This window comes from Molothrus aeneus, chromosome 6 (genome assembly GCF_037042795.1).
Source record: "Molothrus aeneus isolate 106 chromosome 6, BPBGC_Maene_1.0, whole genome shotgun sequence".
Lineage (NCBI taxonomy): Eukaryota > Metazoa > Chordata > Aves > Passeriformes > Icteridae > Molothrus > Molothrus aeneus.
This window is the reverse complement of record NC_089651.1, coordinates 17,083,212-17,227,390: the sequence shown is the minus strand read 5'-3', so window position 1 is coordinate 17,227,390 and position 144,179 is coordinate 17,083,212. Positions and strand designations below refer to the sequence as shown.

Here is a 144,179-nt window from a genome sequence, read left to right as displayed (position 1 = left end):
CTAAAAAGATACACAGGAGTGGGTTGCCTATTTCACTACCAACATCTGATTGAATTTAAAGTAAATATCTTTATATATTTTTACCATAAAAATAATATTATATTTATTGAGGACCTGCCTGTTCATATATTAATGATTTTTTACATGAATGCATGAAGCATGTCAGCTAGAAATACTGCTTGGGATTTTTGTTTAAAAAATATGCTAGTAGTCTCATGGGTGAGCAATTTCTATTTGACATTTCAAGAGCTTAAGAACAACACTAGGTATGTGGAGCTGATATTGAAACAGGGTTTTAACCTCTTTCTCATGTGTTTATTTCTGTTGCTTTAACAGATAGTAAACATTCAGTAATCTTGGAATCCAATGTGATAAGATTCTTTAATTTTCCCTCACCAGCCAGGCCATCTAGCCCACAAAGTCTGATTTAATGTACAGAAAAAAAATAAAAATGAAAATAAAAGAATTGGATTTGTTTTCATAGTGATAAAGTTTTATGGACAAACTCTTGCTGTGTGTAGAGTTGGAGTGAGCATACTCTATGTGGCACAGTTTTGTGGAAAAAAGGAACGGGCTCTCCCCTGCCGAGCAGTACAACAGATCAACACATAACCTGCTCATTTATCAGAGCTGGGAATGCAGGGGAAGGCATTCACAGCAAGGAACTCCCAAACTCAGGTTAATGAGCAGTCTTACTGCACCTAGAAGACAGATCACAGATGGGTGTTAACACTTTTCTCAGTCTGTTGCATGTGCATGGAACAAATGGGGGACGTTTAGTTTGACTCAAGCAAGATATGCTGCATTTTTAGCATGTTTTGAAAAGGCAGTTTACAGCATCTGGAAAATGTAGACTGTAGATTTCTGTCAGCTAAGAACTGTGCTATTGCCTATTGACTAGAAACCATTTCGATGCTAACTTCAGCTCAGCTGAACAAGATTTTAACTCCAAATAATAGAAGTAACAATATTCTGCTATGCCTGTTTGTTGCTTAATAGGGTTAGTAATCCACATCTTATCTTACTTTCTATGTGATGGAAATTTAGGAATAATGAAAAAAGTGCAGGAACAGACAGAAAAGATAATTTTCTCCAGTCATTTTAACTACCCCAATAGAGGAGAAGAATGACTATTCATAGTGTCAAGCCATACCAGGCAATCTGGTCTGGGGCATAGAATAACTCTGTTGTTTTTTTTACTGATGGGAACATTTGTCATTTGCAATTGCCAGACTGTACATATGTTGGCATTAGATAAATTCTCAGTATGCTTCTTGAATATTTTCTGCCTACCAAATGATTTGTGGCTGAAAACAAATCTGAGGAACTCCTGTCTTCTCTAATAAGATAATCAGACGGTGATGTTCCCTCCCCAGTCCGTGGGAGTACAAACTCATGTCTCTTATGGTTCACCAGGGTGCACTGATCACCATTAAACTGCCTCCTAGCCTGTGCAGAAATGCTCCTTTCTACAGTCTTATTGATGCTGTGACACAGTGCAGCAAGATTCATGGAGGGGAAGTAAAGCAAATGAGAAGGATCACGGCCCTCTAGCTTCTGGGATAGGGCATTCATCTGGGAGGTTGAAATATATCTCTGTTAGGCCCTGCAAAAACTCCAGCTCAGTAATTTTATGTTATGCTGTCGTTTAAACCCAGGAGTAATTCTGGAATTCGCTGTGTTACACTGTCACCAGCATTATTACAATTTCACACATACTTGGGTGCAGTTTAAAAAGGATTAAATTGTCTGTCCTAGTGGACTTAGCATAGCATCAAACTAGGGAGGGTTCATTAGCAGGGTTCAAGAGAGGTTCATGGCTATAATGCTGTGTTCACTACAGACCTTTGCAAAAACAGAAGTGCTAAATGCTTACAGATCTCAATGCTAAAATCCTGAAGTCAATCACTTGAAAGATATGTTTGCACACATTTTTTTTTCTACAATGACTGATCTAAATGGAGGCAGTGTTTACTTCTATGTTCATTTTTCCCCCAAATCCGAACCTCAGGAAACAGAAATGTCTGGTTACGTTTTAAGAAGTGGCTTCTGTAATCAAATCAGTGGAGTTCTGTGTCATGGCAGATTTTACTGGCTCACAAAAAGAAAGGGAAAACTGATTCCAGCTAGTTGTATGTAATATATTATCTTGTTCTGGTTATTTAAATAGTCCTGGTATCTGTGACTTCCATCTGTTACATACCAGGGAAAGCAGCACATGCTAAAGTGTGGTAAAAAATTGTGTCATTTTCTTTCCATCTTCATTCAAGATCAGCTATGTGGCTGCCTTCTACACTGATTCTCTGAGTCAATTTTGTTGCTCACATTGCTTCTAATTTTCCCATGGGTATTAATTATAACTTCATTGGCTGGAAGTAGAGTTCCTGCCCTTTTGGAATTGTCATTGTGTTGCTGTCATGATTCCAGAGAGCAAACACTGTGCTTGCTTCCCTCTGGGAGTAGCAGTTCTTTCCTGTTTTGGAGCAAAGTCAGTCTCACCTTTAACCACTATGGTAGCATCACAAGATTTTCACAACCAGGATTATTATCTTTTAAGGTTTGATGGCTCCTTTTTTTTTTTTTTCCTTTTTCATTTTTCCCTGAGATGTATTTGCCTCTCCAGGGAAACAGTTATTCTGTATTTCTGCCTGCTGTGTCAGGTAGAAGGAGAAATTTAAAGTCTTCTAGTCATCATTATCCTTCCATAATTCTAAAGCAAAAATGCTCTAGATTGACTTAAATACTGCAGTTTAAAGAAAACAAATTAGATTGTGAATTCTCAGTGAACACCAATGAGGTATCTCATGACACTGAATATGAAGGATAAACCATTATATGGGGAAGTGTGTGCAAAGTTTAATTTTGGACCAATGACAGGCCATATTTGAACCCATTTTGTAATTAGTAATTTCAAGGAACTCAGCATAAATCAGCTTTCCCTTTACCCATGAGTAACTTCCTGAGATAGGCTGGTTGCTGGGGATTGCAACAGGCTCCCGGCAGTTCTGTCTGTGGCTGTAGGGACTGTGAACAATGCCAGGAGAGAAAGTTGGTTAATAAGTTACAGTGCCCTCAGGTTGGTTTATTGTGAGTGACCTGGATCATGGTGCATGCTTTACAATGAAGTAGTTCTCAGTGTCTTGGTTGGAGTGCCCACTTTGAAGTGTGTTAGAATATATGCAGTCAAAAGCCAATGGGAAACCAGCAGCTCATGTAGAAGAGCACATTACTGCAGGAAAGTAAATAGCAAACTTTCAGAGGTCACAGACTGGTCTATTGCTTTTCTTTTTTTTTTTCCCCCTGTATTCTGGAATTTGGACAGCACAGTTGGCTGACAGAGGATCTAATTAGAGGTCACACAGGGCATGAGACTGGCAACTGTCACCCTCCTGTGGGAACAAGTTTGGGTCTGTATTCTTCGGGCTTGCCCGGGAATAAAGGGAGCAAACACAATAATGAAGAGAGACTGGTATTACTGTTTGCAGGCTTTGTGTCCTTTGCCCCTTTCTTTGGTCAATGAATTCCTACCAGGGAAAGGTCCTTCTTACTATTTTCCATTTCCTGTGCAATGTCTTTATTTTTTCAGCCCCACCATATGTTGCCAGTGAATTTTGACAGAATACTACTGCTTGATGTTTATTCAAATAGTTTCATCTTTTGAACACAGTGTAAAGGTCGTCTGCTGCTTGCAAATTCTCACAAGGCTGGGACAGCAAATGGTGTTAGTTTTGCTGCAGCAGAAAATGGAGAAGTGAGTCATCCATGATTGCAAAGTTTGTTGGCATAACTGCTAGAGAGAGAGAGAGAGAGTGCTCTGTACTAAACTGTCTCTAGAAATGGTTCCTAGCAAAGGAATTTCCCTTTTCTTCAGAAAAAAAGGAGGTATTTGGTCAGAGTCACTTATAATAATCTTTTCAAGCTTCTCCTCTTCTGACTACCCAGCTTCATCCCTAGATAGCTGACATAGCCAATCCTCTGCTGTGTGACTTCTGCCTATGGTGATGCTTTTGCTATTTGTCTTCTTCCAGTCAACCTTTTTATCCATCTTCATTTGCTCCATATGCTCACTTTCTTCATATCTATTGAGACAGAAATGTACAAAGTAGGTAGCTGCCAGCACTGAGTCCTGAAGTGCATTAGGTGACACTGCTGCTTGACCTGTGTTCTTGGAGACTGGGTGCCAAGACGAGAAGGACAACTTCCTTCTTCTAAATTTTGCAGTTTAGAAATAAGATTATAATTTTAGCAGCTGTGCATTTGCCAACATCAGCTGATCTTTGAAAATCATGTTCCTAGGCAATGCAATGTAAAAGAGATTAGCATAAAATAACAGATAAATTGTAGGATTTACTGTATAAATTACAATACTGTATAAATTACTGTGTTTTACCTGCCCTTTCCATCATTCAGCTACCACAGCTTCACCAATTCAATTTATCCTGCCATTTAGTATCTGTACTTTGCCAATGGCGTGGGGGGGACAAGTGAGAGAGCACAGCGGAGGAGTCGTGACTGAAGAGCTGCGTGTGGAGCGGTCCCTGTCGCAGCGGGAGCGGGAAGCGGCTGCGGCAGCAGAGCCGGTGCCGCAGTGAGTCAGGAGCCGAGCGCAGCCCGTCCCGGTGAATCACCGTGGGTACGGGCTACGCCTGGAGATCCCTGCACCCAGCGCCGCCGCTGAGGGGCTTCGAGTTCCTATCCAGCAGAACTGGGAGTCCCAGCTCCAGTCCCCACCTGCACAGCGGGTCCTCTCCGTTTGCCGAGAGAAATCAGGGTTGGCTGCGGGAGAGCTCGGACTGGGAATCTGGGAGGGTGTCTGCAGCCGGGAGCCTGAGGAGCTGCAGATCTCCCCTCCTGGTATGCAGAGACAGATGGAGCTGATTGCTCAAGCACCTTTGGCCTGCGATGATCTTTAAACATCACAAATAACGTGTTTTCTCTCTGAGTAGTAAATTCGTGTCTCAGCGTAGTGAAAGGGGAAAAAAATAAGCCTGATAGGGTTCCATCTTCTGGGGCATTATGTTCTTCAGTCAGGCTAATTTCCTGCATATGACTTTACATTTTCATGTTATTGCCAGAACTGTTTTTTATTGCTTAAATAGCTTCTACACTTCATACCAGGTCTAACTGTGCTTCAGTGCTGGGTAAATAATAACTTTAGTACGCCAAAGTGAACGTAGTAGATGTAGTACTATTGGACAAATTCCAGATATATGGATAAAAGTATGTAAATGGGTTTTGTTGAACTTCTGCAGGAATATGTGTGCATATACATTTACATACACATTTTTAAAGGGAAAAAAAAGGTAATTAAGAAGCTAATCTAAAAAAAAAAAGTATGACTTCCCTGGTATTAGCCTAATTTATTGCCCCCACCCAATGTTGAGACATAGTAAACAAAAAGCTTCATTGCAGCTGTGAGCATCCAGCTGTGGAAGCACAGTACTTCAGCTGCAATGCATGAATGTGACTTTTTCTATATTGTACAGTTGGAAAATTATTTCAGTGCTGGAAAACAGTGCTCTCTGTTAGTTTGTTGTATCAGATCTAATTTGATCTGATACAAGCATTATTATAAAATGCTTTTCTGAAGAGTGTAACATAAAATCATCGTTGTCCCACATCCTTTTTGTTGGCTTACTAGTTTGCTTCTATTCTGTCTTTCAGATAATTCTTAAGGCTGATATCTTAGCACCTCTTCACCAAGCATTTGAAAAAATTCAGAACCGTGTTGGTAATCAGACATTTTAGGATGGCTTTGAGTATTTTCGCAGGCTCAGTTGTAGTAATTTCTCTCATCAGTCTGTGATAGAGAAAAATTAAACATAAGGTAGTAAAAGGGGTGTTAATCTCCACTGGATTCTGTTTGGAAATGGAGAGGACTAAGAAGCAGAAATGTATGTTTGGTATTTAGGCAATGCTGTCGAACAGCTCTTGGGTGTTGCAGCAATATTGTGAGGCTACATCCCTGGCAAAACATCAGTTATTCCCAGTGTTTGGCTTGGTAAAGTTGTGTTGTCATTATTGAGATATAGGATAAAGCATTGAAACTCTAAGGATCTAAGGAAAAATGTCAGCTGGTGGTCTATAGATGTGGGAGTTGTTGAAAATAAATAAAGCAGTTGAGAGACTAGATTTTAAAATCTGGATGCAAAATCTATGGAGATATGAGCAGAAAAGAAAAGGGGCCTTAATTTTTTTTTTCAATGGATGCTAACTCACAGATAATTTGTTTTTCCCTAACCACTGGTTACAAGTATAATAGTATATTTCTTACTCTCTCTCTGTTGTTAAGGGGAATCTGTTCCAGTGCCCAGCTACCCCCTGGGTGAAGAACCTTTTCCTAATGTCCATCCAATCTGAATGTCCCTTGACACAGCTTTGTACCATTATGTATTATCAGGGGTTGTAGTTATGTCTACTTGCCATCTATTTGGACAAATGGAAGAATTGTTTACAAGTATTGTAATTCAGGGCCTGAGTCCATCTGCACAGGGGAATTTAAAAAAAAAGTAATCAAAGTAGTTTCTGTATGCAAAAGCGTTATTAATAATTATTTAGTATCTATCAATTTATATGGGGTCTGAATTAGATGCAAATCTCTTTCTGTACCTTCTGTCTATGACCCTTTTTCTCAGGCATAAGCTTCCAGATCTGTAGTGTGCTATTACAGTGAGTTTCAGTATTTTCTGTCTCTTTCTCTCAGCCTCCTGGTGTGGTCAGAGCGTTGCTTTTATCCACTGCCGTCCAGTGGATCAGCAACATGGCACCTTAGGCAAAGCATTCTATTTTTATGTGAAAATAAAAGAGCAAAAATATCTGCACAGTGGCCACAGCTTTTGTCGATGACACAGATCTTTTCCCTTGATCCCTTTCCCTAATAAGAAGTAATGTTGCCATCTGCTGGCAGAGGACGAGGACAGGCTGCTTCTGGTGCTTTCTTCATGAAGCTGCTGGGTTCCCTTGATGAATTACAAATCCTTTCTTTCCCCCCGTGCTTGATTCATTGATCTTGGCCATATCTTTAACACACCGAGGTAATTATTTCTGTGTGAGGTCCATGAGTTATTTATGGAGGTTTGAATCAGAAACCCATCTACATAGAAAGTTTTCCTTTCAAGTATCCATTGGCCCTGTCTTAAGAAAGGAGTTTATTAAACATTAATGATGTGATCCTCATTATAATTTAATTAATTGGTGAAACAATTTTTTTCGTATGAAACAGGGAATAAATGTATGCCTTTGCTGTAAACCAGGAGGTACCTTTCATTGCCACCTTCACAATAAAAAAATTTTTCAGGTCCTCTAATTTCAGTCAGAGACCTCCACAGTAGAGCCAACAGGAAGAGGCAGCTGGTACCTCAGACCCTGCTCATCTGTCTTTTAATGCCTAGTTCATGAATGAATGCCTTAAAATATTGTCTAGGAATGTTGGGACTATGTTGCTGCTTCACAAGGGTGGAGATACCAGAACAAGATACTGATTCAGTGCCAGTTGACACATTCTGCTTTGCTCTTGAAATGTGTACTCCTTAGATACCCCTGACCTGGGCCGTTGTCTGGAAAGATACAGAAAAAAACCCACTCATGTCTCACTGACACTTTTAATGGTCAGATGCCGTATCTGGCAGGTTATTCCTAGGACTTCTCTTAGCTTAGCTTGGAAGAGCAATTCATATTCCTATTCTCAGTTTGAGGGAAACTTCTCAAGACTGGCTTCACTTTACTTCACAAGACTCAGTTTTAAAATCTTTTCTCTTGAGCCACTGCCCCTTTGTAAAATAACTTTAACTCATTTCTTGGGTAAGTTTTATAACCCCATTGTGCTTATTTCCCCAGCTATTAAGTGTTAACTCAGTGCAACTCCTGGAAATGTAGGAAAAGTAAAAAAAAAAACAAAACTCAAAACTCAAAACCAAAAAAACCCCCCCAAATAGTCCCCAAAGCTCCACCACCAACTGTGAATGCACCAGAGAACTGTTTCACCTGAGAATATCTGAAATTCTGTTCACAGATGACTAGCAGATGATGAGAAACATTAAAAGGAAAATGTATAATACCTATATTCAAAAGAAAAGTATAAATTTGATCAAACAACCTTTTCTCCTTATCTGAAACATATTTTGTTTAATACAGCACCATTTGACTTTGTTGTTGTTTTTGTCTTCTGAACACAAAATAATGATACTCTTCTTCCTCTTTTAATAAAACTGCTGATGCTGAGGAGACAGATGGAGAAAATGTCCTGGTTTGACCTTGCTTAATTTTGCAGACTTCATGTGTATTGCAGGAGGCTGATGTTTAAAAGCCCAGGCCTTTTGAAGGCTGTGGGAATGCTTTTTCATGAATAACCACAGAGGGGCTCTGGAGCGTGTGTGATACTACACCATTCACTCAGAAAAAGAGAACAGTTTTTCTGATGTTGATCATCTTCACGGTGTGTTTTGGTTGGAAATGGAATATTATAAATTGCTTCTCTGTGCAAACAACTGCTATGTCTGATGCCCAGACATTGGTTAAGTGTTGGATATCAAATGCTGTGGACTAGAGGAAGCTGTAGCTTTCCATTAACATGCAAATCTCATCATATGATAAAGTGGTGGATGTAAATAGCACTGGTGTCTAGAGAGAAATCATTCTGACTTCCCGGGGTTTTGGCAATTAAAGGCCAATTTGTAGTAAATTCTACTTAAGTTCAAGGAAGGATGAGAAAGGAAACATGGCAGGAATTTGCAAAGAACCCTCCCTAGTTTAGGCCTATGCTGATGGCAGTGTGGGCAGATCTTGAGAGATCTCAGATCGCAGCTGTTGCGTGAGGTTGTTTGAACTGAAAGCTTTCCTCCTTCCTTGTCTCCCGGGAGAAGCACCTGATTGGGGCTGCACATGGCAGAGCATATCTGACATGCTTCTAATGAATAGACTGGTCTTTAGGCAGGGGTGTACTGCAGAGAAAGTATTTGTCAAACCTCCTGCAGAAAAAAAGAAGATTAATGGAGAAAATGAAAGCTCATCCTCCCTGCCCCACATGGCTGAAACTGGATCAGAATTTCCATTGCTTCTTCATATGCTCAGTTTTGTGATAGCAGGAAGGGAAAGAGGAAGAGAAGATTCCTTGGATGTTGTTGAGGGACAAAGCTGTCTCCCAATATTTCATCCCTAGGCCCTGCAGGATGGTCTTTGAGGTTGGAGAACCATAGCAGGAACATGCATTGGAGTTGAAGCAGGAAGCTAAAGCATATATAGTTAATTTGGGGGGATGAAGGAGTGGGGTAAAGTGAACAGAAAAGTAAGGAACTGGGATTTGAGAGGGAGGGGACTGGGAGGTGACAGAGGGGGGGACTACCAGGAACTTGGATGCCCTGAATTCTAGGGCAGACTTTTCTGTAACTTAGGTTACTTCCTTTAACCTAATTTTATTTGCTCTTTTATTAAATTACAAATCCCTTATTTCTCTGTGTTTTGGAGAGTCTTTTGTTCTGCCATGTCATGTTTGAGTACTTGGGACTTGGGCAAATTAAAGATAGGCCAAAAGAGATACAAAAAACCCTATCCATGAATGTTCTGTGATTTAGGTTTTCAATAGATCAGCTGACAATACCCTGTACTTCTGTGAACTGACACTGAAAATAAAATCCTTGCATACCCAATACTCCTATTTTTTGCTGCAGCCCAAGAAGGTTTAAACATAAACCTGAGAGTGTCCTCACCACCAAAATTGTGGGAATGTGGTGGTATAAATCCTTCCATTTCTGCTGAGGCTAAATAACTGTGAGAAAGTCAGCAAGTTAACCCCAGAGGGAGCTCTGATAGGAAGGTGAGATCCTAGTTCGTTTGCAAGTGAGAAACCCTGACTTTATATTGTTTATTGTATCTAATGCCTTCTGATTATTGTGCCTGTGAACCCATCAACATTGTGATTGATGAAAACTAATCTGAAATAACTTTCTGAGTTTCTATGCAAACTTAGTTTCTATGCAAATAACTTTGAAGGCATTTCTTAATCATTAAATCTCTGTGTTTACCATTAGATTTTCAGATGATTAAAAACAACTGTGTTCCACCTGAGTGGGACTTCAACAGAGCCATAGTTGTGGAACAGTAAATTTTATTTTACTCTGGCCCTTTCTGATGGGTATTTAATTATATTGCATGCAAAGACTCAGGATTTGAATTCTCTATTATGCTATCTTAAGCCAAGTTCTACTGAAGAATGATTTGAAATGGACACAGTTTTGATTTTTTTGAAAGTGGGGAAACAAAATGGTCGAATTAGGGTATGGCTTGTCAAGAAAATCTGTTGTTGCCAAAAAAGTTACTACCCCAAATGCCAAATCCTCTTTTTGTATAAAATGTGAGAAGTTTCAAAATATACTATATTTTTGTAAGGGAGATTTCTACCACAGCTTCTTACATGACCTTAGATTTTCAGTTTTCTTCTCTTGCTGTATTCATCTTGACTCCTCTGTGGAATTTCTCAGCTGTCAGTCTTGGCCACAACAACTAAACTGCATTAGCTAGATCTAACCAAAATACAGCATTCACTTCATTTTGGGTAAGTTAGTTTGTTCTAAAAAGATAAGATTTTTTTCTCCATTATTTGGAATGTACAAAGTAATTTTTTACACAGTGGTGATAGTTGCCGTAAGGTTAACAAATTCACATCTATAATGAAAATGTTACCCCTGCGTGCATGCCACTCACTTTAACATTGAGTTTAAAAGAAGAATATAATTGAAGGGGGGGTTCTTCATTGCTTAGCACAACAGGTTCATGTGTGGGTGGACTCTTCTATGCTGCTGCTACAGAAAGGGAGAACTGAATCTTCGAATGTTCTTTGAAGGAAAAGAAATATACTTAGGCATTAAAGTGAGATATATTTAAGTGGTCAATGCATTATACTATTGAACAGAAGCTAAACAATACTGTTTGGGCTTTTCTTTTCCTTTCATGTTTTAAAATTCTGTTTGTAGCCCTGCGTTCAATCCAGATGCTTGAACAGTCACTTCATTTCAGTGTGATAGTCATAACAAAATACCCTGTGCAACAGAGTACCTACAGTCACTGTCAAAATGCATTGACCTGCTCTGCTGCATACTAACATGACATATTAGCATGTGTGAGGACTGTCTTTATTTAAGTGCCAGGAAGAGGCTGCTTTTCTTAGGGAATTCTTAGTAGAATCATATAGTCAAAGAGTTTAAGAAAAGCATTTCTTTAGAAAACCGGAACTTCCTCTCCTTGAACCAGGAACTTGCCATAAGTCAAGTCACAAACGTAAAGATGGGTGCAAATTCCACATATAGGCACTCTCATAATTGTTATTTTTTTATCAGCTGTGGCATGCAGCTGTTGTTAATTCTTCATCTCCTCCTGGAATGTGTATTGTTTGTTCCTTTTGGAAACTGGGCGGAGATTAAATAATGAGTGTCTTTACTGGCTGTTTATCTTGGGCCAGGCAGCTCTTTAATGACTGCTGCTCTTTCTCTGTTGTAAAAAGAGTTGTCATTTTCAGAATCTCAGGATTACAGCATCTGCAGCATCTGTAGAATTTAAAACTACTTCAGACCATCCAGGTTCTCCTCACTGTTGTTCCCAAAAGTTAGTCTGAGTTTTCTGTACCAAAGTGATCCAATTTAGAGATGCTTTACTTCACAGATCCAGTAAATGAAAAATAAGCATGTCCAATAAACTGAAAGTATGTTTCTATGTTGTGATGTATAAAATATAATTTCCTTGAGCTGTGTGCTGAAGCAGCTAATTACGATGCAGTTCTAAAAGGCAGAAGTCCTTTGTTTAGGATAGAGTTACCGTGTTTGGTGAGATAGTTTTACAAGCAGCAGGCTGTATTTGTGAGATTAAAAGAACACTCAGTGAACAGAGCTGGTAATTATTTTCTAGTTTTCACTGTTCTGGAAAAAAGTGTGTGCACTGAAACATGTGTGGCGTATGCATTTTTTATTTGAAAAATTACTTCAGTATTTAAGGAGTAGGAGAAATGTTGACGCTTGGGGGTATAAAGCATTTGATATAACCAAATAGTTGATACAATATAGTCAGTGCCTGTTTGTGCTTCAGCACTCTGTCTCATCTCAGCTTTGCTGATGCATTGATGAAAAAATATATGAATTATTGATGCATTTGATTATGATTTGAGTCAGATAAATGTCTGCCTATAGACACTAGAAAGAACACAGTACTTTCTATTTCATTTTTACACCATTAATTTAACCTCAGTACCATTATCTCAGTTGTTTCTTCAATTTCTGGCCGAGATATAAAAAAGGAAGATCCAAACACCATTAACAATTAAGAAAATTAATGGTCTAAAGTGTATGGTACTATGCAAATCATGATGCCTCTTTCAGTCTTCATGCTTTTGCTTCTTATGTATTTATATTTTACCCTTTTCCCCTTCTCAGTATTAGAGTTTTACCCTTTTTCCAGTCATTCTTACTTTGTCTGATCTCTAGGAAAGCTGCAGTTATTTGTGAATGTTTCTTTTCAAACGTAGTGTGTGATGAATTAACTATGACTTTAAGATGGCATGTAAGAGGAAAAGACTAAGCTGTAATGACATGTTCTTATTTATTACCTCTTAAACTCTGCCTCCCACTCAATTATTGCTTTAAAAATTGAGGTAAAAATTTTTCTCTGCTAGAAGACAGCTGGTATTAATGGTACCAAATAAGTCAGTCTATATGTCATATATGTTTGGGGTTTTTTCTGATAATATTATCCTGTTGCAGTTCATTCATTATCACATTTCCTCTTCCCTTTGATGGGGGAGTATTAGATTGTCCCTGACAATCCATTGCACTGCAGGTATTAACAATATATGTAATTTGCTACTGTCAAAATATGTGTGTTTATTGCACCCTAAAGATGGCCATGCATTTAAGAAAGGCATAACTATTCATTGTATCACCATGAGTAACTTATGAATAAGGAAAAATTAGAGCTGTAGATTTTTACCAATGGAAATTTAACACTTTCCCAAAGCCTATAGATGTCATGAAATGGAATACAAATTTTCTGTGAAGTTCAAAAATAAGAGAAGGTGACTATGCAGTGGAAGCTCCTGGAAATGTCATCATTTGAGTAACTCACACCTAGATTTAAGAAAATAAAAAGTATACTTCAGAAAGGAATCGTGTTTGCAAAAAGCAGATATGGTAAAAAGAGCTGTGTGCTTCTGCATTCAAATAAATTACAGAATACCTTTCAATCACATTTGTCTGTATTCTTGGACAGGAATTACCAATATGTGCTTAATTGATCAAATATAGTTTTATAGTAAGTCTTCCTTTATGTGGCTTTTATTTGTCAGAGAGTCTTTTTTTCTAACAGTTTGAAGTAACTCTTATGTAAGAAGGATCTAACACCAGCTTCTATAAAATGATTGTGTACATAAGCAGTCTAGTTTGTAAAAAGGCTGCATTGAAATAAAGTAGGTAAATAGAGGTGAGAGGACAAGTCTTGTCTAAGAAATGAACCCTGTAAAAGAAGGCTACCAAGTACCCATGTCTTACATAACATCTCTCTGCAATGGTGAAAGAGACAGGAATAAGCAGACAAGCCTTCAGAGTGAGAGGATTAGCTAGTGTTCAAATTGTGGGGCTAACTGGGACTTTTATTTCACAAGTCAAATCCTGGGAGAAAGTTCTGAATATTGATGCATTTTTCCTTTCCTACAAATACATTGTTTTTCTTTAAATCTGAAAGAACAATGCAGATTGTATTTTTCTCTGCACTAAGCAGTGTCTACAACTGAGCAGAAGTCACTGTGCTCACAGAAATCACTGTAGTAGCTCTAAACTCAAAATCCCATCCTACTTTAGGGAAAATGTTGATTGCATGTTAAGAGGAGGTCTCAGAGCACTTTTGATTATTCACACAACATAGGAAAAGTAGAAAGTGGAGGGAGTATTCAGGAAAATAAGTGAAAGAAGACATGGCTGTGAGAACAGAGTATGTGTCTGCTTAGCAGTATCCATGCACAGCAGTTCTATTTTCAAAAGAACTGGTTCTTTATTTTCTCACAATTTTTTTTCAAAGACGCTGAAATGGATTCTTGAACGCACACACCTGGGAAGAAAAACCAGCCCCACCCCCAAAATGAAAAAAACCTTTCAAGGTCTTGAAAAAATGATTTGCCGACAAGACATTCTTTCCAGAAAGTATTCCCCTTGTCTGTGAGTTCTCAAGCCAGTCAGACAACTGTGGGACTGGACTACCCTCACCAGATAGCAGCCTTGCAGTAGGTAAAGGGGCCTCAGAAGAAGACTGGAGTGGGACTTTTCATAAAGGCATGTAGTGATAGAGCAAGGTGGAATGGCCTTAAGCTGTAGGTTTAAATTAGATAAAAGGAAAGAATTTTTTCTGTGAGGATAGTGAGGCACTGGAATAGGTTCCCCAGACACATTGTGGACTTCCCATCCCTGGAAGTGTTGAAGGCCAGGCTAGATGGGGCTCTAAATAATCTTGTTCATTGATAGGTATTCCTATCCGTGGCAGGGGGGTTAGAAGTACATGGTCTTTGAAGTCCCTTGCAACCCACCCATTTCTATGAGTCCATGATTTCCCCAAGCACGTGTTTGTGTTCAGCACCATGGCCAGGGCAAAGGTTGGGGATATGAAACAAAGACAATGGGAATGTGTAAATACTTGTATTAACAAGGAACCTTTCCGTGGACACGTTGCTGGTTGTCTATTCAAATGTATATAGATGATCAGTAGCATGTGATTAGCGAGATTTACCAGGCATAAAACTGCTTGATTTCCTCCTTCTCTTGATAGTCATTAACTGTATGTTTGTTTCTTCTGTAAGTCAGAGCTGACAGTAAGTAAGGGAAATTGCACCATATTTATAAACTCTTAAGCAAAAGTGAAAGAAAATAATTACTGAAAGTAACTATGGCCATGTTCCCTTCAATAGTTCCTTGCTTAGCTTCCTCTTTAGTACCTCAAGTAAGGGGTTTAAATGTTTATTCTAGGAAGCCTATTCCAAGTATGAGAAAAAACACAGGAAGCTCAAGAAACTCTGAATCTGAAGGTGTAGTTTAGCTTTAGGTAGTGAATAAATAATATTAAGGATGTGCATGATTACATTTCTCTTTCTGCCTCTGTGTCAAATATAAAAATTATCTTTATAACTCATGCCCTTCCCCACCCTAGCCAATCATTTAGTAAGCACTGGCATATCCCCTGCAAGAAACCATTTGTGACAAAACTATGAATCTTCTAGAAAAGGAGAGAGATTATTTTTTACAAAACTTTTAAATTAGTTTATTTTATATTTTTCATTCCTTCTCTCCTGGTTGCCCTTTCACACCCACATTTTGCAAGCATTGAGCTTAGGTTGCCAAGTTTTACCAGGTTTAGCCAGGATTGTTGGTGTGCAAAGCAGAGGACAAGAGACATTGCTGTCAATGCCCATTGCATTTATTATTTTTCCTTGACTGGCAGTGGCAAACTACAGATTGTATATCCTTTTGTAGTCTCTGGCTGTTAAGACATGATCATTTGCCACAGAATAAGGCTTATTTCAGCTTTCTGAAATCTTAGATCTGATTACTGCTTATTGTCTGTTTTCCCCTATTTAAGCTATGTGTCTTTAGTCTGTTTTCTTGGTGAACTAATGGAAAAGGAATGTAATATGTGACATGGAGCTACTTATTTCCATCCTGATCTCAGGATGCAGGTCTCCCACTGTCAAGTCATCTGTGCTGTGGTCTTAGCAGAGTGCAGACCTATTTTTTTTGGATGCAAACAACAGAATTCCACTTTATACCTGATAGCAGCATCTTGGAAACAGTGATCTTAATAATAACTTTGGGCTGTTCTTTCCATCCCGGTCCTGCCACTTCTTCCAATGCTTACACACGTACATATTCTTTTTCATATACATTCACATTCCTACCACCTGGGTTTAGTTCTGAAAATCACTGATTTTTCACTGATTTTTTTTGGGTGCAACCCACACTCAGTGGCACTTCATGTAGAAGATACACACTTAGCAATGGAGAAAGCGGTGTAGGAAAATACAGGCAAGCCACAGTCATCCATAGTGCCCATAGCTGTTCATATTCAATCAATGAGAGGCATTTGAAGACATCCAAGGTCCTTATAAATGGTTAACAGAACTAGAACTTTACAGGTGAGCTTTCTGACCTTTATAGTAAGAAAATATGCTTCTTAGAATGGAATGATCAGAATAAGAATTTTGGGGTGTTTTTTAAAATGTGGTCCCTCCGTAAATACAATATAGAATATTACAATGTTATTTTGTGCTTTGTTCTCTATACCTTTAATACCACTATGTGAAGATTTTGAATGTCACTGGTCACTTAGATGGTATTATTTGGTACTTGTCATGTTGGTTTCAAGATATTTTTCCTGACAGCTGGTAAATATCATTGTGCCCTTTATGTGTCTATAGGAAAGAAGACAGTCTATAAGAAAGAAGGATTGGAAAACAGTGTGGACACAGTGGAATTCTTCTTTTGAATTCACACTTTATATAGGTAGTCACTGAATTTTATCTACTGTTTTTAACCCTCTCAGCATTGTAGGCTAGTTCTGCAGTTGTCTTTCAGTTTTGTTTTGGCTCTCCTGGATAATCTTGGATCTTAACAATTGGTGTGGCTTCACAGTCGCTGCTCTTAAACCTTGACAGAGCCCATCAGTTACTTCTGTCTGTTGTGACAATTGACTTTCCTACAGCTTGTTTAAATGTCTAGAAAATTTGATGACCCATGGGAGCTTGCCCTCCAACTACTGTTGAAATATGGCAGTTTTGTACTTGAGCTTTTTTAGAAAATGTAAGGAATGACATCCAGTCTTGGAAGTGTGTTTACTGTTCAGTTTATCAATTCATTCTAAAATCTTCTTTTTCTTTATTTTGGACTAATATGCTATCTTGTCTCTATTACTGCTATGCCTGGCCATGCTGGTTTTTGTTTTCATTCCTAGCCCTCCTAGGTCTGTTTTGGTTTGTACTATTCACCTATTTGAGCCTTTAATATGGTGCCTGTAAACAGCTGCAAGATCACTCCTTATTTTGATTGATTCGTTCATGGGAATTTCCCATTTTTAAAGTTAAATATTAATCTGCTATTAATGGCTGTATTACTCCCACAGGTGTAGTATTATGTACACCAAAGCATTATTAAAGCATCTCATATCTCTGTTCCTACATATAGCAGACAAGTCTCCACAAAAACACATTGTAGACCCACTTCTCTGAGCTTGATACTCAGATTTCCAACACTGTAGTTCTGGAAGTCTCTGCCTTATTGAAAATTTTGTTCTTAGTTCTTGTTCTAATGTCCATGGGCAAGAAAAACAAACAAAAAAATCTCCCCAAACAACCCAAACCCTAGCAATTAAAGAAAAAATAACTTGTCATTGCTACAATAGAATTTGAGAATATATAGAGAATTTGAGAAACTATGCGCAAGAATAGTAACTTCTAAAAAAGTGTTGATAATGTAGCTAAAAATGTCTCCTTGACCCTGCTGTTTCAGTAGCTGAACAGTGTACACCCCACAAGGATAAGCCTTCCTTGTAACTGAAAGCTGTGCCAACTTTCTGAAGTTGGTGTGTGACATATGGATAGAGGGTTTGGGCCGGCAGGTGCTCTAGGCCTAATTGTCCTTGCTAATACTGTGTCTCTGTGGGCTATTACAGAGGTATTGCAAACTCAGTCATGGAGCTGGGGAGGCACAGAGAGGCCAGGCTCTGTCTCACAGAAATTGGTTTGTGACTAGCAATGTTCATGATCTTGTGAATCTTTTTATTAGGTTTTTCACAGAATCAAGATAAAGATTCCCAGGAAACTGTGCTGGTTTTGGCTGGGATAGACTGAATTTTCTTCATAGTATCTCGTCTGGGGCTGTGTTTAGGATACGTGCTGAAAACAGTTAATAAGAGAGGGATGTTTTAGTTACCCCTGAGCAGGGGTTACACAGAGTCCAGGTCTTTTCTGCTCCTCACCCCATCAGCATGGAGGCTGGGGTGCACAAGGAGTTGTGAGGGGCCACAGCCAGGACAACTGACCCCAGCTGACCAAAGGGATATTCCAGACTGTATGGCTTTGTGCTCTGCAGTGTAAAGTTGGGGGAAGAAGAAGAAATGGAAAGACACATTTAAAGTGCAGTCATTTTGTCTTCCAAGTGACCATTGCATGTAACGTAGCCTTGCTTTCCTGTTGGTTCATGGCATTTTACAGTACTGAATTTTTTTCTTTTTTTTTAATAGCTTTTGGTTTTTTTACTGTTCTTTTGCAAATTTTACTCATGATATTTAGTGATTTTTGTATTGACACGGTTACGGACGGGAAGTAGTTTTTTGTGAGATGCATTTGATTACTATATGAGGTAATATTAAATGAGAATATGAATAGTGGTAATGAAAGATACAGAGTGTTTTGGTTGGTTTTTTTTTTAATCCAAATGACAGTATTTATGCAATTTTTTTTCTGACATAGAAGTCTTGGATTGAATGCAAATATCTGACCTGGATTGTGTACACAGTTAGAAACTGAAGTCTTCTATTCTTTTAATTTTAATTATGTATTCTTGTCACTATTTTGCTGTCTTACAGCTAATCAAATTAGAAAGCTTTTTCTTAAGTCTCATGTAGACTGTGCATGAAGTCTTACCTTATGCTCATGACTCAGTAGCATACACTAATCTTCTGTTCACATCAGACTCCTTTAATATTTTTTACATTTACTTTGTGACATGGGAGTTACCAGATAGTATAGGAGTTTCTCAGGAGTTACACAAAGAGGATACACCTCCTTAGTCAATTGGAGAATTTATTATGAAGGTAAAGCATCAATCACTTCCAAGTTCATCCAGGTGTGCTTTGTTTGCTGGCCTACTTTAATATTATTTATATAATCGGAGTCGAGATAACATACAGGATTATATAAATACTGTTTAGCTTCATAAAATCAAATTCTTTTAGTTCAAAATTACTGAATTATTGCCTGCACCTTTCATGAAAAATGTCATCTAGTCATCCTAATATAAGATGAGGGAAATTGCTCTTTTCAAGTACACTGTCCCCTCAGTTAAAAATGATTCTTTTTGTGCTTGCAGTTTATTTTGGCTCAGTTCCACATACTAGCTTACATGAGAGAAACCTAACAAGTCCAGGGTCATGACATGAAAATGGCATTTTCAACCAAAGAGAGAGTTTTTTCCAGGACAGCTACAAAGTAGCTCCTATTAACTCAGACAATCCATGTTTTGTAGTCTGTATTTCCATTCATATTCTGTGTGTTTGACATAGGTCTGTTTATAATAAATACTGTCCTTTGTATAAGTAGTAGCAAAATAAAATCTAGTACAACATCAGTAAATTCAGGAGTATTTTTTGCTTTGCTTTGGATGATTCAATATGAAACATTCCTATGATGACAAAAAAAACCAAAACAAATCCCAGATTTAGGAAATGAAACAAGAGTTGAAAAACAGGCTTTTCTTTGTCATACCATAAATTTCTTGCAAAGAAAGGGTATAGTCAACTCCCAAATCCACTTAACATGAACAGAAAACATTAATTTTTCAAGTGAAGCCTAGAAGTATGATTTCCATTTTATTTTATTATAATACTCTTCTTCAGGAGCTCATGTGCCTGTCTCAGTCTTTCAATGTCTGTAATATCCTAAGATATATTGAGCACTTTATGATAAATCTACATTTAAGGCTGACCATTGTTTAATAATTTTTTTTCTTTTAAACACCTTTTCTGAATGAGGAGTGATTTACAGAAGAATGTTCCCCTCTTGTCGGAGAGTGCTTGGATTCAATACTTTCAGAATAAATGCCTAATTGCATTGTTATGTTCAGTCTGCATGTTCAGTCCGACCAAAATTACCTGAAAAGGACCTTTTATTAATCATATGGCTCTCTGAGATGGCGAAGAGATGTTTCTGTTATAATTTATGTACAGGTGGGTGGTACATGGTAAGATTTTGGTAGCAGGGGAGCTGCAGGGGGGCCTGTGTAGGAAGAGACTAGGACAGCCCTGTGCGAGACAGACACTGGCCAGCTGGCTCCAGTCATAGCACAGCATGCAGATGAGCCCATCAGCCACACTGGAGGCTTGGGAATATATTTATGTGTTTGGAATTACATTTAAGAAAGGTTGGAAATATATTTAAGAAAGGCTAAAATGCTATGTAGCAGTTAGAGAGATGAGGGAGAAATGTTGTGTTGAGGAGAGGGAGTGAGAGAGCTGCTGGCTCTCTCACTCCCTCTCGTCAACAGAACATGCGTGAGGGTTTGCAATCACCCAAGCTGAACCCATCACAGCTAGAAAAATGAAGATTCTTTGTGTCTAATTACAGATTTGCCAGACTACAGCAACACTTAATGCAACATTGGTGAAGCACTGTTCTGAACTGGAACTTTTCTCCAGTCTCTGTCTTGGGAAAGTACAGATATTATCACTTATCTCACGGACTTGCTTTTGATTTAATATTTTTATTAAGATATTTGCCTTCAGCAAACATCTCTTACCAAGTTTTATGAAATACTTTTCCTCTATAATGTTTCTAACCTACGTAAGCACTGCCAGAAAAATAACTGTTCTTCAGACTGGGCAGAGAAAGGGGATTGTACTCTGTTGTCCCTGTTCTTCATGCTAGTTCACATCAGCAATATTCTGTTGTGTTATGTTCAGCTAAGTCTTACTTTCCAGGTCAAGTTAAGAATTCAGCTTTATTTTTTATAATCTTTTTTGTTTCCATGAGCTGAGAAACCTCTTTAAAGGTAGCTAAAAAAATTGGGCTTATATCAATACCAAAGTTTCTATTCCCATGAGCTATATCAAATGTTTAAATGTGGTCACATTTCTTTTCTCATCAGTGACATTAGATTCCCTCTAATTTCTGCATTGTAGAGTCATGCTCATTCCTACTTACCTGGTCTTTGGAAAAGTGAGAAAAAGAAAGTATTCTGTGCAAAACAGAAGTATTTCAAAATTAGGTGAGAGCCTTAGGGCCCAGAGACTCAGGTATTAAAACAGAATTGATCAGTTATAAAACAAACATCTTGTCCAACTGATCTGATCCAACTATGATTCTGTAATTTCACAGGAAATTACAGAATCATAGAATGGTTTGGGTAGGAAGGAACCTTAGAGATCATTTCCTTACAACCCTCTTATCATGGGCAGGGACAACTCCCACTAGACCAGGTTGCTCAAAGGTTGCCATTTAACCTGGCTTTGAACACATACAGAGATGGGGCATCTACAGATTATCTGGGCAGTCTGCCCCAGTTTCTCACTTAGTTTTTCACACCCATTAAAGTAATTAATTTCTTTCTAATATCCAGTCTAAATTAACCTCCTTTAGCTTTAAGTCATTCCCTTTTGCCTATCACTACATGTTCTTGTAAAAAGTCACTCTCCAGCTTTCTTGTAGGTCCTTTTTCAGGAAGGTGCTTTAAAGTCCCTCCAGAGTTTTCTTACCTGGTGCAGGCCTCTCCTTGTTCAGAATGCTGGATGTGTTACTCATATTGGGACAGGAATTTTGTGGAGATGCATATATCAAAACTATGAGATATTTTGATGCTCTGGGTAGCAGTTCTTTTGAATATGAATTACCTACAATTTGAAGTTATAATCAGATTTTTTATTTCAAACATTTTTTTATCCAGCCCTTACAAAATTTGAACATAGGTAGACCCAGTGGATGTATTGGACTGAATGGCATGGACTGTCAGTCTCACTACTGGCATTTTATAGAGCAGATAAATGACTTCTCAGAATTGACATTTGAAAAAGCAGCAACTGAAAAGGAAAAGGAGAAGGAGGAAGGAATGCTCAAAAGTATTTTTTAGTTTTGCTTTTCTTTTGTCCCCTTTCAAAAGACACCTTGAGAATATTCTGATTCAAATTTTGAAAGTGCATGGAAAATAAACATATAGTGCAAAATATAATAGAAATCTATAAAGGAAAATTTTTCTCAGGTTGTCTCATTCATCAGCTCACAAAGCATTCTTCTGTATTCACTGTTATATTCACAGTGTTGCTCTGATAATGTGCTGTATTGACAATATTGTCTTTTTAATGACTCAAATGTTAGTTATAAAGTAGTGTTGTTAGGAAATGTGCATGGCAGCTGGAAGACTTGGATACGAGTCAGATGTATTCTCGTGTTTGACGCAGTTATTCCCCATCCTATAATACAGAGGCACTATTAACTATGTAACTGCTGACTTGCATAACAGAATAAAGTTAAACTTTACCATAACTCTGGTAAGTTTTGCAAGTACAGCAAATTATACCAGCAGAATTCTAGTATTTGGTGGTAAGAAGAGGAAGGCTAAAGATTCTTAGCAATTCTTACTTCAAATGAGCTCAACTTCTCCTAATGTCCTGTGGAACCATCACCACACCTTTACAATGACTCAGAATATTGTTTATCTCAGCCACTTGATATTAATTCTTAAATTTATGAAAATCTGTTACTTCAGTAGAGCTGTTGACTACAGGCCATAAACTAAGCAATTCCATTAAGAGTTGGGAAAAATGAGAAGAGTTTAATCTATCAGCCAAGTGACTAGGCTGGCCATGCTGAAAAATACAAGAATATACTGTGTTGAGCAGTGATATTTGAATATCTTTCATAAATTCTTGATTGAAAGCTAAAAATAACTCATAGCAAATGTTGACTTGGAGGCAATATTGATACACTGCTGCAAAAAGGAAAAAGAGAGTAAAGGGTTTGCTCTCCAATTTTTTGTCACAGTGAGTCTGATTTCCCATATAAAAATATTAAGTAAATGCAAATTACTTCAGTAAGTAATTTGCATTTATTTAATATAAGTAATTTAAGTAAATGCAATTTACTTCAGTTCCACCTTCAGTGTCAATAGGAATTTTGAGACAAGGAGGTGGTAGAAAGTATTAGTAGAGGAAATTTGCAATTAAAACAAATATGCTCAGTTAATTTCTTGTTCAAATTCTTGATATGTGAGCTCCATTGAGAGAGAGCACAGGTTTAGGTACTCAGGTTTTGTCTAGAATATTTTCTAGCATCTAAGTGAACTGTATTTTGAGAAAAAAAATCCTCTCCAGAGGACAGAGGGGAAAAAAAAGCACATTTTGCCAATATTTTTCCCCCACCTTTTCCTACAGAGAAAATAAAATATTTGGAAAATCCCATTCCCCTGGAGTAAAATTACCAGAGTATGGTATGTGTATTACCAGAGTAAGATGTGAAGTGTAATTCCCTTGGTGCTCTTTCCATGCTATCTCTTCTTGTCTCAATCCATTTCCCTGTAGTAAATCCCACCAATGCTTGAGCAAAAGAGAACTCTAATATTATTTTAAATTGTCAAGCATTTTTTCCTTGTGTATTGATGTAGAAGCTCCTATGCAGAGGCTTTTTGCAGACTAAAATTTTCCAGAAGCTAAGTGTTGGTAGGAAAGCGTACTAATTTAAGTTATTTCCTACATCCCTTTCTAATCTTCAGTAATTGTGTGTCACATGTTTATCCCCACTTATACCTAACTGGAAGAGAAGGAAATTTTTGCAGCTTTAGTCTCAGAGGATGAGCTGCTGACTTCCAAAGAAGGAAGTACTATGAGTGGAAAATGGATGCTATTCTTAAAATTTCTATGCCAAATCACTTAAGGAAGGGCATGTAAGAACATTATACTACAGCCAGCATCAGAAGATACCTTATGATATTGTATTTGTTGGAATGAAAAGTAATGCACATACCCCAAAAGCTGCTCAAGATTACAGTGATGAAATTGATTCTATATCAGTTTTAAATCCATCTAAATGCTGGCTCCTTTTGTGTTGATAATTTTGGATTAATCTGTTGGCAGCATGCATGTCAAAATGAAATTCACTCCCATTACTTCTCTGTCGTTGCTTTAACACTTTCATGTGCTGTTCAGCCTTCAGCCAGTCTCTGTTGCTGGTTAAGTTTTTGTCAAGGTGTGCTATAGGGGGCTTAAATGCCTCAGTCAAGGAAATACAGGGATTGTATATGCTACATCTCTGAATTCATAATTTGACTAGATTTTACCAGAACTATTTTAGAATGGCTGCCAAGGGAATTCCAGCAACCCAGTTCAGATGATCTCTGTGCTTGAAATAAAAGGAGTGATGTGCAGTTGTATGGTCATGTGTAAGGCTGTGTGTGCTCTGGTAAAATTCTGGCAGGTGGAAGAGTAGGAGAACAAAATTCTATGGCCACTTCTGCAGAACAACGTTACTGATACAACATTGCTGCTTGGTTTGGCAGCCTGTGATCAGCAAGTCAGGACTACAAAAGCAGATAAGGAAAAAACCTCAGTCACCAAATGTAATTGTACTTTTTGAGGTATTTCTACAGTGGTCATCCTGGGATTGCTGTGGCAAGACTGCAATTAGATTTCTTCTTGGTATTTTAACTGATAGAAACAGACCCCACATTCTTGAAAAATTGTTTATTCTTCCTAAAACAATAAACCCAGTCAGGTCTCAGCTGAATTTTATCTTAAAGTTATATAAATGATACATATAGGCCCTTTTATTCTGCAGTGTGATTCAGAATTAAGATAATCTTCCATGTACATTCTCTTTTTAACAGCAAGTATATTGCAAAATAAATTTACCCTGTAACTAAATGAACGTTAAAGGTTAGCTATGCTGATGGAACAATTGGAAATAGTCTCATAAAAGTTTAAGAGTAGGGAAACAATGCAATGACATAACCATGACTCAAAACACATCTTTTATCTCTGCTTCTGCATCTGCTGCTACAACAAACACACTTGCCATGCAACCAACTTAACCAACTTACCTTTTTTATGCTTTGGATTTTAGCAGTGATTTTTGTAGCATTGGTGTTGGGGCTCCTAGGTCAGGCGTATAATGAAAGCTTATGGGAAGTTGTATTGCTACTCATGGGCTTCAGGAACTTTTTTAAACCATCTGTTAATACTCAACTGTGGAACCTAAACATTAAAATCCTTCTTCTTGTCACTAGTTCTGCTGTCACTTGCATAGTGACAGCATGCAGAATTATAAGTTATATCTTTGGTAATAAAAGCACCTGAACACCTGACCAATATTGGAAAGAGGAAGGTGACTTCTGATTAAGCTGAGTAGAAGCAGGAATGGCACAAAACTCCACAGAAAGGTCATCTCAGGTAGAGATAACTTATGTAAGCTTAGGGAAAAGATGGTAATGATAAAGTGGAATTAACTTTGTTGCAAAATGGTTGGTTAGTTCAGGTTGTCAGACAATTTATGGTAAATAAATTAATGCATACATGCAGATGTTATCTGTGCATTACTAATAAAGTTCTTTTGGGTTAAAATATATAGTCAAAAAAACTTTAAGGTAGCTGAGCAAGAAATAAACCAGGCTATCATGTCTAACTCAAAGACTGATTATTCCTGAAAAACTTATAAAACAGATGGTAGACAGGATCATTACCCTTCTGTCAATAAGGAAACAGAAACAGTATAATTTAGGACAGCTTCTAATGCTAGCAAAAGTACAAATACCTACGACTTTTGGAGATAAGGATCTGTATTCATTTCTCTTCAGATCATCACAACCATGTAAGCTCAAGTGTGAATTCTGTAAGAGTGGTCTCAGTGCTTAAAGACATGCTAATGTCCCTTATTATATGGATAGGATAAGGGACATTAGCATGTCTTTAAGCATGTTAGGGGTGTCACAGCAGTCCCTATATATGTCAGAAGAAGGGACAATGGGAAGTTGTTGGTCACTCTGAGAAGCAAAGACTGCAGAAGGAAAATTGTCCTGTGTAACTTCATAAGCTCAAGAAGGAATCATGCTCCATGTACAGGCAGGACAAAGCTGGAGCAGAGTAAATCAGTCTCTAAAATTTGGAGGTGCTTAGCTAAAAATAGCTCTTCTCCTACACAGAATATATTAAAATTATAAAAATCCCAGCATATTGAACTGAGGACTGGTGCAACTCTTATTGAGGGATGATTATCTTTCCCAGTCACAAGAAATTAATGAGACTGATTCCACTGACATCTAGAAGTTTTGTGGCAAAGAAACCTAAATGGAAAATATGCAAGAATCCAAATTAAACCTGTCAGCATACATATATAGTTTAACCTAAAAAGGGGGTCATGTTTGCTATGTACATGGAGTTGCTGTTGCAGTTTGCAAAGACTGTATAGGAATAAAGTCATGGAAAGCCTTTTTCTTCTGAGGTGACAGTTCTAGCAGGGATACTATCTAGAAAAACACAGGGAGGATAAGAAAACCTTAAAAAACCAGTCCTTCGGGGATCTCCTAAGTAATTATAGAAAACGCTTCCAAACTAAGAGTTTTGGTGGCATAAAAGACATAAAATGCCAAATGGGGAGATGTCTTTGAGGTGTCATAAGGAGTTAGGTTTGGTAAAGTAACTCCTGAGCAAAGATCTCTGTAGACTGTGTTTTTCCTTTGTTTTCTATGAATGGTTGGTTCTAACTGGTTATTACTGGGTTTATTTTTATTTTCCAAGAAGGAAAATAAAGCTATATTCTTCCAGTGGTAGATTCAGGAGGGAGAAAAGGGTTCCTACTTAATTTCAGTCAGGATTGTTGAGTGATATGCTATGTAAGGGTAAGAGAAGCACAAATTTGTATTCTCAAATAGAGAAAGGAGAAAATCTAAAACCTTTTGAGATGTATTGAGGGAAAACAGGAAGATGTTCAGATAGAGTCTAGACTATAGTTGAGGTAAAATTATTAAATAATAAAATAGCAGCTAGAGAATATTCATTTATGATAAGAGAATGTTTCTAGTTGACTAGAGCAGTCAAAAGGGCTAAGTAAAAAGTTTCCTTGGTGTTTTGAAAAACATAAAAGTTCTACTTGTAATATGATCAATGAAAGTAAGAAATACTTTAAATGATCAAGAGGATTACAGATTCCTGCATTGAAAATTACAGATTTCTGCATTGAAAATCTGGTCACTGCATTGAACATTTTTTGATGAGGAAATGTAGAGACTGGAAGCAGATGTGTTACAAGATGTCTCGAAGGAAGTGTGCCTTTACCTCAAGGAGCCTGTGCTTCATTGAGTTGCAGAAAGACCTTCTAAAAGGAACTTTTCAGCACAAAATAATGTTCATGTAGAAATCCTCTATTTCTGAAGGAGCATTCTGAACTGGTTCCTGATTCTGTTTTCTGCTTTCTTTCTTCTTCTCCCAAGGAACATCTTTCTCTGCACAAAGCAAAGCTGATCCTTTAGCTTTTGTAGGATCTGATGTAGAACAGCAGACTGTAATATTATTATTTATGTAGAAAGTTAGCCAGAATGATCAAGAATGTTTAGGAGGATTAAGAACAGTAATGTTTTTCCATTTACCCTTCTTCTTTTTTCTTTTCTTCTAAAGTTTAATATTATGCGAGAATCTCTACAACTTTGATGGACATTCTGTTACACCATGATAAGGTTTGAAAGAGCACCTCTTTTACTGTAAAATCCTTGAACCTACTGTGTCACCCAGTCTCAATTATGTTTTGGGCAAAATATGCAGTATGGGCAGTATTTTGGTTTAGATATTCCCAAGGGCTGTAAAAATTAAAGAAATCCAATAATTGCCTGCAAAATAATTTTACAACACATGATGTGCCATTTTATTTGTAAGGGTTACTGTTAATTACACCATTCTTCACAAGCATCACCTAATTTTTACAGAAATAATTCTATATGATGATGAAAAATGAAAATTCTTTGGTTTTGAGGCCTTTATTTTAGGGTCTCACCTTAAAATTTCTTCAAGGGATTTCTTTGTTCAGCCACCCCAAAATTCATTATTTGTTATGGGGTTACTGAAGGTTAAACTTGGTGTGAGCATTTGAAGGATTTAAAAGCACAGCATCCTGTAGATGAAATGGAGCAATAAAAAAATTACATGATTACTGAATCAATATTATAGTTTCCTGTATGCTGAATTCCTTCATTTATGGTGAAAAACGATTGTCTGTTTACTTCTTATCTTCTGCAAATATCACACCTGTTTTTTCACCCCTCCTCTTGCCCCCTCCCTTTGAATCTCCTCCCCTGTGACAGAATCAATTGCCTCAGTGGGTATTATAAAAAGCTGAGTTTCCAGTGGAGTTCGCATTCGCCCACCTTAGCCACCATGGGGCTAAGAGCAGCCAGCGTCTTCCTCCTCTGGCTGGCTCTTTCCTCTGCCAGTGAAATAAAAAAAGGTAAGCTCTAGAGATGAAATGGTAGCAGATTGCCTCCTGGCAAAGAGGAAGACTTAAAATATCGCTGCGCAGCTAGAAGGAGGCTGTGCATTTAAATAATGCTCTGGAGTTTTAGGATGCCTTCAATTGCTTAAGCTTTCAAATACTGAGGCTGCATTGCTTGGACAAAATTGGTAGATCCTACTTTCTTTGAAGAGATTAGTGCCTATCTCTACTGTATTGATTTCTAGTTTGATGTCCTTGGAAAATATTTTCAGTGTTGCTTTTCTTTCCATGCATTGAGTCTTTACTAGGTATGGCAAGAAAGGAACTATAAGGCAAGAAAGGAACTGTAGGACTTTGAGAGGTTCATTGTTAAAGTAATGAAGGAAGTGGATGATTGTGTCTTATGTTACTTTGGAACAACATAAATTTTTCCTCAAAAATGAATGTCATAACATTGAAAAAAAGCTTATTTTGTCATTTAGGACATTTTTAACCCTTTTGCAAAAGCTCTAACTTACTATATTTGCTATCAAATTTGAAGTGATGGAATGGAGCACTCATACTGAAAACTGCTTTTTAGAGGAATAGGTGATTAATTATATCCAGTGATCAAGTTTGGGCTATTGGTCTGCTGTGTCTTGAATTCAGCAATGGGAGGAAAGCTGAACTTGCATTTGGTCTTTCAGTTGTGACCTCTGAGAGGATCTCTGTGCAGCCTTCCTTCTGAGGAGGGAAGTGTTCCAGCTTGGCTGGATGTATCTGGTATGATTGATACCATCAAAATACAGTAACCTAGGGGTTTTCTTAGCAGTTTTGCTTTCTCATGTTAAATGCTGCAAGAAAATCTTGTGAAATGTTAAGATTCCCAAGAATGCTCAGCTTTTATGATTCAACTCTGATCTACAGTATCTGGAGATTGATCAGATATTGTTGTTAATTTGTATTTTTTGTTGGTATAGATGGCAGGGAAAGGAACAAATAATCTTCATATTTTGCTATTGCAAAAACTTTTTTTTCCCCTCCTACCATGGCATCTTCTGAAAAATTTCTGTCTTGCAGTAATAGAAATCACTACTGCTTTTAGGAAAATAAATATTTCACTGAAATCTCCTGTTGTGCATAAGCCCTTTCATAACCTTTAAACTATTAGCCTTCCAGAGTAGGTAGTACTTTCTTTCCTACCTGTTTTATTTCTAGTACATGTTGCAACAGGAAAGAAGATGTTCTTGGAAAAATTTAATTTTGCTAAAAATAATACTGTGATTCAGAATAAAATCATATGCTTGGCACAGAAGCCAAGTTAGAGGTCAGTATTTTTTCCCCACTTCATGCAGATAAGTTCCTTCATCTCAGTGAAAATTATAGAAGGTACCCTGGTCTCAGAATTATTTGTTACGGTCTTATTCTGCTTTTGAGATTTCCATATTTTCTGCTGACCTAGCAGATCCTTGATCCCGCTTGAAATCCATGGAATCACTGTGAACATAATTGCAGGTGGTTCTTACTGTAAAACGGAACACTTACCATTTTTCACACTAGATCATTTCTTGCACTTCTTTTCATCTCTATTTCTTTTTCATCACTTAACAGGAAGGACAAGAAGCCACGGCCACTATGTCTGCAGCACTTGGGGAAACAACCATTTCAAGACTTTTGATGGAGACGTCTACCAATTCCCTGGCCTTTGCGAGTATAATTTTGTTTCCGACTGCCGAGAGGCTTACAAAGAATTCTCTGTCCACATCCAGCGTGCTCTCAACAGCAATGGCCATCCTGAGATCCAGTATATTCTGATGAAAATCAAGGATATAATGGTCTACCTCAAACCCAACCTGGTTGTGGTGGATGGGCGAATGTAAGTTCCTTTGCTATAATGGTATTCAGAGAAATACCTGAATATATATACCTGAATACCTGAATATGCCTGGGAAGATAAAAGCAGGATTGATTCTTTACACAACTGTCTGTGTGCCATTACAGAAACTGCTGCAAAGCATTTCCACAGACAAACAAACAAATAAACAAACAAAAAAGCCTTTTGAAATTCAGCATTAAAATTGCTTTGGGGAGGGGCTTTAGTACTAATTGTCATTTCTACACTGGCATAAGGAGTTATTTAAATACAAGTCAGGAATAGGTTTGACCAAATTGTTCTTCCAGTTGTGCAGAAAACAGTGCAGCTCATGAGCCAGAATTTTCACTGGCTTAAAATGACGTAGATTCATTTGTTTAATGGCATCATCTTGTGTTTACCTTAGCAGATGGTCTAGCAAATCCTTGAAAAGGAAATGCATTTCTCTGGGGTCTTCTCCTCTTATTTTCTGACAGAAGAGAGGTAGTTTTTTCTGATCTTCATACATAATTCTTAAAGATCTGATGGCCATTCCTCAAGGGAGTTTAACAGATAAAACACAGGTCAAAATTCACACCAATTTATCTGTGGCACTATGTACTTTTTCAGACTAAGCAGTGTTATTTTTCTCCTCTTATAGCATGATTACACAAGAAACTCATCTGACACCATTACTGATGCTAAGTAGTGTCTTAACCTAGTCTTTCCTATCATTAGCTTATCCTTGTAGTATGTGCCTTTATACTCTGAATCTAGTGAGGAAACTCATGAGTTAATTAGTATGTTTTAGCATAATTGAAAAAAAGAGAACTTTTTAATTGTCATTGGAGAACTCAGTTTTGCCCAGAATTCAGCTTTTGCTCTAAAGTTTGGAAGACACTGCAATGAAAATATGTTCAAGGATTGAAAGTAACATTCGGTTTTCCAAATATCATATTAGAATGCATAATAAAATGACAGAAAGTTACAAAAAAATGCAATATTGCCTCAAATTGAAAAAGCTCTTTATTGTGCACTCAAGTCTTAAAAGAAAACTCATTGAAAAACAAGTTAGAAGTCCCTTTAAAACTGTTTCTCTTAAACAAAGCCATTTTTGTCTTAGATAGATTTTATGGTCATAAAACAGCAGATCCTTGCCAAACTGGTTTTTGCTGCTTTGAGAATTTTTTTTTTCGTAGAACCTAATTTTCCATATTGCTTCTGAAATGATAAATTATCTATTGTCATGCAAAATAGCATTTCACTGTGCTGAAGTGAAAACTGTAAAGTAGAAAAGTATATCGATTAGCCTTCAGGTACCTGATCCACTGATTGATTGAATGTCCTACTATTAGGAAAAATGATAAATATTCCATGCTGTGATAGCTAAAAGCTGAAAAGATGTCCAACATTTTATGTTTCCCCTCAAGAAACATAATCCCTCCAGACTTCATTGTTTGTTGATGAACAATGCAGTCAAAAGCAGAAATAATGATCTCTGAGTTTGCACCTAGATGTGTAAGTCATTTGGGCATGTTAAAAAATGCCTGACCTAAATAGCTGTAAAAAGCCCAGTGACAGAAAATCAGGAGATAAAGTTCTCCCAGTCAAGAGACTAGTTAAGAGATGTGCATACACATGCATGAATCTTGATGGATAACAATTACAATGATAATCTATAGAAAATGAACCAGTTATTTTGACTGGACCCCAGTTTACATTACTTCTGTTTGAGCAGACTCTAGTTCTCTGGATTTTATAGGATAAGACTGCCTGCCACAATTCTTTTATTGTTGAATGAAATTCAGCACTTCAGTTTATTTGTAAGACAGACACAAATTGTTATCACACAAAAATATCTATGCTTAGCCCTCTGCAAAGTGTCTTTTGTCACCATTAACAAGCTCAGTCCTGTCCGCTTAAAACTAACTAACTACAGAAGAGCTACTGAATTCCTCTTAACATGCTCTTTTCTTTTGAAAATTTAGTTGGCAGTCCCTGTAACTGCCTGTGCATTCTGAACTCTCTCTTAAAGAGGCAGTTCCTTGCAATGGAACATTAATTCTCTCTGAAATGGTTATGAGATATTTTGGTAAAGAAACATTGTAAATTATGTTGTAGCTCATTTCATTGATGTAAATTATTAGTGAATATTTGAATAATAACACAATGATGATGGTTTTTCTTTGATTAATTTGAAGACATCTGACATTTTGGTATTTTTTAAGTTAAAGAGACCAAAGTGTTGGCTAGGCTTTTCCTCTGAAATTGCTTTGCCTTTTAAATGAGTTTTTCCAATGAGTTATTGTCCTGAGTGTCAGAAAGGGAAGACTTTATGCCTCATTAAAACAAGGCAGCCTGTGCAGTTAGAATGAGGTAGTCAGACCAGTTTCTCTATTCCTTGGGGTATTTGGCTTATTACAGACATTCATGTCAGCCCTTATGTTTCCTAACTAATGCAAAGTCTGTGATTTTCTTCCTAGTGTGAAGACACCTTACTACACCTCTGGTGTCCTCATTGAAAGCAATGAAATTTACACCAAGATTTATGCCAAATTAGGCATGGTTCTGATGTGGAACCAGCAGGATGCCCTGATGGTATGTATGATCAAAGTATTTTTAATTGGTATTTCCTGGGTTTCCAGGAATATTTCTCTATCTCAGTAGGAAAAAAAAAAAGGAGGGGGAAAAAAGGAAGAAGAAAAAGATAATTCTTTTGTGGTTTTCCTTTTTCTTTTTGTTATTTAGGTGGAGCTGGACAACAAATTTAATAACCATACCTGTGGTCTCTGTGGGGATTACAATGGCATTCAAATCTACAATGAGTTCATCAAGGGAGGTGCGTCATCCCACCATGCTGACAGTTGTCCCCAGAGATAGGCTGACAAGTCCTGTGCATAGAAACATCACAGGAGAGCAAATTTCACTTGAGAGGTTTCTGTGATTGCCCCAGACTAAACATGAAGTTCTAAGTCTGCATTCCTGGAATTCCTGCATTCTAAGTTTATTCTGTTCTGGATTAATCTTTTTGTTCTTTACTAGCCTTCTTTTCCTGTTTCCTCTACATTTTTAAGCACAGTTAGACATCATTCAGAGCAGGTACCTGTGTCTAACTGGCATATTTGATACCATAGTGACTGCTTCCTTTGATCAGTAGAGTTCCAGAAATCAGGTGCTCCTTGTCAATTTTTGGGGCTCTGCAAGTTCTCTTTCTGTTTTTTTCTCATAGATGCAAGCTACAACTCAATTACATATGGGAATATGCAGAAGATCAGCAAACCCAATTCCAAATGTGAAGATCCAGATGAAACTCAGGCTCTTCCAAGCTGTAATGAGCATGTAAGTATTTCTTGTGGTGAAATTCCTTGACATGGACACATGGAGAGATCCTTGTGCAACAGGGAGTTAGTTGCAAGGAGCTGGGAGGACTGTCCCTTCCAGGATATATGGTTACTTTTCCTAGCTGTTCAAAAGACAACAGGTTTTTTTTGTAAGATAAGAAATGTCCAGAAGCTCAGATACCTGTAAATCTCTTAATCATTATTCCTCTTCCTCATCAGCGCGACGAGTGTCAGAGGTTGCTGACTTCCCCTGCATTTGCTGATTGTCGGCTGCGTCTTAATTTGGAAATGTACATCCAAGCCTGCATGCAGGACAAGTGTGCCTGCAAAGGGAAGGACGACTCCTTCTGCCTCTGCAGCACCATCTCCGAGTATTCCCGCCAGTGCTCGCACGCAGGCGGCCGCCCAGGAGAATGGAGGACACAGAGCTTCTGCCGTAAGCAGCTACACAAATTTTACAAAGATCCAAAGGTTTCATGCATGTAGCACCATGAAATTTAAATTCATTACTTCTTTACAAAGCTGTTGGCATGTATTATAAATTTCATATCAGTAGTGCTAAAAATATTATGGTGTCCCTGTTTTCTTCTTCTGTTACTTTTACTAAGAAACATTTTTCAGCAAATTCTGTTCCCATTAAAAACCTGAGATTTGATGTTGCAGGAGATGAGAATAATTTTATCTATTTGAAACCAAAATAAGTAAATATAAAAACAAGGGAAAGCAGTTCAGATTTAGAAAAACATGCTTTGCCATGTAGAATGTGGCTTGAGACATCACTGACTTGAAGGGAGTAGGGTGTGGTTTCTCAGGAATGATGGACTTAACACTCAAATAACTCCTGGTGTCTTTCTTATTCTTTCAGCCAAGACCTGTCCTGCTACCATGGTCTATAGAGAAAGCAGCTCACCCTGCATGGATACATGCTCACATCTGCAGATCAGCAGCCTTTGTGAGGAGCACTACATGGATGGGTGTTTCTGCCCTGAAGGCAAGTGTCACTCTAGCTGTTGTACCTGGGACAAAAGCAGGAGCCCTAGCTAAGGAAGTCATACGAAAATACTACATGTAGTCAAATTATATCTTAGAAAAGAGTTGTGCTACTCATTATTTTCCCCACTTGAGGAAAATAACTTTAAAATTTTCTAAGGAGGTAATAATTGATTGATTAATTAATTAATTTATAGTTCAAACATATTAACACAGTGACAGGTAATAGACCTGCTTGTTAATTCTCAACAGGTGGGTTTTTGATACTATATAGTAAATCCTGCTTTTTAGGTTGAATAGTTCTGAGACAATGGACACCATTTGCCCAGAGAGTAGCAGTGATGGACAGTGAGTGAAATTCTCAGGCTTGCTGTCAGCCTTAGGAAAGATTACAGTGATAGTCTTCACAGCCAGAAAGACTAAGAATCTAAACATGTGTCATTCTCAGATTTTTCTTATTTGCTTGCAATAACCTTTTAATCTGTGTATAGCTATACAAATGAAGAGACTTGAATTTTCAAAGCTGAATCAAAGTGTTTTCCATCTGTCTTATATTTACAAAAATTAGAGACAGTATTCTTCAAAGTTTAGATAATCTCAGCCTGTGTGGCAAATTAGAGTTTTTCCTCTGTGGAAATTGCTTATTTGAAAAAGAGCTGGAATAGTTATGTTGTATTTTATAATGTTGTATTTTATAGGAACTGTGTATGATGATATCAGTGAAAAAGGCTGCATCCCTGTTAGCCAGTGCTCCTGCAAACTTGGTAGAAAGACTTATGCACCTGGAGAAAGCATTTCCAAAGAATGTGAAGAATGGTAAGGATCCTGGTTGTTGTACACCTTTCTTTGAATGATTGTAAATGGGCCTGCATTTTTCAAATTTCCACATTATCACAGGAGATGTTCTGAAAACTCTCTGAATTTAATGTTTATGTTGTGTGTCTATAGAACATAATTTCTGGTAAGTTTCTATGGCATATGTCAGATTCTATGGCATATGTCAGAGGGAAAATCTCAAGGGAATGGTCAAGGATACAGTTTTAAAACACCTGGAGATCGCTTGCTGGTTGCCAAATATACAGATACTTTCAGTGCTCTCAGCTCCTGTAATAACTACAAGTATTTTTTGTATTATTTGTCTGTCTGTAGCACCTGTAATTCAGGCAGATGGACCTGCAAAGATCTACCCTGCCCAGGCACATGCTCAGTGGAAGGAGGTTCCCATTTTACCACCTTTGATGGGAAGAAATACACCTTCCATGGAGACTGCTACTATGTGTTGGCCAAGGTACTGTGTACAGTGGGGATATTCTCTTGTAGAGTAAAACAGTGTCTGTGGGCTGATGTGTATCTGCTGGGAGTTATTGTTCTAGTCCACTTCCATTGGGTGAGGGAAGCTGAAATGCTGGAAGTTGTACTAGAAAATTCAGGGTTTAGCTGTAATTGCCGTATGGGGAAGCTGAGGACTTATTGCAATGGGTGATTAACTCAGTGAGATAGAAGACTGCCTATGCTGTCATTATCCAGTGAAGTCCTTTGTATGTAAGAAATAGAAAGGTCGCAGGATAAGAAGTTCTTGGCCACTTCTGTAATAGCTATTTCTGAGTGTCAAAGTCAGGTGGGGAAAAGAGGTAGGCAGCTGTTTCATTTATCCCTAAAATATCTGGTGTCCGTTTGTCCGTTGTGGAAATCATCTCATGAGAGTTTTAATATGACTAATGGACATTTCTTTCCCTGTGATTGTAGGGTACTGCAAATGAGAGTTATGCTCTCCTGGCAGAACTGGCTCCCTGTGGCTCCACAGACAAACAGACCTGCCTGAAGACTGTTGTGATGTTAGTGGATAACAAAAAGAATGTAAGTGCTGTTCTGTGGACTCTGCTAGATATGTTGAAAATTAACATATATCCCTTATGTGAGTGAATACTTTTTTCTTCTGGAGTCATTGTTGTGGATAGATAAGGAACCTCAGACAGGCTGACAAACAGCTCAGGTTTCTGCCTCGAGAATTCAAAATAAACCTAAACTTAAGAAAATATGAGATTCAAAACAACTGACATTTCCCCTTCTTCTTTGCTCTGTGTGATATGATTTTTCTCACAGAATTCCAGGTGTCTGGAAGGAAGGGTACCTATTCTTCTCCACCTCATATTTTTTTCTTCACTCAGATATAATTTTATAGTTCTAATTGAATCTTTTTCAGAAGAAATCCTATCTTTAAATGGTGATACAATCCAACCTTCTCAAATACTCACTTTAGTAATCTCTTTGTTTATGAGAATATATAGACTATACATAATTTACTTACATATACACATGATTTTCCTCACATATTTATGGACTTCCATGTCCTTGACAGTATTACTAGAACATAAGAGGACCAAATCAAAATCCAATAGTTTTATGTTTTTGTATGTAGAGTAGCATTTTTTGAGGAAGTTTAATAAACTGCTTTCTTACCATGTCAGAATCATATTAACCATCACACAGAAGCTGTAGCACATGCTTTAACAAGGAATAAGAACTTTCTACAGATCCTGAAGACCTAATATTTTCTTCTACTTGCTGAAACCAAAGGGCCCAATATAAATGAGTTTTGCATTTCATTATTGCCATGAATTCTTGTAGGCAGATGTAAGAGAAACACTGAATAGCAAGACAAAACCTGAGGCATAATCTGTAGGGCTGCTGCCATGTTCAATTTTCAGACAGATTTTTCCTTTCAAAAATTTGGAGTTCTAGACAGAGCCTAAACGTGTAAATGTCCTTGCTGTTAATCTTCTTTGTATTTGTAAAATCCTAATTTTCCTCAGTCCCTGGAACCTCATTGATTCCATTTGCTGTTACACAGGTGGTGGTTTTCAGATCAGATGGCAGCGTGCTCCTGAATGAGATGACAGTGAATGTGCCTCATGTGTCAAGTAAGGGACACAGCCTTGTATGTCAAGTGTCACACACCTGGCTTCTCATGGAGGGGTGTATTTTTATAGAGGCAAAAGTGGAAGAGGGGTATTTAGCACTTTCCAAACCTGGTAACATGGTGTGGGCATGCCCATTTGATTCTGATCCCAGAGACCAGCCCTTTAAGTAGTCAATTTGTTAAGTCTGTAAGCACCAGCATCATATCTAATTGGCCAGTGATTTTTAAAGGAAAAAAGGTATTAATTCAATCCTGATCTCAGAGATTTCATGCTGGGTGATACATGAGAATCTAATAAGTGTTTCTTTTGGCAGCCTGTGTGTATTGGTTCATTACAACAGTTCATGTTTTGTTTTTCAGCCAGCTTCTCAGTATTCAAGCCGTCTTCCAACTACTTTGTTGTACAAACTCCTTTTGGGCTTCAGATGCAGATCCAGCTGTTTGGAGTCATGCAGCTGTTTGTGACTGTGGATCAATCAGTTAAAGGAAAACTTCAAGGCAAGTGTCTATGCAAATGGGAAGCAAAGTCATGCTGTTTCACAGCTGAATAATCTGTATTCTTTATATGAGTGATAACTCATGCTACTTGTAATTTGAGGGGAGAAAACAGAAAGAAAATTGGCTCAAGCAAACTAGAAATGTGGTTTTATTTTTTGATATTGAAATGACCTATCATTGCCAGTACATAGGTGTTTCTTAGAATATTCCCTACTTTTGTATTTGGTCTAATTTTAAACTATCCACAAAAACAGGTTTTTGGTGTACTTTGTGGTTTCAGTATCATCAGAAAGCATAAAAAATTTGGGCTAGAGTAGTAATTTCTTGAAGCACAGATACCTTCATGGTTACTATTCTTGAAGATGTGGAAGATTTAAACCAGGGCATCTAAAACCACAGTATTTATACTATGCATGAAATTGATGTGGAATAATCATCTGTTTATAGTGGTCAGTTGTCCCTTTCCTTTGACCATTCAGTATGAGACTAAGTAATGCTTCTGTGAAATTTTTACCTTGTTCTCAAATAGGTCTTTGTGGAAACTTCAATGGAATGGAAGGTGATGACTTTAGAACAACCAGTGGGCTGATTGAGGCTACAGGATCTGCCTTTGCTAACACGTGGAAAGCTCAGTCCACCTGCACAGACCAGGCAGAAAAGCTGGAAGACCCCTGCAGTCTCAGCATTGAAAGTGGTAAGCACATTAATAAGTCAGAGGCTTGGCTTCTGCCCGGATGAGCAGTATCTGCTGTGCATTACTGCAACAGGCCTGTAAGAGTTGTAGTGGGGCATTGAAGATTTTTTACAGGACTTTAACATTAATAATTAATATCTGCAAGTATGTATACATACAAACACTTCATCAAACTGAAGTGAAAATTTAAAGGATGATTGTAAAAGAATCCTGAGGTGGTAGAATGGGACAAACAGTCATTAATTTGTACTATCTGCAAAGACAGCTTGTTTCTCCTAGCATTATGTAGCCTTATGTTTAACTTAAATTTATGGTCCCCAAATGGAAAGAGTTGTCACAATTCCATGTGTAAAAATTGCAAAACTACTGTGCAATTTTTGATTTTATGATTGCATGTCTCTGAAGGATTAGAAGTACATGTGTGGTGATTACATGTAGTTTCTCCACTCCCCAAAATGCACACAGTTCTCTCATTTGTATTTCTGAGCTGCATTTATGTGTCAGCATAACTAGGCATGACACAAGGAAGATAAGGAAATGTGATTAATTTCTCTTTTTTTTGCAGCAAATTATGCTGAGCATTGGTGCTCTTTGCTGAGAAACCCAAAGGGTCCTTTTGCAAGATGTCACATAGCCATTGATCCTTCAGAATACTATAAGGTATTGTAATTTTGCACTCTTTTAGTACTGCATTATTTCAGATGGTTAACTGTAGGCATTTATCATTGTTTCAACATTTGAGACATCAGTGAGTAACTTGTCCATAAGAGATGCTGAAGTTTTTGCATTGACTGATTCAAGCAACATAGCATCCAAAGTATCTCATGTGATGAGATCCTTATGGGCTGCTGCTAAATAAAAATGAGCTTTTTTTATTTTGCTTTTTTACTTTTTGTGGTAACATGTTTATTGGCTTGGATATTTGGACTGAAAAGAAGACTCAAGAGTTGCAGATGTGCACAGTTTAAGTTTAGAAATATTAGTTTCTCTAAAGTGGGGGGGAAAATTCCAACCATATATTGGTTGGAATGTAACACCAAATCATTTTCATGCCAGAGTCTCCATGAATTCTTTTCCTTCGTGCTCATCTCTGTTGAGCAGTAATGGAGGCTCACCTGAGGAAAAGGAATTGTAAAACCATTGCTTATACTTGGAAGTCAGTGTGAGCTCAAATGTTGTAAAGGTCTTTGTAGACCTGGTTAATATTTTGCCTTTATTCTAGTTTTTGTGGTTCTCTGCATTTCTAATTAGTAACTGAGAAGGAATGGTATCAATATCCTTTGAAAAATGTGTTCTTAGGAGGCTGACTACTATTTAAAGGTTCAAGAGATTTGGCTTATGTTAGAATAAACATCCAAGTATTTTCATTGTGTATTAAACGAAGCAGCACTTTAACTCTCTGGTCTTTGTCCATTCCTTTCACTGTTCTCTGGTCATGGGAATTAATACAAACAACATCAGGAAAAGCTGACAGGACATTTTGTAGCAATCAAGTTGCAATTGCCTATTGATTTCCTGTGGATTTATTGACCCTTTGGTTCTTTTTTTTCAGAAATGTAAATATGACACCTGCCTCTGTGAAGACAATGAAGAATGTCTGTGTGCTGCCCTGTCCTCTTACTCAAGAGCCTGTGCTTTCAAAGGGATCATACTGGGAGGCTGGAGAAAGAGTGTTTGCAGTAAGTAATGGAACAGTAATCCCTGTGGAAATAATTAACCATAAGAAATAAGGAGGCTCTCTCTTAATTTGGTTGTTAGTGATCCATCTCACTCTTAAAGGATTTGGAGTATCTAATGTACCAAAAAGAGACAATGCTGATAATGTTTACTAATTCACATTATATTCTTCAGATGTAATTTGAAATTTTTATACGTAAAAGTAGAAAGCAATATTTTTAACTTTCATCTTCTTTTCCCAGTCTAGCTAATAGGATTCCATTTACTAATGGAATCCCAGCCATCAGGGCTTTTACTGTGCATTTGTTTATCAATGTCTTTGTTTCTGATCATGCTTGCTCTACATCAACAGTTCAGTATTTAGAGACTAGCAGTTTATGATATTGTGCTCACTATCTGATTATCAGTATGTGAAACAAATAGGGCTATGAAAGTAGAAACTATTAGTAGCAGTTAAAAATAAGTCTTCAACTGGTAAAGTTAGGTTAGTGCTACTTGTGACTTCTGATATTTTCTGATACTTTATTAAGATCTAAGGGAATGTTTTTATCACTACATTCGGCACAGCCAAAGAAACCAAAATGGAAATGTCAAGGCCAAATTGTCCATCCTGCAACCCTTACTTATCAGTTTGGTTTTTTTCCCTCCAGGCAGTGAAGCATCTTCTTGCCCAGGAAATCAAGTCTTCCTTTACAACCTTACAATGTGCCAGCAAACCTGTCGCTCCCTTGCTGATGGTGAAAAGTATTGCTTGCAAGACTTTGCTCCTGTGGATGGCTGTGGCTGCCCACCCAATACATACTTGGATAACCAGGATAACTGTGTGCCCATCTCCCAATGCCCATGTTATTACAAGGGATCATACCTGGAACCTGGGGAGTATTTCACAAAAGATGGAGAACGCTGGTATGTTTTATTTTGGCTTCTGTTTGTGGGGAAAAAGCCCTATAAAAATCACTTGTTAGGTGTAAGGTGCATAGGATTTTTGGTACTTTAATGAGTATTTGTAATGCATTTCACATCATCTTCATGCTGAGCAAAGCATTATTCTGTTGCAATGCAATTTATATTAGATATATAGTTGGTGAGAACTATCTATCTAATATATCTATATGTATTAGATATATATATATATCTAATATATATAGATATATTAGATATATAGTTCTCACCAATAGTTGAGAAGTGCTGCTTGCTTTGGAGGTATGAGTATTGGCCTTCACACATAAATGTTATTCTGAAGCTGCAGTGTTAATAAGGCTTTGTTAGGCAGAACAGTGAAAGGAAGCTAAAAGGCCAACTATGAGTTATGTTTGCTTTTCTAGCAGACATGTATTGCTTGTTTTCCACTGGAGGAAGGTCCCCTTGATATGTATTCACTTTAACATTAGCTTTTGAAAACAACATTTGTGATTCTTTTGTATTTTCCCATGGTCTCTGGCAACAGTTTGCTGCCTGAGTCATCAGTGCAAACTGTGAAATGCCTTCTTTCATCCAGCAGAAGAAGCATATAGGTCAACAAATTTGTAACATATAAATTCAATAGTCATGAAAATACACTGTGTATCCAAATGGAGGCTTTCATTTAAATTATAATTATTATGTCTTATTACTATTGAATTCCTGAGTTGTCATAGAACATAGTATTAAAGCTTAATAGAATAGCTGTCATTTCTTAAAACATAACCTTTCTGTGCATTATGCCTAAAATCTTGCTACACTTTTTCTCCAACAAAAAAATTAATGAGTGTAATTCAATAGAATTGGCCTTGAAATTCCAGTAGAAATTATGCAGGATATCTTTAATAAATACTCTCAAATTTATATAAACAAGTCCTTAGACTTAAATTGAAGATATTGAGCTTGCTTTTTTTTAAAATTTCTACTTACTTCACTTTTCTAGTGTTTGCCGAAATGCAAAGATCCAGTGCACTTCAGTGAAATTAAGAATGAGAAGTAAGTGACATTCTATAAACTAAACTAGAATAAATACATAGCCAAACTCCCAACCCAAACCTAATTCCCTTTTTGAATTCTCCATTTACTTGTTTTGCATATTTTTTTCTCTTTATGTAAAACAGTAACACATTTTCACTTTGTTTTCTCTTCAGTAAGTCTATTTTTTTCATAAGGATAGACTGAGATTTCTGTCTGAGAAACTACCACCTTTCACTAACATTTCTTTTACCTTGATTGATCTAAACCAACATTGTACCTTTCAGGTGAAAAAGAATGTTCTTCTAGCAAGATATACTTTGACTGTAATGCATTCTCGAAGTGGACTTCGCAAACACCTCTACAACTTAGCTGTCATACTCCTCAAACAGATCATGTATGTATTCAACTTTTCTTTGTATCTTGCTTTCTTTATTCTGTATTCTTTACATGACATGGTGCAGTTTATTTCTCTTTGGTTTAATCTACACTTCCCCCCCGCCCCATGATAATAATCTGTTGCCATTTTCACAATGGTTTCTCCTCTTCTCTTTACTGTATCTTCACTAGAGTCATGATTTCCAAGCAAAAAAGAATTTGAGTTCTTAGACAGTCCAAAAAGACAAGAAAAGCATTAGAAACCTAGAAAAAAAGAACCTTATAAAACTAATCAATATTAGACTGTGTGGTTCTAAATGCAGATTTTAAAGTGTGAAGAAGTGGAATTAAGATGCAGCACTTTGTCATAAGGTAACCATTTCTCCTTATATTCCTTAGTTCCAGACAGAGTGTGTCTCAGGCTGTGTGTGCCCTGAAGGTCTATTTGATGATGGCAGAGGGGGCTGTGTTGAGCAAAAAGATTGCCCATGCATTCACAACAATGAGTGGTATTCTTCTGGAGACAAGATAAAAGTGGACTGCAACACCTGGTGAGTTATAAGTGAATAGTGTCTTCTAGAATATATTCTATGCACTATATTCATAGTCATATCTAGGCTTATGTGCTACAGCAGCTGCAAAAGCTTCAAGTATCATCCTTAATTTTCAGGAATACTTATTGCTATCTCAGTAAATACAGATTCTGCTGGAAGTATGGGGGTGGTAGTTACCTCTGTTTTCAGTAGGCATCTCTCGTTGGGAAAACTCACTCATTTTTTAAAAATAAATGCTATCAAATCTAAAGATGGTAGCTCACCAGAGTGAAGATCATGTTACAGGCTTAAAAACAGGCTTATCAGTTGAAGTTGAGGCTTGGATGTTTTGAATATTATCACATTATATCAGGTAGTTGCTTGGTTTGTTCTGAAGTTTTTCAAACAGCACACTCTTGGTGAGATCTGAAAATTCAACTTCTCTGCTCTCTTCTAGCACCTGCCAGAAAGGGGTTTGGAAATGCACTGAGGACGTGTGCTATGGGACTTGTATGATATATGGAAGCGGCCATTATAACACTTTTGATGGGAAATTCTATGACTTTGATGGGAGCTGTGAATATGTGGCTACTCAGGTAATGCTCATCAGGAGGGCTGTAAAGGAATTTGATTGCCTTGAAAATCTATTTTCCTCTTTGGTTTTGTCATTCCTTATTGCCTGTCATCGTTGTTCCAAAGGGATTCACACATTCTGCCAGGATAAATTGTGTATTTTAAGTGCAGGCAATCTGTGTGAATGTGGCTTTTCTTTTTTTCAAATATGGATATCATAAATTACATGTAACATAACTATGTTACAGTGAGAGCTAATTATCATTTGTGAAATAAATCCAAATTCTAAGCTTAGAAACTTGAAACTTTTATTTAAAGATATATTCCTTACTTTTTTTTTATTGTCCCACTCTTTTTCCCAGGCTGAGACTGTGTTAACTGTTTATATGTATGCATGGAAGTATGCATATATGGCTATGCATCTGTAAAAACATGTGTGTGTAGGACCTCACATTTGAAGGAGCAGTAACTATTTATACACTGTGAAGATTTAAATTATTGCAATTCTTATGAAATTGGACTACAATGAAATATTCTACATAATTTTCTAATGTTCTTTTTTTTTTCTTTTTCAACAGGACTTCTGCGGTGACAAAAATTCCAGCGGCTCATTCAGTATCATCACAGAGAATGTCCCTTGTGGAACTACAGGAGTCACCTGCTCAAAGGCTATCAAAATGTTTCTAGGGGTGAGTGATGACAGTCAGTACATATCAGTAATCAAGTATTACTAAAAATGTAATGCTCTAAAGTCACGCCCCTAAAAGCAGATGTAACAAGCATTAGAGGCCCTATCAAATTATTCTGTAAAGGTCTAGGTTCTCAGGTGATGAAAACTCTCTCAAACAGAAGTGCTTCACCACTCCCTGCCATCTTGGAAGTCATCCCAGAGTCTGAGCTACTGGTTTCAGAATGAGTTGCATTGTTACAAGTGTCTAATATTTTGTCTCATCATAGAAATTAGTGTTACAATACTTCTCTTTTATCTTTCAGAAAACTGAACTGAAATTGGAGAACAAAGAGTACAAAGAAATTCAGCGAGATGTTGGTGATGATGTGCAGTATTGGAACAGGACAGTCGGCCTGTACCTGGTTATTGAGGCTAGTAATGGTGTGATGCTGATCTGGGACAAGAAGACTACTGTTTTCATCAAGCTGAGCCCTGATTACAAGGTTAGTGCCTGTCTGTCTTCTTCTGAAGTAGTATTCTGAATAGACAAGGAAACATAAAAGAACATAAATGTTCTTTTATTCTGACTATGTCTAATTCCTATATCCTCTGTGCACTAACGGTCAGTTTGCATTGTTATGGTCACAGCTTGCAGAAGTGCTTCTGGGGTTTCTTACAGTATATCACAATGCAGTATATCACAATGCATTGCACAGAATGCATAGGATGTTATTCCAATAGAGATAAACATCTCAGGCAATACTCTTGAGTTTCTGAGTATTGATAGCCATCATCCAGAATAATTTAGGGGATGTGGACTGACTGCACATGTGCTTGGAAACCTATGTGTAATCTCAGCCCTGTATTAAAACCAAACTCTCTATGCAATGTACGGCCATGCTTCTGGTTCCTGAAATTCAGCATCCTGAATTGAAGAATATTGAGGCATTGTACAAACAGTGACATACTATTACTTGAGGGGATTTGTGGACCTTAAATAACACCACCAAAAATTCACCATTGAGGGCAGATTGATACATTTTCTTTCAAGAAAAATGGGTCCCTGTCATTTCTTTTCCATGAATGAAGAAATGGTGATCATTATGTTAGAAACTTTTAATAAAAACAGGTTTGAGCAGAAATTTATTATCTCAGGCTTATATTAATAGGTGAGTTATGATAAATTGAGAATGGAGAATAAATAATTCTTCTCAGCTGTAAGAGGCTTGGGCATCCTTTAATGTTTCAAGTTGGATATGGAGACAGAGACATAGAAATACACTAGATATAAATTATTTCAAGGAGGGAAGACATGGCAGCTGAATAATTTGCTGAGGACAGACAAAAATTTATTTTCTGCACAAATGATTTGACAGTAAAGAAGAAAGTCATTATTTACACAGACAGTTATTTGTTGTTTTTCATGTCAATGTTTTGCTCTTACTTTGCTGGAGACTGTTTCTCATTTCCATGGTATACTTAAAAACTCAATTTTCTTTTCCAGGGCAAAGTGTGTGGTCTGTGTGGCAACTTTGATGACAAGGCAAACAATGATTTTACAACAAGGAGTGGACTGCAGGACAATAATCCTCTGAATTTTGGAAATTCCTGGAAACAATCTCCCATGTGCCCAGATGTCACACAAGAGATTAAGCCCTGTGATCTGAAACCACACCGGAAGTCTTGGGCAGAGAAAGAATGCAGCATCATCCAGAGTGAAGTCTTCGAAATTTGTCACTCCAAGGTTTGTAGAAGACAGTAGGTGATGGGACAGCATTTCTGATAATGCAAAATCAAAAAGACCATCAGAAATGAAGAGATGGTTAAATAGATTGATCTTCAGTTAAGTCTTGAGTACAGCTACAGGTGTCAGAACTTTCATGTGGCCTTAGTCAAAGCAGTCTGAGTCTCTGTGGCAATGGGACTGTGTCAGTGGTGGTGACAGCCCCAGCTGTACAAACCCATATTCATCACCACAGTTTCACTGCTACTACTCTGCAAGTTAGCTTCAAAAATGTATCCTGAACAGGCCTGTGTTGCACCATGTCTTGTTGAGAGACAGTCAGAATTACAAGTACTGAAGGACCTTACAATCATCAGATCCATCTCCTGATGGAAATTCGTACTAAACATGAAAGGTGGTTGTTGAGGAGGCTACTACTTCTTGTAGTATTCAATCCACAAAAGGATCTTTTTAGACACCACTGACATCACATAGTTTAGAGAAACAGCTGCTGGTACTATGCCTCCAAATTGTCACAGCAAACACTGTGACAGCCGACAGCTTCCAGAGTACAGTGCACAGAGAGCACTCCTCTTTATTTCTCATCTCTTTCCTTATGCATGGTAATATTAACAACAATTTGTTCTTAACTCACAGTGGAAAAGTCACAAACAATTATTAATTTAATTAATTTGTTACATATTTCCATGTGGTTTCTATGGAAAGAGGAACAGTCTATGTTTTTCCTCTTGCAGTCTCAAATAAAAAAAAAGCTTTTTAAAATGTGCATTGGATAAACTCCAAAAACTGATAGGCACAAAATTGCATGCTTCATATTTGCTGTGAATGCAGCCTTTCTGACATTGTTCACCATTTGGTTGGCAAAGCTTGCTGGAAGATAAGATTTCACTGGGATCAATTCAGCTTGGTTTTGGGACCACTAAAATGGAAATCTATTAGAAAATGTGAGCACTGCCAAGGACTCTTTGTTTTTTCAGTCATAGCAACTTATGAAGGAGCTATATTATTTTAAGTCTATTATTCCCCAAAACATATTGAGCAGCTTCAAGCCTGTAAGCGTTTGTGATTTGGTAACTCTTAGACACAGTCTCATTCCTTCCTAGCTCAATTCTCATATAACAAGAGCTCTCAAACATATTAGTTTGAAAACTAATTTGGAGATGAACTGGAGCATCATTTCTTCCCCTGACAGGTGGACCCACTTCCTTACTATGAGGCTTGTGTTCATGATGCCTGCTCCTGTGACAGTGGTGGGGACTGCGAGTGCTTCTGCTCTGCAGTTGCAGCATATGCCCAAGAGTGCATCAAGGCTGAGGCCTGTGTTTTCTGGAGAACTCCTGATATCTGCCGTGAGTAACAGATAAACACAACTGTATCTTTCTAGCTGCTGTCAGAAAGCCTGTCAAATAAATCATTAGTATTGTCACTGCAAGGTCATGCTGGCTACTTGGTGAAACCTTTTCTCAGCATATCAGGGAACAAACAGGCTAGTAAATTTGTGTATTTCAACTGTCTTCTGTTCAGCTTAGCTCTTCTCTTCTCTTCTCTTCTCTTCTCTTCTCTTCTCTTCTCTTCTCTTCTCTTCTCTTCTCTTCTCTTCTCTTCTCTTCTCTTCTCTTCTCTTCTCTTCTCTTCTCTTCTCTTCCTCTTCTCTTCCAGTTGTTCAAATTACTCAGAATTTGATTTTAGAAAAAAGTATATAGCACTCCCATGCTGTAGCCCTGAACCTAATCAGTGTTATATCCATTAGTGGCGCTAGTACTCATACCAGTACATCACAAATTAATGTAAAATAGTATTTAAATTAATATTACCCAAAAAGTGCTCAAATCAAAATTTTGAGATTCTAAGTAGTGGAAATATATAATTTTTAAATTTAAAAAAATCATTCAGATTAAGAATTTGGACTAATTGGAGCTTTTAAGTGTAAGAATCCAGTGAAACAAAAATTGCAAGTTTAATTCAGCTCTGATATATAAGTTAATAAAAACTCCTTCCTCTGTCTCTAGTCATCTAAGCTGAATTTAAGTTGTATTCATAGTGGCTCATATGCTTCCTCTTGGACTTTCAGCCTGTGTGATGCAGCAAGATGGAACTATTTTGTATGAAATTGAAAAATATTTAGGAGTTTGCTAGTAGCTACGGAAGAAAAATACTGTCAGAACTATACCTTTAATTTTAAATGAAACTAATTTTTAAAAATAGTTTTTCTTTATGATTTGAAGCATTTTTACCCAATAGCCTGAATATTTAAAATTTCAGTCTTGGGCACCAGTGTTTTGATGTATCTTAAATTTAAGGAGAGTAGCAGAAAGTCCAGATCTTTTACCTCAAGAGAAATTTGGCCAGCTTAATTTGTAGATTGATATAGCTTGTACCTTTAAAGGCCTGCTCAGAAGTGCATTCTGTTAACCTTGTTTTTAATCAGCTTCTCTCTTTTCTCATCAGCGATATTCTGTGACTACTACAATCCTCGCAATGAGTGTGACTGGCACTATGAGCCTTGTGGCAGTAATATCACAACCTGCAGGATGATCAATAATGTCAGCACCAACTTTACAGTACCATTACTGGAAGGTAATAAATTCCTTGCCACTTTATATTGTGTTTTGTATAACTTTGTTCAGATATCTTTTAATAATTATGGGCTAGTCAGTCAACTTGATGAGATGTTCCTAAATCTACTATGTTGAGTTTGCCTCCAGTCTTACATAAATGTTTCCTATAATGTAATGTATTATTTATTAACATCAATGGGTGATAGTTACATTGCTGTCAGCCACAAAACTAGTTCTCTGCTTGGATAATATCCTGAAACATGCATTATTATTACATCATGGTTATTTTGAATCCCATGCGAAAGTATTTTAAAAGCAGGAAAATCTTTGATATGACAAAGAAGCAAGTCACTGATAGTTGGGTATTTTTAACCTTATCATTTTTTATGTATCAGATCTTGCCTTTACTAGATTAGTCTGCAACATTCACCTACCTTTACACTGGAAAATATCTTTCATAGCAGACACACTGATGCTGCTTTATATTGGATTCATACTGAAGATTCTATTTCCTTTGCAGATGAGATATTAGTGGGTGACAGTCCTTGTGGTTGATAATGGAACAGGAATTTCACATTAAAAGGATTGCAATGATCCAAGAATGTGAAAGACTTAGCAAGTATCTCCTGGTTTACTACATGGTGAAGCTGGAGAAAGAAGCTGTATTTTTAGCCATAAAGTCTTTTTGGTCTGTACTGGAAGCAGTTATCTCCAGTTTAGGGATTGGCAAGAAATGCCTTGAATTTGACTTTGCTTTGAACTGCTAGTAAAAAAATTGAAAGAAAAAAATCAAACAAATGAAAACTCAAGAGAAACAGAACAAACCAAACTGAACAAAACCAAACAAAGCAAAACAGAAAAAAAAACCCTCAAAAAACAAAAAACCCAAAAAACACACCAAAAAACCCTACCAAAAAATCAACTAAAATCCCCAACCAAAATATTTTTTAAAAACCCAAGAAGCCTCTGTATTTTAAAATAAATTATCTTATATTCTTAGATGGATAAGATTTGGGAAGTGTCAGAAGGCAGATTATTATATATCCAATTATATTTCTGAATTATTTTTGTTGCTTAATTTCAATAGAAATTTAGAGCACACCTATTTTTGTTAGGACATCTTAAGTACAGTCTGTCAGTATAAAGTGACTTTTAAGTACCAGCTAATTACATGGTGCTTCAGTTTAAAGTCTATTTAGAACTTCAGTACAGTAAAAAGAGAACTTCATGTCATTAATAATTGGACTTAATAAGTGGTTATTTGGAGGAAGGAAATATCATAATAATAGTAATAACAACAGAATAATATTTTAAAGTGTATTTACATGAAAAATTGAATGACAATTGACAGTCAATTAATTCCTTGCAGTAAAGTTTGGATCACTGCCTGTGGGTAAAGAAAAACACAGATAAATTATCTGCTTGAGGTAGAGATACCTGGTGTATTCTAGGCATATAAACAAGGCCTAATGTTCCAAGAAATGTAGTGGAAAACCTGTTTGTTAGTGAATCTGCTTCCATATTCCGCACAAAAGTATTATTGATATCGTGATCTATACAAAAATTGGGGTGTTTCTTTGTCTAAAAACTACTAGTTGCCCATAGAAATGAGTATGTATTAGGGGTTTCTCCAAGGTATTGAACTAAGAAAAAGAAACTTTACTAGTTTTCATAAAAAAACTTCTTACTTAATCCTCCTCACACCAGTATTATCAATGAGAACTGTTGAAGTCTTTTGGAAAGACTAATTGTCCACAGCTTGATTTGAATGGGAAGTTTTAGATTTCTTTCACTATGCTTGATTCAGTGAGAATAGTTTACCTTCAGAAGGTACAAAAGTAACTTTTTGTACTTTTTCTTCCCCCTTATTCTGTTCTACCTGTCATCAAAAGGTTGCTACCCCAGATGCCCTAACAACAAGCCTATTTATAATGAAGAGACAAAGCAATGTGTGACTGAAGATCAATGTGGATGTTATCTCGAGGATGGAACCCATGTAACCCCTGGACAACAAGTACCCACAGAAGACAACTGTACAATATGGTATATAAAAATTACTTGCAGTAATTCAGGAAATAATTAGTGTATGCAGAGTCCTTAATTTACTTTACTGGGCCTCAAACAAATAGAGATGCAACTTCAGCTGAAGAGCTGATATATTCTTGCATTTCATAATTTTCCAAACCCATAATAATCCATATTTTAGGTTGGTAGTGTTATTATAATAAATGTATTAGCAAATTCAGTAATTATACCTGTCAACTGTCATAAATTATATAATGAAACCTCAATGAACATCTAAAACAACCTTTCAATTCTCACTACTTTTTGGGAAGAGAGGCTACTCTGCCTTGCATTCTCACTTAAAAGTGGGACTTCAAAATCACTGTAGTCTGAAATACTCTTGCCCTGAAAGAGATAGTTGAGTCCTAACTCTTCATGCTTAGTGTTAGCAATGACAGCACTTACACCTCTGGCTCCACTTGGTGACCAGAGAATAATCTGATCTAGCTGAAAGTTCACTTTGCAAAACAGTTCTACTGTTATTGCAGTATTGCAACTCGCAATTGAACTGAAAGTGGTGACTTAGTTTGAAAGAAAAATGGTAGGCAATACTACAAAATATACCCAGAAAAATATGCAGTAGTGTGAATGGAGATCAAGTGACAAATATCTGTGTTTCTGTGCTCTTGATTCTGCTAATAGGTGCAATAAAACATCAGCAACATTTTAATTTTTGAAAATTTTTCTTTTAGTATCTGTGTCCCGTCAGGATCCATAGAATGTAAACCAGTCCCAGGTAAATAACATTTGGTTTTTTCGGGAAACAAAAAGAAACGCAAATGCACAGAACTGCTCTGTCTGACTTTACAAAGGCTTAGTATTGATTTAGAATAATTCTTTCCAGTGCTAGTGAAAGTTGTGACTAAAGAAAATTTGGCAGCACTTTTTTTGAACTTTGCTGTTAATACTTCTGCTTAAACCCTTTTCTCATGCCCTTTTGGTCTTTCTCCCCACGTCCCACATCCAAACTAATGGATTTCACTACAAGTTAGCACTTTCTGAACATGTAGTTATTAATATAAAACTGTCAGACAGTAAATTTCAATTATTATTTCTCTTAGAACATTTTAAAACCTACTTTCTAAGTCTGTACCACCAGGCATTTTATTCAGGACTTGATTAAATATGTTCTAACATTGCTTTAAATGTAAAGATAAATTAGCACAATATAGTAGATCTAAGCTCCAGGAACAGGAGCTGAAAAACATGCATGACTCACGTAAATGCTATCTTGTCCATAAGTATTTTGCCTCTGCCTCTTACATGGTAGTAGAAAAATTGCACAGTAAAGCTCTTTCTTGCAGGATGTCCTTGTGTCATCAATGGAACGAGTTATGAAGAGGGTGCTACTGTGGGAGTTGTACAGGACGGTGACACATGTATAAGATACATTTGTGCAGAAAATGGCTCTGTAGTTCCTGGTGAAGTCTATCCCTGTCCAACATCTTCGCCTACAACCATTTCAACCTTCTCCCCTCACAGTACTCTTACCACCACCACCACAGGTAAATCATCAATACAGATGTGATCTAAAAATTGTTTCCTTTAAGGAAAATATTTTAAATATAGAATGTACAATTATATGGAATTATAGTTGACATAGATAGAGCAATATTTATGGGTTGTTTTATCACACCACACTAAGAAAGACTTTTAGCATTTTGAGTTGATTTATTTCTCATGAAAGAAATTTTAAGTATAAATGTATAGGGTGCCTTCCTATTTTTGAAAAAAAAAAAGTTAGCTTTTCAATATCCTAATGGGATAGTAGAAATAATGTTAGGAGTGTCAGCAAAAAAAATACTATTATGTTTCTTTTGAAATGATAATCTCTTTTTGTTCTATTTCAGTTTCCACTACAAGCCGTCCAGTCACTACAAGTAAGTTATAAATACAAAACAATGTTGTTAAAAATGTCAAAGGAATATTTAAAGGAAGAGTAAATTAAAGGCAATCAGTACAGAAGAAAATATATTTTAAACAAAAAATGAATAATTTTTTTTTGTAATTTCAAAAGTGCTGTTAGTATATAGGTCCTTCCAGAGAAGAAGGACCTTTAAAGGCTTCAGCTTGGTGATTTTATCTTGATGCAAAACTTCCAGTTTAAAGACCTTGTAATACAGAACCAATTTTAGAACTCTTTTATTTGGAAAGATTACAAATTGCAATGCAGTCCTCTAGTCCTTAATGGAAGAAAATAAAAAATGGATCTTCTTAGGATGTTATCTGTAAAGTCTGAAACCTTTGTCTTTTCTTGCAGCTCCATGCATAGTCACAGAACTAATCTGTGATTGGACTGAGTGGTTTGATGTTAGTAAACCTGAAGAAGGTGGTGGTGACTACGAAACATATGATGAAATAAGAAAACATGGAAACAAAATATGTACAGCTCCTGAAAAAATTGAATGCAGGGCTAAGGATAAACCTGATGTGAGCTTGGAAGAACTTGGTCAGAAAGTAGAGTGCAATGTTACATATGGGCTAATCTGTAAAAATGATGAGCAAGATGTAACTATGTGGCCACTTTGCTATAATTATGAAATCAGAGTAAACTGTTGTGAGTGGCAAGAAATTCCTTGTGAGCATACAACTACACCTACTATACCTTCAACTTCAACCACCACCCAGACAACAATACCCAGCACCACTACAACCAGGACTTCAACAGAAACTACCACCAGGCCCATAGACATCCATTCCACAATATGTGAGTATACACCATCAGTCCTCACTCCATTAACTTCAACAACTCCAGGTATTTAACCAAAAAATACTCCATGATCTTTGCCTTTGGAGAAATATAGGGCTGTTGGCTACTAAAGGCAGGTCACAATCCTAGAAAATGTTGATCTGCAAGGAAGTCTTAGGAGAGTTTGGACTTTTAAGTTTCTGCTGGAGACAACAAACAATATTGTTGTGTGAGAAAAGAGTAGGCCATGCTTCTAACTCCTGTTGCTTGCTAGAGGCATTATCTGGGTGGGGTTGCACAGGCTTCATTCTTCAGGCTGACATGGTCTTGCTGATTTTGTGAGAAACACTTTCCAGCAGTATGCCTTTCTGGGGCCAGAAAGGGAGGGCTGGTGCTAGGGACCTTTGCAGTGCTAAGGGTGAGCTGACCTCTCTAGCTCTGTGGCAACTGCCTCATGCACAGCTTCTGTTCAGTTCACATTGAGTCCCACTCATGCCTCTGTACCTTTGTTTTCTCTGTCCCTGTTCTTTCCAACAGCCCCATCTCCATCCACACCAAGCACACCACAATCAACAACCATTACCTCGCCGCCGGAGACTCTCACCACCACCACCAGCACCCCGACAACAACAACCACTACTACTGGATCAACAATGCCCACCTCAACTACTTCAAGCACATCCTCACCAACACCAACATACACCACCACCACACCAACTCCAGGTACTTCTCTGGACTGTTCTCTGATGTGTTCCTTTGCTATGGGAGAAATGAAGTTGCCTTGGCCCCTCCTTTAGTGTGTCTCCATGGGACTGCAGATTGGAGGAATTTCTGTTCATCCCCTCAAGTGCCCTGTGCCCTGCGCTCAAAGCTGGCCTTTTGGCCAGCTGGTTAAGAAAAACAAGGATTTAGGGGTTCTAGGGTGAAGGTCTTGGCTTCTCTGACTCAAAATGCTGGTGCCCAGCTTAGACAGATGCTGAACTGATGGAAATTTTTGATTTTCCTGCTGTTGGACCTTGTCCTTCAACTGGCCAGAATGTAGTCACTGGACCCACACATGGAGGGCAATTGGAGTGGGACTTTAGCCTGCAACACTGTCATTCTAGGAACAGCTGGGCAGACTTTCTTCCCTTGCTCCTCTTCCTTTGGCATGTCAGTAAAAGTGGATGACAATGGTTCTAGATCTTAGAAGCAAGGATTACACTGGGACACTTTTGGAAACTTACCCACAAAAATGCCACTTCCTGTGAACTGTAGCCTTTTGCTGATGACATCTGCTAGAACTCTGGGAAGCTCTTCATCAGGCTGACATTCCACCAGAGGGAAATTTCATGACAGTCAGGCAGGAACTTATTCCTCTTCACTCTACCATCTCTGACAATGAATTCACCACACAGCTCTTACTGCAAGGATTTGCAAGGTGCTCAGGAAGTGAGGCAGAGGTAGAAAGTGACAGCAACATAAAAAGGCATTACTCCTCATCGCTTACCTATTGGTAGGCTTCTGTGATTTGGTGAGAAGCAGCTTCCAGCATCATCCCGAATCTCCTAGCTAGGAAAGGAGGGCCATCATGCTTTCTGTGCATGCATGTAAAGGATTCTTCACTTTGAGGCCAGAAAGGAAGGATTGCTGCTAGGGATCTTTGTTGTTCTAAGCGTGGCCTGACATGTCTAGGTCTGTGGCAACTGCCTCATGCACGGATTCTGTTCAGTTCATACTGAGTCCCACTGATGTCTTTGTGCCTTTGTCTGTTTTCTCTGTCCCTGCTGTTTCCAACAGGCACAACAAGCACAGCATCCCCTACATCGGAATGGACAACCACTTCCACGTCCCTGCAGACTCTCACCAGCACCACGACCACCACCCCTACCAGCACCAGCACCAGCACCACCACCAGCAGAGCGCCGACGACAACAACAACAACAACAACAACAACTGGTACACCAACCATCCGAACTCCTGCACGTATGTTCCAAAACCAAATAATTCCCACCAAAAGCCCTGTGCCTCCAACTACAGTACAAACAAATAATTCTCTGGCTCTGTTGTTGTTTCTGGCCTTGCTATGGGAGTAGGGAAGATCCATGAGCACCTCCATATGTGGCTCAGGAAGGGATCAGGGATGGGTGTAATTTCTGGGCAACCTGTGGCTAAACCTGGCCCTTGTTTTGGCCGTTTGAAAGGAGCAAGGATTTAGGGGACCTTGGGAGAAGGTCTTGTCTTCCCTGCCTCAACAATGCTCCAAGGAGGTATTTCATACTTGTGCCCAGATTAGACAGATACTGAAGTGATGGGAATGTTGCTTTTGCTGCTATTGGACCTTGTCCTTCAGCTGTCCAGAATGTAGTCTCTGGACCCAAGGTGTGCAGTTGGAGTGGGGCTAAAGTTTGTGGCAGTGGCATTTCAGGCTTTGTTTGGGCACAGCTGTGCAGACTTAGTTGCCTTTCTCTCCTGTTTTGTTTCTGTGGCCATTGCTGCTACTTTCCAGCTGTTTGGGCTGTAGGGTGCTTCCATGGCTTTAGCTGGCAGAGTTTGGGGATTGGTTTCAGAGCTGAGATTGCCACTTTTGACAGACACAGGCTCTGGGCAGCTGGATTCTACCAGCGTACCTGTTGGTGCTTGTCTCCAGCAATCTGTGTGCTATTGGGAGGCGCTGGGAAGCACTGGGAAGCAGCTGAGGCTTTGTCAGCAGCATGTGTCCTGTGCCTGCTCTCCCTGTCGTCAGTTGCTTTCCCAGTGGTTAGTTTCTCCATGAGATATTGAGGTGATGTGCGTGGGCCAAGAAGCTGAGAGAGTGGCAGGAGTCTCTGCTTAGTCCCACACTCTGCCTCCTGTATGGGCCTTAGGTGTGTGGTTTTTTGCAGATGAGAGTCCATACAAAGCAGTGTGCCCCACAGCTGGGGCACACACGCATAACTCATGAGTGCCTGTGTCCTGATTTGGGCCAGGAGTGGTTTTTAGGGCCAAGAAGGGAGGCCTGGCCACACCACTGAGCTTTCTTATGGCCAGTGTTGGCTGAGTGCAGTAGCAGCCTGAGGGGCACCACTGAGTGCAGGGGATGCCCAGAGCACCACCTGTGTGTGAGCTGGTGCCCTGCATTGTTGTCTCTCCCCTGTCTGTTTCTGACTGTCTGCCTTGTTGTCTCCTCTCAGCGTGTGAGTGCATCTGGACAGACTGGATCGATGTGACTTACCCAGATGGTTCTGACAGGAATGGTGGTGACTACGAAACCTTTGAGAACATTTACAAGAAATACCCCTCCTGGGAGTGTGCAAAAGTTGAGAATATTTCATGCCGAGCAGAGAAATTCCCTAGCTATTCCATTGCAGATTTAGGGCAGAAAGTGGAATGTAATGTTAACGTAGGGCTCATCTGTAACAATAAAGATCAGCAGATAGGAGGTATAATACCAATGCCAGTCTGCCTCAACTACGAGATCAGTGTCTGCTGCACCCCCAACAAACCAGAGTGTCTTCCAATTCCAAGCACCGCCAGCACCACAACTTCCACAGCTTCCCCCACAACGAGCAGTGTGTCCCCTCCAGTATCAACCACCGCTCCAACGTCAACAACAGTGGAGACTCACACCACCACCACCACCACCACCACAATGCCCCCCAGCAGCACCACCACTAGTGGCAGCACCTCACAGACAACAACAACTGCTCCTGTCTCAACAACACCGGTTTCAACTACTTCAAGCATATCCACGCCCACACCAACATACACCACCACCACCAAATCAACTCCAGGTACTTCTCTGACCTGTGCTCTCATGTGTTTCCTTGCTGTGGGGAACTGAAGGTCTGTGAGCACCTCCATTTGTGCCTCTCTCTGGGATCTGAGATTGAACTAATTGTTCTGTACCCCCTGAAATGGCCTTTGCCCAAAGGTGGCCCTTGGGCTGGTTGTTTCAGAAGAAGCAGGAATATAGGTCTCTATGTCCTCCTTTCCTGTGGAGAACTTGATCCTCTTTTTACTGTGCATACGTCCTTCCCTGACCATAGATTCCCATCTCAGCTCTTACTCCATGAGTTTAGTGAGGTGTTCAGGTAATGAGGTAGAGATGGAAAGTCCCCAGTAGATGAAAAGCATTACTCTTCCTCCTCTCTTCCCTATAGGTAGATCTCTCTGATTTTGTGAGAACTGCCTTCTAGCACTATCCGCAGTCTCCTTGCTAGGAGAGGAGGGCTGTGACCTTGTGTGTGCATGGATGTCAAGGATTCTGCTTTTTATGGCCAGAACAGGAGGGCTGGCTCTGGGGACCTTTGTTGTTCTAAGGGTGGGCTGCCCTGTCTATTTCTGTGGCTGCTGCTTGATGTGCAGCTTCTGTTGAGTTCACAGTGAGTCCTACTGATGCCTTTGTACCTTTGTCTGTTTTCTCTGTCCCTGCTGTTTCTAACAGGCACACCTCCATCCACACCAAGCACACCACAATCGACAACCCCTACCTCGCCGCCGGAGACTCTCACCACCACCACCAGCCCTCCAAGCACAACCACAACCTCAACCACAGCAACAACACCAACAACAACGGTTACTGGATCTTCAACAACCGTCTCAACTCCTGGAAGTATGTTCCCAGCAGTAGTAATTCCCACCAAATTCCTCTGCATCTAACTGCACAACCAACCAATAATTATCTGCTTCTTCTGTCATTTCTGACTTTGTACTGGGAGTACTGAAGGTCTGAGAGTAGCTCCATTTGTGGCTCTGGATGGGATTGGGGATGGGTATAACTTCTGGACATCCTAGGAAATGTCATGTTCCCAAGGCCAGCCTTTTGTTCTGGCTGGTTCAGAATGAACAATTATTTAGGGATCCTGGGGAATCGGTTTTTGCTTCCCTGACTCAGCAGTGTTCCCAGGAGGTATTCCATCCTGGTGCCTCATCTTGTACAGATTCTGAAGTAATGGAAAGCTTGTTTTTACCCCTGTTGGTCCTAATCCTTCAGCTGGCAAGAATGTAGTCACTGGACCCATGGAGTGCCAGTGGAGTGGGACTTGGTCTTGTGACACTTGCATTTCAGGCTCTGTTTGGGCACAGCTGTGTGTAGTTTCCCACCTTTCTACTCCTCCCTTACCCTCTACTGTTAATGGTGTTCAGCTACTCTAGGTGTAAGAAGGAAGGATTCTTCTGCCAGGCTTTTGGGAACAGTTTCAGTCTGCATACTACCCTTTGCTGTGAGCTGTGGTCTTTGGCTGACCAGATCCACTAGTACACTGGGGAGCCCTTAATCAGGCTGACACTGGAAAATCACATGACAAACGGGCAGCAAGATATTCCTGTGCATGCTTCCTTCCCCTTACCACATGTTCCCATCTCAGGTCTTGCTCCAGTGTTTAATGAGCTGTTCAGGTAATGAGGCAGAGCTAGAAAGCTCCAGCAAGTTTGAAAGCATTACGGCTCTTCATTTCTTACCTATTGGTAGGCCATTCTCATGTTGTAAGAAGCACCTTCCAGCACCATTCCCAGTCTCCTAGCTAGGAGAGGAGGGCCTGGATGGATGTCAAGGATTCTGCTTTCTATGGCCAGAACACGAGGGCTGGCTCTGGAGTCCTTTGTTGTTCTAAGGGTGGGCTGCCCTGTCTATGTCTGTGGGCACTGTCTGTGGCTGATGTGCAGCTTCTGTTGAGTTGACATTGAGTCCCACTGATGCCTTTGTGCCTTTGTCTGTTTTCTCTGTCCCTGCTGTTTCTAACAGGCACACCTCCATCCACACCAAGCACAGTGTCCACCACACCACAACCAACAACCCCTACCTCGCCGCCGGAGACTCTCACCACCACTGCCAGCACCACAATGGCCCCCAGCAGCACCACCAGCATCAGCACCCCGAGCACGACAACTGTTACTGTATCATCAACACCCACCTCAACTACTCCAAGCACATCCACGCCCACACCAACATATACCACCACCACACCAACTCCAGGTACTTTTACATTTTGTGCTCTCACATGTTCCCCCGTTGTTGGAGTAATGAATGTTCGTAAGCACCTCTTTCTGTCCCTGTACGGGATCAGAGAGGGGTATAATTCCCAGGTAGTCCAGGAAATGGGCTGTTCCAAGCATGGTCTTTTGGGCTCACTGTTTCATAAGGAATAAGAATTCAGGGGTCATTGGAAGATTGTCTTGGCTTCCCTGACTCAACAGGGCTCCAAGATGTTGTTTCACACTGGTGAAACAGCTTAGCGAGATGTTAAACTGATGAGAAATGTTGCTTTTGCTGGTTTTGGGCCATCCTTCTGCTGGCCAGAATGGAATCACTGGATCTATGGAGCTCAATTGGAGTAGGGCTTCATCTAGTGGCAGTAGCATATCAGGCTCTGTTTGGGCACCGCTGTGCCAAGTTTTTTCCCCTTTTGCTTTCTCCTTTGTTCTGTCAGTGCTAACAGTTGTCAGTTGTAATAGATGTTGGAAGGAAGGATTCCCCTGCCAGAGTTTTGAGAACAATTTCTCTCTGCGGACTGCCCCTTGTTGTGAACTGTGGCCTTTGATGAGATTCACTAGTGCCCAGGGAAGTCATTCATCAGGCCTTCATAGCACCACAGGGATATCACATGATGATCAGGCAGGAATATATTCACAGAATCAGTTGGGTTGGAAAAGATCTCTGAGATCATCATGTCCAACCTTTGCCTGAACACCACAATGTCACCTAGATGATGGCACTAAGTGCCACATTCACTTTTGTCTTAAAAGCCAACAGACACTGTGGCTCTGCCTCCTCCTTGGTTAGTCCATTGCAGTGTCTAATCATTTGTTCTCTGGAGAAATTCATCCTGACATCCAACTTAAACCTCCCCCAGCAAAACTGCCTCATGCACAGCTTCTGTTGAGTTGACATTGAGCCCCACTGATGCCTTTGTGCCTTTGTCTGTTTTATCTGACCCTGCTGTTCTTAACAGGCACAGAGAGCACATCCACACTGAGCACACCAAAATCGACAACCCCTACCTCGCCGCCGGAGACTCTCACCACCACCACCAGCCCTCCGAGCACCACAACCACTGTTCCTGGATCAACCACAACCATCTCAACTCCTCTAAGTATGTTCCCAAAAGCAATAATTCTCACCAAAACCCCTCTGCCCCCAGGAACAGAATCAACAAAAAATTCTCTGGTTCTGTTGTCATGTCTGGCCTTGCTGTGGGAGTAGTGAAAGTCCATGAAGCACCTCCATATGTGGCTCTAGATGGGATCAGGGATGGGTGTACTTCTGGGAGTCCTGGGAAAAGTCCTGTGGCCAAATCTGGCCCTTGGGCTGGCTATTTCATAAAGAACAAGGATTTAGGGGTTCTTGGGGAAGGTTTTATCTTTCCTGACTCAACAGGGCTTCAAGATGGTATTTCATGTTGGTGCCCAGCTTAGACAGATGCTGAACCAATGGGTAACATTGCTTTTGCAGCTGTTGGATCGTGTCCTTCAGCTGGCCAGAATGTAGTCACTGGACCTGTGGAGTGCAATTGGAGTGGGACTTGGTCTTGTGGAAGTGCATTTCAGGCTGTGTTTGGATTCAGCCATTTCTCCTCCCCCTATGCCCCCTGTGTGTTAATTGTTGTCAGCTGTTAAACATGTAAGAAGGAATGGTTCTCCTGCCAACTTCATAGGGAATAGTTTCACTCTGCAGACTGCCTCTTGCCAAAGATTACTTTTGATCTTTTGCTATCACCTCACCTGGTGAGATCCACTAGTGCCCAGGGAAGCCCTGCATCAGGCTGACATTGAAATACAGGGGGAATCACATGCCAGTCAGGCACAAATATACTCCTGGGAATACTTCCTTCCCAGCTTCCCCTCTTATCTCCTAGTCCATGAATTAGTGAGGTGTTCCAGTAATGAGGCAGAGATAGAAAGCTCCAGCCAGATCCAAAGCATTGCTCCTCCTCGCCTATTGGTTGGTCTTTCTGATTTTGTGACAAGCACCTTCCAAGCACCATCTTTAATCTCTTCACTCGGAGAGGAGGGCCATGATGCTCTCTGTGCATGGATGTCAAGGATTCTGCTTTCTATGGCCTGAAAGGAAGGGCTGATTCTGGGGACCTTTGTTGTGCTAAGGGTGGGCTGACTCTCTAGCTCTGTGCCAGCTGCTTCATGTGCAGCTTCTGTTGAGTTTCTGTTGAGTCCCACTGATGTCTTTGTGTCTTTGTCTGTTTTCTCTGTCTCTGATGTTTCTAACAGCCCCACCTACGAAGACACCAGGCCCACCACATACACCAAGTACTCCCACTCCAACAGCATCTGAAACTCCCATCATCACTTCCAGCACCACGATGCCCCCCAGCAGCACCACCAGCATCAGCACCCCCAAGACAACAACAACAACTGTTACAGGCTCATCAACAACCTTCTCAACTACTTCAAGCACATCTACATCGGAATGGACAACCACTTCCACGTCCCTGCAGACTCTCACCAGCACCACGACCACCACCCCTACCAGCACCAGCACCAGCACCACCACCAGCAGAGCGCCGACGACAACAACAACAACAACAACAACAACTGGTACACCAACCATCCGAACTCCTGCACGTATGTTCCAAAACCAAATAATTCCCACCAAAAGCCCTGTGCCTCCAACTACAGTACAAACAAATAATTCTCTGGCTCTGTTGTTGTTTCTGGCCTTGCTATGGGAGTAGGGAAGATCCATGAGCACCTCCATATGTGGCTCAGGAAGGGATCAGGGATGGGTGTAATTTCTGGGCAACCTGTGGCTAAACCTGGCCCTTGTTTTGGCCGTTTGAAAGGAGCAAGGATTTAGGGGACCTTGGGAGAAGGTCTTGTCTTCCCTGCCTCAACAATGCTCCAAGGAGGTATTTCATACTTGTGCCCAGATTAGACAGATACTGAAGTGATGGGAATGTTGCTTTTGCTGCTATTGGACCTTGTCCTTCAGCTGTCCAGAATGTAGTCTCTGGACCCAAGGTGTGCAGTTGGAGTGGGGCTAAAGTTTGTGGCAGTGGCATTTCAGGCTTTGTTTGGGCACAGCTGTGCAGACTTAGTTGCCTTTCTCTCCTGTTTTGTTTCTGTGGCCATTGCTGCTACTTTCCAGCTGTTTGGGCTGTAGGGTGCTTCCATGGCTTTAGCTGGCAGAGTTTGGGGATTGGTTTCAGAGCTGAGATTGCCACTTTTGACAGACACAGGCTCTGGGCAGCTGGATTCTACCAGCGTACCTGTTGGTGCTTGTCTCCAGCAATCTGTGTGCTATTGGGAGGCGCTGGGAAGCACTGGGAAGCAGCTGAGGCTTTGTCAGCAGCATGTGTCCTGTGCCTGCTCTCCCTGTCGTCAGTTGCTTTCCCAGTGGTTAGTTTCTCCATGAGATATTGAGGTGATGTGCGTGGGCCAAGAAGCTGAGAGAGTGGCAGGAGTCTCTGCTTAGTCCCACACTCTGCCTCCTGTATGGGCCTTAGGTGTGTGGTTTTTTGCAGATGAGAGTCCATACAAAGCAGTGTGCCCCACAGCTGGGGCACACACGCATAACTCATGAGTGCCTGTGTCCTGATTTGGGCCAGGAGTGGTTTTTAGGGCCAAGAAGGGAGGCCTGGCCACACCACTGAGCTTTCTTATGGCCAGTGTTGGCTGAGTGCAGTAGCAGCCTGAGGGGCACCACTGAGTGCAGGGGATGCCCAGAGCACCACCTGTGTGTGAGCTGGTGCCCTGCATTGTTGTCTCTCCCCTGTCTGTTTCTGACTGTCTGCCTTGTTGTCTCCTCTCAGCGTGTGAGTGCATCTGGACAGACTGGATCGATGTGACTTACCCAGATGGTTCTGACAGGAATGGTGGTGACTACGAAACCTTTGAGAACATTTACAAGAAATACCCCTCCTGGGAGTGTGCAAAAGTTGAGAATATTTCATGCCGAGCAGAGAAATTCCCTAGCTATTCCATTGCAGATTTAGGGCAGAAAGTGGAATGTAATGTTAACGTAGGGCTCATCTGTAACAATAAAGATCAGCAGATAGGAGGTATAATACCAATGCCAGTCTGCCTCAACTACGAGATCAGTGTCTGCTGCACCCCCAACAAACCAGAGTGTCTTCCAATTCCAAGCACCGCCAGCACCACAACTTCCACAGCTTCCCCCACAACGAGCAGTGTGTCCCCTCCAGTATCAACCACCGCTCCAACGTCAACAACAGTGGAGACTCACACCACCACCACCACCACCACCACAATGCCCCCCAGCAGCACCACCACTAGTGGCAGCACCTCACAGACAACAACAACTGCTCCTGTCTCAACAACACCGGTTTCAACTACTTCAAGCATATCCACGCCCACACCAACATACACCACCACCACCAAATCAACTCCAGGTACTTCTCTGACCTGTGCTCTCATGTGTTTCCTTGCTGTGGGGAACTGAAGGTCTGTGAGCACCTCCATTTGTGCCTCTCTCTGGGATCTGAGATTGAACTAATTGTTCTGTACCCCCTGAAATGGCCTTTGCCCAAAGGTGGCCCTTGGGCTGGTTGTTTCAGAAGAAGCAGGAATATAGGTCTCTATGTCCTCCTTTCCTGTGGAGAACTTGATCCTCTTTTTACTGTGCATACGTCCTTCCCTGACCACAGATTCCCATCTCAGCTCTTACTCCATGAGTTTAGTGAGGTGTTCAGGTAATGAGGTAGAGATGGAAAGTCCCCAGTAGATGAAAAGCATTACTCTTCCTCCTCTCTTCCCATAGGTAGATCTCTCTGATTTTGTGAGAACTGCCTTCTAGCACTATCCCCATCTCCTAGCTAGTCAAAGAGGGCTGTAGCCCATCCTGTGTGTGCATGGATGTCAAGGATTCTGCTTTTTATGGCCAGAACAGGAGGGCTGGCTCTGGGGACCTTTGTTGTTCTAAGGGTGGGCTGCCCTGTCTATGTCTGTGGCTGCCACCTGATGTGCAGCTTCTATTGAGTTCAGAATGAGTCCTACTGATGCCTTTGTACCTTTGTCTGTTTTCTCTGTCCCTGCTGTTTCTAACAGGCACACCTCCATCCACACCAAGCACAGCATCCCCTACAGCTGAATTGTCCACCACGTCCCCAGAGACTCCCAGCACCACCACCACTAGCACCAGCACCAGCACCCCGACAACAACAACCACTGTAATTGGATCACCAACACCCACCTCAACTACTTCAAGCACATCCTCACCAACACCAACATACACCACAACCTTATCAACTCCAGGTGCTTTTAAGTTTTGTAGTCTCATATGTTCTTTGCCTTTGGGACATCTGAAGGTCTGTGAACACCTACTTTTTTGCCTCTGTATGCTATTACGAATGAATTAACTTCTGGGCAACCCCTGAAACAGCCTTTGCCCATAGCTGGCCCTTCAGTCTGTTTCAGATGGAACAAGAACTTAGTAGCTTTTGCTGCTACTAAGCAAAAGCTGTTGGACTTTGTCTTTCAGGTGGCCAGAGTGGCGTCCCTGGACACATGGAGTGTGATGGAGTGGGGCTTGATTTTGTAACACTTGCATTTCAAGCTCTCTTTAGGCACCGATGTGTGGGCTTTATTCCTTCTCTCCTGCTCCTTTCCCATGTCAATACTAATGCTTCTCAGCTACTATAGATGGAGGAAGGAAGCATTCCTCTGCCATGCTTTTGGAAACAGTTTCACTCTGTAGACTGTGACTTTCTGTGAACTGTGGTCTTTGCCTGACAAAATTCACTAGTACTCTGGGAACTGCTGTCATCATAAAACCACATGCCAATCAGCCAGGAACATATTCCTGTGCATGGTTCCTTCCCTGACCACAGCTTCCCATCTCAGCTCTTTCCCGAGGATTTTGTGTGGTGTTCTAGATAACGAGGGAGAGATAGCCCCAGCACAATCAAAAGCTTGCTCCTTCTCATCTCTTACCTGTTGGTAGGTCTTTCTGATTTTGTGCAAAGCACATTCCAGAACCATCCCCAGTCTCTTTACTAGGAGAGGAGGGGTATGACCCTGTATGTGCACAAATTTCAAGAGAGGGGGCCAGAAAGGAAGGGCTCATGATAGGGATCTTTGCTTTACTAAGGGTGGGCTGACCTCCCTAGGCCTGTGGCAACGGCCTCATGTGCAGCTTCTGTTCAGCTCCTATTGAGTCCCACTCATGCATTTGTGTCTTTGTTTTCTCTGTCCCTGCTGTTTCTAACAGGCACACCTCCATCCACACTGAGTACACCAAAATCAACAACCCCTACCTCGCCGCCGGAGACTCCCAGCACCACCACCACCACCACCAGCCCTCCGAGGACCACAACCACTGTTCCTGGATCAACAACAACCATCTCAACTCCGCAAAGTATGTTCCCAACACTAGTTATTCCCATAAAAACCCCTCTATGTCTAACCATAGAACCAACAAATAATTCTCTGCTTCTGTTGTCATTTCTGGCCTGGCTGTGGCAGTAATGAGGGTCCATGAGTACATCCATTTGTGGCTCTGTGTGGGATCAAGGATGTGTGTAACTTTTGGACATTCCAAGCGATGAGATGTGCCCAAAGTTAATTTGGGCTTTTTCAAAAGTGATGAGGATGCAGGCTCCTAGGAAGTTCTTGTCTTTCTTGATGCAACAGTGCCCTGAGGAGGTATTCCTGCCCAGCTAAGACGCATGCTGAGCTGATGGAAAATGTTGCTTTTGCAGCTGCTGGACCGTGTCCTTCAGCTGGGCAGAATATAGTCATGGAACCCATGATGTGCTGTTGGACAGTAATTTTTGTTCTTGGCACTGGCATTTAGGCACTGTTTTAGGCTCAGCTGTATAAAGTTTTTTTCTTCACTTCTCTTTTTTGACCATGTCTGTGCTAATCTTGGTTATAGATGTAGGAAGGAAGGATTCCTTTCCCATGCTTTTGGCTACATGCTACCTCTTGTGGTGAACTGTGGTCTTTGGCTGATCATATCCACTAGTACTCTGTGATGTCCTTTATCAGGGTGACGTTGGGAAAAACACATGACTAAAATTGTTCTGCTGCATGATCCATTTCTGGAGCACAGATTCCCCTGAGTTCTTACTCTATGAGTGAGTGAGCTATTTAGGTAATGAGGCAGAGATAGAAAGTCCCAGCCAGATCCAAAGCATTACTCCTCCTCATCTCTTAACTACTGGTAGGTTTCTCTAATTTTGTGAGAAGCACCTTCCAGCACAACCACAACCACTGTTCCTGGATCAACCACAACCATCTCAACTCCTCTAAGTATGTTCCCAAAAGCAATAATTCTCACCAAAACCCCTCTGCCCCCAGGAACAGAATCAACAAAAAATTCTCTGGTTCTGTTGTCATGTCTGGCCTTGCTGTGGGAGTAGTGAAAGTCCATGAAGAACCTCCATATATGGCTCTAAATGGGATCAGGGATGGGTGTACTTCTGGGAGTCCTGGGAAAAGTCCTGTGGCCAAATCTGACCCTTGGGCTGGCTATTTCATAAAGAACAAGGATTTAGGGGTTCTTGGGGAAGGTTTTATCTTTCCTAACTCAACAGTGCTTCAAGATGGTATTTCATGTTGGTGCCCAGCTTAGACAGATGCTGAACCAATGGGTAACATTGCTTTTGCAGCTGTTGGATCGTGTCCTTCAGCTGGCCAGAATGTAGTCACTGGACCTGTGGAGTGCAATTGGAGTGGGACTTGGTCTTGTGGAAGTGCATTTCAGGCTGTGTTTGGGTTCATTTGTGTAGACTTTCCTCCATTTCTCCTCCCCCTATGCCCACTGTGTGTTAATTGTTGTCAGATGTTAAACATGTAAGAAGGAATGGTTCTCCTGCCAGTCTTTTTGGGAACTTTGCAGACTGCCTCTTGTTGTGAACTGTAATTTTTGGGTGATGCTATCTCTGATGAGATCCACTAGTGCCCAGGGAAGCCCTGCATTAGACTGACATTGGAACACAGAAGAAATCACGTGCCAATCATGTGCATGCTCCCATCCCTGATTGCAGCTTCCCATTTCAGCTCTTGCACCAGGATTTAGCAAGGTGTTCAGATAATGAGGCAGAGACAGAAAGCCCCAGCCGGATACAAAGCATTACTCCTCATCTCTTACCTATTGATTGGTCTGTCTGATTTTGTGAGAAGCACCTTCCAGCACCATCTTTAATCTCTTCACTAGGAAAGGAGGGCTATGACCCTCTCTGTGCATGGATGTCAAGGATTCTACTATCTATGGCCAGAAAGGAAGGGCTGGCTCTGGGGACCATTGCTGTGCTAAGGGTGGGCTGACCTCTCTGGCTCTGTGGCAACTGCCTCATGCACAGCTTCTGTTCAGTTCACATTGAGTCCACTCATGCCTTTGTGCCTTTGTCTGTTTTCTCTGTCCCTGCTTTTTCTAACAGCCCCATCTCCACCCACACCAAGCACACCACAATCAACAACCATTACCTCGCCGCCGGAGACTCTCACCACCACCACCAGCACCCCGACAACAACAACCACTACTACTGGATCAACAATGCCCACCTCAACTACTTCAAGCACATCCTCACCAACACCAACATACACCACCACCACACCAACTCCAGGTACTTCTCTGGACTGTGCTGTTGTTTGCTCCTGTCCTGTTGCTCTGAAGGTATATGAGTACCTCAAATTGTATGTCTCGGATGGATCCGGGATGGATATAACTTCAGGGCAAGACTAGAACAGCCTTTGCTTAAAACTTGCCTTTCATCTGACTATTTAAGAAGGAAAAAGGTTTTGTTGTTCTGGAGAAAATGTGTTGGCTTCCCTGACAGAAAGCCTGCTATGAAAAATTTCGTGCTTCTGCCTAGCTTACACGGATGCTGAACTGATGGGAAATCTTGCCTTTTTTGCTTCTGGAACTTGTTCTTCAGCTGGCCAGAATTTAGTCACTGCATGGCTTTGGGTTTTTTGGCACTGGCATTTTAGGTACTATTTGTACATAATTGTGTAGACATTCTTCCCTCTCTCCTATTTCTTTGCCTGTTAGTGCAAAAACCTTTCAGTGGTTATAGATGTAGGAAAAAGGATTCCTCTGCCATCCTTTCAGAACAGTTTCATTCTGCATACTGTGACTTTCTTTGAACTGCATCTTTGGCTGATCAGATCCACTAGTACTCTGAGAAGCCACTTATCAGAGTGACATTGAGAAAACCACATGCCAATCAGGCAGAAACATACTGCTGTATAGACTTCCTTCCCTGATCACAGATTCCCATCTCAGCTCTTACTCCATGAGTTAATGAGGTGTTCAGGTAATGAGGCAGAGATAGAAAGCCCTAGCTAGACCCACAGCATTACTTCTCCTCATCTCTTACCTATTGGTAGGTCTCTCTGATTTTGTGAGAATCACCTTCCAGCACTATGCCCAGTCTCTGCTAGGAGAGGAGAGTCATGATACTTTCTGTGTGTTGATTTCAAATATTCTGCTTTCTACTGCCAGAAAGCCAGGGCTGGTGCAAGGAACCGTTGCTGTGCTAAGCTGACCTCTCTAGCTCTCTGCCAGCTGCCTCATGTGCAGCTACTCTTGAGTTCACATGGAGTCCCACTAATGCCTTTGTGCCTTTGTTTTCTCTGTCCTTGCTTTTTCTAACAGTTCCACCTACATCCACACCGAGCACACCAAAATCAACGACAACTCTGCCACCGGAGACTTCTACCTCCACCACCAGCACCCCGACAACAACCACTGTTACTGGATCACCAACACCCACCTCAACTACTTCAAGCACATCCTCACCAACACCAACATACACCACCACTACATCAACTCCAGGTACTTCTCTGGCCTGTGCTGTTTCTTGCTCCCTTCCTGTGGTTGCCCTGAAGGTACATGAGCACCTCAAATTGTGTGTCTCATGTGGATCTTGGATGAGTATAACTGCAGAGCATCCCCGGAGAGCTGTTGCTTAAAACTTGTTTTTCATCTGACTATTGAAGAAGGAACAAGGTTTTGTGGTTCTGGGCAAAAGATCTGGTCTTCCCTCACTCAAAAAGGCTCAGAGGAGGTGTTTCATACTGATGCTCAGCTTACACAGGTCTTGAACTGATGGGAAATCTTGCATTTTTTGCTGCTGGACCTCATCCCTCAGCTGGCCAGAACATACTCACTGGACATATGTGCAATTGTGGCATGGCTTTGGTTTTTCAGTACTGGCATTTTAGGCACTGATTTGACATAACTCTGTAGGACTTCTTCCCACTCTCCTATTCCTTTGCCCTGTCAGTGCTAATGATTGACAGCTATTATAGATGTAGGAAGGATGGATATGCTTTTGGAAAGAGTTTAAATGTGCAGACTGTGACTTTCTGAGAACTGTGGTCTTTGGCTGATCAGATCCACTAGTATTCTGGGAAGCCACTTATCAGGGTGACATTGAGAAAGCCACATGCCAATCAGGCAGGAAGATACTGCTGGGCATGCTTCCTTCCCTGATCACAGTTTCCTGTCTCAGCTCTTACCTGAGGATTTAGTGTGGTGTTCTAGATAATGACATGGAGATAGAAAGCCCCAGCAAGATCAAAAGCATTGCTCCTCCTCATCTCTTACCTATTGGTTGGTCTCTCTGATTTGGTAAGAAGCACCTTCCAGCACCATGTCTTTGCTAAGAGGGAAGGGACCTTACCCTGTGTGTGCATGGATTTCAAATATTGTGCTTTTTGGGGCCAGAAAGGAAGGGCTGGTGCTAGGGTAGTCTGACCTCTCTAGCTCTTTGGCTGCTGCCTCATGTGCAGCTTCTATTGAGTTGACATTGAGTCCCACTGATGCCTTTGTGCCTTTTTCTGTTTTCTCTGTCCCTGCTGTTCCTAACAGGCACACCTCCATCCACACTGAGCACGCCAAAATCGACAACCCCTACCTCGCCGCCGGAGACTCCCACCACCACCACCACCAGCCCTCCGAGGACCACAACCACTGTTCCAACGCCCACCACAACTCCTGAAAATATTAACACCGTAACCCCATCGGTTCCACCCACTGAAGCAATAAGTAATTCCCAGGGTTTCATGTTCGTTAATGATTTTAGAAAACAGGGTTTATTGGCAGCTTAACATGTGTTTTAGTTTCTAAACTCTGCACTAATGTAGTTGATTATATTTCAAAAACATCCCAGCTAACCTTTCAGCAGTGATGTTATATCCCCATATATTATATATATATATTAATGTCCCCATTATATATGAACTGTCCCAGTTCATCTGCCTCTGTTAAAGGGCATGAAGTACATGAAGGAGTTTGCTTGTCCTCACCCAAATGTAAATTAGTTTTCATTGAAGAACTGTCCTTGTGGGCTGCCTGGGCAGAAACAGTGTATCTTAATTCCTCTAGCATTATTACTGCACTCTTATTGTGTACACAGTGCTTCTCTCTCTACCATGTGTCACTTATGTTATAAAAGCACAAATAATTGTCTCTGAGGCTGGTCTGTGAGAGTCATGAACACTTTTTAACATCCTAATCAAAAACTATTTTAAAGGAGTTTCCATTAACAACCCTAATGAAAACTGGCCATGTGAAAAAGCAGAAAAGTGTATTTTGGGTTTGTAGCATCCCAAAAAAGCTTGTGTGTGAGTAGTTTTAAAGGCCTTGGCATTAGAAATGGAACACAGACTGCTCCACCAATGGCTCCGTTTCTGTAGAGTCAAATTACTCTGACCATAATCAATAGTGATATGAATATGCCTCATGAAGCAACATAGGGAATAATGGTCTTTCCATAGAATATAGTATGACAGCAATACAGTATTAACCAGAGCTCACTGATCAGTGGAATCCCCTGGGATCTTGGACTCCTGGACTCTTCCATGCAATATAAAGTTTTAACACTGCGGAAGATGTTCCCTCTAACACTGATTGTTGATAAAGTGTTTATATCAATGTCTCCTACACAAGAGGCAGGATATTTTGTTAATAATCCCTCAGTGATGCAAAACCATTGCTAAAACAATTTCTGCTTTATTTCTATCTAAAGACCCTATGTTAGGCTTGTTGAATTATGTATGCTTAGTAGAAAATGAGATGACATTAGGAAGAAAATGCAATTTTTCTACTTAAAATACTCTGTTTTCTTCCTGTCTTAAAGGGACACCAGAGACGCCGACAACAACAAGCACTCCAGTTACTCCTTCAGTTACCCCACTGCCAACAACAAGAACAACAGAAATAAGTACCGTGTCTACTGCAAGCACCACTAGTCAACAGTCAACATCACCAGTGTCAACAAGCCCAGTGACAGCTACCACATCTGAAGTCACTGAAACAGGATCAACCACCAAGACCAGCACTTCAGGCCCCACACCCTCAAGATCCACCAGCACCACACCAGTAACAGAAACACCTGTCCATGAGACCACTACCGCCACTTCCACCCCTGGCACCACCACAACCTCGAGACCAAGCAGCCCTACAGGAACACAGCCACCCATATCGACAACCCCATTCACTGTAACAGGATCAACCACCAAGACCACCACATCAGGCCCCACACCATCAGTGTCCACTCCCCCCACCACCACAGTAGGAACAGAAAGAAGTACCCCAACCACAACCTCTGCAACTGTTACTACTCCAACAACATCACCTACATCAACCAGCCCTGTGTCAACCACCACCTCTGGTACTACTCCAACAAAAAGCTTTACCACCACTTCAGGAACCACCTCTAGTAGTTCTATCACAATCAATGCAACAACCACCATCTCCACAACCTTCAAAACTCTGCCCCCTGTCTCAACTACTACATCTGGGCCTACTGCAACATCAACTGCAGTCACCACTACAGGAAGTTCTACACACAGTGCAACTCCTCCAGTTAACAGCTCAACTACAGGTTTAACACCAACCACTCCCAAAAAAACTTGTACTATTTTCCCTAATGAAACTTATGAGGTGAGTAGATTTCATACTTTCATTGTGCTTTGGATGGAGACTAGACACATAACTTCAATATTAGTCATGTAAAGAGTAAGCATTAATCTGGATAGGAAAGGAAGTGTCAGTCTGTTCTATTTCTTTTATTTTCTTGGGCATCAGCAGGACTTCCAATGATATTTGGATTAATAGCTTACGTATTACAATTAGCTCTTCAAGGATAGTTTTTAAAAAGCTTTCTGCAAGGAGGTAGATCGCAGTTCAGCGTTTGTCTTTGTTGTAGGATGGCTCTGATGAAGAGGAAACCACGAGCTAAGTTGTCCTAAGCTATCTTCTCTATTTCTGCTTTTGAATAAGTCCAGAGTGGGTAAAAGTTGTTTGTGTGTTTACATTGCAGCCCAACAAAAATCCATAGGGCTGAATTTGGAATGAGTCATATTTGTTTGCAGACTGGCTTCAGGGGAGGACTGTGAAACAGATCACTGCATTCACTGCTTGTGAAATTTGACTCAGAGTTTTTTTGTTTTTTTTTTTTTTTTTGCACCCTCCACCTTTGACACAGACAAGTTTGTGTCTTGTACATATCTAAAGCCTCATCATAGTTTAGACGCCTACCAACTTGCTCACTAGATCTGCAGGAAATTATACATGTCTGCAAAACTGGTAGAAGACAGAAGAAAACAATCATAATGCATGGACATAATCACCTTGGACATTTTTCCCTGAACAGTTGGTGTTCACTGTAGCTTTAGCTGTTAATCTGTTCTAGGCATTCATAGAAGTCAATTGATCATATATTGGCCATCATATTGATCAGTGTCTTTCACTGTTCTTTAGAGAGGGTGTTAGAGTGATGATACCTTAGGAGATTAGGTGAGACATCTCACTTTTAGATGTCTGAAACTAGAAAAGGTGATTCTCATTTTGGTTTACTGGCTTGATTTTTGTGTGTAATGCTTTCCATTTAGCAGCTCTCAGTTGTTCTAGCTTATATTGCAGATCTAGATAGTGCTGACTGATGCACTTCCATCCTATTTTCAAATTTCTGATGGGGGAAAACTTGTCAATAAACATATGTTTTTTAAGAAACCTGCAGAAGATATTCAGGCATAACTATTGTCAGCCTCACTGCTTCCTAAAGGTTTGTCTCTGTCTCCCGCTCCTCCTCTCTTCAAACACAGCAAGGTGACTCGTGGATACTCTGTAACTGCACTAAGGTTATATGTATAGAAGACAACATTGTCCAGGTGATTCCAATAATCTGCAATCCACCCCCGAAACCCACGTGTGCCAATGGACTGTCTCCTGTGCCAGTCATGGATGAGGATGGATGCTGTTGGCATTGGGAGTGTGATTGTAAGTACATATTTTGTTGAATATTTAATCTCCTGAGGAAACAATACTATTGTCAAGACCAACAATATTTATCAGGGAACAAGTATCGTGCAAAGCTGTGACTCACTCTTCTAGTGTTGGTTAGAATGCTCTGTTGATTCTTTTTAGCTAATTGAGTGATTGGCTTAAGTTGCCATTATCTCTACATAACTGTTGTGTTAGTAGAGTAAATTGGTCTTCCAAAGAAGGATTTAAATGTCCAGATGCAGATATTTATAGGCTAGAAGCACACATATATTTGTTACTTGTTCAGTCTATTGGTAAAGATATATCTATGGTACAGTTAATCCTATTCTCAGTTGTCTGTCATTAATGTCAGATGAACTACGCATTGAAAGTGCCTGGTTTTTATTGATGACTTCTAGCTAATGAGCTCATGCATTGACATATACACTTCATTAAAATTAAAATGCCCAAAGTTCACTGAGATGTTTCCCACATCTACAGATTTTGCTTGTAGTCTGATATGATTTTGTACATTGCCATAAGAGCCTAACTTAACTATGTTTTTTTTAGGCTACTGCACTGGCTGGGGAGATCCACATTACATGACTTTTGATGGACTGTACTACAGCTATCAAGGGAATTGTACATATGTCCTTGTGGAAGAGATCAATAAGAAAGTTGACAACTTTGGTGTCTACATTGATAACTACCATTGTGATGCACGGGATGTGGTGTCCTGTCCTCGAACGCTCATTGTGAGACATGAGACTCAGGAAGTGAGGCTAACAACAGCAAAACCAAATACTCTACAAGTAGAGGTACTATTGATTTCTTGATTCAGATATTAATACTGCATCAACAGGATCATTATATTCATAAGGTTTGGGAAAAAATAATGTGTGTTTTAGATTCAGTAACAGTTTAGATTATAAAATTAGACTGCTTCAGAGGACTTCAAAGCATTTTTTTATTCTGAATCTGGGGAGAAAAAATTCTACAACTTCCTGTCTTTTTAATTTCAAATCTTTGCAGATCTCTCCTAAATACACAAGTGTGGACAAATTGCTAAGAGTTAAAGATATAAAATAAGTTAATTTATAATTAACAATAATGTAACAAAGAAGAACAACGTGGAATGGGAGGAAATAATGTAAGGTAGATATAACAAAAAAATGCTGGCCTGAAGCATTTTTTAAAAGTACCATTAGTAGCTTTGACTTGTGTCACCTTTTTAGTTTTTCAGAGTAGGACACTTATATTTTTATTCCACTGATAAATGTGATGCCAAGGTTTTTGGGCTTCAAAATTACTGAGAAGTGTTTGGGGCTCTTAGCTTTTTAATGTTTGTTTGGTTTATTTTTGTACATTACTGTGTGAGAATATTACCTGTTAGGTTGCAACATATTGTTGAAAATTTACAACATTTAAACCTCTTTTTTCTCCAAAGCAAAGAAATCTCTGCTGAGTGAAAGTAGTAGTATTAGTTTCACAGGTATATCATGGCTACTGTATTAAAATAAATAATACAGTTTAGTCTTATTTCTGTTATTTAAGTTTCCTATAAGCACATTCCCTTTATGCCCAGAAACCTAAAAATTTATACCATATGAATTTATACCATTTTATATTCCACTTTCATCAGGAGTTGTTGATGCCATAGTCACTCTAATAAGTCTGTTGAGTGTTAGGATTTATCTGGTTTAAACATTGAATAACCTCATTTGTCATAGGTTAATGGACTTTTTGTGGCTCAGAGAAGAAAAGTTTGACTTTCCAGTAACAAAGGAAACACAGGAACATTTGTTACAAATTAAAAGGATATTATTTACCTTTACATTCTCTCTGCAAAACAAAGGAACAGTCAATTGTTTTGAAAAGTCAAACCAAATTTATGCCTCTTTTCTGTTTTGCTTTATTTATTAGGTGACAGTAAACAACCAGCTCGTGGCTTTGCCTTACAAGAAGTTTGGTGTGAGCATCTATGAGTCAGGCATAAATCGTGTTGTGGAAATTCCTGAGCTGAAAATGAATGTGACCTACAATGGCTTGTCCTTTTCTATCAGAATGCCCTACAGCCTGTTTGGCAACAATACCCAGGGACAGTGTGGTAAGGCTCACTGTTCCAATTTTTGCACTCTCAAAAAACCAGTGACTGCCCTGATGCAAAGATGAATGGTATTTCCTAGCAAATCTGTGAGTGAATTCTTTCTCCCCGTACCACCCTTAGGTACCTGCAATAACAACACGGCAGATGACTGCATGCTGCCAAATGGAAACATTGCAGAAAACTGTGAAACCATGGCAGATCATTGGCAAGTTGTTGATCCTTCCAAACCACAGTGCTCTCCAGGCCTAGTTCCTACAGGTTCACCTAGCACAACACCAACACAGCCTTGCAAAGAATCGTCCATCTGCGAGCTTCTTTTGGGAAGGTAACAATCCTCTCAGTTTTACAAGCCTTTGGTCTTTGATTTAAATGGAAATTTTAGGATTAGTTTACCAGTGGAAAGTGTCTCTAGCTGTTTCTCCATTTCTTGTATCTTTATGATTTGCTTCTACTCCTTTCACTTTTTCTGGTTATTATTTTTTGCTGACACTTTCTTTCAACCCTCTGGCTGCCATAGTAACCTTTGTTGATGTTCCCATATTATTCTACACTCTCTGCCCTACCCTGTCCCATGTTCTTGCCTTTTCCCACATTTACTTAGCAGAAAACAGAGTCCAACTGAAAACAGAAATCTTAATTTTTAGCACACCATGTCAGAAATGAAAAAGAAAAAAAATCAAAATTGCTTTAAAGAGATAGCACATGGTTGCACCCAATAATATACAACTCCTGGACTCAAAATGTTGGTGTCAAAGTGTTTTATAGGTGAGGGAAGAATATTTTAAGGTATGTTGGAAGGTTACTATCTGGATAAGTGCTCTTAGCACAAATCTCTCATCAATAGTCCACATCCACATCTCCTTAATCTCTCGTGTCCACTGTTGCCACATCATAACATGTTAAGCACATTGAAAAAAGATATGAATCATTCAGTAACGAATAACAATAAATATTTCTGTTTCTAGTGTGTTCAAGCCATGCCATGCATTTGTCCAGCCTGAGAAGTACTATGCAGCCTGTGTTTTTGATAGCTGTGTACTTCCCAACCTAGACCTGGAATGCTCAAGTCTGCAGATCTATGCTGCCACCTGTGCTGATCAAGGCGCGTGCATTGACTGGAGGAAACACACCAATGGTGTATGCCGTAAGTATCTGGAAAAAAAAATTCATCTTGAATTATTAAGGAAGATTATGTGGAACTGTTTCAGCAGTAATGTCATACTGCTTTCAGAGTAATGAAGACACCAACAAATCACAGCACCTGCTCTCCTTAAGTAATTTTGCAGTAACATTTTTAACAAGGGAAATGATAAATTGGCCTGCAAAAATATACATGTATTGACTGTGCCAGAAACATCTGTATCAGTACACACATTTTGTATGCAGGCAGCTCTATGCTTTGCAGGCATCAGCAGATCACTCTCTATTTGGTGACGTGTACATTAGTTTTATCTGTAGTAAGAGCACAAAGGGAAGGATGACACTCCCTTTTGAGAAGTTGTGCAAAAGAGACTAAAACTATGCAAAAAATTGTAGTCAAGATATAGACTCCTGGCTTTATCACCTTAGTGTAAAGTACAGTATTATGTCTCTATGGCTAAATTGCACAAAATTATTCCATTTAGAGACATAAGTCTATCTGGGACATTTCCTCTTTACTTCTCAAGATTGTCATAGATAAATAGGAAAATGAAAAACAGTGTTTAAGTTCTTGGCATAAGGTCATGGGGCTTTTATATGATATTGTTACTGAGCTGTTCCTCCTTTTTGTTCTTCCATTCCAGCTCATGAATGTCCTTCAGGTAAAGAATACAGAGCATGTGGTCCTATTAAAGAGACGACCTGCAAATCAAGGTAAAAAATTCCTTCACAGTTAGTTATAGCTTGTACAACTATTCAGTCATATCTAAAGCAGAGGTGAATGAGCAAAATCAACCTCCTCTCATGTCTTAAACTGACAGTCAAATTCATTAGCACTATTCTGTTTACCCTAAATCTGGGTGCCTGAACTGTTTCTGTTTCTGTTGTTTGGCTATATCAAACCGACACTGCAAACCCCAATCACAAATGTGCAGATCATTTGCCACTGTATTTTCAGTGAAAGGTTGTTTTGCATAATCCTCCTGTGTGTGCTTATGACATTAATGGCCTTTCTCTGAACATTTTGTCTTACAGAGGACAGAATGAGACATCAACTAAACAAGTGGAAGGCTGTTTCTGTCCTAATGGAACCATGCTGTATGACTCTGGTGTGGATGTCTGCGTGAAAACTTGTGGTGAGTTTTACTGCTTCACTTGGATGCATGATTGTTTCCTCTTTGTTTCCCTTCATGTATACAACAAAGATTTGACTGTATGCAGTGCTCATACAATGTATAGGAGAGATGCCTCCTGTTATATGACTGGTAATGGAAATTTATTTTGGTATTTTCCAGGCTGTGTTGGAGTGGATATGATACCAAGAGAGGTATGATGCTGTATGCTTTTGGATTTCAAGTAGAAGTTTGGGTGGGGAGAGGAGAGTGGTTTCCACTGGTACAATCTTGTTTTGTCATCTCTTTACTTTGTATTCCTGGTTTTAATTTTGTTCCTTTTAATTGGTTACTATGCAATCACTTATTTTATTGTTTTTCAATGGCAGTTTGGAGAAAAGTTTACAGTGGACTGTCAGGACTGCATTTGCCTGGAAGGAGAACATGGCATTGTATGTGAGCCTCATGTATGTGATCAAAAGAAGGTCACTTGTGATGGAGAAGGCTTCTATGAGGTCACTGAAGTCAATCCTAAAGACTCCTGCTGCCCTCTTTTCACTTGCAGTGAGTTTATACTCTTGTTTCTAGTCTTTCTATACCTTTTGGAAATGGAAAGGAAAAGAGACTGAACTACCTTAGTACCAGAGATCTACAGCAGGGAGTCACAAAATAGTATCTTTTCTCATGCTTTTAAAAATCAACTTGCCCAGTGCTAGGGAAAATACATTTTAATATTGCAATGATTCAGTATAACTGAATTTACAGTTATGGGACTCAACATAACTAAAGCTATAGTTATTGTGTTCAGGGCCACATTTTATTTAAGCAAAATGCAGAGAGATTATGGAATTCTCTGTGTATTTTCATTTTCCAGCAGTTGCCTAAAATCATGGAGAGAGTAGGAGTTGTTCCCTACTTTTTTGCATAGAATGGTGATACTTTATTAACACAGCATAATTGCACAGTAGAAAAAAATTCATAAACTAATACAGTACCCCATATCCAGTGCCTGGATTTATGAGGAAAAACGTGTTCCCTATCTGCAATTTGGTTTTTTTTTAAAGATGATCTGGACTGTTTCCTAGCAATAGAAAGTTCATCCTAAGTGCTTTGGTAGGTGCTTATTTCAAGTAGCTGTGAATGAATGTATTTTCTAGCTTATGATTTTTTTGTTTTCCTCAGAATGCAATACAAGCTTGTGCACAGCTAAAGCCCCCAAGTGCTCACTGGGATTTGAAGTTCATTCTTATATTCCCAGTGGTCAGTGCTGTCCTGTATACCAATGTGGTAAGTCCCTTGGAAATACATTACAAAGATTAGCCTTATCGTTTTATTTATTACATAATTTAGCATTACAATTAAGACTATGCAATAGCCTTTTGAAAGAGGTGTTAAACACAATCAGATTCTACAAATTCAATACTATTAAAATTGGTTATTAGTGCTATAGTTATGAAACTAGGAAATCAGATACAGCTCAGGTGACTCAAGTTCAATTTCCTGCTTATAAATACATGTAAGAACAGCTACAGAATTACCTTGGATGATGGTCTCAGCTTAATCTAGCAAAGTCCCTAGAAGCATCTCCAGTAGAAGACAGATTTGCAGTTCTTGCTAACTGAAACAAGGAAGTACTTGTATCATTAAGTGGACATTCTTGGCTATGAACTGTATTGCATATTTTGGGACAAATCTTTTTTCCTTCTTGCGCATGCAGTATTAGTTTTTATACTTTATACATGTCCTGTCTGCTACCAGAACTGGGGAATAACCATATGAATTGTGATTCATTGTGGAAGAAATGAGTTGGATTAAAGTGGGTTGAAGACATTTTTTATTCATTTTTTCTATCTAAACTTCTAACTCCTTGTTTATTAACAGTTCCCAAGGGAGTTTGCGTACATGAGAATGCTGAGTTCTTGGTAAGTTCTGTTTCAATAGTCTTCAAAAATGCTTAAAAGACCATTAGTATACTTGATCAGAAGTGCTATGAAAAGGTTTATCCAGTACAATAAATATTTTATAAATTTTTGCCGGGAGTTTATCAATTTCACAAAGCCTAAATATTTTTTGGAAAGTTTCCTGGAAACTTTTCAAAAGGAAAGAAATTGAAGAGCTGCATTTATGTCAGTACCATAGAGGAATTTGGGTTAAGTGTGCTGGCATTTAAAAAAGTCAGTCCACATTTACTGTCAGCACATTATTGCAGTTTTAATTTTCAAAAATTAAAATACATACAAATAAGTATTATTCTAACCAAATTTAGATTTCTAATTCTCTTGGGTTTAGTAACTGTACCTTTTCTTTTAATATCAGAGCTTGTCATTGATATACAGGACTTCAATAAAGACACATTAAATTATATTCAGTATTTTAAATGTTGTCTTCTTAAATGACTAGCCAAATAGCTATCCAGTTGTCTTTATCTGATTTGTTTCCTTTTCCATTGCTTCATTTGCAGATTTTAAAATAATTAATAAATGCCTGTTTAAACATTTAATAACTCATTAATATGTGGGTTTTTCTTAAAATGTGTAGCCCAACTCCTCAGTCTTTGTTGACAAGTGCCAGAATTGTGTCTGCACAAATGATGTTAACGTCAGCACTCAACTGAATATCATCTCCTGTGAGCGTGTCCCCTGCAACACACACTGTCAACCAGTAAGTGGCAAACTTAAAGGAAAAAAAGACCCCAAAATACCCCTATATGTGAACTCCAGTTCGATCAATGAGTGGTATTAAGCAAAGGACAGGGAGTTGAAACCCAGAGATCAACTCCAGCATGGATATCAACTGTTCTTTGAGCAATCTACTGCCTGAGATTAACTGGGTAACTGTCAGCATTTAGTTCACACTGGCATAATTAGCTGGGAAATTTCTGTAGACCACCTTGTGGAGTAATATTTAATTACTATGTGCATTTATTCTAGTGCTTTAATTTATTCCATTTATAACCTGCTTGTATCACTTGTCTCCTGTTGTCTCCTGTTGGTTTGGAACACAAAAAGGCACAAATCTTGAGTGCACTTCAAAGCATAATCAATTGATGGATTCATATGTTTTCACTTATTTCTCAAAAATTGTAGTGCTATTGTTTTTAATTACTTTTAATTTCTAGGGATATGAACTTAAACCAGTGAAAGGTGAATGCTGTGGAAAATGTGTGCAGACCAAGTGTATTATACAGACAGCAGACAGTTCTGAACTCATCTTAAGTGTAAGTATGCTCTATGTCTTTCTCCAGTTCTCCATCAAATCTGTAAAGTTTCCAGTTCCAAAACAGGAACATCTCTTTGCCAGAGACAAGGCTTTAGTATAAATTTGCACCTGAAAGATCAAAATCTCAAAACCTAGCTACAATTTTTTCACCTGAAAGTAGGTGTCATGAAATAAAATTATCTGTAAGGCCCTTCCTGGAATAAGAAATCCAATACCATTGGAAGGGGTTTTCTTCCAGTGTCTGGAAGCTTCAGCTTTTCTATGTTATTTGATTTCTGTATGCTGAAAAACACTATTAAAGCCTGCATATGAAACAATTATATTGCCCTAGTACGATGAAGGTTTAGAGTCTTTCTTAATTAATATAAAACAGTCTGGCTTTTTGAAGGCAAAATCCATTGGCATGGATGATTTTGTTAAAGTACTCCATGTACTTTAGAGACATTTTTCTCTCTCTCTCAAGGAAAATACCATATAAAACTGAAATTCTCTCAGTGTAGGGCATATTGCAATACATGTCATGATCTGTATCCCAAACGGCTGTTAACCTAAAAATAATTGACTAGGAAACAAGATGAAGGTTATTATCAGAGGGCAATAAAATTTCTGTCTGAGCTCCCTTCAGCTTTCCTTATTACATTTTGAATTTTACTTGCAGCCTGGAGACTTTAAAAATGATCCTCACAACAACTGCACCATTTATAGCTGTGTAAATGTCCATGACCAGCTTATTGCTTCCACATCTGAGATTACCTGTCCAGCATTCAATGAGGACAGCTGCAAACCTGTAAGTAAAAATGGAAAATTTACCCTCTACTCCATACATAGGTTACTTAATTTTATTTCAGCCATCTAACTAACAACAATAGTAAAATTTAGTTTTGATGGCCTTTAATCATAATTTCTCAGTCCTTAGGGCAGAAGTTCTAGATGCATCCATGCACAGCCCTATAGAGTATATAAAATAAGATACCTGGGTGAGAATTCAAGGTTTATAATTGGTAGCTGTCTCTCAGTAGCCAAAATACTGGTCAGCACCAAGATACTGAATCTTAGCTGACTGCTGTGTTTGGGGTTCTGTCTCAACAAGAACCAGGTTTCCTTGAATGTTAAAACACAAGCTGTTCAGTCAGTTAGTAGATTGCCAGTAACACTGTGCATAGTCCCCATTCAAATACAGAGGACTCTGAGAAACCATTTGTTGGAATTGCTTCTGACCAAAAATTACATGATGTTAACTGTAGACTTCATAAAGAATTGTTTGTATTTTCACAGTCCTTTGTAATTTGATACATTTCAAGTCAGGAAGAGGCTGTTATCTTTGGTTATTTAGATCAACGTTATAGTACAATAACCAGTTTTCACTGTTATTTACAGCCACTGAAGAATTGCTCTCCTCAGTTTTTGGCCTTAATGACTTTTTAATATAGAAAAATAATATAACGTAATTTTTTTGTTTCTTTTTTATTTTAGGGAACTATTTCATTCTTACCTAATGGTTGTTGCAGAACATGTAAGTATGCCAGTGTATCTGAATCAACAATACAGAGAATGAATTGTCTTCTTAAATCAGCCCATTTTCCTGATAAATTTGTATTTAAATAGATACTTCTACATTTATATTTGTCATTCCAAGACTTCACTGTCCGATCTCTCTGGAGATGTTTAAACTGAAGCAGAAAGAGCACTTAAGGCAATTCTTTGAGTGCACTAGTGAAGCCCAGGGAATGCTGAGGTGCGAGGGACTTCTGGACCTATTTCACTGAAAGTATTTTCTGCTCTTTCCCTGTAGGTGCCCCTCTGGACAGCAGCACACCGTGCTCTGTGCGCCACAGAAAAGACTTTATCGTCTACAATGGCTGCCGCTCCGTGGACAGAGTTGACATGACTGAATGTGAAGGAACATGTGGAACGTTCTCGCTGTAAGTAAACTCACCAGACAATGAGATTTAAGCCCTGGTGGCACTGAGCTTGTTTATATAAAAGGAACAATAAATAGTAGACTACACAATGGTAGAAGACCTGGAACTATCTGCTTCATTAATCATGGACATAAAATCATGGAATCTGTGACCAACAAGCTGATTTGTCGTACTACAAAGCAGAAAAGTGTATTAAATTGTCTTGGGATTCAGTCAGCTCTGATAAGGCCTATTCATCCATTATGAGCTGGCTTTGTGTCAGACCACCTAGGCTAGAAATCGTCACAAAAGAACATGGATTATTTCCTGTAATGAGAATGAGCCCAGAGAGCAGCCAGACTTGGCAACTGGAAGTGGAAAAGCTGCTTCTCAATAGTTAACAGCTTAAATGAAATACACATACATCTTTCAAAGGAAGATTCAAATATGCACAATTTTTATGCAGTGAAGAAATGAGAGGTTGCTTGAGTTGTGGTGTTAGTAGAGTAACTTGAGTACATTTTTCTCTGAAATGAGAGAATATATTAAAAATTGGTTATAAGGAAGTGGTTAGTAGGACATCTGGTAGTGAGCTACTAAAACACTGGAAAAACAGCTCAAGCTCTCCAAAGAAACTGCCACTTGCTGCCTATCAACTGAGCTTGCCACAGTGCACCTTGCATGGATGAAAACTAATCTTTAGTATCACATGGAACTCTGAGAAGTCAGGGAGTTTATTAGTATTTTGAAATTCCTGATCATCTTAGGGTCTTCTTGTGGTTTCTTCTACCAAATACAAGAAAAAGATGGATCTTGTCACAGTTTATAGCCTGATATTGACAGATTCTTCAGGTTAGGAATGGTGCTTAGGAAGCTGATGAACACAAGATTGCGAAAAATATTTTGCAGTGAGATGGGAACAGAAAGAGCTGCTGCTTCCCCTTCGTGTTAACACTGCCCTGATTAGGTTAGGCATTTTATAATCACTGCTCTGTCAGATGAGTTTAGCACTTCCATTAGCCACAACTGTGGCTCTTCTCAACAGGAGTTCTGTACCTGATTCCACCCTCTCCTGTATGTTGGCTTCTGGCACTGAGTAACATTGCCATTTCGCATATTGACAGATACTCTGCTGAGGCCAATTCTATGGACCACAGCTGCTCATGCTGCAGAGAAACAAGCACCACTGAGAAGCACGTGGTTCTGAAATGCCCTGGTGGGCACGCAGTGTCACACAAGTACATCTACGTGGAGAGCTGCAGCTGTCAAGACACAGAATGCCAGAGGCCAGTGTCCAATGAGCTGCAATGAAGTAAATGACAAGGTGACCACTCTGAACAGGATCAAGAGAGCCATCAGCTTAACATCAAAATGAAGGCAAAAAACCCCTCTGGCATTATTAACTGGCATTATTAATTATTGACCACTTTTGAACTTTATTTTTCCCAGTAACTGCATCCTGCTTTTTCTCTAATTAACTATGCCCTATTTATTCGTGCACAAAATAAGAACACAAATTTGTATTCTTACAAGTGCACAACCTCTTGTGTCCTTTCCAAATTCTCTGAATGATTAAAAGCACATCTCAAAAAGCATGGCTTTTGTACTTATTTTTATACAGTCTTGATGAGTTTGAGTTTGAAGACAGAAGAAAAGTTCTTTTCCAAGTTATAGGAAGCCAAGCGGTTTCCTAAATTTTTGGGGTATCTAGTCCTGGCTTCTTAAAAGCTGATCACATTGTGCTGTTCAGAAGACCCAATCTATAAGGTGGGAGAGAAGATGATGCTGTCTGCCAAAATAAAGGCAAAGATGAATAATGATCACCAAATTATTCAGATGACTTGGAGAAACTTTAGTTCATCACCAGAACTTACTTTAGCAGGGCTCTGTATGTTAGAACTGTCTCAGTTCATTGCAATTACGTATTTTCACCAAAAAAGTAGTCCCTCAGCTATATGAAGATCACTCACAGTGCTTTCAGGATGTACAGTTACTACCATAGTAAGAGCTCTCCAAATTCTAACATTTGCAAAACAGATGCCCATCACTAAGCTAAGTAATCCTAGGCTTCCTCTGCAGAAAATGGAAAGCAACAGCCATTTTTGACATTTATTTGTCTCTCAACAAAGGACAAATCTAAAGGAGTGCCTGTTTATCTTATTGTAAGGGGAGCTGAAACAGGTAACTGGAAGATGTTCATTTCTCTTGAATCATCTTAGAGTACAATGAGGGTAAACCACATCTGTTGTAGTGGAAAAAAAAAGAAAAGCTTTTGGTTTATTTTATATCCATTAATGAAATCTTTATTGGCAATAGCCAACCTCAATACTGGCATCTTTGCTCCCTGAAGGATTGATGGCACCATTTTTTGCTACTATCAAATGTACTTCAGCTTAAAAGGCAGATAAGATTTCTGCCTTTTTATAAGACTGATAAGGAGGTGCAGAAAATGAAACTCCGTATTTTTTTTCAGCATTAAAAAGCTCTGATTGGAAAGCAGATTTCTCTGGAGTTGGAGAGGTAGCTGATCTAACAAGAAGGAAGTTTTGTCAGTTTACAGAGCAAGCTGCAGATTAAATGAAGCCCAGTTTCTGCTTTAGTACAGGTTTCTAAGGATTTCTTTCTCTACATTTGTTGTAAGATGTGACTGAGAGTTTTCTCCCAGGGCACATACAAAGTCACTCTCCTCTGTGAACTCTTTGTTATCCAAAAATTTCTATGCTGACACTAGAACCATATATTTCCTTGAGCTTTTTGCAGAAACTGCTTTTATCAAAATCCATTGACATTTAGCTGTCTTTGAGATTTTTATTTTTGCATATATAAAATATATAAAATATATATATATATATCATATATATATAAAATCTTCCTTGTTTCATTTATTTTTCATTAGGTCTGTAGTTTGCACAGGCTCTTTCTGTCCCTTCTAGTGATGGGCAAACTGCTTCTTAACAAGGAATTCTAAAGACCCTGAATTAAAGTCAGTAAGGCTGCAGATTTTGGCTTCACCACTGCAGGGCAGTCTATGGCTGAGAATGTAAAGTCACTTCATACCAAAAAAGCAATTGCCTCGAAAGGGAGTTTTTATTTCATCATGTAGAGGGCTTTATTTCTGAGAATAATGAAATTTATCTCTCCCCACAGACATTTATATGCTCTTAGTAAGCATTGGAAAGACAATTATTCTGATAGGGATTTACATGCAAGGTGTTATTTGTAACAGTGCTCTGGGTTATGGCAGCCCTCTCAGTTTTGGTGCTGGGTCAGTGCTGCCCATAAGCAGGTTCACAAGCACACAATGTCAGAGAATTCTTACTTACAAGTTCTTGGCAGTTCCAGGTCACACTGCACATGCCAAACCTCCCCTCCCTTTTGCACTCTTAGTCACCTTAGAATTTAGTGGTTCAGTTTGCACCTGCATTTCCAGTGGAACTGGATGACACAGTTGAACAGATTAAGCTTTTTCCAGTGGAGAAATCCACTGATAGTACTTGGGAGAGAAAGGAAGAAAAGAAACTTTTAATTGTGTATCCCTACAAAAAGTAGTAGTGGTAGTGAGCAGCACTTTTGCTTCCTTCCACTATCCCTCTTGGAAGTAAATTGAGATCTGTATTATCTGATCCCAGGAAGCATTTTTTTTCTTAAGCAAGAGCTGTTTGGTCTGCAGGCCACAAGATGAGATTCTTCCGAAAAATCCTGAGGAAAATGAGGAAAAAACCCTGAGAAAAAAACCCAAAAAATCTGAGGAAGTGTTTCTCATCGCCCTCTCTGAAAGGGTGATATCAGCACATTAGGGACTCAGGAGATTGTGGAACCTTCTGATCCCATTGTCTTCTAGGCAGGACCTACCACAAAGGACCCTGGCAGCTCCATAGAAAGCATTAGTGCTGGAAGGGAGTGGGCTTGACTCTCTCTGTCCTCAAAGAATGACTCCATTCTCCAGGAACTGCCTTGTCTTTTGCAGTCTAGCAAAAAGAAAGCAGTAGCAAGAACCCATGTCTTGTCTCTTTGCCTGAGTCCTGTGTTCATCTCCTCAAGGAGAGGAGTCCAAGGACTGGAGTCCAAGTAGGACTTCCAGTCACACAGCCTTTGAAGGTGCCAAAACCCAAGGTCTGAGCTCCTGCTGTCTAAGATCACATGGGTTTCATTCCCACTTGTAGTCTTCTCATCCAAGATAGTTGGAATTTCAAACAATTTACTTGTAGCTACCTAGAGATGCACTGGAAACTCAGTGTTGTTCATAGGATTCTTCAGCAACACAGTGAGAACTTCCATCTGCAGTTAAAAAGGAGTTCACAGAAGATTTGCTCATAAAGAGAGCACAGTTTTTTTATGAAGCATTACTGGGTATGTGTTTTGAGAACACCAGAGACAGAAATGAAAATACTTGTTAGCAATATGGAAAAATCACTGCTGCTGAGGTGAGGCAGATGGGATTCAGAAAGAGAGGGGAAAACGCATGCAAACCAAGAAGAATTCTTCCCAAAATAATACAAGGTAGGGGTTTCTGATCTAATAACTACCTTGTCTTCTGATCTAACTATGTTCTTTAATAGTATTATTTTGTTCTGTGGAAGGGGTAAGATAAAATTTTCAGCGTGTTTACCATTTAAGTGTACTTTGCTAAACCACACTTCACTGAACTAAGCACATGCAACTCTGCACATAAGCCCCAGTGAAAGGACTTTAGCAAAGGCAAAGCCCTAAGTAAATAATCCTGCAGTTACTGTGCTTGTTATATACTGTTGCACTTGTCTGGAAAAGCAAACTGAGATACCGGGAAAAGACAAAAATAGACTTACAAACTCTGAGATCACAGAAAAGAACATTCTTGTCGTTTTAGGTCTGAAAAAAATGAAATACATTTAAATAACTGCAACATTGATATACAATTTCTGAAATTTCACCTCCCAGTGGAAGCTTTGAGGGGTAGGGAAGTATTTTAAGGCAGAACAAGTTCTTAAAGTTGAGCAGCCGTGTCCAGGGCCAAATTTCCAAAATTAACTCACTCTTTTCAGGCTGCCACAAACACCCATGTTCCTAACTGGCAACCTCCCAGACTAAGGTCCAAACATGTCCAAGCAGGTTACCTAAACCATATTTCCATCACTAATATGGAAAATCCATATGCTTCTAAAATCTGTTCTGTACAAACTGTATTCCCCTTTAATGTTTCAATTTTTCAGCACTCTTACATAAAATGCTTGAATTCTTTTCACAAACTAGTCTCTAGAACAGTAAAAATCCCCACTGTGATGTTTTCATTACCTTAATACTTTGAAAAAACTCAAGCAGAGAGAAAGTATGGCAGAGCTGGCACTGAGAAGGCACACCTGTGCTCCATGCAACTTTCCTTTAAGCAGTAACAAAAGGCAACAGTGATCAAGGACTGTGGCTTTACACAGTGCCTGTGACCTGACACAGCAGTTACATTTCGACAGCCTGTCCATTTGGACTAGTGTAGCTGAGCATTTCTTGCCCTTTTTTTTTTTTTGCAGAATCTATGGAATCCGTATGATCATTCTTCTCCTTAAAAGTACAGGAAGTCTGAGCAAAACGTAAGGGCAGGTAGTTCTTGGGTGGCTAATTCTACCCTCCACACAAAAACCCCTAGGCCAAGGTTGCCTAGATTCCCACCTTAACTTGTTTTCTGCCCCATCTCTTAGCCTTTCTTTTGGCTTGCAGTCACTTTCAGTCATGGTGGACATGGTTACTGGGTATGTATTTCATGTAGTTTCAAGGTTATAGAAGCTTCAGTATTAAGCGTGCAGTGGCCTCCTCTGAATTATCTTGGCACCCAGGAAATTAGACATTGCTTTTTAAAAAGAGGTAGAATCTGCTCTAGTCTAAACCCCATAAAGGTTTTAAATATTAAAGCAGAAAATTCATATGCTTCCCTTTATTCTGCTACCCCATATTTTTCCACCAGGAAGGTTGGTTAAAGTAAAACCTTTCAAGTAGAAAATCTCTGGGGCCCAACCTCCTGATGAGATGACTTTCTACACAGGGAGTCTCTCTTACGTGAGGAAGTGCCAATAGGTCAGAGAGACCTGTGGGCATGAACACCAATCAGCCGTGTCATTACTCCTTGTATGTGGATTTTGAAAGATCTACATCTTAAAGAAAAACAGAAAAGAGCAGCTGGACTTATTCCTTGCAAACAGGAATAACTAATGTCCTTGATTTGTTCTCAAAAAGTCAAGGAGCCCTATGGCAAGATGAGAGGTTAAGAAGCTTTGTGTCCATTCTAAGGCAAAGTTAAGAAAACATTCAACCACCTCCTACTAATATTGAAATACTGAAGGCATGTGTCATGTATTTTAATGGACAATTAATGGCATTCCCTCCTTTCCCACTGCCTGCCACTGCCTTATATTTAATGACATCTGTTTCAAACTGTGTGGTAGACAGAAATCTGGTAGATCAAATAAATCTTTAATGTAACTTTCCTAAATTCTGTGATATCATGCAAAGGATTAAAAAGGATAATTCATGTTGTTCTTGAATTCTACTGGCAATTACTGATTGTTATAACTACCAGTTATGTAAAATATTTTGCCAAAATCACTTTGGATGTTTTTTATCATGTGGATTATTGGCATAAACTGCCTGACAAATGAAATGTTTTCCTAGCTAATATTACTTTGTTAACGGAGCACACATATTTTCTCTAGGGTTATTTTCTAGGCAGTGCTTGTAAAACACCGTCTTATAATGGATATTCATTTCAAGAAGCAGTACCAGTTTTGTCTGAAATGAATTGGGTAGTTAGAAGATTTCCAAGCTCAACATCCCAGTCTTGAACTGACTCAGGATGGCCATAACTCTTTACAGCACATATGGGATCATCATACCCTTTTGACAGAAGGATATGATGCAAACACAACTGCCAGACTTTAGTACAGTGACTCGCTACGAAGGGCACTGATCCACCAGATGCCTCCTGCTTGAGTGTGTCTTTTACCAAGTTTGTAGCAAAAATATATTTTTGTGAGTCATCGGTGTATTACATTAGCTTCATGATGGCTTATCTTCAGTGAGTCAGTGGTGATAAAGAAACTGAGTTAATATTTACCTATTGTATTTACTAAAATCACATACCCTTTAATGGCAAATGATCCATGAAATGGGCTGTAAAGTGGCCAAGAGGAATTGTTCTTTTTGCTAATACAGCTGCAGAAGAGGGAAGGCCTCTTATCCTGCAGGGTCCAATAAAGGGAAGAGTTATTAGTCCCAGTTTGTCACTGTGCGGGGAATAGTTATAACTTGCGTGCCAATAGCAATAATTCAGTGGTAGGTGATCAACACAGCCTGTAAGCTCCCTGTCAGTCTGCATTTCCTTCTGAAAAGCTTCCATGTATTTCTCCTGAAAACCTCAGTGTTTCCACGCTTGAATATAAAAACTTAATTTGAATGCAAATATCCTTCCCCTGTCAGTAGCCCTGAAATCACTGCAGAAGATTGAAGCAACCAGTGATTTCTAAGGAGTGTAGCCCGCAGTATCTGTGGAGAAGCCAGAAGCAGCAGCTCTGGTTAGTCATTGACAGAAACTCTGCTCCCCAAGAAATGGCAAAGGAATGGCACAAATGACAGAGCAGACAAGCAGAGGTAAGAAAATGGCTAGGTACAGAGCAACAGGACTGGGTTTCCCATTTCTCTGAGTAGAGTTTTGCTCTTGCTTTTCTCTGGGCAGGATCCCAGATGACTGATACTACTATCTCTGCTGACTAGAGCATAAGTGAATGTTGGTTCAATGAATCATTTGTTTTATTCTGTCTTTTCCTTGAAAAGTTTTAACATGCTGTTCATGTTCTTCCCAGGCCCCTAAGTGTTAAGTGGGGCTTACAGGGGGAAATCATGCCTAACTCATTCCTCCTGCCCATCCTCCCATTACCTTGAATCACCCCACACAATGTAGAACACAAAGGGCTGGAAGTTGCAGAGGTCAAAGTCACTATGTCTTTGTCATCAAAGAACTACTCCAACCTGAAGGGTATCTTTGGCAAGTAGTTATTACATGGTTCCTGCTGCTTTTGTGCAGCTCAGTGGGAATAAAGGGGCTTTTTCCAGAGTCAAGAATCATACTCCTAGAGTTCTTCCTTCTACTCTCATACCAAAATGAATTAAATAGGTACTTAGGTTTCTTGGGTGGGAATGGGAAAGGAAGGGGACAGTGACTGAAGAAATTGGACTTTCTCTCAGTAGAGTTCTGCATTTGGATTTTGACACTATCATTGATTTTGGAAAATGAATGTTTTCCAGCTATCCACCTTTACTTCATCTAAGCTCTCTTAGTCTGTATCTGTGGTCTACTGACCCATATGCTTTTCCTTCTGGGCTTCACAGCCCTTCCCCACACTTGCCATTAGCCTTGTTCTGTGGCCTGAACAGGAACTCAGTACAAACATTACCAGGAGAATCTGTTGTATTTGAGTGTATTTCACTGATTCAATTTCAGATCGTCCTCATATTTCAAATGTCATATTCTCATGGTTAAGTTTATCTACTAGGTATTCTCCTAACTTACTTTGTACCTATTTGGACAGAGATCAGGAGGGAAGATGTGCTGTGATTAAAAGGAAAAGCAGCAGCAGTCCATGACTTCCATCACCAGTGCCATAAAGCCTGCTGGTTCTGTATTCCAGCCAAAATGGCAGGGCTTCAAGAACTACCTTCCAGTAGTGCCCTGCCTCCAGTGTGACTGACAATGGAATTAATGGGACAGTGGCAAAGGGGTAACACGAACTCATGTTTCATGTCCTGCACAATGCTCACGCATGCTGGTGCAGACTTTTCTTTAGAGCAAGGGCAGCAGCAAATCTTCATCTGGCAGACGCTGTCACCTGTGATTCTGCAAAGCACCGTGTGCCTGTGCAGGCCAGCTTTGGGACACTCCACTTTGGCAATAGCACAAAGTCTGGCAAAGCTGTGAGCAAGACCCTGTTCCCAAGGCCCAGCTTGGTGCCTGCCAACCAGATAAAAGGCATTCATATTCATATTTCCCAATGGTGCATGGGCAGGCTTGACCTGAGGCCTTGCAAGAAAGGGCAAAACTATGTCCACCTTAAACTGTATCTGTGCCCATTAACTACTGCCAATCACTTTGCTGTTTTCCCAAAGGGAACGGAGCAGCTGAAAGCCTGGCAATGTCTGTTATCCAGGTTTGATTTTCTGGGAGTAGGTGAGAAGGTTCCTCTCTTTTCAGGAGCAGTTCCCCCATGGCACAGATGAGGAAAAGAAATGCAAGGTCAGTTTGTGTCAACAAAGCAAGTAAATTTCCAGAAGGGACTCTAAAATCACTGATATCAAAATATCCTTGTTGGGTGTCCTACAAGGGCCTGTAGAGCTCATGACTTAACTCACTGAACCTTTTATGGGTATGTGGTAGGGTTTAATGTACTTTGAGAGCACCAGGGGACTCTTTTGCAGCAGTGTAATCTAGATGGTGAAGGAATGAACTGTGGTCTACATTATGATGGGACTTGGACACTGCTCCCTTATGATGTTGGAGAATCCACCACTTCTGTGTCCATAAAGAATAAATTAAATCCTATTTGTGCATGTTTTTTTTTTACACCTTTGGTTTTGTTTCTGGTCTACTGAAGCAGTAAATCTGGCCTTTTTTGTAAAATATTTTGAGTACACTTCTTAAGGGACAGTGCCCTCCTGACAAAAGATTTTGCTCTAAATAAACCATACATTATGCTTGACCTGATAATACTTTTTGCTCTGTTTAGAAGTCGCCATTAAAGCTGGTAGAGGCAACAACACATTTGCTTGTGCTGGGGGATTCTGCTGATGTGCAAGACAGAGAAAAACTCTGAAAGAGGTCAGTGATTGCTGTAACTAATCAGATGTTATAAAAAAAACCCAAAAAACTATTGCTGCCAAAGAAATAGCAACTGTAGGAGGAGGGTGAGGGAACCTATTTTCAAAGGAGGAAACAGACAGCTCTCTGTCTCCATAAAGCAATGAAGAACTGGATACCTGTCCTGTCTGAGAGAGAGGAGGTTTCTGGGTGCTAATAATGAATGACTGAAAGAAAATTTAATGAAGCTCCACCTTTCAGGGACCCTGCCATCAGTGTTTTGTTCTCATGCCAAACTCCTGGACTATAAAAATCTGCCTATAAGCCAAGAAAAAACACTTCCCTGAAAGGATTTTCAAGTTACAACTTCATGGCAAGATGGAAATAAAAAACGGGAGATCGTTTTGGATCTTCTGCCTAATTTGGAGTTTTTGCAAGGCCAAAGAACCAGTTCAGATAGGTAAGAAAAGAATCTAATTCTTGCATTACTTGCTCTCATATGGCTCTCCATAGGTGAGAAATAGAGTTGACAAATGAAAATTTGTCACATATTCATATAAGAGATGTAGACATGCCAGATACTGTTAAACATGGTACCTTTTTATCCTGATCATCAACCATTTGTCTTTTTTTCTTTCATTACTAGGTAGTGTTTTATATTTTATGCTCTGTCTATTCTTAAAGAGGAGACACCCTGGATGCAGCTTGCACCAAAAAACAAACCAAACCAAAACAAAAAAAAAAAAATGGTGACACCCTTTTCAACACATTTCACACATATTCTTCCTAAAAGAAGTACTTACCATATCACCAGCTAGGCTTGATTGACCAGTATGAAATGCTGCATTAGCAGGAATCACATTTTTTGTGCTCTGGTGCACTGCTACCTCCTGGTTTGATTTTTAATCTCTTACACTTTCCCTAACTGCTTAATACACAGTTGATGTACCAGTTATTGCTGCCTCAGTAATTCCAGCAATTTCATTTCCAGGATAGCCAAACTTTCTCACTTGCTCTCACGACTGTGTAGAAAAGTGCTAAATTGCCCTACTCCAGTGCTGCAACCCCCTATGACAGTAGCAGTCCCTTTAAAAAGCTGTTTCTGCAAGGACTTACAGGGCACTTGAGTTTGGGCTGCACATTTATAACATAAGGATCTGAATTTTTCAGTTCTTCCCTGCTGATTCTTAGGCAGGAATATTTAATTAAATTTTAGAGTTCACTGAGTAAATGAGTAACTTTTTGATTTGATCTGTGGTGGATATCTGTGTTGATAGTCCTAAACATGCTACCTGAACAACACAAAGAAATTTCCCTGTTTCATTTGTCATTCTTTCAGAAGAAATCCTGAAAGTATTTTGTAGTGGACATATATAATTTAATTCAAGGTGATTAATGTTTTCTTTGTGAAAACTGCTCAATGGTGTGAAAACTGCTTTCTGAAGTAATGTCTTATCTGCACTTAGACTATGTATCTATACCTTTACAGAGGTAAAGCTTAGAGGTCCAAAACATGAGTTTTGGTCGAGAAGGAAAACCAAGTATCTCTTAGCCACCAGCGGAAGCTGGTAGCAGCCTCAACCTCTGAGATCAATCAGCAGCTGCCACTTTGCTGTAAATTCATGCCACTTGTGATATCTCCTGGAAAGCACCTCAACACAAAGTCTTGCCTGAGTTAAATGAGATTTAGACATCCAGAATGGGATTCTCATCACTTCACTTTAGGTATCTACAGTGCAAATATGACTGCAGCATGAATATAGACACAGTCTTTTTAAACAATGGAGAGATGCATGTGGTTTACAGCATCTTCTTGCTAGGCACATATGTAAGATGAGAAAACTGAACCTCTTCTGCTTTTCACTGTTAACTTCAAAGGAGACTAGGCTAATCTGCTCACATTGCAGGTGTCTCTGTACTTCAAAAGTAATGGACTTCAAAAGTTCAGTGAGATGAAACTGCTTCCCAAAGGCTACTATCTTCCAGGAGTTATCATTTTTGCCTTTGAAAATCTGCCCCTTTAATGTTTTCAGCAAAAAAAGGGACAAGCACCTCATATGGGGTGAATTTCTAAGCTCCCCTACTATGATTTTTCTTTAGTCCAGGTCTCTACTGTCAGTAGGAGCGAATGTGTCACCTGGGGCAACTTCCACTTCCATACATTTGACCATGTAAAGTTTACTTTTCCTGGAACCTGCACATATGTCTTCGCTTCGCACTGCAATGACAGCTACCAGGACTTTAACATTCAGATCAGGCGCAGTGCCAAGAACAGCTTCCTGATCTACTTCACTGTCACCATTGATGGAGTGGTCCTGGAGGTGAAGGAGACGGGAATCATGGTGAACGGGAAGAAGTGAGTAAAGACTGAAGTGTTGTTTTGAGCTGCATTTTTATTGCTACATGTTAGGTGGTCTGACTGGAAAGCAGTGGCTGTGTATGAGACGTATAGCTTTTTGAACAGGGTATTGTGAAGAGTCCCCCCCCATAGGGTTTGAGAAGGCAAGAGGCATTTAAACTAAACTACACGTCCCAGGGACCAACACCAACAAGTTAAGGAGAGAGAAATGTGTATATTAAAGAAACAGAAGGTGTTTTAAGGTTTCCTTAACATTGCTTTGATTTGAGAGGGAGGGATGAAGGAAAGTAAATAAACCCCAACACTTTATATCTGCAGAAGCTTGGTGGTTTTTCTTTTTTCTCAAAACATTATTTCTGTGGTACTAACCCTACTCTTTTGTGCTGCTATTCAGGAACAGATGGTTCTTTTAGGGATAGTTTTCCATTTCCAGATAGATTTGTCTAGAAAATTGCTCTGCTTTGCAGATCACAACTTGGTCAGGGATCTTCTTATAAGAAAAGGCAGAATTTTTAGAAGTCAAAATCCACACGTTAAATTCCAATTCAAAATAAATGACAAAGGAAACTGCAAAGAGAAGGGTAAAAAATATTCCGTAAGTAAAAATCATATGCAACAATAGCTGAAAGTTGGGCACAATATTAAGGACAGTCCCCGTGAGAAGTGCAGAGTCCTGCTCCTAGCAAAGATTTATGAAGGGCCTAGGCAACCGTTGACTCTGGGAAAACCCCTCACAATTTTGTTGAAGAGAAAAATGCAAGCATATGGGCTGTTTCTTGACAGCCTTCTAGAAACAACCAAATATAGAATAGCACCACTATGTTGTAATTATAGCACCGAAGCCTGTATGTGTCTCCTAAATCAAAGGGACATGAAATCTATCTTCTAGCCATTTTCTGAATTTCTAATTCTTTAGACTGCTGCAAAATGAATGGTAATTTTCTTGGCAAGATGGAAAAGTAATGTAGGTCTGAGTTGCATGAGTACCAGAACAGAGTTGTTTGTGAATCCCAAATATCAAGGAGGTCCTGGAAGGATGATGATAACCTGCAGTGTCCTCATGTGGAGGGTCATTTTCCCAATATTGTCATCTTGCTCTTTATAAACTTCATAAGGTTAGAACTCTTTATAAGGGTTAGGTCCTTGGGTTTGGCTGCTTTCTATCAGTTGAGTGGCTGATCTGCATCAGCCACATTGACACATGACCAAAATGCATTGTGTTATGGATTAAGGTTGGTAAAAGGACACAGTGGACAATGTAGTGCATTGTGTGGATGAAGTCTGACCTTGCAAAGAGTGTTCCCATGTCTTATTTAGTTCCTTTTAACTCTAGTTTTCCTTCCTATGTATCTGTGAGGATTTCATCAGTCTTTTTTTTCACTGCAATCTGTCTTTTCCCCTCAAATTTCCAGGATTGCCATGCCTTTCAGCTTGAAGAGCATTCTGATTGAGGACACCTGTACTTACTTCCAAGTCACTTCCAAGCTGGGCCTGACACTCAAGTGGAACTGGGCTGACACTCTCCTAGTATGAACAGTCAGTTAGTTGTTTTCCTCCTGGTGAACCTCATCAGTAATGAAAAGCAGGGCTGGATGCAGACACTGTGTTGATATATGAAATTATGGGTGGGAGGTATCACTCTATCCATAAACTCATAGAAAAATACCAAACTGGGCAATAGTTTCACAGGGCAGGGGCATGGGGGCACAACCCCATGGTATTCCAGCTAATTTTTTGTGACAGAAGGGTTAATCCTGGATATAGCACATCTGCAGTTAGCTCCTTGCTCCATGGGGCACTGGCAGCAACAGCCCTCCAGCTCTGCCTTGCTACTCTGTCTCATGCCCATATTGTGTGGGAAACTGGTATGTTTGACCAGTCCAGACCTTGGCCTCTTTCATTCCAAAGCAATGCTATGTGGGAATTCTCCTCTAAAACATCTACCCTGGAATATCCTCTTCTGTACCAGTGCATTTACACTTTTGCATGGGAATACTTATCCTTCGCAATCTGTACTGAGATTAACGAAATGGAAGTTGTATGTCAAGTTAAGCCATTCAGAGAGATAGAGAGAGGATAAAAGAGGAATAGAGAGAAAAGGTATCAGGAAGTAATCAAGTGATATTGAAATTCTGATTTATTGAAGTATTTGCTTTCCCCCTTCCCATGTACTAATTTATACCTAAAGTGTTAAAGGCAGTATTTGTACATTACTGTAGAGTGGGCACAACAGTAGGAAAAGCACTGCCTTTTTTGGGTGGACCCGAGTGGCACCAGTACTGTTCCCCAAGCATGTAGGAATGATAAGGTGCAATAGTTTTATCCAGCAAGGCAATAGTGTCCTAACCTGGCTGTTTACTTCCACTAAGTATAGGGAAAATAAGTAATGCTTGGCAGACCCATGCCTAGAAGTGCTATAAAATTTTCCATGACCCTATGGACTAGAAAATCCATTATCTATGGCTAAAAGTTAACCATAAGCTGCTTCTTTTCAGCACCCAGCATTAGAGCACAGTTATCTGACCTGCCCAGAGAGGAGCTGTGGTACCCTACAAGAGGTACCAAATCTCTCTATACACAGTGTCTATATTGGGAGACACTGGTCCAGGGATTAATCCAGTATTCAACATGCTTCAGTTACATCTTTAGTGGGTAGGAATGACAATTGCTGGAGGATTCTCTTCCCATTTGAATTCAGTCTCTCTGCAGATAAGTTTTATGAGAGATTTTGCCAGAAAAGGAGATTGCTACAAACTAGGAATGAGCATTTCTGCCACTGCACTTTTCTGCCGTGAATCACTTTGCAACAAGTGCTGCTGATATGGGGAAAAGCCTTTCAACTCTGTGTCTCCTCCTTTGTAGCTGGACCTGGAAGAAACATATAAAGAGAAAATATGTGGTCTATGTGGGAACTATGATGGCAATGAGAAGAATGATTTGATTTTGGAAGGTAGGTCATAAATACAGCATATTTCATCCAGAACAGACCTCCTTATACATGACATGAAACTCGATATCTGTTTCCTCTGAGCAGGCTTTCAGATTTTCTGACAGGCACATGAACATTTGCATATGCAGGAGATGTATTTTAAGAGGTTCTGAGATATTTGGGATTTCCTACTCTTTTCATATTTGTAAGAGTCTCCAACCTCTTTGACCAAAATTAATTACTTGGCTATCATGCAGCACCATTGCCAGGTTCCCCACTGACAATAACATACTTTCAGGAAATACAAGAGTGCATTTTCTGTTCTTCTATTTTAATCATTCTATTTGTGATTGTTTTTTACTCTATAATGAAATGAAAGCACCAGGGAAAACACAAAGTATCTTTGAAGAAACTGTGATGCCATCCACTGACACCTTTAGATATTGCAAATACCTGAGCCTCTGATCCTGCACCAGGTTGTATGGATGGAAAGAAACCTTCATTCCGGGATATCAGCTGCAGGACTGAATCCAAAGTTGTAACAACATCCCCAACATCCCTTTATTTAATTCCTGTATGACTGTTAAACATGTGAACAGAAAACTCTCTAAGATCAAACACACCTAAAACAAAGAGAAGTCTTTGGAAATGATCTGAAATAACAGAAAGTTCAAGTGTCTTACATGATTTCAAATGCTCAGGCTGACAGCAGACCTTGAGTGTGCCAGATTCCTGACTCTAGCCCAACAGAAGGTATATCAGGCTGTCATCCTCCATAACATGTGGATGCTGGTTAAACTTAAGCATCTCATGAAGTGCATACTGCCTTTGAGCCCAAAGAGCAAGTGCATTTTTATAGCCCATTAATTGACCTAGGGAATTGTGGGAAGTTACTGAAATGCATCTGGGTGTTTTTGCAGGGTATAAAATGCATCCAAGACAGTTTGGGAACTTTCACAAAGTAGAGGATCCATCACAAAAGTGTGCTGATGTGAGCCCAGATGATCACACTGGAAGACATCCCAGGAGGAATAGATGCAGTACCTATGTAAGTGTGTGGGACCAAGAAGTACAAACCCTCTCAACCTACAGTGTTGAAGAGACTGCTGAAACAAGTCTTAATTACAGAGCATGCACTAAGCTGAATTTTTCAGAACTCTACAGATGAATTTGAGCAAAATTATGATCTTATAGCTGAAAGAATATCCTATTATGGTATTAAAGAAATAGCTATTGGGAAAATGCCCAGTTGAATGACAGCTTCCAGTCCAAGGCAAAGGACATTGTGGCAGAAAGTTAGACTGGATAATCTCCTGAGATCACTTCCAACTTGAATTATTCTGTGACCCTGGAAATGTGTCATCAAAACTTGGGGTGTATATTCAAAAACCTAAAAGGTGGTAAAATATGAAGTATTGCTTTTCTTACCCCCCCCCCTTTTTTTTTTAATAGAAAAAAGGATGCAAGAAACTTATGTCCCGTTTTGGAAACTGCCCCAGAGTGGTAGCCTTTGATGACTACATAGAGACCTGTGCTGAGGATATGTGCCACTGTGCAGTTAATTCTTCTCACTCTGATTTGGTTCCCAGCTGCATATGCAGCACTTTAAACCAGTACTCTCGAGATTGTGTCCTGAGGAAGGGAGACCCTGGGGAATGGAGAACCAAAGAACTCTGCTGTAAGTAGCTACTGCTCTGGAGATTTATTTCAGGTTAGACATTTACACAAGTATTCTGATCCCAGCAGAGCAAAGCTAGGAGCTCTGGTAACTGCCTTGAATCAATCTGTGAGAATACTTTGACACAAACATTGTTACTGGAAAAATTTCTGCAAATTTAACTTGATTTTGCTGCTTAAATTAGAACTATACCTTCATGTTGCCCACCTCCTTCTTAAAACTAAGTTTTCATGAGTTCTTTTTTTTTTTTAAATTTTACTCTGCACAGTTAACTCATAAAGAGCCTTATTTCAACATGGTGACAACTAGACAGAAGTAGTTACTGAGAAGGGCAATATGTTTATACTTATCTTACCTTGTGTTTTCATACTCAGTAGTCCAGTTACTGAGCAGGAAGTCTCTTTAAATCCAGGGGGAAGGCTACAGGTAGTTCACCCAAACTGCTGGTGTGGATTGGGATAGCAAATTAATGCCAGAAGTACTGATGCTTCAGGCAAAAATAAACTGTTATCACTACCGAAATGATTCTGATGTTCTTTGTTTGTATTGTGACTTCAGGCAACCTTGAGCTAGTAAAGTAATGTGAAATAGCTCACATTTCCCAGCAGCACAGTTTTGTCCAAAAGATAAAGTAAAAGTGACCATAAAACATTCCTTTAAAATGTTAAACAAACACAACATATCTGCATAGAAGGTCTTGCAAACAAGATATGGAGCAAAGGAGGAAGAAGGGGTTGGGTAGTGACACAACAATTTGAGAGGTATTATAAATACATCATTAACATACTCCATTTTGGTTTGGTCTTGCAGATCAGGAATGCCCAAACAACATGGAGTACATGGAATGTGGAAATTCCTGTGCTGACACATGTGCGGATCCAGAAAGGAGCAAGATTTGTAAAGCCCCATGTACAGATGGCTGTTTCTGTCCTCCTGGTAAGGCAGGTCACTTCCGCCAATGATCACACACATCAGGGGACAAAAAGGGAGGTTGTTCCCTTCCTTTACCATTTCACACAACAAATAAACTGCTTCTTTTAGCATAATTTACCAACTTTCTTCTTGGAAGAGCCAGATTTCTAAAGGTATGAGATCCTGACACTGGAGAAGGGAAGCAAAAACTTCTAAGGACTAGACAGGGAAAAAATGGTGCCGATATGGAAAGAGAAGAGGTGCTCTCTAGACAGTAAGAAAGCAGGTGAAGGTGTCTCATGAGATGTCTCCCTGCTATGACACTAAATCTAGCCATAGCTTAAGTGACACAAAACATACATGCATTTCCAGGTATGTGCATGTGTAAATTTGCACATGAAATAGTCTAAGATGAGGCTCTGATTTCTGTTAGATTTACTGTTAGAAAGGGTTGGAAACTGGCTCACACCCTTGCAATCTGGCACTTGATAATCCTGCTCACAGTGAAAGATTTTGTAACAGAAAATGTTCTTTGAGTTTTTCATTGCTTTCATTTGAGTTCTAGTTAGAAATATTACCCATCCATTAACATCTGAAAGGGCCTGGTGTCGTGTTTTCCTTTAAAAGTATCCCATTCATTTTAAGAAATGCATAATACTCCAGAGTTTTCTCCATACTCTAATCTTCCCTGATGGCATTTCCCAGACTCACCAAAGGAATATTAACTAGCCATTGTGTCTGAACAGGAACTATCCTTGATGACCTCAGCAGCAAGAAGTGCATCCCCAGAGACAGCTGCCCCTGTACATTTCAAGGCAAAGTCTACTCATCTGGAGGAACTTACTCCACTCCCTGCCAGAACTGGTACTGTTGTGGTCTTGATTGCACTAACAAGGCAGAAGTATTTATTTCAAAACACTGATGAGTTGCATTCTGTACTTCCCTCCTTTTTTTTTTGGTGTTTTTTTTTTGTTTGTTTGGGTTTTTTTTGTTTGTTTTTAAATATTTTCCTGTCATTTGTCTAAAATAACAATTCCAAACCTTGCTCTGAATTTCAATAGTGTAGGAAAACTTAGAGGTATTCCTCAACCACAGGTAGTTATTACCCACCTTCACCTGAAACTGCTTGTGAAAACTGAGCTCAAGATTTCAGAATGTAGAAAATGAGACTCTTTACTGATTAATTCAGAGACTTTGGCCACTTGAGTGAGGTGAGAAGTCACACCATGTTAAAAAGTGGCATTTCCAACAACATCTGGATCTCCACAAGACTGTTTAAAGGCCAGATCTCAGAAGTCCTGATCTTTGAGAATTATTTGATTTTGAAAAAACCTGTCAGCTTGAACCCATCTCCATTCTCTACTGGTGAAAAGTGATAACATCTTAAGTATATTACTCTCAAAGCAGTTCTATTTCTTACTTTGTATGTGTTATCTGGGCTCCTGCGACACAACGTCATTTTCTAACCATCAGTTATAGTTTGCTATAGGGAGGAATGAAATGTGGTATGGTGCATGGCCAAACATTCTGCAAGCCCCTTTGGATTATCCTGCATTTTGAGAAAATGCTCCTCAAATCCCAGAAATTTTGAGTAATTGAACTTCATGGGCTTTGTGTGGCTTCCATCTTGCCACATCCTCATTTAGTCCCCTCAAGGACCAAGCCTATTTGGCTGGACTCTTTTCTTCTTGTGTGCACTGGTGTGAGAATTGCTCATTATCTGAGGCCCTCCACAATTAGCTGCTGAAACATCCCATCAGTGAATTGTGGAACAGTTGCATCAGCAGCACAAGATGTTGCAAAATCCTGCTTGAAGGAGTTCTTTCTTTCTTTAAAAAGTCAAATAAACAATTTTGGCCCAGAAAACCATCTCTTGCTTTCCCATCTCAGTGTGTCTCTGAGGGAGCCAGCCCAAAGCCCAGCGCAGTTAACTCTCTCACTGATAGGAATTCAACCCGCACACTTTAAGGGCCTAATATACAGGCTTCCACCCACAGGGTTTGAATAAGAAGCCAAGATAATGACCTTAAAACACAAAGAGGCCACATCTGTGCAGATTGAAATGGTGGGTCACTTTTGCTCCCTTGAAGCTGTGTTTATTCTAATGGCTGCTTTTTGGGTTTTGCACAGTACTTGCAAAGGAGGCCACTGGAGCTGTATCTCTCTGCCCTGCTCTGGAAGTTGCCACATAGATGGAGGATTCCATATAACAACATTCGATAATAAGAGGTTCAATTTTCATGGCAACTGTCATTATGTCTTAGCTAAGGTATGAGCAATTTCTCTTTTCATTCCTAAATCTCCTGAGTAGCACGAGGCTTTAAACTGTGCTGGAGCTTTACATGACTTAATTTAATTAAATGGAACCAATCCAGCAAAGCACTTCAACACATGCTCAGTCTTAAACCCGATAAATTTTTGAATTTGCAATGGATTGCAAGTCAGTTGCTGATGCTTAGCTTCAAAGCTTTGCAGCTTCAACATACTTGTACTTTTTTTAAAATTAAATAATTTTCTTCATGGATGTATTAGTGTTGATTCAAGCATTTCTTTTGAAGCTTTCTTCATGTGTGACTGTCAGAAGGAAGTGGATGGGCCAAAATTTCTTCAAAAAGATTGAATTATCTGTGAATGTCTGCAAATGAGATCCCCACAAGCTGATAGCAAGGAAAAAGAGTGCAAAGGAAAGTTAGTGAAATTATTGACTTTGGCAATAAATAGTTTGCAGTTATATATCAAATACCCCAGTTCTTTCATTACTCCTTCTTAGCCTTTCAGTGACACGTTTTCCTCTTCAAACTCCCAGCTTGTAACATGCTAACAATGTCTGCACATATGTCTTCTCATTTCTTCTCAGAACACTGATGACACAGTTGTGGTTATTGGGGAGATCATTCAGTGTGGGACTTCAAGGACAATGACTTGCTTAAAGAATGTATTGGTCACACTAGGAAGAACTGTGAGTAACTGTCTTTAATTAGCAATACATAGGAGATCACTTCTATTTTCCTTACATTGTCTGTATGGTGTCTGGACACTCATTTACACTGACCCCAGAGGTGATGAGGTTTTGAAGACACTACTTCTCAATGCTTACTGAAGCTTGTCAGGTTGCTCTTGTCTGTCTTATATCATATGCATTCACTACTGTGGGCTTTTTTCCTTTTCCCTGCAGACTATAAAAATATGTTCCTGTGGAAATATCTACATGAACAATTTCATTGTGAAGCTGCCTGTAAGAAAAGGTAAATCCCCTTCTTCACAGAATAGCCTACATCTTTTGAGAAGGATTCCTGCTCCTTTCTCTGAAAAGAACATGATCCTACTCACTGTTAGGTGGATACTAGGTCTGGGATTCCCTGGGAACCTCTGTGTTACTGCATGCACTGGCAAATGGAAGTTCCTGTTTGCTCAGCTTTGTAAAGATTTGCAAGTTCATACAACATGTTTTTCTTTTTCTCTTTCTTCTTTAGATGGCATCACCATCTTCAGACAATCTACATTTTTCATCAAAATCTTGAGCTCAGCTGGAGTGCAGATCAGAGTGCAAATGAAACCTGTAATGCAGCTCTCCATAACAGTCAATCATTCCTTTCAGAATCGCACATCTGGTAGGACACATAAGGCTAAACCCTTCAATGTGCTGGAGAAAATCTCTGTGATGTTTAGTGTGTGCTAATCTTTTAGACTCCATCTGTTTAAGCAGGCCTTCATCAGAGACTTGTGAAGTGCAGACTATGTTCTTGGTTTTGCCACTAATCTCCTGTTTACACCATTTAAGATTTTTGATTTTCTGTTTCCAGTCTGTGTAATGGGATTACATCCTGTCTCTCTGACCCATTTTGTTTTTCTTTTGCCATTTCCTTTATTTATAAGCCTTTGGGGATGATACTCTCTGTCTGCCAGTGTTTACTGAAGCACATTTAAGCAGTTCCAATCCTTGTGCTATCACTAAGTGCTACTGTAATGGAGAAAAATAATAAATATAATCTAAACACAGGGTCCTATCAGATTTGTGGGAACATCAGGAAGTCTCTGAGGGAAAATGGATTTGTCTCAGGCGAGGTCCATTACAGAGCTAAGAGTGTTCATCTAGAAGCCATTCCTTTTTCATGCATCTAGTGATTTCTTCTTTTCTTTTGCCTTTTTTTTGCCTACCACGCAAGGTCTTTGTGGCAATTTCAATAACATCCAAACTGATGACTTCAGAACAGTCACTGGAGCTGTGGAAGATTCAGCTTCTGCATTTGGTAACTCATGGAAAACTAGAGCCAGCTGTTTTGATGTTGAGGACAGCTTTGAAGATCCTTGTTCAAACAGCGTGGATAAGGGTACCAGGCTTTTCATCCCTGTCTTATCAGTGCGAAATAATTTTCACATGATGGATAATCAAAAAAGCTTTAGAAATCTCATAAACATCAAAACCCTCTACCTTTAAGGTTATTACTAGAGAAAAAAATATTGTGTTTTGAAGGTCTTTAAGAGGATAGCTTTGCTTTCAAAACAAAAAGACAGCACTACTGGTGAAAGAGCCAACACATACACTGATGACTTGAAAAGCACACACAGTATAAATGACAGTAATTTAGGCTTAAGGCAGAGCACCACTGGTTGCCAATATTTGGGCAAGTTTTTCATCCAGTCTAGGTTGTTACAGCTGTGCTGAAGTCCAGAGAAGGAAGTTATCAACAGTGCAGAGTTAAGCAAGCATTGCACTGTGCTAGGTGTCCTGTCTGATTTTTCACTCTGACTGGATTTGGATATATGTATTATTTGGACTGACCTCTCCTAAGTACTGCCACATATAATTAAAGCTGCAGCTCACAGCCACACAACTCACTGATTATTGCATGCTTGATATTATTACTTGACTATAAGGAATTATCTGGCTGTAAAGAATTAAGAAAGTTTGATGAAAAACAGTGAAAATGGGGAGGTTCTGTACATGTTCTGCAAATCCAGCTGCAGTAATAATGTTAATACTTAGAAGGTGAAACCTCTCTTTTAGGAAAATGGTTGATCATCCATCCAAATATGCTTATCCCTTTGATAAGTTAATGACCTGTATTTCCATCTAGCGTTATCTAAATACTTCAGGACATTCTAGTTCAATGTGATACCTGATAAGAATATTGAGTCAGACAGTAATGTGGTCAGTGAAGTGACTATGGACAATGATATTTTTTCCTGCTTCAGAAAAATTTGCCCAGCACTGGTGTGCTCTTCTGTCCAATACAAGCAGTGTGTTTGCTGCCTGCCATTCTGTTGTAGACCCTTCTGTGTACATCAAGGTAAGGTACTGCTCCAAATGGGTGGTTTAATCTAGTCCAGAGACTGATCCCACATGCAGGTTGTCTGGCCTACGGGAGTGAAATTGGTTACAGTAGTGACTGGTCACAAAGAAGTACACTGGTGCTAATTAGAAAAATTATAAAATAAGAGTTTGTGCAAGATGGGCCTTTTTGGCTACAGCCCCATAAATACTCAATAGGCATGACTGGCTTCCGTTGCGTGATCCAGAAACAAAATGAAAAAAATCAGTTCAATATTTCAAAGTTTCAAAGAGTTCACTCTTCAACTAGCAGAATCAGTGTTTCTGAGTGGAATTGAATTGAGAGTTTTACCAGCCCCATGGATTTCCTCTGACTTGGTTCAAAATTCACATCAAGGGAGAGAATACGAATTTACATTGTTTATCTCTTTTAATATCTTTGAATCTTCTTAGTCTCCTTGTGTTTTGAATGCATGAAGCTGCCTATATGTTCTTTTGGTGTAAAGCTCTATAATGCTGCTGAGAAAGCTGTCTGAGCTATAGAGTTGCCACATTTATGTGGATGGTAAAGTTCCTGCAAAACCACAGAAAGTTCATGCAGGGTGCGTGTGTGTGTTTGTGTGTGTAAAACAACTTACTGAGAAAATACCTGAGCCTGAAATTTTGCCTACAATGTAATATGTCTTCAAGTACGTTTACAAATATGGCTTATGTTTTACCTGTCCCAGAAGAAAAAATATATACTTCAGAATTAATGTAAACTATAAATAAAATAGGATTTTGCAATTTTCGGTTAACAAGTAATAACCATTTTCTTACAGATATGTCTGTTACTCCTACTGATATAATCAGATTTTAAACCATGATTCATGAAAGCTTTTCCACAACATCAGTAATGGCAGGATAAGTCACTGTCTATCCAGTATGATCCTACTGCTCTAGAGTGACTAGCTGTATTTGTATTCTGTTGTACAGCCCACACTGTTAAATTTAAATTCCAGCTATACTTATGTAACTTACAAGTTCTTAAAATGTCATTACATATGACTGACTCTCTATAAACCATCTTCTGTCATGCTCCTGTCATGTCATTGGGTGCATCTCAGTTGCTTACCAAATAGGTACACAAAGTGCCAGTCATCACTGTGCAATATTTTCAGATGATATATTTTGACAGGTCCTAGATTGTACATCCTCATAGGAGGCTAGTAAAGACATTTCTTAGTGTTTTAAGGAACTCTGGGTGCCTCTAACTTTTTTAATATTCATCTGTTAATGAGAGTTAGACATAATGTCATTGCAATTTCTGTAACTGATTTGCTATTTCTCAGGTTTGTATAGTATTTCATTAGTGTACATTTTCTCTTAAAGATATTAAGTTTCATTAGTAATAATACTTTTTAAAAAATATATTGGTTGACTGCTTTTTTAATTACTACATGTTTTGCTGTTTCTTCTATGAGCTAGACATAATAATACCCATTATTGTCCTTTTCTGTCCTTTAGAGATGCATCTATGACACCTGTAATGCTGAGAAGAGTGAAGTTGCACTGTGCAGTGTGCTCTCTACTTACTCCAGAGACTGTGCTTCAGCAGGCGTGTCCCTGCAGGGCTGGAGGCAGGGCGTCTGTGGTATGTGAACTGAAATTCCTTGGGCAGGGATATGGGGGAACAGCCCCATTTGTGGCAGTCAGTGTCTTTTGTCTTTAGTAATCAAGTTAGAGATTTGTCTTTAGTCATCAAGTTAGAGATTCTTTGAAAAACAGAATAAGCATTTATTCTATAAAATCTATAAAAAAAGTTTGTGACTGCTTCATGCTCTTACAATGCACGTTCCTTTTGTAAAGTCTTAGGTGAATTCAGTACTCAGATAAGCAAAATAGTATAAGGCATATTACTCAAATCAAAACAGAAACAGGGTTAGTTTAATTTAGGTTTAGTTAGCAATTAAGTTACTTTTGAAGACATGGGCTTCCCCATGTATTTTAATTCCAATACCTTTTTTGCTTAACATTCAGTCCTCTTGTCCCAGACAATACAAATGACATTACTCATTAACCACATTTTTCCACATTACAGTAAAATAGTAATGCTTTTTTAAATAAATATATATTGGTGATATTTGAGAATGTGAAAATCTTTAAAGGCATTTTCAGCTCAGAATTACCTAAAAAATGAACAAAAGTTTCTTGGACATACACATGGTCACCAAATCCTGAGTTCAGAGTCCATGTATGTATGTATCTTCCTTTGGCACTGCCAGAATTTATTACAAGATGGCATCAAATCTGAAAATAAAAGTCACTACCTTGGATTCTGAATTTTGCTTCAATATTCCCAGGTTGTTATTGACGGTCAGACAGTTCAAGTGAGATTTGCCTCTGTCGACATGAAAATAGATGTATGGGTTTCTTGACTAATTGCACATCTGAATAGACAACATAACAATGATTATGTTTTTGGAGCTTGATGCAGCCATGATCTATTTAATTGCCTGACTTAGGAGCCAGCTGGGATACTTAACAGAGGCAAACAATGTGACTGGTGTGACGCATTGCCAGAGGCATTTAAGACTGTGATAAGAACAATTTCACAAACCTGTGCTGAAATAATTCAAAGGAACAAAGTGAAGTCCACAGTAAATTGTTCTAGAATCCTGCAGAGTTATGCACTAGACATAGACACTGTTTATCGAAAGCTTTGTTCCCAACATAGAATTACTGACATTTTTAATGGCAAATCAAGACTGGTTTGCAGCATGGGTTTGGCTAAAATCTGTGTTCTTAAGGCACAGTAGGTAATATTACCTCAAGCAGTGCACTAACCTTGAGAAAAAATGCTCATGTTTTAATCAGAACAATCATTTTAGGCCTTGTTTAAGAAGAAATAATCTTTTGGGAACATGGCTGTGATAAGAGTATGGTTGTTTATGACTCACTGTTCATGCATGAAAGACTAAATGAGCCACCACCTTCACTCTGTGTTCTGTCCCATTGTGGGGGTTGGAAAAACTGTTCCAGCTCCTGAAGCTGCATCCACTCTGCCAAGCTGCAGGCAGCATCCAAGGCAGGTTGTATCCCAAGCAAATGTCTGCACTGCAGTCAGCAGAGTGTGTGAAACAAGCAACTCCTGCTAGTTAAACCCTGTGCATGCCTGCTACACTCTCTAGCAGAAGCATGAGCCATTACTGGAGTTGCTGGTTGCCCAGCAGATCACTGGGGTGAGCAGTCTTGGCACTGCTTTTCTAGTGCTCCCTGTGCAAGCTAGCTTGAAGGTATCTTTGGTATGCTCATGTTCTCTGCACTCATGCCTCCAGTTGTGATTTGTCATCTTCGATGCATGTCACTCCTGTGACCATGAGCACTACAATCAAATAACCTTTCTCTTACCAGTCTCACTCTATCTAAAGTGATCTTATTCCTCTATGAAAATTCTAAGGGAGAAAGTAAGCACGCTATTTTATTGTATTAATAGCTAACAATTGAGACAGATATAAATTCATATTCAACGTCTTTATTAATATCTTTTTTATTTGACATATTTTGACTTAAAAATACTACTTGCTGTATCTTCAAAGAATAAAAAGTAGGAGAATATGCCTTGCCTGACTTACACATGGGATATTGTGTTTGCTCCAGCTAGGACCAGAAAACCAAATAGTTGATGGTGGTAGGGTGCTGGTCTTGAATGTGTACACAAGCCTAGCACACTAACTAATCTAAAAAAGTGTGCCATGGTCATGGACTGGAAAAACATACAGAGCTTTATTTAAGCATGGAACCTATTGCTGATAAATTCTTTCTAAGCATTGTTGCAAAGCTGATTAGCACGGGTACCCATGATCAAGACCCCTGTACCTTCTAGTGCATCTGTGTGTATCTGAAAAACAGCTGCAGGGTTAAACCTGCAGAATTAGAAAGAGGCCCAAGATGACTAGATCTCCAGTTCTCACTGAATTTCAAAGATATCTGGATGCCAGACTTTCTTGCAGCCTTAGTGTGGGTGATGTTTCCTGACAAAATTTAATGTCATCCCTATGGGTCAGTACTGCAGATTCTATGGCAGACCTTTGATGGTGGTGTATACTGTCAGCCTGTGAAAATTAACCAGCTTTTTACTGTCTTACAGGGTTAGTTGAACTCTTTAGATTTTGGTATTTATCTGTTGGGTTCACCCAGAAATCTTAGAAACTCTTGTTTCTCATTTCCCCAGAGGATGACAGTAAGAGTTTTCCTCAAGACATCTGTGAGAACTGAAACACCGTTTTCTTGGTAGCATCAATCGATTGGCAGAGTTCCTTGTCACTACCATTTAATGTCAAAATTTCTCTCTTACAAAATAGGGTCATTTCTTAAGTTATCCCCAGCCAAAGAAATCATTAGTAAAAGTCAGAAAATAAAATGTTAACAAGTCAGAAGTTACTGGTTTCAGGTTTTGGCATAAGATAGAAATGTAAATTGTGGAAATCACAAAAATATACACCCTGCTGAGTATTTCAGTGTTCATTGTTATATAGTTTAGGCTATGCAAGTAGATTCTCCCAGAATCCTGGGAGACAAGGTCTGGTGGTTTGATAAAAGCATGTTTATGGCTACCAGTGTGCAGAAAGGCATGCTGAAGTCATGAGAGATGATTGCACAAAGAAGGCCATACATCCCTTTTATTTCTCTTGCAAAGATCCCTCTGAGGAGTGTCCTGAGACTATGGTTTATAACTATAGTGTGAAGTACTGTAACCAGTCTTGCCGCTCGCTGGATGAGCCTGACCTGCTGTGCAAGGTCCGCATCGCGCCCATGGAGGGCTGTGCTTGCCCTGAAGGCACCTACCTTAACGATGAGGAGGAATGTGTGGCTCCAGATGACTGCCCCTGCTACTATAAAGGCAAGATTGTTCAGCCTGGCAACTCCTTCCAAGAGGATAAACTCATGTGGTGAGTTGCTCTGATGATGCAAAGGCTGCTCTGTGCCTGGGGACATCAGGGCTCATGGGGGAAGTCTCTGCTCCAATCCATGAATGGCATCATTTTACAGTTAGGAATAATGGCAAATTTTTCCTAGATTGTATCTTCCCCTGGCAGGAAGTGCAGCCACAGCAAATGTTAAAATCCCATATTCATGCTAGCAAACAAGAACCTGAAAATATGTTTAGTAGAACAATATTTGTAATCTATCTCTTGCAGAGTTCATTGTTGTGTAAAAAATATCCACAAACAGTGGGAGCAAGTTTTCTAGAAGACAGAAGGCTTGGAGGAGTTTCAGGCTTTGAAATGAAAAAGCAAAATGAAAACCACCACACCATCCTGCAGACTATTTAAAAAATAGAAATGGTCCATGAAAAAAAGACCCAATTATCAGTTTTTGAACTGGTTTTGGTTTTTTTTTTGGTTTTTTTTTTTTTAAGAGAGAAAAACTGGGGGGGGAAATAATAAAAATAGCGTAATTAATTTGTATCTGCATTGAAAAACAATTGTCATTATTCTCATTTTCAACTACCTTAGGGCATCAATGGAAACAACCACCAGGGGAAGGCTTCTTTATTATCTTTAGATGTTTACATGTTCTCTCTCTAGCTGTCTTCCAACTGAGGACTCTAGACTATTTTGTAATCACATATTCATTTAGTAATTTAAGAGATCTCTTACTTAAGAAAGTATTAGTCTTATCTCATGGAGTGGAAAATGGATGCTTAGCAAAAACTTGATTTAGGGAAAACACACAATAAACCAGTGCCAGATGAAGGAAGAGTATTTTAAGAGCTGGGTCTTTTAATCTTCCTTCTGGGGATGGTAATGCATGTCTTTGAAACTGATAGCTGTAACAAATATTCATTTTGATAGGAATTTGTTATTCATGTGACAAGTGAAGCTTTGCAGCGCCTTTCTCCCTGGTGAGGGAGAAAAGTGCAAAGAGCTGATGTGTTTTGTTTTATGGAATCTCTTTAGCAAATGCATTCAAGGAAGATTAGACTGCATTGGAGAAACTGTCTTGGTGAAAGGTGAGATTTTGTTAAATAATGTCAGCATGGTGTCAGCCAGTATTTAGAATGTTTTTCTGTGTTATCTCTCACTTTCTGTAACATTTTAGTATTCTGCACATTTTTCCATTCTCCCTGAAAGGTGTTAGTTATTGATAACATTTGTCTTTGTAAAATGTCACCAGACTTACTAGACTCTTTATACGATGAGGATATTTCCCAAAGCTTAGAAATTATCTGCCTTCTTCTCCCTTCACTGTTATTGGGCAGAAGCAAAACTATTAGAAACTTTAAATGATAGGCACCTACTGCCCTCTGAAATCCTCTGGCTGGTTTTGCAATTGCTGATGGCATCCTTATTGCTCTCTCTAAATTATTTCCTGAAATGTTTTTTCCTACTGCAGATTGCCCAGCTCCCATGTACTACTTCAACTGCAGCTCTGCAGGCCCTGGAGCGACTGGATCAGAGTGTCAGAAAAGCTGCAAGACGCAGGACATGCACTGTGTAAGGAGCTCACCTCCCAGCATGGGCACAGCACAGCAGGGCTGTGCATGTAGGATTGTCCTTATCAAGCACCAATGGGAACATGCCATGCTGGGCACACACCAACTGCTTCACTGATAACACAGCAGCTGTAGCTAACAACCTACCTGTGATGTTTGTAACATGATTTCCACTAGCTTGCAATTAAGGAGTTTTTTTAAAAAGCCAAAACTTTGGCATCCAGAGCTAGCACATCTCTGCTGGTTCCCTGTTCTTTCTGTGCACTAACAAGTGTCTTCTTCTATATCTTCTAATGTGCAGTATGTCACGGAATGTGTTTCTGGCTGCATGTGTCCTGATGGACTGGTATTGGATGGCAGTGGAGGATGTATTCCCAAAGATCAGTGCCCATGTGTTCATGGAGGACACTTCTATAAACCTGGGGAAACAATCAAAGTGGACTGCAACACATGGTACGTTATCCCAGGGAGTCTTGTTTTATAGCAAAGTTTGTCAGAACTGCCAGACCATAGTGCACCCATGGGACAGGGTGTGCTTTGAAGCCTTCCTCTTCATCATGAGAGCCATTGGGCTGCTAGTAAAAATAAAAGGGGAAGTATTTCTCTGCATCATGCAATACTGAGCCTGCACTTGGAGAGAACCAGCACCAATATCTTCTGTTAAACAATTTTCATCCTTTTCTGTTTCCCCACCAGCTTCAGAAACATCAACCTTACTCTGGCTGGTGTGTGGTTGCTCATTCAATAAGGGGGAATTGAGTTTGTGTGTGCTGGGCACAGCTGAACCTTAGAAAATGATTGAACTTAGTCAAAGAAGAATTGCAATGGTCCTCCCTTGAGACTTGCAGTGCTTCCAGATCCATAGTTCTCAAGATAAACTAATACTCTAGTTGCTCCAATTTCTGGTGCCATAGATTTCACTGTTGTTACTGATCATGGTGGGTAAAATGCTTTCAATCCTTATCCATTATTTAGCAAGGATGAGACTGTATAGTTCTGCCAAATGGATGGGCAGAAAATGAGAGCTAGAAACACTTTGGTCTGATCACCATTGGTACAGGCAGTCAAGTTTGACTTGTGAAATTAAAACCTGATAAGCTCTTGTTGCTATCACAGAGTCATTAAGAAGTTTTATTGCAGTGAGGGCTTAGTTTTCTTATGAGAAGAGGACACACATGGGAAAGAAAATGCAGTCTCTGCATCATGGCTATTAACAGCTAAATTTTCTGTCTACAGTCCTCCTGAACTAGAAGTGAGGTTTGTCAAGGTCTCAAGGTGTGGTAGGTTGATTTTGGCTGGACATTAGGTGGCCACCTAGCTGCTCAATCACTACCCTCCTCAGAGGACAGGGTTGGGGAGAAAATAAGTTGGTCATGGGTCAAAATAAAGCAAAAGCAAAGGCTGTGTGGAAAAGAAAATGCAACCAAAATATTTATCCCCTAGTTCCCACCAGCAGGTGATGTCCAGCCCACTTTCAAAGGAGTAGGGCTTCAGAAAAAAACCCCGTAACACACAACACTCTGTTCCTGCCCCAATTCTCTTAGCTTTTATTGCTGAACAGACATCACACAGTTTGGAATATCCATTTGGCCAGCTTGGGACAGCTGTCCTGTCTCTGTCCCCTCCCAAAACCTTATCCATGCCCCAGCCTACTGCTGAGGGGGAGAATGCACAGTACTGATGCTGTGGGAGTGCTGCTCAGCACTAGCCAATACACTGAGGTGTTACCAACACCTTTGTAGCTGACAATGCAAAGCACAGCTCTGTAAGGGCTGCTGAGGGAAAAAAAATTCTCTCCATCTCAGCCAGACCCAAGGAAAGACAGAGATAATATTTGTTCACACCATTGTCACGGAACTGCAACATGATCCCTCACAGATTGAAATTCAGAAATGGTTGAAAAATTCAGTTCTTCACCTTGAATTTTTCTTCTAAACCCCCACCATCTGCTGCCAGGACTCAATTATTTAAAATATATTTGAAGGAAATAATAGAATAAATGTTTCTGGGTAGCAAATGTGAACTTTCTGATTGATATGGCATCTCATAGCATGATCTTAGAACAGTTGAGAGGGCACTGTAAACAACAAACCTTTTAATTATTCTGCCCCTGTTTGAGGTTAAGGAAAGCCCATGTTTCATGCAAACATTGTTATTCTTTGCATTTTGGTTCCCAGCACCTGCAACAAAAGGCAATGGAACTGCACGGACAATCCCTGCAAGGGAACCTGCACTGTGTATGGAAATGGGCATTACATGAGCTTTGATGGGGAGAAGTTTGATTTCCTGGGAGACTGTGACTATATCCTAGCTCAGGTATCAATTTATTTTCAATTTCCCATCCATATGCTTTTTACACCCCACAGTGTAGGCTTCAGTCTGGGTAATTAAAAGGCATTCCCATACAAAATAGCCAAACTAATGAGCAGAGCCTACTCCCCTCCTCTTGCACCTAGAGCTGATAGAGTGAGATTTTCCAAATAAAACAAAGCAAATTGACTCTCAGAAGTGACACAAGAGGGCACTGTGTGATCCCAAATGATTAACTCCTTGGTTGGATTGCCCTTTCCTGAAGGCATTCCAGCATTTTCAAGGGAAAGGAAAATGTGGTGTCGAAAAGTGTTTCCATGAGTCATCCAAGACTGACATTATTTTTGTTGTGATGGAAGCACACAGAGGGTAACATGTGAGCCTAATATATAATAATTGCATGTAAAGAAACAGCACTCAGTGAGACATTTTGTCATCCCCAAATTACAGTTTGTTTTTCTAATTTTAAGAAAATACATTTTTACCTTTTTGGACTGTTGCTATGATAAGTTCATTTCTCTCCTTAGTTTTTCTTTTTAAAAATCCTGGTCAAATATGCATCTGCCACCAGGTCATTTTCCACCAAATACTTCCAAAATTCTACAGTTTTAGTGAATAAACAAGTCAGATCAGAGTGTCATTCATTTAGAGCTCCTAAAAATGCTTATGACTGGTCTAGTTGCCTGACAAGATCTAATAGAATGTTATCTGTTTTTCTGAGGATTTTTGCCCTAATAACATGGATGCTGGCACCTTCCGGATTGTGATTCAGAACAACGCCTGTGGGAAGTCACGCTCCATCTGTTCCCTAAAGATCACACTGATTTTTGAGGTTTGTCTAGAACTACTCATAACCAAGGAGCTGTAGTCTTGATTTTGTAGTAATTACTGTATCATTCTCTTTTATTCCATCTCAGTTGCTGCTAGAAGTACCTATGGAAGTCAAACAGCCAGCAAGCTAAGGCGGGGAAGTTGGGAAAGCCTTAGGTATTTGATGTTAACAGGGATTGAACACTTCTGTGGATGAGGGGAAAGATGCAAGGAGTCAACAACACTACAAATGTGCATTTGTGTGTGTGTGTGTGTGTGTGTGTGTTTGCATTTGTGACAGTAGGTTCTGTGTATCTGTGGCTGTGGCTCACCTATCTACCAAGACAGAGTGTGAAGATGACAGAAAAATAAGACAAAGAATGAGAGGCAGAGTGCCAGTGCTTTGCACTAAGTTTTCTATTGCTTTTCCTTCCATGCAATGTATCTGTTCCTTTGTAGAACAGTGAAATAAGGCTTTTGGAAGGAAGAATTCAGGAGATAGCCACTGATCCAGGAGCTGAGAAAAATTACAAAGTGGACCTCAGAGGAGGTTATATTGTAATTGAAACAAATCAAGGGATGAACTTCATGTGGGACCAAAAGACTACTGTTGTTGTTCACGTGGCACCCTCTTTCCAGGTAAGTAGAGGGTGGACTGGGAGTTATGATTTCAAAGTCAGAGTTATGCATCCAGAACTGGAGCCTCAGTTTTTCCAGAGCCTGGAAAAAAAGGCTTGGAAAAAGTTTGGTTTAGTGGACAAGAAGAAACAGGAAGCAGGCCACATCTTGTGTTTTATTGCACTGTTCAGTCAGTATAAAACACTCCAGAATATTTGGGGCTAGAAGTATTGATAACACATTGGGAGTGTTTATGTCACTTGAAGTTCAACTTTTTCTGACCATTTTTTGCTTTCTGTTTAGAAATTTGCACCTATTTTGCCTTTACAGGCTCTATAAATTATTTCTGTTAAAGAGTGGGCTGCACTCAAAATAACAAAAAGCATTATCTGTGCCTACACACATTACACAGGGAAAAGTCTGTGGTCTTTGTGGGGACTTTGATGGCCGCTCAAGGAATGACTTCACAACCAGAGGGCAGTCCATGGAGATGAGCATCCAGGAGTTTGGAAACAGCTGGAAAATAACAAGCACCTGCTCAAATATAAACATGACAGACCTGTGTGCAGATCAGCCTTTCAAGTCTGCCCTGGGACAGAAGCACTGCAGCATCATTAAGAGTAACATCTTTGAAGCCTGTCACAGCAAGGTAATCCTGTTCTCTCATCCTCAATGATTTCACACTAGATATTTGTTGCTGTTTTGCAGCACATTTGCAGCATATTTTTAGTATTGAAGCTACGACACAGTAGTACTTGGCTACTTCTCTCAAAACCTCACTTCACAGCTGTGCCTATTAAAACAGTTGCACAGTATTGAGGAAGCAGCAGTGCCTGTTTTGAACAACTGAAGATAAAGAGGATAATAGTTGGCCACCATACAGAAGCAGAAAGTTAGGTATCTGTAAAATGTACAGATAAGTTAGTGTAGGACTGTTTGTGTTGTGATCCTTGGGAAGTTCATTCAAGTTATCTAAAGAGACTAATTATTTGATTTATTTGAGTCACAAATTGAATTAAACAGAAACAAAGCTACTCTTCTTAATTAGAATGTCTATACAAAGCTTCAGTGCACTTTAATAAAAAATTTTAAAAACAAACTTGGCTTAATTTCCTTTGTTAGTTTATGTTGGCAATGGTTAAAAAACAAGAGATATGAAGTTTAGAGGAAATGGGATTTTCTTTCATACTCAATCACTGTCTCTCAGTTGAAGAGTGTACACACTGTGTAGTTGTGCTAAGCCAAAGCAAGGTAGTTCAGTCCTGCAGAAATCACGATGGAAAGGCATTTTAAGTGTAAGTGGCAGCATTATACATATGAGAATAGGAAGATTTAGAGTCCAATTCTACCAGGCAGGTGAAAATAGAAAACTACCTGTTGTGAAATATCATGGCTCCTTCATGAAAATCTTAGTCTGTCACAAACCATGTACATGACAGAAATTCAGAACCCTTTCCCTCATGAAAACACAGTCCAGCAGACACAGCTGTGGTGACAGCTCTGTTGGTGTTTTGACAGGTGAACCCAATTCCATATTATGAATCTTGTGTGTCTGACTTCTGTGGCTGTGACAGTGTGGGAGACTGTGAGTGCTTTTGTACCTCAGTTGCTGCTTACTCGAGGAGCTGCAGCAGAGCTGGTGTCTGCATCAACTGGAGAACCCCTGCCATTTGCCGTAAGTACTGCAGGGAAGTGCACACAGAAAGCAGTGCCCCTGGTGCTCAGGCACACGGGATACAGAAGAGCAGAACACCTACATTGCTATGCCTGTGTGACTGAACAAGCTCTTTTTATCATGTTTATTTAATTAAAATCTTTTCAACAAGATTTAAAAAATAGTCCCTGCCCAGTATCTGAGACCTAAATGTTTTTTATTCTTCTATTCCAGCTGTGTTCTGTGATTATTACAATCCACCTGACAAACATGAGTGGTTCTATAAGCCCTGTGGAGCCCCTTGTCTAAGGACCTGCAGAAACCCACAAGGGAAATGTGGGAACTTGCTGTACAGTTTAGAAGGTAATTCTTCCTTGACTTTAATGCAGTTTATGGGAGTCACAGCTACTAGTCTGGTTTTAAATGTCTGAAGCATCAAGGTGACTGAAAGGTTATCCCATCTGTCCCAGAAGTTCATTGACCATGCCTTGCTAATTCCCTGTGTGATGGTGCCATTCATAGCATCATTTGCCTGCTTCTTTTAAATATATGAAGAGATAAAATATAATATATATTTTAAACCATTAAATATAAATTTGTATAGAATAATTATCTGTTGACAAATGTAGTAAATTAAAACTTTGGGGAGAGAGGTAAAAAGAAGACTTGGAAAAATAATTGGTAGTAAAAAGAACATTCATACTGGAATCACATTCATTTGGGGATCAAATCTATCTTTGGTAGAGGTATTTATGTGCTTTCCTGTGCCCATGTAACTCAGGCTAAGAATACTTTGTTTAATTTTCCAGGCTGTTACCCAGAGTGTAGTCCTGACAAGCCGTATTTTGATGAGGAGAGCAGAGAGTGTGTCTCCCTCCTCAACTGCACTTCATGGTAGGTCAGTTGATGGTGAGAAAGGTAGAATAGGACTGAAAAGGACAAACTAGGAGATGTTCTGTTAATGTTTATAGGCAGTGGCAATTACCATTAAATCCAGGAGTCGTTTTTTTGTAAAAATAGGTACAGTTACAGACAGTGTTATTCCATATACAAATTAATTTCAATAAAACAATTCTTTTTTACTCTTTCTCTTCAGCAATCCTGAAGAGAAACTATGTGCTGAAGACTCCAAAGGTAACTTTTCACCCTCACCATGCATTGAGTAATGGCAGGAATGCAACAACCCAACATCACATATTACATGTTACCAAACATATTGGTAATAGGAGGCCAGACAGGTAGTTTACTATGTGGGTGCAAACCTGCACAGATATACTTTGATAGGCAAAATGCAGCCTGTGACCTCAAGAACTGTGTAAAGGATAATCATGAGGAGGAAGGAGACAGGTGTAATATGTAGGATTATCTTACACAGGTTAATACCGCTTTTCCACTTTTCCACCTCCTTGGTAGTCGGTGAAGACAGATAGATAGTAGCCTGTAGCAGGCACTTCATGGTACCTCTTTTAATAAGTACTTTTAGAACAGGGCAAATCTTGTAGAAGTGCTGACCATTCATTTAATAAAATAAACTAAGACAGATAGCTTATTAGATATGTGTTTGTGTGCCTAAAGGACACATTTGGTTAAGGTACAGCATCAGTTCATCCCCATATCTGGGAGAAAGCACATCCCAAAACACAGGGTGACCCAGTAGATAACACATTTACATTTTAGCTGATTTTGTTACAGTAATAGATACACTTCCTTTGGTTCTTACATGTACAGTCTCCAAAATCTGGAGAACTTCTCATATATTTAAATGGAATTGTGTACCATTGCATGCTCCTCATTTGTGGATGGAAATTGCCATGCAATGACTCCAGAGCCAGTGTTTCGTGACTCAGAAAGGCAATAATCCCAGTCACATTCCCTGCCCAGAGAGAGTTCTCCTGTGCTCCATGCTAAGTTAGGACAGTATCAGTTCTCATGTTTTTACCAACCAGTAATTCCTCCATGCAAGCTGACTCCAAGAAACACCAGCAAACAGAAAAATCCAGCATACTTTAAACAAATGAGATAGACTCACAGTGCAGCTTCTCAAATAGCAACTAAGAAAGTTTCTTAGCCAGGTAATTTATGTTTGATGTTGTGACCTTCAGAAGGGTAAATACAGAGTTTTGTTTGCTTTTCACTTGTATTTATATTGCAAGTGTCCTCTGTTGCCATGACATTTTCTCTTTTGGTGCCTCAGTTTGCCTGTGCTGCTACAATGGGAAGACCTACACCTTAAATGAAACTGTGTACAGCCACATGTCTGGGACCAAGTGTGGTGAAGCTGTCTGTGGACCTAATGGACAGATCATTAAAACCCTTACCAACTGCAGAACTCCACCTACACCAGCACAAGGTACTAGATTGATAAGGAACTTGATGGTGATTCTGTGGAAGTCCACAATGGTAATAAGATTTATCCATCCTGGAAAAAGAATCCTACAGCATGTCTAGGATAACAACAGAATTTAAGACTTTTGAAGTTTCAAAACTGAGGGATCAGAGCTTGTGGGTCTTGTGGTGAGGACCAAAAGTGCAATCTTATAGATTCTTGCTGACCTTACTGTCAGTGAGGTTAAGAGAGAATAGAAAGATTCAGTAATTTTTCATACAACCTTTACAATAAGCTTGAGCATATTACACTTGACACTCTGGTGTCATTAGTCTCAATATTTCATAATTCTAAATCTTTTTTTCTCCTTCTTATCACCCATAACACGTTCTGGTTTTTATTGTACTGTTTTCTGCATTGGAATAAGTGAGTCTTATACAGGTCACTTTTCTTATGAAAATAAAGCTTCCTGGCAGTTAACTCCTGTTCAAAAGATATCTTCCAGCATGAATGGAATGTGAAAAATCAGAAAATTTTTTATCTCTTTTTCTTAAAAGATATAAAGAAAAGTGGGGAATTTGCCACATGATTTTTACAAATAAAAATAAGTGGCTAAATATATATATATATTATCCTGGCAGCAAATTATACAAGGGCAACAAAGAAAATGAAATGTTAGCTTCTCTTCCCATGTGAGTGGAAGAGCTAAATACTTGATGGTGAACGCGTGTCTTTGGTATTTACTGAAAATGTTAAAAAATTGAATAAGTACAGTGGAGTAGTACCTAGTAAAGGCAGGATTACTGAAAGCAGAATGTAGGTGGCATAGTAAAATATCTACATGATCTGTTTCTATTTAAACCAACAGTTTCTTTGAAAGAAAGCACTAAAAATCCAAATGGAGTGCCACTGGAAATCACCTCTCCAAAGTCAGGTGAAGTACTGCGGGGCTAGAAACATTAAATTGAAATGAATAAATGACACAAGAAGAGGTGTTTATTGTATTCTGTATAGGAAAAAAAATAACTCGATGTGGCAGGGTGTGTGTGTAGTATTCGAGCACCCTACTGTGTAATAGAGGGAGTGTTTATAAATACAGAAGATGGTTTCCATGTGGACAGAAGGTAGGGGGGATAAAAAAAGATTTTTTAATTTTATTTTTTTTTGTAGTTGTAGAGAATGTAAGAGATGTTGTAGGGCTTGAAAGTAGAGTAGTGGAGGATTTAAATACTATTTCATTTGATTTCCTGCAGAACCACATATGAAATATGTAACATCTGCACCTCCCTCATCAGAGGTAGCCACTCCCTGCTTCTGCAATGACAATGGACAATTTATACAAATGGGTGAGAAACCATGCAATTTATTTTCTGCACCATTGACATGGAAAGATGTATTGATAGATAAAAGTGCTTCAGCGAGTGCTCATTCTGCCTGTCACAGTTAGATATTACCAGAAGTTGTTACATCTTTGAACTGTAGCTAACACCTTCAGAACTACAACTCTCCCATATCCAGTAACTCTGTTCTGGTTTGAATACCCCTGGTGTAAAGAAACTTATAGCAGTTGCTGATGTCAGCAGAGCCCTGAATCCCAAACTGCTGAACATGAGCTTGTAACTGACAATAATATTCCAAAAGCAGAGGAGGAAAGACTCTTCTTCATCTGTTAGTAGCTCCTGCTTCACTTAGCTCCTGGTGTTTGTGTCTGTGAAGAGCAGATGCACTTGGTGATTTACTCAGTATTGGCTCTTCTTGTACTCATTTTCAGTTCCTTCCAATGTACCTAAGAGCAGGATTTCAGATTAGGCATTGTGGCCCTCCCTCAGTCTTTGCCATTTGGATGAGCTGCTGTCCAGTTTAGGAGCTACAGACAGTCCCCTGAGCATGGCTATTGGGTACAGATAAATGCAGGGCTGAGAATGCAGCCTCAGGCTAATACTTGGGTTTTGTCCTTGCAGGAGGAAATGTTTCTCTGCCAGTGAATGTGTCAGGTCGTTGTGCTTACTCCATCTGCAATAAATCATGTCAGATTGAATTAATTTGGGCAGAGTGTAAAACTGGTCATACTGAGACCCTCAAGGCCTGTGATCCACGTTCTGAAACCTGCCCACCAACACCTGCTCCTGGTGTAACAAACCAAGTTCCTGCTCCCACAAGGACTCCTGTGAGTGATTGTCTTGCACTCAATCCTCCCAGAAAGGTAAGAAACTCTAAAGAAGATGTGTTTCATCATTCATCATTCCACCATTCATGCATGGCCTGCAGCCAAGGTTTGGTGTTCTCCTCTGATGCTGGTATCCAGCACTACAGCTGGACTGTAGGTGTGGCTGAATAAGATGATTTAGAAGTATGCCAGAAACCCCTCACTGAAAGAGTAAGTCGAAGATTCTTCTGTTCACCTGAAACACCTAAATGATTGTATGTGAGCAGAGCTACCTAAGCTGAACAAAGAGTAGGAAGCCACATCTGGCAGTGTCCTACCACCAGAAGTCATCAGGACCCTAACATATGTACCAAAAACAGTAGATATCAAAGCTCTCTTTATTCCTATATGGTTCATATTGCCTGGTTTCCAGAGCCAAAGTAAACACTGAATTTTGCCATGCTAGACAATTAACTGAATGGAATGTGGTTGCTGTGTGTGATTTTAAAGATTTTGTGACATTACTTTGTTATTTGCCTTACCTCCTTTTTTTTTTCAATTAATCAATAGTTTAATGAAACATGGAACCTTGGAAACTGCCATACTGCCACTTGCCTGGGAGAAGGAAACAATATCAAATTGTCTGTCATGACTTGCCCACCTCAGCAACTGAAACTCTGCGTCAATGGCTTCCCGATCACAAAACACTCCGATGAAACTGGTTGCTGTGAAGTCTCTGAGTGTCAGTGTAAGTGGCAGTAGAATTCCTGAAATTTATGTTATGTTCAGCTGGGCCTCAAAAAGGAAAAGTCAATCTGGTCAACTTCTGTATTCTGTTAATATCAATTCAGTAGGATACAATGGAACAGAAATCCCATCTGAAAGCTTGGCTGTTGAAAGCAGATGTCCTTGCTAGAGTAATTTTTCTTTATCAAACTGGATATTTGTGTCTGACTGGAAGCGAGTAAAAAGGTTAAAACCAGCTTGTACTTACAGGTAGCTCAGAAGTCAAACTTGAAACCTCTCATTCTGTCTTCTAGGTATTTGCAGTGGGTGGGGAAATGAGCATTATGTGACTTTTGATGGAGCATATTACCATTTTAAAGAAAACTGCACCTATGTCCTTGTGAAGCCAATTCACCCTGACTCTCACAACTTCAGGATTCACATAGACAACTACTACTGTGCTGCCACTGGTGGAGCAATCTGCTCAATGTCCCTCATCATTTTTTACTCCAACTCTGTTGTTATTCTGACACAAGCAAAGGAACATGGAAAAGAAACAAATTTGGTAAAGTATTGTGTTTAAATGAATTCTCAAAATTATGTTGTTGTAGTTATATTACTGTACTGCCAAATGTCCTGCGATGACAAGGGATTAAGCTTATAAAATATGGAATGGGTAAGAAATGCAATTGCTTTGCTTCTTCTCTCTCTTTTTTGCTTTGTATCAATAGAATCTGTATATTCTAAAAATCTGAGAAATTATCACATAATTGTGATAATCACAAAATTGTGGTTTTCATCCTGATAGGAGTATTCAAATATAAATTGCAACATATTAAAAAGGAATATTAGACAACTGCTTAAATGACTGACTTTGACAGACATCATTTGGTGCACCTAAGGTCTGAATTTGTGCCGCTCTGCTTTCCAGTTGCACTTATCATGTTCCTTACTCAGTGAAGGAGCATCCATAAAAACCTTTTGTTTCTTCCCTTTTTAGATTTTGTTTGATGACAAGAAAGTTGTTCCAGACATTTTTAAGAATGGTATCAGGATAACCAGTTCTGGCCTTTATGCCATAATTGAAATACCTGAATTAGAGGTTTACATCTCCTATAGTCGACTTGCATTTTACATAAAACTCCCTTTCAGCAAGTTTTATAACAATACCATGGGACTCTGTGGTGAGTGTCCTCATCAGCTGACAAAAGTTATTGCTCTGAATTTTCCTCCTTCTGTCTCATTCTCTTGTAAAATCTCTAAATGCTTGCAACTTCACTATTTCTCAAAAATGTTAATAAATTTATTCAATGGAAAGACACTGTCAAGAAATGTAGTTTTAAGTCATACCTTTCATTCTATTCATGGTCTGTTGGGGGATGGAGATAGCATTTTTCTAGGCCCTCCCTTTTCATCATATCTACTTCATATAGGAATGTAGGAAATGTGGAGAGTCCTGTGCCATCTCAGTTACTCTGGCCACCAGAAGAACTGTATCAACCAACACATCAATTCTGGTTTTCATGAGTAGTTGGCAAACTGTTTCTTTGAGTCTTCGCTTCCTAGAAACAGTTTGCGTGAATTTATCCAGAATCCCACATGTTGCACCCTTCACACAAGGAGGAGAACTTCCCCCCAGGTTTTCTCTAAAAGCAGCTTCATCAGCATCAACTGTCCTTGAACTGTCATTTTTATATTGCTACCAGGTACCTGCACCAACCAGAAGTCTGATGATGCTATGAAGAGGAATGGTGAGGTCGTCAAGTCCTTCAAAAAGATGGCACTAGATTGGAAAGTCCCATATCCTACCAACAGATACTGTAACCCTGGTGTCTCACAGCCATCGAAGATTGAGTATCATCAGCATTGTGTGCCTTCTAATCTGTGTAAAATCATCTGGTAAGACAACTCCCAAAAGTATCAGAAAAAGAAGTCCACAGGGTAATTTCATTCTTCACTAAATGGCTTGGGTGAACTGATTCTAGGATATGAAGAAAATACAGCCTTGTGAAACTGAGCAGTGAACTGATGTGTATGCTCTTGAGCTTGGCAGATATTTTTAAGCTGCATCAGCAAAATCAGTCTTCTCTTAATTGTGTCTGCTGCTTGGCACTCCCTCTGCCTGTCAGTTCTGGAGAGGGCAAGCGAGAACTAGCTATAATTCAGTATCTGAAAGCTCTGAATGATATGAAACACAGTCAGAATATAGTAAGCAAATATATGTGTCTGTTTTTAAAATAATTTTGTGGTTTAAAGCAGGATTTTCAAACATGCTGGCATAAAAACGTCAGTATATAGACTTACAGCTATGAGCTGTGCAGGAGCCTTTGCAGGTAGCAGTCCAACATAATATTGTTTCCTTTCAAAGCATTCTTAAGAATGGCAGGTAAAGCTCATTCTTTATTAAGCTGCCGGGGTGTGTTGCCTATGAGAACAATTTGTAGCTGTACCTTGAGGTTTTGCCGGGAGCAGGGGGGATGGTTTGGCTCTGAGTTGAATTCTTCCTTGGAAGTAGCCCAAGGTTTTTCTCTTTGCTTTGTGAAGGACCCTGACGGAGTGCCACGGCGTGGTGCCCCCCCAGCCCTACTACGAGGCGTGTGTGGCCAGCGGGTGCTCGGAGGAGCACCCCAGCACGGAGTGCCAGAGCATGCAGACCTACGCGGCGCTCTGCGGGCTCCACGGCGTCTGCGTGGACTGGAGGAGGCTGGCGAGCGGGCAGTGCGGTGAGCCTGGGAACGGGCAGCGAGTTACGGTGGAAAACACCCCCTGGGGTGAAGCAAGTCCGCTCTGCTCTGCCCTCCCCTGCTGCTCTGGACCTGAGAAAAAGCAGAACAAACCAAAGCGGTTGTTCCAGCCCAGACCTGGTGCAAAAACAAGGGGGAACCAGGCCCACGGCGTCTCCTGCGTAGCTCAGCCGAGGAGTCGTGTGTGTTCCCGCAGCTTGGGCACTAGATGGCAACGCACCGCTTCTCCCTGCGCGCTTCGCCCTGCTCGGGCCACCCCGGGAATCGGGGCGAGCGCTGCTGCTCCGGGCGCTTGCACCCTGCCGGCCCCATCGGCCCCTCTGGCTGGGGCTGCAGGGCCCCCTTGCCGGGCCGTGCGGACCCGGGAGCTGGCTGCGCGCTTTGTCCCTTCGTGTCCCTGCATCGCAGGGTACCCCTGGGTCTGGGCTTTTTAACTTGTGTGTTGCAATGTTCCACAGAGGCCAGCTGTCCTCAGGATCAGGTGTACAAGCCATGCGGGGAAGCAAAAAGAAACACTTGCTTCAGCAGGTGCGTCATTTCCTATAAGGCGTTTTTCAAGTCCATAATGTGAAGATTGCCGGGGAAATTTGAAGTTCACATCCCCTTAGAATTTAGGTGTCTTGATTGCCCTGGGCAATTTTTGCCTCTCGTTCATTCTCATTTATATTCTATTTGTGCAGAGGACTCGTTATGAACACCCTTCCTTCCCAAAATAGCACATCAGTGTTTGTTGAAGGATGCTACTGTCCTGATGGAAAAATTCTGCTGAATGATCACGATGGCATTTGTGTGTCAGTTTGTGGTAAGAAATGGTATAAATGGTGCTATAGAAGTGGGGGTCAGAGCCTGACTAGAAGTGCATATTAAGGGGTTTGTTTTGGGTACAGAGGAAATAGGGGAGATCTTGTTACTGACCCTTTCTGGTGAAGCTGGAAGCATTCCAGATTGAGAGCTTCTGCCTGCTCTTATATGCAAAAGATGCAATTTTCAAAAGAACAAAGAATAGCATGTTTAAGATGTTTTTGTGTTTACAACCTGTGACTTTGCACTCTGAATTTCTCTTTGTGGCTGTTTCTCAGATTTCAATACCTTCCTTCTGTTCCTGTTTTTCTGCTTCTGTTGTTTTCCCTGATGGAGTTACCTTTAAAGTAACATCTAATTAATTTTATAGGTTGTACTGCACAAGATGGGTCAGTGAAACAGGTAAGAGAAAGAAAAATACTGTCTTTATAGTTTATCTGTGTTCTGTGACCTTCTGCAAAAATGACTGCATAAGTTGTTTCTTTTAATTTTAAGCTTAAAAACCAGTGAACTGCAATGACACTGGGGAGAAAATCAGATTTTATTAACTCCAGAACTTGTTTAATCACTTGAGGTACAGAAGCAGAAAGAGCAGTTTTTGGGAATCAGTTTTCTGGTAGAACTATCAGGCTTTCCTCCTGGAAACACATAAACCTGAAAAAGAAGGTGGCAAATAGTGGCATTTTTTCTTACTCTTTCCTTCTTCTCCCTCTGGGATTTGAATTGCAGTTTTCCTACACAATAAATTCGGTCAACCCAGTCCTACACTGGCTTGCAGAAGGCATTCATTGATATATTCCTTCCAGGTTTTTCTCTCTGAACTGCTACCCCTCTTGTTTTTATAGCCCAGAGAGGCTTGGGAACATGACTGCCAATACTGTACTTGTGATGAAACAACCTTGAACATCTCTTGCTTCCCCCGCCCTTGTGCTAAATCTCCACCTATCAACTGCACAAAAGAAGGCTTTGTACGCAAAATAAAGCCACGTCTGGAAGACCCCTGCTGCACAGAGACAGTCTGTGGTGAGTAGATCCTTCTCTTGCCATAATATGACAACATTTGCCTTCATCAGTAATCCTAAAGTGAGATGTGATGCCCCACAGCACACTGGAGTGGTCATTTTTCCATCTACGTGCCAGGAGCTCTTGCTAGCAGAAAAAAAAATCCTCTGGTCCACCTTGTTCTCTAAAATTAGTGCCATGACCTGACAGCTATTTACACTGGAAAGTCTCCTGTGGATCATTGGGACCAGCAGGTGCTCCACAGGATCCTTTAGCTCTTGTCCTTTTGAGATGAGAGGGTGATCCTTTCAGAGAGATTCACTCAGTAGAAGAGGCTTCCCTAAAGCTTCCTGTAGAGGTTCCTGACATATGTTTGCCCTCAGCTTTGCATTTGCACCCTCCCAGTCCCAAATGCCCACCACAGCACAGGAGTATCCTGCTCCTAAACCTGGCCATTCCCAGTATCTGTACCAAGATGCAGGACAGAGAATCCTGGCAATGGTAATAGGATGGTTTTTTTCCAAGCTCTCTCCACAAGTAACACTGCTGGATGGGAGGCTTTGGCTTACTTTGTCTCTGCTGTGTATTGCAGAATGTGATATAAAAACCTGCATTATCAACAAAACAGGATGTGACTTAGGTTTCCAGCCAGTGGTTGCTATATCTGAGGATGGTTGTTGCCCTATCTTCTCCTGTAGTAAGTACCGTGTTTCCTTAAGATGTTTTATTTATTCTTTGAAGTATTTGATTTTTATAAATGAGGTAACATAAAAGGCAGAAGCCTTTTCCCTTCCCTTCCCTCTCAGCCTTTACAATTGGGCTATTTTTTTTTCTTTTTATGTCCCCTTTTTTTTTTTTTTTTTTTTTGGAGTTAGAATAACTGGTTCAGGTTCTCTGTATTCAGTATTCAGGGAGTGTAAGCTATTGACCATGTACTGAATGTTGGTTAAAGTGAACCCATCCAGAAGCTCTGCTGCCAAATTATATTTCCAGATTCACACACATAAGCCCGTTAGCTTTGTTACCAGTACAGTGGCTAACAATAAAGAAAAGGTCAAGTAATTTCAAGTATAGATAAAAAACCACAAGGCAAATAAATTTTACCTTATGGAAAATACTGGGGTATAGAATTATCCCCACTTGATGCATAACATCTTAGCAGATGCTACATGTGGGCATCTGAATACCAGATATCACCATGTACTAGTTGCTTTTTTCCCCCCTCTTGTGTGGGCTGTTAAGTTCATCTCTACTCTTTGACTTCTCTAAATCACTCACAATTCAGAGATGAGTACAGAAACTGCATCATTCCTAGCACAACAACCTTTTCATTTTTTTTCCTTGCAGTACCAAAAGGTGTATGTGTTTCTGAAGGAGTTGAATTTAAGGTAGGCCTTCTTCCAGACACTTCTTCCTAGGAGTTAATGTTGCTTGAGTCAGAATTATCTGAAGTTCTTGTTTTCAACATTCATACAAAAAGCAGGATTAGAATGGCTTGTAATTCTTCCCTGCCGGTAGTCTCCCTCCCAACACCAAGCAATCTGTGATTCTGGGACAGGTTATTCAATAGGTAATGCTAGAAACCAGTAACTTGCTTACTGAAAGAGATCTTCCCTGTGCTTTAGAGTCAATGGGTCAGAATTGTAATTGAACACAAATTTTAAAGCTCATTGAATGTTGTAAGATTACTGCTTGGTCAAACTGACCAAAAATGCTTGGAATTTATGAGAACTCATTTAACATCACTCATACACTTGGGATTGTCAGCCTTGTGTTCATTTTGTGATACCAATGGTGAAGTTTTAGAGATCTGGATGTGTATTCATTTCAGAAAATTCTTCCAAAAGTAAACCTCATAAGCATTAGTTTTTTCAATAGGCCAGGGGGATGTTTATTCCAGAACCCTCTGAATTCTTGTCATGGTTTTCTCTCTCCCCTGCATTTCCAGCCAGGGGCAATGGTGCCTAAAAGCTCTTGTGAGAACTGTGTGTGCATGGATGAGCAGGATCCCGTGACACAGACCAACCGCATCCAGTGCCTTCCAGTGCAATGCCAAACCACCTGTCAGCAGGTCAGCACCTCCTTGACCACAATGCCTGATGAGTTGAAACAGGGGCAGTGTAACTGCTTTGTCTGTGCAACACAGCAGGATAGACTCTTCTATTGATTGTTTTGTAAAGTCCTTATTAGGGTGCTGTTATTTTTGCTCCAGCAAATTTAAGAGGCCACCTTTGGAAAAGTGCTCTGAGGGGAAGTAATTACAAACCTGTTAAAGTCTGACTGCTGAAAGATGCTGTGTCATTCTGTTCATGTTCTCCATTGTCAGCTTATAAATTAAGATTGTGAGGAAACTGCACAGTATTTCCAGACACTTTCACTTGTGGATGGGGAATACTCAATTACTCCTTAGTACTTGTGAGAATTAGCTCTCAAGTTGTTCAATCTGTTACTGAATATAAGTAGGGTGGTGGCTTTTCCACTCATGCCCAGATAAGGACAGATGCACCACCAATGTTAAAAATGGGCAAAAGCTTTCATTACACTTTTTCCTGAAGCCAGCCACACCCACAGCCACCAGAAAACCAATGCATACCTAAAACACAGAAGAGAAAATCTTCACATGTCTGACATCAATAGTTCTTGTAGATAATCATATCAGACCAAGCTGTGGTGGCAGACTGTGCAAGTTATCACGTGCTAAATTAATTTATTTCACCTCTTTTGTGTGTTAGTCTGAAGAGAAGAATAGTCAATGACAGGGTCTTCATGGCAACTGAAGTACCCAGAAGTCATTATTCAGTAAGGCAGAAAAATTACCAGCTTTGATTGTCAGGCTTAATGTAGTTCCAGCAGATTTCAAAACACAACAAAATTGAAACTAGAAGGCTGGCTCGTTTCCTCTGCCATCTTCAGTGTAGCTTTGATCCAAAGACGCTTCAGCAACAAGACACAGATTAACATGGATAAATGGAAACTTTATTCCCACAGGGTTTTCGCTATGTGGAAGAGAAGGGTCAGTGCTGCAGCCAATGCCAGCAAGTGGCATGTGTGGCAAATTTTCCTTTTGGCAATGTGACCATTGAGGTAAGCACTCCCATGCTCTGCACACAAGGCTGAACTATCAAAAAGACCTCAGCATTTTTTCAATCAGTGCCATGCATTTCAAGGCTGGGAGAACCTCAAGGAGATGTAAAAATGTCTGTGTTTCCAAAGTGAATGTAGATGTTCATACAGCTGTTCCCTGCTGTGTGCATCTCATAGGCACTACCATGTTGACAATTATATTCTCTGTCAGGAATGGAAATCATGTTACCTCCGCTTCTCTTGACATGAAATAGCAAGAAAGAATTTAGAAGGGATGGTGACATGGTGTGATACTGCTCCTGCAGAGATACATTGTGCTGGCTTCACATCACACTGCTCCCATCTGAAGCAGTTTCATTATCTTGCCCTGAAGATACAGGGATACAGTGTGAGCAAGCTGATATAGCTGTGCTGCCACTGGTTCTGAATTTGCTGAGGCAGAAACCAAGTGACACAGCTGCTGTAGTGTTGTGTGACTTGGTAACACACACAGCTAATACATCATGTCTTGTGAATGTAGCGTTGTGTAGGCAGAAGCTGAGCCTTTTAAGGATGGGCTTGATGATCCCACCCTCAATATGGCTTGGTCTTTTATACCCTTAATGATACTATGATTTCATGATTCTAGCTTTTTTTGGTTTTATTACAGCCTGCTACTCCTGTGTATGGTTAATGGTGCTGTTTCAACCGGTGGCTTGTCTTACATGCAATTGCTTCTCTGATAGCTCCTGTGTTCTATGTATTTTCTATTTCATCCTTTTATTCCTTGATAATTTATCTTACAAGCTAGATTTTTCTGTTCCAATATATAGTTTTTATCTCTGCATGAGGAGGCTTTGCCGTTATGCATTAGTCTCTATTGCAAAGACATTTTTTTCTCTTTCACTCCTTTTCATTTTCTTCCATATATTAAAAAAGAAAATTGTTGAAATCCTTTGAAAGAGTTATTTTTCTTTTGTGTATATTTCAGCTCACAAACATTAGCACACCTACCTTCTGGCATTTCTGTTAATACCTTTATGCTCATTCTGCCATTCTTTCATTCTTTCCCCCTGGGAGGCCACAGAAGTGATTTTGCATAGAATGGTAGTGGGCGAGCTTGGTACCTAATTTGTAGATGTGAGTTGCAGACATCTCAGCCCTTTCAGAGTGATATCAGCAACCCAGTCTCTGCCAGTTCATTGACTTTATTACTGTTTCAGTTTTCTAATTTTATAGCTATACTCCATTGGCTTGGGGTTTTTGTTTGTCTTTGTTTGTTTGGTTTTGGTTTTGTTTTTTAATTATTTTCTTCTGTTTTTATCAGGTTGGAAAGAGTTATAAAGATCCATATGACAACTGTACTCAGTACACATGCACTGAATCAGCAGGCCAGTTTTCCTTGACTAGTACAATAAAGGTCTGCCTACCATTTGAAGAAGCAAACTGTGTGCCAGTAAGTATTTTACAGCCAGAAAAAGACTTCTGTAATGAGCCCTGATCCTGGCCTGGGAGTTATATTTGCTGAGTACTTCTTGATCTTTCCTTGTTTGAAGGAAATGTGCTTTTCCAGCCCTGTGTCCCATGGAAATAAGCCAAAAATATTTGCAAACAAGATCACACCATTTACATTGTTGTGGGATAAGCATTAGAACTTGAAAAAGAAGGGTATCAGAGCAATAGCAAGGAAGGATTTTTCATCACTTGAGAAACATCAGTGTTATAAAATGCAATTGAACAAGTGGTAACTCACCATGGAACCTTGTGGGACTGATGAGCAAAGTGTCTTCTGATATGTGGTGTTCCATTAAGTGAGGAAATGGAACAGGAATGAACAAGGGGTAATATTCATACCCAGGCTTTCAGCTATTGGTGGTTCCCAGTAACTTTCAGTAGCATTTTGGGACTTCACAGCAGATCAAAGCAGGGACTAGGACAGCCATGTACTTGAATTAGCTCTGGGGTAGGCTCTGCCCAGGCCAGGCTGTTCAATTCCAGGGACAGCTGTCAATCTCTGTCTCTGGCTGGGGTTTTTATGCTGGCTTCAATAGGACCTAAATAAGATCAGGCATGTATTGCAGGGCATCTTACCTGGCTTGTGAGAGGATATATAGTTCTAAGAAAATTCCCTCTCTTCCTTGCTGGGTGATTTGTTCTGGTTTGGGTTTTTTAAGCAGCTTTATATATAATTGGTACACAAGTAGGTCTGATGAGGAATGTGCATGGATTAGAGATGAGGGACTGTAACTGAGCTCTCATCATTGCTACTGTCTGCTTAGGACTACATGCGTCTGAACTGACTGTTCTGGTTACTTTCAATACAGGGGACAGTTGAGGTGTCTTCAGATGGCTGTTGTAAGACATGTGAGTGCATTAAATCACTGCTTCTCTGCTCCAATACTCTTTGGTCCTTCCCTGCTTGTAGCCCTGTTTCTGCAAGGATTGAGAGCCTGCAGATTCCACAGACTGAAAGACAGTTTTACAGCAGCAGAACTGTTCTGTACCTCACAGCCAAGACTAAAAATCTGCCTTATTCTTCCATTGGGAACACTAAAATTTTTTATCTCCTTTTCTGTGTTTTTAAATAACTGAAATACTGTTAGCTTGAACTGTACTCTGATAAGAAAACTTGTAGAAGATATTCTCTGTGTTCTTGCATCTGCAAATTGCATAGAAATAAAGTTTTGGGTTTTTTTCTGTAGCATCCACTCAGAAATCCCAGTTTGTTATAGAGCCACATATGTAATTTATAGCCATGTTAGAAAAACCTAAAGCCTTCATGCCTCCTTTAGGTCTTGATTCAACAGTATCTTTACATGCTAAAGCTAGTCCACAAATGGGAAAATACATTGACTGGTGGGGAATCATTTTGCTGAATTAATGCCTCTTTGCACTCTCATTTGTGGTTTTGGTTGTGCATTTGAACTGTGAGAAATTTTACTAGGATGAATTGTCCTTGGTTGACTAGCAGATACCTTTCAAAACATTTGTTCCCCAGTCTGAAGAAGCTTAACAGAAGTATTCTTCTGCCCAGGTATTGACCTACCCCACAAATGCAAACGCAATGTGAAGGAGCAGTACATTGTCCATGGCAACTGCAAGTCAGCTGCTCCTGTCCCAGTGCCCTTTTGTGAAGGGATGTGCAGTACCTACTCCGTGTAAGTAGGAAGCCTTTCTCTGTCCTCCTCTGTGTCTTGTCTTCCTGGGTTCTTGTCACCAGTGGGCTGCTGCTGTTTGTCCCCTTCCTGCTGTTTGTTGGGAAACTGGGTGTGCAGAAGAGCAATCATTAGCAATGGCTTCAGTGTGATTGAGTGCCTTATCTTAGTCAGGAAAATAGGTCCCCTGGGAAAGACGTCAGCTACATTTATTAAACCTGCTCTTAAGCATGTCCTTGTATGGTTTTTGAACAGCTCTAGGAGGCTTTCCTGCCTTTTGTTCTCTGCATGAATTGCTCCTTTCTGTCTTGCTAGAATGGGCCTAATCCAAAATCTACCAACGTTACTGGGATTTTCCCCACTGATGTCAAAGGATCTGACCCTGCATGGCCAATAGGATCCTGAGGAAAGGCTGTTATGAATAAGCAGAAGAATAGACAGGAAATTTTGCTCCTTAGTAATATGTGCATTTGGATCAGCAAATACGGATGAGTTTGGGAAGACCACAGGCAGCAGACTGATATGAAAAATCTCATTTCTATAGGTATTCTTTGGAGGCCAGTGAAATGGAACACAAGTGCACTTGCTGCCATGAAAAAAGAAGTCACAAAGTGAAGGTGGAACTAATTTGCTCGAACCATAAAACAGTCCAGTTCACATATGTGTACATAGATGAATGTGGATGTGTGGAAACAAAATGCCCAAAGAGGATAACATGATTAAAACTAAAGGAAACATTTCATCCCCCATTTAATCCTTCCCTAGTAAGTGAGTAGTTTAGAAAACAGCTGTAAGTAACCTTCAAATGACCATAGTAGCGCTTTTTCTTTCTGGTATTATATGCAGTTATGGAAATTAGCTAAGATTTTACTCTAAATGTTTGTAGAATAAACTGCATTTCAAAGAGGACTTGTTCTCCTGTTTCAGTGATGCTGCTAACGGGGCAGAGTGGCTGATGTCTTTAATCTTACACTGATATTATAAACCAAGGTTATTACAAGATACTCTAGAGACAACTGATGCCTTTCAAAAGTCCTGCCTGAAGAAAGTGCACATTTTTAAACCATAACCACATGTATTTAATTTCCCTTAGAAGTGAAACAACAATCACTTCCACAGCTGCAGTTCACCCAGAGGCAGGACTTGGCTAAGGGCCACATTTCTGTTCTTCTCCCAGCGGTCCCAAATCTACTTTGGCTGTGACTCTGGGTCACTGGAGGAAGTCAAGGTGGTTTTTTTCCTTCCTCACAGTGAGCACTATATCAGGAGTGGAAAAACATGGATCTTACATATACACTACAAAATGAATATATTTGCACCCTTATTGGGAGTCCTTATCTCACTGGGGGTTTTTATTATTTGCCAGCATCAATCCCTGATCTGTGTGTTAGTTCAGTCTCTCTACTGGTTGCATGACTGTGATTTGTGTTACAAATAATTGGTTCTCAGCTAGCCTGCCCAGTGGTACTGGTGACAGTATTTCATGTGGATAGGGATCAAGATGATCCAACAATACCTTGAGAGTGCACAAGGAAGGCAGGTGGTTCTGTTATTTGAGCAATTTGTATTTTGTGACCTGAAGGAGAACTGAAGCCTGTGACTTTCTTAGTGTCCTGCAGCCTGCTGAGGAGGCTTTTTTGAGAATTGTTTTGCAGAGAATGCTTTTGAACTGACCAAGTAGATATGATATTCATTATACTTTAGCTTTCCATTTTTAAAGTGTTGCAGCTCTTGAGCCCCAAGGAATCTTTAATTTGCTTATTTTTCATAATAAATCCTGCCAGCAGATGTCACGGTTCTTTGATGTGTACTGTTTCATCATGGTGTTACCGATCTTAAAATTGTGGGAATCCTTGATGTCGCTTGATTATAAGTTATAGGAACCTCCAAATAATTCAGCTAACTCTCTGTGCAATGCAGCTCCCTTGGAAGGCACAATTGCTTGATTGAGGCTTATGTACAAATTTCACATTAATCCAGAAAACTGTTTTTATTGATACAAATCAAGTGCACAAATGCTTTTGCAATGCAAAGAACAGCACACACACAAAAAAAAAAAAAAGAAAAAAAAAAAAAAAAAGCCATCCCTTTCTTTCCTCCTCGCCTTTCCCCCTCAGGGAAGAGGTCATTCCTCATTCTTGAGTGCTTTTGTCATCAGATAGTAAGTAGACTCTGTAAGTAGTCATATACACACTCATGCAAATCAACCAGCCAACCAACCCTGCAAATCAATAATTGTCAGCCAGATGACTTGGCAGGAACAAGATCAGAAACCTTTCACATCTCTGCATTATCTTCAGGTGGGAGAAGGGAATAAGCCACAATCTAATCATACCAGCTGTCTTTAGATTTCTATTCTCTTGTCTGTTTCAGTGATGATGAGATTTTACACAGAAGCTGAGAATGGCATTGATTTAAAGGCATGCTTTCTTGCTTATTTTTGGCATGCATTTTGCTTTTCAGGCCAGTGAAATGCTCGAACCAAAGACATACTTCCATCTCCAGGATGTTTTTGATCATGTGAAATCTCACATGCATCTTCCTCATTTCCAGATACACCTGGCACTCCATTTACTCACTCAATCCAGCATCTACTGACCTATATGATACTACTTAGAGGCCAGGTTTTAAGGAGAACTTTCTGATTCTCTGTTTGGAGGTGCAGAGTCTTACTTAGCTGGCAGCAAGGTAAAACCTTTTTAATGTGAATTTCAGCTTCTTTAGCTAAAAGACAGTCAGTAAATAAAGACAGTCAGTAAATATTACAGAATCATAGAATATGCTGAGTTGGAAGGGACCCACAAGGATCATTGAATCCAACTCCTGGCCCTGCACAGGACATCCCCTGGAATCACACCATGGGCCTGAGAGCATTGTCCAAGTGCTTCTTAAACTCTGCCAGGCTTGTGCTGTGACCACTTCCCTGGGCATCCTGATCCAGTGCTCAGCCACCCTCTGGGTGAAGAACCTTTTGATAATATCCAACCTAAACCTGCCCTGACACAATTTCATGCCGTTCCCTTGGGTTCTGTCACTGGTCAGAGAAGAATTCAGTGCCTACCCTTCCTCTTCCCCTCATGAGGAGTTTGTAACTGCAATGAGGTCTCCACTCAGTCTTCTCTTTTCTGGGCTGAACAGGCCAAGCACAACAACTCAACAGCCCCTTCTCATACAACTTCCCCTCAAGACCCTTTACCATCTTTGTTGCCCTTCTTTGGACCCTCTCTAATAGTTTAATATCTTGTATTGTGGTGACTGTAACTACACACAATACTCAAGTCAATGGGCCAAACATCTCTCTCTGCACAAAACCAAAAATCAGTCTGGAGGCTGTTTGATCAAGATGCTGACAAGCTGGCCCTTCTTGGTTAGAGCCTGTGCCTCTGCATGCAGCAGCAGCATCTGCTTATACAGAGCAAGCTGGACTGCAGCAGAAGTCTGTGTCCTTCTTTAGGCTGTTGCCACTAGCTCCCCACCAGAACAGGCAAAGTTAAACACAGGTGACTTTGCCTGAAAGAGCTTGATTTGACCATGATCCTGCTGCTGTTGCTGTGTGGCTGCTTCTCATGTGTGCCAGGGTCAAGCTTTCATCTGTAGCCCAAGGCCATCTCTTCCAGTTACTGACTGGTCTCTGCAAGTCAAACATTTCCCTGGTGCAACTCAAGAAAAATCAGTGGCATGACTCCAAGTACTGTTTCTTCCTTTTGCGTGAATTCTTTACACCAGCACAAACTTCAATAGGGTAACCCCAGGAGAACCTCAGAGCTCAGCTGAGCCAGCTGGGCCAGGGCTCAGCTGGTTTCAGCCTGTAGCCATTCTTTCCTTATCATGCGAGGATGGTACTCCCAACTCACTGAACAGTTCTGAGCCAGCACACCAGGAAGTACTGTCACATATTGCTAAAATAAATATTTGTCAGAGATACTGCCTCATGTCAGGTGAACAATTCCTAAGACACTTCATCATTTTACTGGTGTGCTCTGAATCTGGATTGCTGTTATAAGATGAAATCTGACTTGCCTATTGGTTTGAGGCTTGGAAAGGTCAGTTCACAATGCTACTTTCATGTATTTTAGCTAATTTTTTTTTTTTTTTGCTTTTGTTACCAGTTATTGGCATTTGCAAGGAGGAGTAGAAAATTCAGGTTGTACTCTGAATTTTTATTTGGGGAGAGGCGCTATTCTTTGACCTAGTTCTCTACTGAGTGATCCCCTGCTGTGGAATCTGACCTGTAGTGTTATCTATGATGTGGTTTATCGAGATCAATCTATTCTGATATCTAGAATCTCAAGCTGAGAACAAAGACTGTGAACTGTAAATGCCCTCTGATACAGAAGGGATTGTTTAAAAGAATGCTGCACCTACTTTGTTTCAGTGTACCAGCTTAACAATTGGAAAGTTGCAAGGTAAACATGAAAAAATTTGTCTAAAAATCACTCAGGAAAGTTATCTGATTAGTTATGAACCAGAAAAGAAAAGAATCTGGCAAATTCGATGGATCATCGTTTAGGTAAGGGGGAGAATAAAGATTGAGTGGTCTGAGAGCTGTGCCTGATGCTTCTACAGATTCCTATGTTCAAAGACATGTTCTTGGCCTTGTTTATATTTCCCTCCCGATCTAAGATAAGGACAAAGGTAGGCTTTTGTTTCTTTTATATGATTGTAACATTTAAGTCCATAAAGCCTTCATGCAGTGATATACAACATGATATTTGCTACTTACCTGGTATCCAAAACATCCTTTAGAGAAAAACTGTGACGATTTTCCAGAGACACAAAGACAAAAGTATCAGTTGTGAAAATCTTTCTTGTTTTTACACTTCAAAGGATCTGATTATTCAGTATCTTTAGGGCAACAATAGAGTCTCAGTTTACCTTGTACAGGGCCATTCTCACAGCCATTTAAAGCTCTGACAATCGAAATGCCTCTCAGGAAAGCAGCCTCCTTGGAGGCCTGCCTGGGTGATTGGCCTTCTGTCAGGAGGAGGCCACAGTTCGATCATGAAGCCACAGACACGTCGTAATTTCTTAAAGCACTTTACTTTTCTCTAAAACACGTGAAGCCTCAATTTCCATCAGTAGTCTGTAAAGCAGTTTAATTGGTACTCCCTGGCTTTATTTTTATTTTAATTTAGATGCAATCTTCCTGAAACTGTGGATTGACACTTTGGGTCACGGGTATCCCTGTTTCACTCGAGCTTGATTTCTCCAAAGGCCTGTTTTTAAACTATCTTGTTGGAAATAAAATTATTTAACTACAGATTCTCCAGAGCATCCAGTCCTGAAACCAAGAAAGACTGAATAGGTAGGCAATGGTTTATCCCATTTATCTAAAAAAAGCCTGTATAAATCAGGACTTGAAGCACCATACTCTTTCTGTTTAGTTACTGAAAATTGCTATGCATCTTACCTCAGCCCAGCCCTTCTCTGGAAATGTTCCTAAGTCTCCTTCTTTTGACTTCCTAGTATGAGGTAAGTACAGCCCTACCTCATGTAAATCCTTTAAGCAACGTAAGGATTTGATCCCAAATGCCAATATTATATATTTGTGACAGGAAGCACCAGATATTCACCACAAATTCTGCCAACCCTATATCCTAATTCGAACATCTCCACCAGCAGCACTTTCAGTCAAAAATACTTTCACCCTAATTTTTACTAAGACTAATGCTGAGAATAGTTTCATAGCTTGTAATAGCTTCTTCATAAAGGGCTTAATCTCACTTGCTTTTAACATTTATAGTCATCTTCTGAATTTTCCTCTTCACTTTTTTTTTTTTGAGTTTTAAATGTAGTCCTTAGAAACTGATCTCATTCTCAACACTGAGAATACATTATATTATTAATAAGACACTGAATAAATAATATTTTGACCTACATTAATGTCCCACAGTATGACTCCAGCAAATCAAAGGGAGCTTAAAATTGGGCTAAATTATCAGTGTGGTACCATCCCTATGTGTTTTATTTATAAGTTATATTCAGCTTTAATGTATGAAGGTCTCTGAAGAAGTGCATAAACTCTTTTGTGTTCCAGCTCTGAAATGGTTTATTTCATGTCACCATCTCTCCCTAAACTGCTACTCAAAGAGAATCTTGAGGCAAGTCCATTGCCACTCATTTACAGCATCTTGACTTCAGTTCTTTACGTATCTCACATTATTCTGTATTGACTGATGTATTTCCTGTAATGCCATAAAAACCTGGCTTAAAACCAGAGTTTAATCTGACCTGGAGTTCACATTGTTCTATAAACAAAAGGCTACTAAAGTGCACTGTAGCCATACCAGCTGCTACTTTATGGCCTGAAATTAGCCTTTCCCCAAGGGCTATTTCTCTCAAGGACCAGGGCACAAAACTTTACATCCCCAAGTACCCCAATTTAGTTCTAGCATGTCTGCTTGAACTTACAGTTTCCTCTTGATGGTGTTTTCTGTTTTTTCAGACCTCGGGTTAGGCATGGAATAGATTGTCTGGGTATGAGATACATGCTGTAAATCCATCTTTCTTCACTATTGCTCCAGGAAAATTTTTAGGAAGTGCTATATTTCATCACACTGTTCCTAAATAAGTAGTTTGGAAAATCCTTTGAATTTTTATAGCCTGCAATGCTGGTCTGTATGGGGAAGTTCTTGTTTGGTGTCTGTTTACTGAGAACCAGAATAGCCCCCTTAGCTCCTGTGGATGTTTGTTCTTCTCCATCACCAAATAAATTGGACTGGACATCCTCCAAGAGATGCCTGTGCCTTTCCAGGAGCAAGTAGTTGATTGGGTGACATTTTTGTGTCCAATGTTGTGCTCTTCACAGAAAATCATAATAATGACCCTTATAGCCATTATAGAAGGAAAATCAGTTGCAAAGATACTGCCATCCTCCATTTACACTTTCTTAATGGAATAATTATTCAATGCAGAGGTTTCTGCCAGATGGAGAAGCTATGCCTATTAATTCACCTTTCCCTCAAGCTCAATGACTTGAAAAACATCTGAAAAATAAACCCCAATCAAGTTGAAAAAAGCGAACAAATGTTTCCCAGCAGTCTCATATTTTTGCTTTCAGTGCAATGCTCTCAAGTGTGCTTGACTTTCCTGACATGTTTTTATTAATAGCTAATTAATTAAGCTGCTTGCTTTTGATGTTGATTTTTCACCGCAGAATATGACTCAGTGAAAGGAGCTTCTTTGCACCCTGGGCATATTGTGGGATGGCTTAGCACTTCTGATTGTCTGTTCTAGAAAAATGAGTTGTTATTTTATCTGATGAACAGTTCTACAGCATTGTGTAATATCATCCTTACTTGTAGATACTGTGGGATTCCATAATACAGTTCCATTTCAATGCTTTTTTATCACTTTGAATTCCCTAGTTTATAATAGCTTTGGGCCTGATTCTCTTCTACTTTCTTTTTATAAATATATGATTCAGTATTTTTTTTTCTAAGTACAGCTTTTTATGGCAGCTTTAAAACTGAACTACATTTTTTCTTTTTTTTTCCTCGTAAGGTGGGCTGCCTTGCCTGAGAAAGTCTTCTAAGAAAATAATAACAAAGTTTTCCATTATCATCAGCAAAGATGAATTACTCTGTACATGGAGCTTGTAAAACACTGCAGGCTCGGATATTTGAACAAAATAGTCTCTTAATAATGCATGCAAGGGATTATTAGTAATTAAGAACTGTTTCTCCTTGTTCCTGCAGTCAAAACAAGGGAGCAAACATTGAAACATGTTATCTTTGTTGCTAATGAATTCTGTCTGGACTAGCCGGTCCTGCTTCATCTGCACAGCTTTCTTTCAAAGAAAACTAAATTAATGATATATCCAGTCTGCAGTACAGCTCAAGCCCTGAGATGGGTCAGTGCTGTCCTTTAGAGTGGAATATATGCTTACACCAGCAGAATCTAAAAGTGAGAAAAGTATTTACTTTATCTGAAAATCCCAACCTGTCATTTGATACAAGAAGACATTGAAAGTGGTGTTATGATGTGACAGAAACGTGGTGTGACAGGATCCCTAGGCAGCCAGTTCACTGAAGTGGAAAGCTTTTAAAGTAAAAAGGGCTCTCCCTTACCAAAAAAAAAAAAAAAAGAAAGAAAAATAAAAAAGGCAAAAAAATCCCCCCAGAAATCTTGTAACTGGATTTACTAGAGTACAGAATAATAATCTGCAGCGGGATGACCCTGAGAGGGAGTGTAGAAGTCTGAGGTGAATCTGTTTTAAAAGGTTTGATTAAATAGGTCTCCTGTGAGCTCTGTTCATGAAGAGTAGGAGCTTTCCCCCAGTCCAGTCCCTGCCAGCACCTCTGATTTGCCAGCTGTCTTCAGGGTCCCTGGGAAACCCTCTTCTGTCCTTACCTCTCAAATCTGGCTTTGGGTCTGCCTTCAGCTGCAGAGAGCCTCTGCTCCTTCTCTCCCAGTCTACACTCCTGCTGCAGGCTCAGCTCCTGTATTTTATACCTGCTCTGTATGCACTTGCCCTCCCAAACCTTCCCCCAGAGAAATCTGTGCAATTACTCTCAGGAAAGGAGCCATCTCCCTGAAGAGGAGTTACTTCAGGCTGCAATTATCACTGGGTAATTCCTGGTATCTGTGCAATCTGTGTGGTTAATTAATGGTGAGTTATCCCTGCAGAGAAGGACTGAAGGATACAGTAGGATGTAAATTTGGAAATGAGCTGGCAATGTGCCCTTGCAGCCCAGACAGCCAGCTGCATCCTGGGCTGCATCAAAAGAGGTGTCACCAGCAGGCTGAGGCAGGTGATTCTCCCCACTACTCCATCCCCTCTGGTGAGAGCCCACCGGGAGTGCTGCATCCTTCTGTGGAGTCCCCAGCACGAGAAAGACACAGACCTGTTAGTTCCAGAGGGCTCGAGTACCTCTCCTCTGAAGAGAGGCTGACAGGTGAGTTCGTTCAGCCTGGAGAAGGCTCCACAGAGACCTTACAGCAACCTTTCAATATATAAAGGAGGCTGATATGAAAGGTATAGAAAGACTTTTTACCAGGGACTATAGTGACATGACAAGGGACAACAGTTTTAAATTGAAAGAGGTTAGGTTTAAACTGTAGATAAAGAAGATTTTTTATTTTTAATAGCATTGGTGAGACACTGAAATAAGTTACCTGAGGAAGTTGTGGATGCCCCATCACTGGCAGTGTTCAAAGTCAGGTGAGACAGCACTTTGAGCAATCTAGTGTAGTGAGAGATGCCCTTACAGGGGTATTGGACTAGATGAACTTTTAAGGCCCCTTCCAACCCAAACCACTCTATGAATGTATGATTCTATGTTCTTCTCCTCTCCAGAGACACACTCTTTGTCAGAACTTGCCACAGCAGTTACTTTCACCAAACTGAAAATCTGTTATAGTTTCTTTGGTTTTTTGTTTTTTTTTTTTTTTTGTTTGGTTGGGTTTTTTTGTTTATTTGTTTTTGTTTTTAATGAATGCAAAGAGCAGTGAAAAACATGGCAGTGTTCTGCACTCCTTTTTGGCAAAGAAAGCTACCCCAGTACCTTCTGCCACTACCAAAAAACCCTCCTGCTTTTCTCCGGGCTTGTGGCTCTAACCTGCCAGGCCACACTGACTTTGTAGTTTAACTTGCAGCTGGTCTCAACCTGTTTGTCTTACCCCTGGCTTTTGTGCCACAAAATATTCACAAAATAACTGCAAGTTATAGTAATTTCTGCTGTTATAAATTTTTGTGCATAATTACATCACTGGAACAGTGATGAAGAACTTTTGCAAGTCTGTCTTTCCCGTTCAGGGATGTTGTTACTACAGGGCTTACTACAAACACTGAGCATGGCATCTTTTTTACATAAATCTGGGTTTTCTTTGAGCATGGGTTTATGTCAGAAAATAACTTTGGTCTGAAATTTTTGCAGTATTTTTAAATATGACAAATTGGCAAGGTGTAAAAACTCATAAAGTGATTTTTTAAAAGGTCTTCAACTTAGATTGCTATGCTGCTATATTCAAAATATGTTTTGAGCTCTGGCTTTTGAAATTTTATAAAGTGCCAGTTCATTCGCTCTGGTAGGTCTTAATCTTTCCTTTACAATATCTAAAGATCAGAATTAAAACAATGAAGCTGTTAACAGAACAACTTAAAAATCAAAAGTCTATGTTGCATGTAGAATCACTGAAATACTTTCTCATATTTTGATAGAGTATTAGACTAAACTGCATCCACAAAAATTGCATTTAAAAAAAAAAGTACCACAGTTTGACCACATGTCAATCCTAGGTTAATATTTTCTTGATTTACTGGAAATTATGTTTCTATTTAAGGGAAACATAGGAAAAAATTATTTTTAAGCCTCTTCTGAAGATAACATGATGGTCTTCCATTTCATTAAGTATCAAAATATTTAGCATTACAAGAATTTTGTTTATAATTGTTACGGGTATGCTTCCTGTTAAATTGTCTTTTATTTCTGCATATAGAATTTATGACTTACTAAATGTATTTTG

The 144,179-nt window shown here is 39.7% G+C and overlaps 2 protein-coding genes across 2 annotated transcripts; both read left to right on the top strand.

Annotated features, from left to right (window-relative positions):
• The first annotated feature begins 28,137 nt into the window (after positions 1 to 28,137).
• Positions 28,138 to 84,229, top strand: MUC2 (mucin 2, oligomeric mucus/gel-forming). The gene is made up of 61 exons (XM_066552530.1): positions 28,138 to 28,207; positions 29,783 to 30,047; positions 32,507 to 32,621; positions 32,772 to 32,862; positions 33,253 to 33,362; positions 33,584 to 33,800; positions 34,230 to 34,355; positions 35,053 to 35,170; positions 35,504 to 35,642; positions 36,101 to 36,211; positions 37,206 to 37,275; positions 37,635 to 37,772; positions 38,302 to 38,466; positions 39,032 to 39,126; positions 40,019 to 40,149; positions 40,798 to 41,049; positions 42,047 to 42,099; positions 42,366 to 42,475; positions 42,856 to 43,007; positions 43,447 to 43,585; positions 44,141 to 44,251; positions 44,556 to 44,735; positions 45,737 to 45,976; positions 47,169 to 47,325; positions 48,425 to 48,553; positions 50,427 to 50,577; positions 51,291 to 51,334; positions 51,903 to 52,103; positions 52,449 to 52,478; positions 52,859 to 53,353; positions 53,825 to 54,010; positions 55,067 to 55,252; positions 56,440 to 57,039; positions 57,693 to 57,860; positions 58,992 to 59,222; positions 60,199 to 60,339; positions 61,472 to 61,825; positions 63,013 to 63,612; positions 64,268 to 64,474; positions 65,430 to 65,576; positions 67,603 to 67,788; positions 68,823 to 69,002; positions 70,041 to 70,217; positions 71,311 to 72,116; positions 73,280 to 73,454; positions 74,010 to 74,257; positions 75,363 to 75,546; positions 75,667 to 75,871; positions 76,512 to 76,690; positions 77,331 to 77,400; positions 77,722 to 77,822; positions 77,982 to 78,013; positions 78,188 to 78,362; positions 78,981 to 79,085; positions 79,680 to 79,720; positions 80,337 to 80,459; positions 80,917 to 81,015; positions 81,676 to 81,804; positions 82,491 to 82,530; positions 82,810 to 82,939; positions 84,043 to 84,229. Exons 1-61 carry the CDS (start codon positions 28,138 to 28,140, stop codon positions 84,227 to 84,229), a joined length of 10,797 nt encoding a protein of 3,598 aa, XP_066408627.1.
• Positions 84,230 to 93,107: 8,878 nt separating this feature from the next.
• On the top strand, positions 93,108 to 134,621 carry LOC136557501 (mucin-5B). Its single transcript, XM_066551426.1, has 47 exons — positions 93,108 to 93,189; positions 94,830 to 95,085; positions 96,501 to 96,615; positions 97,951 to 98,038; positions 98,938 to 99,065; positions 99,470 to 99,695; positions 100,506 to 100,631; positions 101,354 to 101,471; positions 102,738 to 102,876; positions 103,465 to 103,566; positions 103,783 to 103,852; positions 104,081 to 104,218; positions 104,774 to 104,938; positions 105,804 to 105,898; positions 107,386 to 107,512; positions 110,558 to 110,810; positions 111,822 to 111,874; positions 112,258 to 112,358; positions 112,659 to 112,810; positions 114,535 to 114,673; positions 115,389 to 115,499; positions 115,937 to 116,116; positions 116,508 to 116,744; positions 117,614 to 117,770; positions 117,984 to 118,112; positions 118,559 to 118,643; positions 118,846 to 118,883; positions 119,944 to 120,099; positions 121,329 to 121,421; positions 122,037 to 122,278; positions 122,792 to 122,969; positions 123,262 to 123,512; positions 123,948 to 124,131; positions 124,654 to 124,846; positions 125,492 to 125,670; positions 126,150 to 126,219; positions 126,372 to 126,493; positions 126,863 to 126,894; positions 127,338 to 127,515; positions 128,087 to 128,191; positions 128,842 to 128,882; positions 129,443 to 129,565; positions 130,483 to 130,578; positions 131,885 to 132,013; positions 132,882 to 132,921; positions 133,592 to 133,715; positions 134,257 to 134,621. The coding sequence occupies exons 1-47, from the start codon at positions 93,108 to 93,110 to the stop codon at positions 134,429 to 134,431; spliced, it is 6,321 nt and encodes a 2,106-aa protein (XP_066407523.1). The 3' UTR covers positions 134,432 to 134,621.
• Positions 134,622 to 144,179: the final 9,558 nt, after the last annotated feature.

What these genes read in the sequence shown, in the direction of transcription:
- MUC2 (XM_066552530.1), top strand. Translation starts at nt 28,138, where the DNA reads ATGGGGCTAAGAGCAGCCAGCGTCTTCCTCCTCTGGCTGGCTCTTTCC. An exon ending in TCCAAAGAATGTGAAGAATG is followed by an intron (nt 35,171 to 35,503) that starts GTAAGGATCCTG and finishes GTCTGTCTGTAG; the next exon opens with CACCTGTAATTCAGGCAGAT. An exon ending in CACCACCAAATCAACTCCAG is followed by an intron (nt 63,613 to 64,267) that starts GTACTTCTCTGA and finishes TGTTTCTAACAG; the next exon opens with GCACACCTCCATCCACACCA.
- LOC136557501 (XM_066551426.1), top strand. Translation starts at nt 93,108, where the DNA reads ATGGAAATAAAAAACGGGAGATCGTTTTGGATCTTCTGCCTAATTTGG. An exon ending in CTTTCAGAATCGCACATCTG is followed by an intron (nt 104,219 to 104,773) that starts GTAGGACACATA and finishes CTACCACGCAAG; the next exon opens with GTCTTTGTGGCAATTTCAAT. An exon ending in ACCCTTCTGTGTACATCAAG is followed by an intron (nt 105,899 to 107,385) that starts GTAAGGTACTGC and finishes TCTGTCCTTTAG; the next exon opens with AGATGCATCTATGACACCTG.